The 142,524-nt window shown below is 43.6% G+C and overlaps 6 protein-coding genes across 16 annotated transcripts in view; 3 read left to right on the top strand and 3 right to left on the bottom strand.

Moving 5' to 3' along the window:
* LOC119019670 (syntaxin-10) overlaps positions 1-13,232 on the top strand; it is a 13,321-nt gene extending 89 nt beyond the window's left edge. Inside the window, exons 2-11 of one of the 4 annotated variants that reach the window (XR_005075122.1) lie at positions 499-574; positions 2,535-2,628; positions 3,230-3,324; positions 4,650-4,712; positions 5,642-5,743; positions 6,392-6,498; positions 8,245-8,339; positions 9,933-10,398; positions 10,801-10,904; positions 11,256-13,232. Coding sequence is in view for 1 of the 4 variants with exons in the window: in XM_037098467.1 (XP_036954362.1) it covers positions 499-574; positions 2,535-2,628; positions 3,230-3,324; positions 4,650-4,712; positions 5,642-5,743; positions 6,392-6,498; positions 8,245-8,339; positions 9,933-10,009 (709 nt within the window). In the remaining 3 variants the exon portion in view is untranslated. Of the gene's footprint in view, positions 1-498; positions 575-2,534; positions 2,629-3,229; positions 3,325-4,649; positions 4,713-5,641; positions 5,744-6,391; positions 6,499-8,244; positions 8,340-9,932 lie in introns of all 4 variants that reach the window. The other 3 variants (XR_005075121.1, XR_005075120.1, XM_037098467.1) reach the window with 3 other exon arrangements.
* A 3,380-nt stretch (positions 13,233-16,612) lies between these two features.
* nacc1b (nucleus accumbens associated 1, BEN and BTB (POZ) domain containing b) lies at positions 16,613-43,831 on the bottom strand. 3 transcript variants are annotated; one of them, XR_005076460.1, is made up of 9 exons: positions 43,438-43,831; positions 35,988-36,138; positions 34,357-34,599; positions 32,344-32,565; positions 30,218-30,689; positions 29,447-29,744; positions 29,225-29,322; positions 27,162-29,002; positions 16,613-23,234 (listed from the first exon to the last, which is right to left on the bottom strand). XR_005076460.1 is itself a non-coding variant. In XM_037107169.1 (9 exons), exons 2-8 carry the CDS (start codon positions 36,111-36,113, stop codon positions 28,671-28,673), a joined length of 1,791 nt encoding a protein of 596 aa, XP_036963064.1. In that variant the 5' UTR covers positions 36,114-36,138; positions 42,655-43,399; the 3' UTR covers positions 16,620-21,577. The 3 variants fall into 3 exon arrangements, 1 of the variants encoding a protein (XP_036963064.1); XR_005076458.1 differs by lacking the exon at positions 43,438-43,831 and adding an exon at positions 42,655-43,399; XM_037107169.1 differs by lacking the exon at positions 43,438-43,831 and adding an exon at positions 42,655-43,399 and having other exon boundaries at positions 16,620-21,577; positions 28,671-29,002.
* A 4,143-nt stretch (positions 43,832-47,974) lies between these two features.
* trmt1 (tRNA methyltransferase 1) lies at positions 47,975-58,291 on the top strand. The gene is made up of 16 exons (XM_037107151.1): positions 47,975-48,175; positions 49,054-49,420; positions 50,623-50,812; positions 51,304-51,491; positions 51,972-52,087; positions 53,079-53,191; positions 53,646-53,794; positions 54,125-54,208; positions 54,757-54,826; positions 54,928-55,062; positions 55,220-55,305; positions 55,900-56,008; positions 56,195-56,271; positions 56,423-56,542; positions 57,033-57,147; positions 57,818-58,291. Exons 2-16 carry the CDS (start codon positions 49,068-49,070, stop codon positions 57,890-57,892), a joined length of 1,980 nt encoding a protein of 659 aa, XP_036963046.1. The 5' UTR covers positions 47,975-48,175; positions 49,054-49,067; the 3' UTR covers positions 57,893-58,291.
* Positions 58,292-58,816: 525 nt separating this feature from the next.
* man2b1 (mannosidase, alpha, class 2B, member 1) lies at positions 58,817-68,839 on the bottom strand. Its single transcript, XM_037107079.1, has 23 exons — positions 68,723-68,839; positions 68,348-68,450; positions 66,311-66,484; positions 66,042-66,235; positions 65,826-65,958; positions 65,389-65,534; positions 65,046-65,245; positions 64,824-64,944; positions 64,538-64,616; positions 64,246-64,355; positions 64,049-64,156; positions 63,701-63,817; positions 63,404-63,586; positions 63,196-63,293; positions 62,971-63,091; positions 62,575-62,693; positions 62,259-62,360; positions 61,994-62,081; positions 61,742-61,822; positions 61,417-61,641; positions 60,882-61,031; positions 60,648-60,750; positions 58,817-59,324 (listed from the first exon to the last, which is right to left on the bottom strand). Exons 1-23 carry the CDS (start codon positions 68,831-68,833, stop codon positions 59,221-59,223), a joined length of 2,970 nt encoding a protein of 989 aa, XP_036962974.1. The 5' UTR covers positions 68,834-68,839; the 3' UTR covers positions 58,817-59,220.
* Positions 68,840-69,895: 1,056 nt separating this feature from the next.
* Positions 69,896-80,763, bottom strand: LOC119024358 (E3 ubiquitin/ISG15 ligase TRIM25-like). Of its 6 annotated transcripts, none has more exons than XM_037107119.1 (9): positions 79,238-80,763; positions 78,527-78,622; positions 76,096-76,176; positions 75,844-75,996; positions 75,270-75,429; positions 75,073-75,111; positions 74,394-74,438; positions 73,532-73,606; positions 69,896-72,725 (listed from the first exon to the last, which is right to left on the bottom strand). In XM_037107119.1, exons 1-9 carry the CDS (start codon positions 80,003-80,005, stop codon positions 72,172-72,174), a joined length of 1,971 nt encoding a protein of 656 aa, XP_036963014.1. In that variant the 5' UTR covers positions 80,006-80,763; the 3' UTR covers positions 69,896-72,171. The 6 variants fall into 6 exon arrangements, with proteins under 6 accessions (XP_036963014.1, XP_036963005.1, XP_036962996.1 ...); XM_037107110.1 differs by having other exon boundaries at positions 73,532-73,609; XM_037107101.1 differs by having other exon boundaries at positions 74,394-74,447; positions 79,238-80,761.
* Positions 80,764-84,930: 4,167 nt separating this feature from the next.
* On the top strand, positions 84,931-105,259 carry mfng (MFNG O-fucosylpeptide 3-beta-N-acetylglucosaminyltransferase). Its single transcript, XM_037110471.1, has 8 exons — positions 84,931-85,662; positions 91,532-91,577; positions 92,668-92,770; positions 95,066-95,219; positions 99,477-99,562; positions 100,142-100,307; positions 100,399-100,484; positions 104,416-105,259. Exons 1-8 carry the CDS (start codon positions 85,288-85,290, stop codon positions 104,465-104,467), a joined length of 1,068 nt encoding a protein of 355 aa, XP_036966366.1. The 5' UTR covers positions 84,931-85,287; the 3' UTR covers positions 104,468-105,259.
* The last annotated feature ends 37,265 nt before the right edge of the window (positions 105,260-142,524 follow it).

Consider the following 142,524-nt stretch of genomic DNA (forward strand, 5'->3'; position numbering starts at 1 on the left):
GTAAGAAATGAACAAATTAAGACCTAAAACTCGGCGTTACATCAAGCTAAGTCAAGAAACTACACGTAGAATAGCAGAACTGGACAACGAGTTGGTGTTTTTGCCCCTCAGGACAAAGTTACCAAAGCGAAGTTAGCCAAACGGCTGTTAGCTGTGGCTAACTAGCATCAGCGCTGCTAGCTTACGTGGTGGTCAGTGTGTTGACGTTTGTTTTCAAGGCTAACAAGACTAAATAAATCCGTGTTGTTTGTGTTTGTTTCATCTGGCCTTCACTGCACACAGCTGGGGAGCTTCGGGACTCTGTTGTCAGGCAGTTTACGAGCCGCTGTGAAGTTAATAGAGGGATGCGAAATGTAGCTCCTGTGTTTGTTTTGGTTAAAACGAGGCGTAGCTGCGGGTGTTTGGGCTTGAAAAACAGCCAGGTGTCTCAAGGGTGAAGCCAGTTAGCTAACACTTTCTGTGCTGGTAATGTTGTCTTCGCCGTGCTTGTGTATTCAGGGAGGTGCAGAAGGCCCTTTCTCGTGCCCGGAGCCTGTTTGATAGATGGGAGGAGCTGCTGCAGGATGGGACACAGGTGAGCTGCCCTACACCTCCACAACAAGATCACTGCACAGATCACTGTTCTGACACTTCATGGACCCAAGAGAGTTACATTTGGATGGATATTGTACCCAAGTATGTCTTTACACGTTACACACACAAGAAAACCAAAGGGTAGGATCTAAAGCTCAGGTCTACAGTGGCCTAGAAAGCTCAACTCTCATTCAGTAAACTTGGAAATTATAGAAAAGTGAAACTCGAAAGAATAACAAGACGACCTTTGACAGCACACATGTGTCACTAAAATCAATATTTATACACCCTACATTCACAATCACATTGCCTCAGTGGGCTTTACAGTCCGTACAGTGACATCCTCTGGTCTCAGACCCAAATTGAGAAAAATACACCTTTTTAAAAACGGTAAAAAAGATGGCACAAACATCAGGAAGAGCTACAGAGGAGGGATCTGTCTCCCAGGACAGACAAACATGCAGAAGATGTTTCAAAATTGCATTGACAGAATAATACAGGAACACATGATGCAAATGCAGAATCATGAGAAATTGTTCACAACACAAAACAAAGTTTCTGTGAGACACTATAAACTCTTGAACACAACTTGTCAGACGTGCAGGCAATTGTGTGAATAGTCTTTACTGTAGATTTGAAAAGTCTTGATTACTTATTTCCTGCATTCTTGTAGATATCCATTATATAGAAAGTATATTTACCTTCTGCTAATTCATGTGTGCGTCAGTTTTAATATCCTTCAGAAACATTTATTTTTGTCGTAACTTGTTTCTGTTTTGTTCTGTGCCGCCTGCTGCATTTTCTGTTTTTGCTTATTTTTGATGAATTTGCAGTGCGTTTCTTTGTAAGACTGTCAAACGTTTTATTTATTGTGTATTTAATTTGCACTTCTTATGTCTACTTTCATGTACACCAATTTCTCAAAATGCAAAGCTTTGAGGCCTGTAGCAACCAAGTAGGTCAGCCTCGGCGTAAACAATCAGCACACGGTCTGATCACAAGTGGGGAAACTTCTAAATTTAGTTGTTAATTCATTTAAAATGCACTTTGGACTCACTGGGATTATGATTTTTAAACTACGCTCAGAGGTATTCAGGGATTAAAATGCAAATGCTTCTGTTAATGGAGGGAAAGACTGTCGAGGCAACTGTGTATAATGTACATTACAATAAATCTCTGAAACTCAAACAGCCTTTTAAACAAATATATATCAGCAACCTGCTCAGTGAAAGCTTTCTCTATTCCACACGTGTTTCTGGTAAATGAAGCAGGTGTTTATCAGCCAGTGATCACTTTGTGATGAACTGGTATGTGGAGAAAGGAGTGGACACTCTTATCTGCATTTGTTAAGATTCAAATCTGTTTTTGAATTTCAATCCCAACTAAAAACCTACAGGAATGAATGTTTATTGTATTGTGGCATAGACAGGAAAATGATGTAAAAGAGTAAAAGTTTCAGATTTGTAGTGCTGTCGGACTCCTACAATTATCGTCACCACTATTTAAAACAGATGGAATAGTTTAATGAGGTACTGAATAATTTCCTACAACGTCTGTTTTTAATTTAGTTATCCGTCCTCGTGGAACTAACCAATTTTTTGAGGCTGCTGCTTGTGTTCATTATTGGATGAGAATCCAGTATTCCTGGAATACAACAGTGTGCTTTGTCAACAAATCAGCCTCGTTAAATCAATGTTTTATAAACCGTTTAGTTGTTGTCCATTTATTCCTCACTACAGACTCTGTGTCTGACATCGCCTGACATCATCTGGACGTCAGGACTTTGTTTGCTGTGCTCATCGTCTGGTTTCAGACCTTTACCTCCCACGTGCCAAATTTTCAGTGAGCGCGAAGTTGTAGAGTTTTGTAGTGGGAGTGAAAAGCTGCTCGCACAGAGTCTGAGTACAATGTTTATATCGTATCTGTGGTGAGTGAGTGTCTGTTGATCGCTGTGTTCCCAGGTGAGTCGTGACGAGCTGGACTGGAGTACCAATGAACTGAGGAACTGTCTGAGGGCCATAGACTGGGACCTGGAGGACCTCAGTGAGACCATCAGTATCCTTTTAACAGAAGCAAAATCTCTTTCTCCTCATCCTCACGGCTCGCGTCTTCACATGACCGTCAGTATTTTTATTACAAACAGATCCTTTGTTTCCTGCTCACATACTCTCGTCGTTGTCTTTCCACTCACTCAGGAGGAGATTTGTTAACCTTCTGAAGACCAGAGACAAAGAAATTGTTTTTTAGAGAGCAGAGTCTTCAGGCAGGAAGAGGGAACACGACCTGCGTCCATTCAATGATTGAACCTCTTATTGTGACTCATGTCTGTGGTTATTATATTTTTCACTAACAAATGAAACTGGCTCACCAGGGTTTTAATAAAAGATTGAATTTAGTGGATCAAGGTGCCTTGAGTAGTGAAAATTTAAAATGTTCCTCACGACTTCAAATGACGGGAAGTTATTTTACACGACAGTGTCCTGATAAACTTTCTCTTCCTTTTTATTAGTATTTTATTTCTAAAACCTCCTGAAATCCTGTAAGTATTTCTCTATGGATCCATTAAAGATGGTGTGAAAGTGCCCCAGAGTTTCTAACAGTAAGCACAGATCAGTCGGACGGGTTTTTGTGTCCGTTGGGTCTTTAACCGGCTCAGATATCGTGGAGTCGAACCCGGGGAAGTTCAAACTGGGCGACAATGAGCTTCAGGAGAGGAGAGACTTTGTGGAGCGAACCAGGAAATCTGTCCAGGTAAACTCAACCACGACTATATTATTTCTTTAAAGACGTGTTCTGTTTTCGTTCTCATAGATCTGGATGTCAAATCCTTCAGTGTTTACTTGTGTAGATGAAATTATTTGCCACATTCTGTTTAAAACCACAAAAACAACTCAACTGAAACAGCCTCTTAACTATTTTTGAAACTGGGACATTGACAGTAAACATGTCAAATTTTAAGTATAGTCACTTACGTAGGTTACGTGTTTGTCACCTGTGTGGAAAGTCCCCAGACTTCCGTAACTAGATTGTTGTATTCTGTTAGTTATAACAGACATCTTATTAGTTACAAACGCCGTCGTTGACAAATTCCTGATTATTTTAGCACTTGTTGTAAATTCGACAAACGTTATACACAGAATGATTTCCATCTTTGTGTAATAAACATCATGTCTGTTTGTTCGACTGTACACCGGTGATCGTGGAGTTATGGTCACATGTCCAGATGCATGTTATGGCCAGGTGTCTTTTAGTAAATTTTTACATAATATCCAACCTTTTTGGGGAATCAGGGTTGTGAATTGATAGATAATCAAGTGCAGAAATGCCGAGGAGACTGTATGTTTGTGCCAGTTTAGAAACAGTGTTTAATATTTTGATCCTAATTGTTTAATTAAAAGATGGTCTGTTTTCTTCAGATACCACCTGATGTATCGTCAACACAGATCATGTGTGTTTTGTTTGGAGAGGTGTTAGCGGTGGTTACCAGCGGTCATGCTGGAGCACAGACAGTTACACAAACATTGCCTGCGAGGCCTCTGTTCTGTTTTGGCAACTGAAGTGTTTCTAATAAAGCTCACAGACTGAGCAGGTCGGACGGAGTCAAACATCCGTCATTCAGCAGCTCCCACAACTAAAGCACAGGGAAGCTTGTGTGTGTTTTCACCGAGTTTTATCGTAAAAGAGATGCGATATCGATTATCCGTCAGAGCCTGTCTGCCTGTTCACCTGCACCGCAGCTGCTCAGCTCCGGACTGAATTGAATCGAGGACCACGCTTGTTGGCACAGTGGAAAATGTGAGTCAGGTAGCAGCAGACGAGTCTTGCAGGCAAAGGTACCGTCTTTAAATAGACCTGAAGAGAACTGAGTCATCTGAGCCAAAGAAAGGAGCTGTACTGAGGGGGAACACAAGTGCTTCTGACATTTTGATTCGCCCGGCTGCCGAGCAGAACATCTCGTTAATGATGCTGTCCGCGCCGAGCCGGGCTTTTAGAGTCATCTCTGCTACAGTTGTGAAACATTGTGGGAGAGTGTTGTCAAGTGTTGTTGTGTTTTGTGTGTGTCTGTGTGTGTGCAGGAGATGAAGGATCAGTTGTCCAGCCCGTCTGCTGTGGCCCAGGCAGAGAAGAAGAACAGACAGGTGGGTGTGGACGCTAAAACACACGATGAGCACGTGAACATTATGAACACGTTACTGGATGAAGTGTAATGAACCACAGATGCTGAATGGACTGAATGATGTGTGAGGTCGTCAGCAGTGAGGGGTGATGAAGGTTTGAAGGTTCACAGCTTCAAACTCAGCGAACACAGTGACATCTGGTGGCTTTTAAAATTCACAGCAGCCCTCCGAGACTCGGGCCGATGTTTCCCTCTTCACACCAGACAGAAGACCCGCTAACAGCTGCTAACATCTGGCTTTTTACCTCAGTGGGAAAGGGTACAGTCAGCTTTTATTCATAGGTCAGATGACTGCTGTAGTTGTATTCATTCAGCTTCACGGGTGTGACGCTATGACGCACGTTAAAGTCGATGATGCTGTTGTGTAGTTTTCCATTTGTCTCATTTCAAACTGTGGTTGCACATCGTTTAGTCAGCGCTGCGTTTGAAAGAGAAACAAGATATTTAAAAACGATCTTGAACACACAAGAAACAAACACAACAAAGGTGAAACTGTCTCCTGCAATTGGAACACAGTCAACGTCCATATTAACAGTTAATCCTCAATAGAAAATGTTCACGTACGCACTGATTTTGGTGTAAAAATTCATTTTGAGTCGCGTATGTTTGCAACAAAAGCCCAAGAAACCTGCGTGTTAAATCTGATGGATGATTTTACTCAAATGTTGTGCATTAAATTTAGATGTTATTGTGCAATATGTTAAGTTTATACTAAGTTAATTCTGAATCAGTTTAACCAGAGCGCCGCTTTGGGTTTTTAAACTTCATGGTTGGTTTTTATGTGACGCCAGAATCATTATTCAGTTCTTGGTATCATGATGAAGTGTTTTATAAATGTTGCTTATATTTATGTCCTTTCTTGTGTCTTGTGTGTGTGTTTCTCTCGTCCAGGCTCTGCTGACGTCTTCAGGCCAGGACAGGTCAACAGGACTCGAGGCTCACATGGTGTCTGCAAACTCCAGATACATCGAGGAGCAACAGGAACAGCAGCAGGTAGAAATATACAAGGAAGAGGAAAGGAAGGGAAGGGAAGGAAGAAGTCTTGGTCATCAGTCACTCAGTAGCCATTTTAACTTGAGTTCAGTGTGACTTTAAGAAGCTTAAAAAGATGTTGTGATGTTTGTTTTTTACGAGGTTACGTTAACAGACGAGGAGACGTTTTTAATCAAAGCGCCACGTTCCATGAATACAAGACGAGCGCAGGACTCCCGCTGCAGCGCTTTAATAAAGACAAGGAGATCCTTATCTGCTTTACGAAGCTTCACGCTGTGAATGAAAATGAAATCTTCGTGTAAAAAAAGGTTATTTTCAGAGTACGAGCTGTCGGGTTTTCTGCTTCCTGTGGTGTCGGATGATGAAACTGTTTCTTCACACATCCTGTGTCAGGTCATCGGCTTCTTTTAGTAGGAAGTGAATGGAAAAAAAAAACGTGCTCGTTCACACCTTTTGATTAGCGATGGAGGATGTTGCTCCTGTGGAGTTTCACCAGATCTTCCAACTGGATTTGAGTCTCTTTTGGGCAAATTATGACATGATTTGTGATCAATAAACAGGCAAAATCAAAGGAGTAACAATTTTATATTTTTAGGAAAATGATTGAGGATGAACATTAACTTTGTGTGTGTGTGTGTGTGTGTGTAGCTGATCATGCAGGAGCAGGACGAGCAGCTGGAGTTGGTGTCGGGCAGCATCAGAGTCCTCAAAGACATGTCGGGACGCATCGGGGACGAGCTGGACGAGCAGGCTGTGTGAGTGTGGACGACGATTTGTTTCAACTTCTTTCACTCCACAGATTGATAGTCGAGTGAAATAAGACGACACAAAGTTCAGATGTCGTCCGGGTGACTGCGGAGGATGTCGGGAACTTAAATACAGCCGTTATTTCTCAGGCCAAGACAGAGAGCACTTGACTAATTGATGAGTCAATAGACAAAAGAAAACTGATTTTATAATTAACTCCTTAAGTTGTTCCGCCTCTTAATTGTGAGAATCTGCGGCTTTTCTTTGTCTTACGTGACAGTAAAGTGAAAATCTTTGTTTGGACAAAACAATCTATTTCAAGACGTTGCTTTGGGCTTCAGGAAATCTTATTCATGAAAAAATGCGATTAATTTCTCAATGATGAATCAATTTTTCAAGAAAACAACTGGCAGGTAAACTGAGAATGAAAACAAACGTCGTCTCTGACCATCAAATACAACACGGCCGTCACCTCAGCACAGAAAAACTAAACAAGATAAAATGTCAATTCTGGTCTTACGGCTGATTTGAGAGGAGAGTCGGGGGTTTTGTGTTAAATCAGATGATATTCGGGTGTTTTTTTTCTTCCTAGTTACACTTCGTCACAGTCTCACACCTCAACAGTTTTGTGACACACTGCGACTTTCTCAAGATGAGCAGTTATTTTTGAATTCGTGGCAAAATTCAAACGGAATCGAAATATGATTTGTCTCATTTCTTCACTATCCTACATATGTTTTCAAAAACAAGATCCCAACAGAAGAGGAAGGACTTTGCGTCGCTGCTCTCCTTTTTTATCAGAGGGAATTCTGGGAAATGTTAGGGCATCATTAACAGAAACAAAGTAGTCAGAGGGTTTGAATCCCTTTACTGCTCAGTGATAAGAGAGTTTGAGTATGACACGTGTTCGCAGCCAAAGAGTACGTTTGTTTATTTATTTATTTCTTTATTTTTAACGGCGGCTTAATTAAATACTGAATGTTTCTCCAGCCGACAACACGTGAGGTAGAACTGAGCATCCCGCCGCCGCCGCTGCCCTCCCACACACTTCTTCAGCTGCTCTTTTATTTGATCCGAGTTGGATTCCTCTGAATGTTTCCCGTGATTGTCCAGGATCGAGCCGTGTTGAGTCAACAGAAGGGTGATTAAAAACAAGTGCGGCGCTCGTCTTCAGGAGGCAGAGCGAGAGGATTATTTTTCTCTCTGCTCTCGTGTCAACAACACCGACTTAAACGCCCCCGATGGAAACTCGCGGGGCTCGGCGGGAGAAACGCAGCCGTCGAGGAACGCCAACTTTTAACCGCTTTTAATCATCAGCACACTGACTCGCAGGACGATATCTGCCGGTCCTGTCATCTTCAGAGCACTTCTGATTTTTAATGGCTCCTTCAGCTCCCCTGTAGCTCCACCCGCAGGACAGACATCACATTTTTTAAGCCCCACGGCTGCTTTAAGAAAAGCTAAATCGTCCGTATATCTCTTTCAACACGTACTTTAACAGTTGGGGATGAAAAAAAACACTGTGTGTCTGAATGATGAAGAAAAACAAACCTCTGAATAAAAAAATGGCAGGAACTCTTCAAGGACACAGAGTAAATTTCTTCCTGTCACGATATCCTGCAGCAATTAAAATGTCTGCAGCAGACAAGGACACTCGGACCTGATTACAGCGGCTGGTTTCAGAGGCTGAACGAGTGTTTTCTCAGGAGCGTTCGCTGCTTCTGCTGATGTTTGTTTGTCCTCCTGTTGTTCAGCATGTTGGGGGACTTTGGAGACGAGATGGACCAGACGTCGTCCCGCATGGACTCGGTCTTAAAGAAGCTGGAGAAGGTGTCTCACATGACCAGCAGTAAGTTAACACACACACACACAGAAACACTTCTGTAATCACTAATTTGTAATAATGAGAATCTGACTACTACTCAATCAGCCAGATGAGTCGTCAAAGCAATAAGAAGCAGGATTGTGTACAAAGGAACATTAAGTCTCACAACTGAGTTTGTTCAGGGAAAAAATGGTAGCAAATCTAAAACCAGTAACTTTGATGTGTCATGTTTCCACTGGTGGAATTAAACTGTTATCTATCAATCAATCAATCAATCAATCAATCAATCAATCAATCAATCAATCAATCAATCAGTCAGTCTTTTTTTATAGAGATCCGTTCAGACAAATCAAACTGCATCTCAAAGTTTTTAACAAGTGATTGAAAAAATACGGGATAGTAAGAAAACCAACGTTCAGTGACTCATCAACAGTGGTTGAAATAATAAAAGATAAATACAAGCAGTGAAAATAATGATGAATACAAAACATATATGTAGAATTGTATTAAAATAAGCTAAAAATAAACAAATAAAAAGCATAAAGTAAACAAAAATTACAGTTCCTCGCAGTAATATTGAAGGAAAACACAAAAAAGTTAATGTTTCCAAATGTGTCACCTGTTGTAGATACATTTCAGTTATTCCTATAACCAGGCTGAGCCTATTAAAAACAATTTATTATTACTTTAAGAGCTTTTTAAGCCCTCAAACACTACAGTATAATTCAAGTGTCCTCAAGGATTTCCAGCACCTGTACAAATCCTTTTAGATAATCACACAGAAACAGTTCAACATGTCTAATATCTCTTAATGAAGGTAACGTATATCATGGCGTTGATTAATCGAGCACATTGATTCTGCTCTGAGGTGTGTTTACAGGTATAATATCACTCTAGAGGCTGCAGCTGGTTAAAGTGATGAAAGTGATGAAAGAGGCACTTTTAAGATTTTCTGTATTCTCGTTTTCAGGTCAAACTCATTTTCAATGGGAGTGCTACGGGCACTTTTACCATAGCATCAAAATCTCTGTTTTTAAAACAGTAAGAAGTCTGGACACAACATGAAACTTTGCTGGTAGCATCACCAGGGTCTCTACACATGAACACCAGCACTGACAACATTGTTTGTGGACACAGAGTTACTAAAAAGAAAGTTTTTGAACAGCTCATGTTAGCAGTAGCTTGTTCCACTCGCCGCCGTCCTGCCAGTGGAGAAGAGTCGATCTCAGAATGAGACGTAACCTGGAGACAACACAAACACAATGTTCTCAGTGCTGGTGTTCATGTGTAGAGTCCCTGGTGATGCTACCAGCAAAGCTTTCGTTGTAATTATGCTTTTAAACGAAGGTTAGACTCGTATACATTGACAAAAAAAGCCGAGGTGAGAGTTTCACTTTAAGTTATCTTTTAACTTAGTAATATTGGGAATATTTAGCTTGACTCTGTAAAACTTTCAGCAAGAAATCACAAGACAGCAGATAAACATCTGCCAATATGTTGAACTGTTCCCTTTAAAACAGTTGGCACACTGTTGCCTGGAAACAACAATCAATACTTTAATAATAGTCGCTGATGTCAGCCTGTGTGTGTGTGTGTGTGTGTGTGTGTGTGTCTCAGGTCGCAGACAGTGGTGTGCCATCGGCGTGCTGGTCGCCATCATGATCGTCGTCCTCATCCTCTTCTTCGCCCTCTGATCGCAGTGACCTCTGACCTCCCGACTGAGCTCAGCGACTCCTCCCTGTTAGGACGGACAGACGGACGGATGGATTGATAGATAGATAGATGTCTGGATGGATGGACGGACAGATGAGAGGAGGAGGGACGCGTCTCTCCTCCTTCCCCCTCCCCCTTTCTTCACACTGAGGAGAAACTGGTGACCTGCAGAGAGGAGTCAGGATATAATCCTCCTCCTCTTCTCTGCTTTTAATCATTCAAGTGAGAAAAAAAAAACAAAAGAAAAAAGCAGGAGCTCAACACGCAGAAACCTCGGAGGTGTTACGGATTTCAAACTGGTGCATTTCGGTTATTGTTGGAGAAAACGGTACTGAGCGTGAGAGTCGGGACGGGAAGCTGCTGCTGTCAGGTTAAAAAAAAAAAAAAAAAAAAAAAAAAAGCAAATCAACTCCAGATCATTTCACGTGTGTCAGCGTCACGGCCTGTAATCCACACCCAGCCACAGCCAGAGAAACGTTTTCATGTTGATAAATCTCTGAATATTAAGTAACCTTCACTTTAAAGCTACAAAACAGTCTAATTTTGTCATCAGTCATGACTTTTGAGTGATGCTACGCTCCATGATAGTCATTACGTCTGCACCAGGTTCTCGTTCTGTGTGCAGGGAAACACTCTGGATTGTTTTGTAAATGGTTAAAAACCAGTAACGACCCTGCACAGAAGTGTCAGGAGGCTTTTAAATGGCTAAATCTCAGAGGAAGATAGCGTTGACGACTGCTAGCTTGTTTGTTTTCGTGCCGTTTCCCACCAGGTTGGTGTGGCGTGTGATGTCCAGCGTGCAGGTCGTCGGCTCGGAGGTGGTAGCTGCCCGATGTGACTCCACGATCAACCACAAACGTGTTGATAAGCTGTTTTGTAAGTAAATGCTTTCTAGAGGGAGGGAGAGAGTGTTTTTGTACAGAAAATGTAACACCTGATTTCCTGGCAGTTAGCAGCCAAAGAGTTGTTTCCAAAAAATGGATTTATTAGCAGTAAAATCAAGAGAAAAAAAAAAATGCAGTTATTTGTGTTTTTAAGCTTTCAGGAGCAGCGTGGGAGGGAGGGAGGGTTTTCAGTGTTGCCTTAAATATATTTTTATATTGTGAGAAGTGCAGTATGTTTCTGTGCCTACATGTGAATCAGGGAGGGGAAATGAACAACCGAGTACTAGTCATCGGTTCAATCAGGAGAACGTGTGGTTGAAGTCTGCAGGTTTATTTTTTCCAGTCGGGCGCGACAGCTGCTGATTCCACCGACGAGCTCGTCCTCTGAAGTCAAAACAAACACGTCGACTCATCCATCTCCGCTTCCAGACGCCTGTTTGGATGTTTTCTGAGCGGTTGTCATTTCCCTGCGCCTGATCGTGATGCGTCTCGGCGAGGTGAAGTCAGGTCTGCAGCCTCAGACGGCCGCCCTTCACGCCGCTGCAGGCAGTTGAGCACACGATTGGCTGAGGCCTTTGTTGCTCTCGCTGGGTGACGATGAGAGAGAAGCTCGGCTCCGAGCGAATGGCTTCGCCCGTCTTTATTGAAAAAGCTTTCGCTGATGAGAGGATGAACAGTTGCTGGGCAGGATGTCTCCACGCGCAGCCCAGCGTCGGGCTCGCGGCGCCCTCTGCTGGAGGCTGCGGCTCATGTGTCTTTCTTTGTGTCATGCCAGGTAACACTGCCCACGCCAGGGTGTGTGCCACTGCTGTACTGATGATATACAGTACACTATAACGCTTTAAACGTGTGTGTGTGTGTGTGTGTAAATGGACTTTTATTCCTGTATAAATCCAGATTCAAGCTTATTTTTTAATCCTGTGTGATCCAGATTTCCGTTCACGTTTGTGTTTTGTCTCCCAGCTACAGAGAAAAATAATGAATTCAGCAGCCAGATGAGATTTTTTTTTTTTCCAGAGAGTCAGAGGTCAGACGTCCAGGATGCTTCACTGCCTCTTTCTAATCCTATTCGCTCAGTAGTTCATCACGGATGCTTTTAATGTGCTTCTGCGTATGCGAGCCCTCGTTCCTTAAACGCTTCGGTGGGGAGAATTAACCGAATTTGTGGAAAAACGGCTGCGAGCATAAATGAAGTCGTGAGTCACTGTAAGACCTCAGGACAGCGTGTGAAGGTAAAGGCTTCTCGGAAAACACGTGACGAGGAGTTTACTGTTGTTCAGGCTGTTCGCTGCTTTTCTGTTTGGATCTGAAAACTGTAACATCGAGTGTTAGAAGCCATGTTTCCACCCGCAGGACGGATCAGGATCTCAGGTAATGAGCCTGCAGAAAGTCCTGGATTGTTGGGTCGTACTCTCCAAAAGTACGTTAACTGTGTGAGACTACGGCCTCCGTTTTAAATCAATCTGCAGGTCTGAGTGTTGCCACGATACTGGAATTTCTTGCTTTGATTACAGCAACTTGAAAAATGTCAATACCTTAAAATATATGTGATTAAATGGGGAAACATTGACAACGTTGGTGGGGCGTAAAATATCAAAAGTTAAGTTGTAAAGCTGGAATATACAAGTTAATTTCAGTATTTCTGACAACACTAGCGACACCAGACCAGTTTGTTTTCTTGCTCACTGTGATTTGATTCATCAGCCAGGAGTCGTAATTTAAAAACAACAGACTGGAGGAACCTTCAGTTTCTAGAAAAACACTTCCTGGGACTAAACAGTTTTGGGGACCGTTGGGTGGAAACGTGGCTTTTCTAAGGTGCTCCTTCTGTTTTTAACTCGATCTGGGTCTGAAGGAAGAATCATATGAAGGTTTCTAGACTTTGTTTTGTTCAATAGAAACTGAAATTTCAAACCTTTTCAGGAGCACATTTCAGAACTGGTTCCAAACTGTTAATGAAACTAAACTTCCCCCCTTTTTATTAATCGAAGTGCCACTGATCAGAGAGCAGCTTCTGGCCGGAGAGAGTTTTGTCCTTTTCGAATGTATCCTCTCTTATTCCTGAAAGACTTGTGTTATTGTGACGTGATATTAAAAGAAAGGGTTGCTTTTCATTTCGCCGCTCCACTATACGAGATATTTTAAGTATTTACTTTCACACACTACATGTTGAATGAAGGTCACGACGCTTCTGTTTGCTGCTTTGACGAAAACAAAACGTGAAAATCTGCGTAAAATGATTGTTTTCTTACTGGTTTGCCGGAGATTTATGAAACGGTTCAGTGAGGTTTTGAGTTTCATTAAACTTGTTCAACATGAAGCGACTGTGGCGATTTCTTTATTTTTTTTCCTTATGTTCAGCGCTGCTCTGGTTCCCTCGCTGTATGTTTTTATCTGAAGTCAGTATTTCTGGCTCCAGTTCGCTCTGTGATTTGTACTTTAGGTAAAAAGCTTTTCATCAAATTGCCGACGCCACAGGAGCGAGGTTTAATCGAGAGGCACTCTTCTAAAATGGAAACATCATCGCGTCCTATTCTGAGAGCGGGACCATCATGTGAAATTACATTTACTTTAGCTGTAATGAGCAGAACCGGGTCCCCGGTGGGTTCGTGAACCGAGCGGAGCTGCGAGAAAACACACGAGTCCCTTCAGACGAGCTGCAGACGTCCTGTTGAAAGTCGCTCAGTCAGCCGTCAGTGATGGACTCAACATCAACTCTCACACTGTTAGACAGATTCTATGAGGCTGATATTTTTAGATATATATTATATCTTTATGTCATATCCTCGTTCACTCAGGATGTGGCAACAAGGGACAGTCTGAGTATAGATGCTCTGTAGAAAACAATATGGACGATCCCACAAAGTGTGAAACAGGACGTCTGCAGTGTCACACTGACATTTTTTGCTCATTACGGCCTTTTGGAGAAACTTTTTACTTTGCCAGGATGAACAAAGGTAAGTGAGAAGTGTCGTCCCGTGCAGGATTTATGTGGGAATGTGATTTTATAAGTAAAAAGTGAAAGTTTTTTTTTTTACTGTTTCTCCTGATTTTTTTTTTTCACATTTTCACACAAAAACGAGAGAAAGAGATCACCAGAAAGAAACTAGGAAAAAAAACGGAACCAAAAAAATACAAAATTCTCAAGAAAAAACAAAAATCCTGAAAGAGATTTTCTGAAAAGAAATAAAGAAAAACTCCAGAAAAGAAATCATTTTAACATATTCAGATGTTCCCCTGAGTCTCCTAACCAAACAAAAATCCATAAAAAAAGAAATCTGAAAATTATTCTCAGAAAAAAATCTTCTGAAAAGAGTTTAGAATTCTTGTTAGATTCTCTTAATAAAACAAAAACCTGGAGAAAAAAATAATTCTCCTGGAAAAAGAAAAAAATAATTCTCAAATTCTCCAGACAAAACATTCTGTGATTCAAGTGATTATGAAAAAAAAAATGAAAAAAAATAATGGGAAAAAAAATCTGAAAATGTTTTGAAAATGTCCATAAAGAATGATTCTTCTAACCAAACCAAAAGCCTGAAATAATATTCCATCAAAACAAAAATATTGAAAATTCCTCTGAGAATATCAAAAACATTCTCCTGACACAAAAATCCTGAAGAATGAAAAGATTCTTGTTAAATTCTTTTTTTTGTCATGGAGGAGAGAAAACTTTAAAAAATGTCCTGGAAAAGAAAAAAAAAAAAAAAAATCACTTGAAAATTTGATGACAAAAAATGTCCACCTGTTCTGAAGTTATGAGGACAGGAGATAACACTGTTTAGATCAGATTAGAAAATGGGTCACGAGAAAAAAATAAAATAAATAAATTCTCGACACAAAACAAAAATCAAGAAAAAAAAAATCTCCTGAAAAGAGAAATACTCTGGAAAAAAAAGAAAAAAAATCCTGAAAGAAATTATCCTGAACAAAGTTTCCTGAAAGATACAAAAATCACGAAAAAATAAATATCCTGAAATAAAAAATATTTGAAAAAAAAGAACAAATCCTGAAAACAATCCCCTGAAAATATTTGAGAATTCGCCTGAAAAAAAATGATCCTAACATCACAAAATCCCTGAAAAGAAATCTCCCGAAATGGAAAAAAATATGTTGAAATCAGGAGAATATTTTTCTTTGTTTTCATGTTTTTCACAAAAATTCTCCTGAAAGAAAAAGTCAACAAAAAAACAAAATCCTATAAAGAGAAGAATGTATCCTATTAAGATCAGACTTCGAAAAATGTAATTTATCCTGAAAAAATACCAAAAAAATTCCTAATACAATCAAAAATCATGAAAAAATCTCAAGAACAAAAGGAAAAGATGCTCCTGAAAAATCTTCTTCTTTTTTTTTTTAACTGTTTCACACATGAAAAAAATTCTCCTACAAAACAAAATACTGACAAAACAATTGTCCTGGAATTTTTTTTCCCCTTGAAATCAGGAGAAAAAAAAAATTCCCTCCACAGATGAAAAAGAAAATGATCCTCGCAAAAGTTTTTACCCACCGGTTCTTGAGTTCTAAAGACAGGAGAGAAAACAATTTAGATCAGACTTAGATAAAAAAAAAAATAAAATAAAAATAATAATAATAAAATTAAATAAATCTCCATTTTCTCAGAGGGGAAAAAAAAATATCTTCAGAAAATATTACAAAAAATTCTCCTGATAAAAAATGCAAAATCCAGAAATATACATATAAATACATTGTTCAGTTAATGTTGCATAGAATCAATTAAAAACATGTTAAATGATCCGAGAAGAGGTCAATGAAGACGCGACACAGCCGTAAGGTCAATCCTGTTTGTTAAAAACCTTTTTTATTAAGATATTCAGATTTTTCCTCATTTTTAATCAGTCTGGTTTCTTTTTCTCTTTACAGTAGTTAATGTGCAATTATCTTTATTACTGGGTCACAGTTAGGAATTCACAAAGTTATTGGCACTTGGAACACATGGGGGAAACACTGGCATGTACAAGGGGGGGGGGGGGCGGGGCAGTGGGGGGCGAGGGGCGATCGTCGGATGGGGGGCGGGGCAACACGGCAGGGCTGGGGTAAAGGTCTGGGAGTGTGTGTGTGTGTGTGTGTGTGTGTGTGTGTGGCGGGGGTGAGGTCGGGTATTTCCTTTGACATCAGTAGATGCTACTGCATTGTTTTTTTGTTGTTGTTGTTTGTTGATTTATTTTTTCCTTTTTTTGAATCCTTTTGTCGTTTTTACTTCCAAAAAACTCTTGTTTTCACTTTTATCATGTTTTTTTTTCTTCTGGGTTATGAAGGAATAATAAAGAATAATACCTCATGCTGCGAGTGCACATCTAACAATCAAACTTCGATAGTGCTTCTATGTCATAATGTACAGTTTATATATTTATATATTTATAGTGGAAACAAAAAAAAAAAACCGAGATAAAGAAATGGAAAAAAAAATATAAAGAGTTTCTGCAGAGTATTTTTTTTTTATTTTCACCCGACGACACCAGAGACAAGGAAGAGAAGGAATAAAAAATAGTCATTCACGGTTGCTATGATCATATAGACGCCCGGCCCGCCCCGCTGTTCTGTAGTATGATTCTGAGGTAAGACTGTGTTGACATGGACTCTCAACGTGTGTCCCGTTTTCCTGTAAAAACCCTGCGATGTGTATGCATTCAAATGGTTCCGAGAGGCGCTCTGCTGAGGCCCCTGGAGGTTTTTTTTTGTTTTTTTTTTTGTTCCTGAAAAAACAAAACCAAAAAAAAAAAAAAATGTACCTGCTTTTGTAACGGCAGCCACAGCAGTTCAGAAGCTGCTGGCAGCGCTGAGATATATCTGTGGAGATTAAGGTCTGCTATGGCTGAGAGCTCCCGAGGTAAACTGGTACGACTTTTTTTTTTAATTTTTTTTTTTTAAAACTGCATCAGTGACGCGAAGACACGCACACACACGTCCGGCGTCGCATCCTGAGAGTCCGCAGGTGTGTGTGTGTGTGTGTGTGTGTGCGAGCTTCTGCATCTCAGAGGTTTGCCCGTTTTTGTATTCATTTATACATATACAGTATTTATATATATATATATATTTGTGTGACTGTGTGTTTGTCTCTGGTGTGTGGGGATTTGGGAGAGCGGAGTAAATGGTTCTGGATAGAAGACTACGGAACCTGCAGACGGCAGGAAAAATAAAAAATAAAAAAGAGAGACTCGCGGAGCTTGAGGAGCGCGAGGTGTCGTGGGGGGAGGGGGAGGGGTTGGGCGAGGGGTCGATGAGGTCAGGCAGCAGCGCCGAGGAAGATGAGGAGGAAGGCTGCTGAGCTGGAGAGGAAGGGATGGAGGAGGGAGAGAGAGAGAGAAACGAGGAGGATTCAACCTCCCGATCTGGATTCAGAAACCGACTCACATCCACTTCCTCTCGCTCGTCTGTTCTCAAGTTTAAGCCAGTTTTTTTTTCTTTTTAAAAAAAAAAAAAAAAACACACTTAATGACACGACTCCTGACATTCATCCGGACTCTCAGCCGGGTCCCTACACAGGAAAGATCCACCCTCTGCTTACAAGAATTCATCTGGTGACGAGCGGTTTACCAGAAGTTTTTTGCTCGACGTGTCCTGTGGCTGGAGATCAAACTACAGATTCCTTTTTTTCCTGATTAATCGATCGGTCAACAACTCTGCAAAAAGCTCAAGTATTGCTTCAAATTTGTTCTTTCAAAACCAAAATCCAAAAGACTCTTCATTTACTGTCGTGAATGACAAAGAAGAGCAGCAAATCCAAACATTCAGGAAGCTGGAACCTGCAAAATGTTTGGAATTTCTGCCAAACAAAATGACAGCTGATGATCAAGTAGCTGGCATTTAATTTGCTTTTGATTGATTATTATTATTATTATTATTTGGCATCTTTCAGCTGATCGTTTTGTTTTTTTTTAAAGCCAGTAAATCAACTGTTTTGACTCGTCAACTGTCCAGCACCTAACGGCAGATTAGCAAAGTTAGCGACCAGCTGACGGAAACAGTTGAGCTTTTTTTTGCAGCGACTGGAGCTGGTGGAGACCAAAACAGAGCAAAAAGCAGAGTCAGTGTTGGACAAAAACAAAATAAAACATGAAGCCGAATGAATACGAACTCTCCTCCATGTCTGCTGGTGAATCCAGTAGCACGTGTGATTCTGAGGGTGGATTTTTCCTTTGACATGTTAAAAAAAGCATTTCCGTACAACACATATGACAGAACAAGTTAAAACCTCACAAGCATTTTGGTGGGAACTGATAACAGGAGGACGCTGAAGTCGTCCATCTTTGCTTCGCTGACTGATTTTGAAAATCAGACGTGAAAATCTGCTCGACATCAGCCTGAATCTGTATTTTTTTTTAAAAAGAGATTTTCAAGCTGTGATTTGTTTGACGAAACTTTGTGCTCGTTTGGATCCGATCATCAAATACTCGCTGAGTGAGCAGTTTTTCTTGCTGATTCTCAAAGACCTGGAAAATGATCAGAAATCACTTCGTCCCAGATTCCAGATCAGTGTAGGAACCCTGTCTGAACCAACTCCAACCTTCACCCTTTAAACCCCTCACCCACCTCAACTCCCCCAGTTTGCACAGTCTACGCTCCCACTTCCCACCTGGGGGGGAGACAGGTCGATGGGCACATGATCATCATCATCATCATCATCACCTTTACAGTAAACAACAAATGTCATCAAGAGAAGAGAAAACAAAAACAATAAAAAAAAAGGGAATAATAGTACAAAAAGATAAAAACAACAAAAATAAGGAACTTACAAAAAGAACCCTCACATTACATCTCGATCCCACCCCGACCCCCCGACGGTCAACACAAAGTCCCACTTCTGACGCCAGCATCCAAACCACAGACAGGAAGTGACATAGTGAGCGTGCTCAGAAAGGTGCAGAGGGCTTCGGCTCTCCGGGACAGTTGAGCGCTCGCCCAAAGGTGCTTTTTTAAAAAAATTTTGTTAAAGATTATTTCACTCTCTACTTTGTCACTTTTAATCCTCTCTGTGGGTCTGCAGCCGAGCCGGGATCCGGACAGGAAGCAGAAGAAACGGACGGACGGGTCGGAGCACAAAATAACAGCCGCTGGGCTCTTTTTTGTTTTTTGTTTTCTTTTGGAAAAGTCTCGTCAGCAACTTTTCAATCTACCGACAGCTTTATTTGGCATCTTGGTCCGCATGCGGCGGATATTTTGGCGGGTTTTTGCGTCTTGTGTCGGATTTGTAGAGAAAGATGAGCAGCAGAAGCCTCCGGCCGTCTGCTGTTAAGGTGCTCGGATGGATACAGTGATCGAGACTCATTACAATCGTAGCTTTGCGTTGGATCACTGCGTCTTGGGATCTCGCCCTCTGGTGGCGCCAGCAGCTCCTGCGGTTGTGAGAAACCCCCCCCCAGGTTCTCTGAGCCGCGGTAGCTGCGTTTGGCCACCAGGTGGTGTGAGTACAGAAAACAAACATTCAAGCAGCAGTAGCTTATTCTTTGTGGAAAAGCTGGTTCCAGAACCAGGTCAAGTAAACTTACTTTGGGTCGTTTTCTAATGGAAGTTCATGTCGGTTAGAAACGTATTTAAATCGCCACAAGACAATGGAGAGTAAAGGTTTTAATCCGTGAGGAGATTTTCTTTTAAACAGACATTCAGACTCGTAGCCTTTAAATGAAGTAAGCCCAGCAGTGTTCTGTTCGCTCCGACTGTCCGTCCGTCCATCAGTCGGTCCAATCCGCCCGTCCTGCCCGACGACGGCTGCAGTACAGTAAAAACCAAACATCTGTTCCAGCATTTTAAAGCCCAAACCCCTCAACCCGCCCGCCCGCAGCACCTCAGTCATACAACAATCGCAATGCAAAAATATGTGGTTCTCTTTCTCTAAAACTATTTTACAGCTAACCAAGTCTCCACTTTCTCTTTTTCTCTCTCTCTTTTTTTTTAAAACTTATTTTCTTTTTTTTTTTATTACACATCTTGGCAACTCTACGTACGTACATGGTGTTAATGTTGGATTATTAGTAGCATCTGTCTCAAAATACCTCTCAAGGACTACAGTACACTAGCTCAAATGTAGAAAACAAAACAAAAACACAATAGAAACAGAAAATTAAATGTGAAAGTTTAAAAGAAAATTAAAAAAAAAAAAAAAAAAGTGTACAAAGCTCTTCTATCAAACTCGTATCGCTTCGAGAAAGCAAACGTCTGCTCTGGCCCCGCTCAACCTTTAGTCGTAACACTGTGCTCAGACATAGCTGCCCTACAAAGAGGCAAAAAAAAGCTGCGACCTGTGTCCTAAATTTAAAAAAACAGAAGATACTCTGTGATATGCAGCCCTTGGTACTCGGCTGACGAAGATTTACTGTTCCACGTTTTGCTCTTTGCAGGGCAGAGGAGTGTTCAAAACTTCTGTAGGAAATCATCCTCTGTATTCTCTCGGCAGCACTCGGCTACCGGCTCGTAAAGTTTCCTCCCAATCAGAGAGGAAACGCGACAGACACAGACGGATATAACGGAAAATATCCCTTTTGCTGCGCTCGTTCGAAGTACGCCCAGTTCCTCCAAACCCCCTGGATGTGAGAACCCCTGTGCACCCCGAGGCCCCCAGGAGAACCGGGCCAAGCAACCGACAAGCCAGCGCAAAGTGTTGGATCTGCCTGAAACCCTCCACAGTCACAACTTCCACATTCTTTGCTTTTTTTAAGAACTTTTTTTTAAAAAAAATCTTCCACAGTGACAAATGTTACTTTTTCCAAAAAGTACAAAACCTTCAAATTCAATTTCGAATTCCCGCCTGCGTTAAAAAAATGAAAGCCCACATTTAGACCAACATCGCTGCTGCAGTGGTTCCCGACCTGACGACTGACGAATTTAAGGGGTCGTTAGATGATAAAAGTACATTTAGATTCAAACATTTACACAAATTATTGCCTTTTTGTCTTAAAAAGTTGTGTGTATGTTCAATTGGGCATTGAAATTTCATATCTTGTTTGACAAAAAACAAATGATATTAAAGTTATTATCAACAAATACAAAAGGCGAAGCTCAACTTTCCACATACGAGCGGCAGTATAACTGTTAAATCGTCTTATTCTCAGAAAACCTGTCAGGTAAACGACATTCATTAATATGTTTATCCAGCGGATGATATATATTCTGCTGATTTAGATTCCGCCTTATTTTGTGAGTTAAACAGTCTTTAGATTTGTATCTAACTTCAGGCAGAATAAGCAGATTAACACCTTAATTAACATCCGCTGTGGACAGATGTGTTATCAGTCACAGAGAAACGTGACTAAAGACGTTATTAAAGAAAATATCATTCAAATCTGGATCAACGCATTTCTAACACCTCTTATTTAGCTTAAAAACATTGTTTTTTTACTTGTCTGGCTTCCTGAGCGTGACAGTTAACAGCACTGATTTTCTTTATTTAAATGAAAAGTGAGACAGGAACTTTGTGGTTCATCTGAACGTGGGATGATTTTGTTGTGGAGTCACAAGCACAGAAAGGTCAGGAACCACTGCACTACTTAAAACTGTCTGCTGCTGATTCATAAATCAATTCGTTTCTCCTGACCTGTAAGTGTCGACTACAGAAGGTTTGCCGATGCACCAACGACTGACCGCCGATGAGGTGGAGATCACCTCCAACAGCTGCAGCCACAGACGTCTTCACATTATCATATCGCAGTGCTTTAAAAAAAAATCGGGTAAAAACATTCAGCCAAATGTGTTTCTGGACATTAAAGACATTTTCTCCACATAATTAGTGCAATTTCATCTTTGTGTGGGGGAACAAAAAGATCACAGCTCAATCTCAGCTAAAGTTGCAGAGGCGTTATTCTTTATCTGGATCCCCGCGTGGTCCGGTCAGCGGGCGCTCGTCTGGTCGGGGTCATTTTGAGGGTTTTTGTTTTAGAAAAGTCGATGGTTTAATTCGTTCAGCCCATGACCCCACCCCTCTGCACAACGCCACGCTACATAAATAAACAAGCACCCAGGTATTTATCTTTGTGGCACAGGGCCAGAGAGAGACGATCACCTCCTCCTCCTCCTCCTCCTCCTCCTCCTCCTCCTCTCTGTCATTAGCCTCCTCCTCTCTCCTCTCACTCTTGTCTCTTTGTCTGGATTGTGGCTTCGCTCATGTGACGGCAGACTGCCGCAATGCCTCATCTGTCCTGGGAGATTCTTAACAAACATCTCCTCCTCAGGAAGAACGGCACCACCTCCTCCTCCTCCTCCCTCGTCCCTCACTGCTCAAGTCTAGGATGATTGTAATTATTTTTTTAACCCCACTTGGTCACTTAATTCTGACAGTATGGTCGTTATTTACGTCATGATTGGCTGCCTGTCGCTCGTGTGGACGTTGTGATTCGTCGGCCGCAGCACACACACTGATGTGCCCGGTCAGATGTACCTCCACCCATTTATTTGCATATTTGCATTCAAATAGCTCACATGCACACACACACATGCAGCAGCATATTTGGCAGCCCCATCTGTTGTTGTAGACAGCAAACACTCTCTCTCTCTCACACACACACACACACACACACACACACACACACACACACACACACACACACACACGGTTATACAGATATACGGGTGAGAGTTTGGCAGGGATTTGCATTCTATGAGGAAAATGGAGTCGACACAGAATCAGCAACTGAAGCAGCGGCGGATGGAAAATGATGGTTTACATAATGAAGCAACGAGGGACCAACACCATTTAGCTCCTTCCTCTGTGTGTGTGTGTGTGTGTGTGTGTGTAGAGAGAGAGAGACATATAGGGACAACAAGGGAGTGAGATGGAAATGTATACCTAAAGAGGAGGTGAGGTGGAAAGAGATGTAAACAAAGAAAATAGAAAACAGAGGGAGGCAGGCGAGGGCAAAGAGGGAGGGAGGGAGGAAATGAAGAGATGGAAGGGGGGAAGTGAGTGTGTGTGTGTGTGTGTGTGTGTGTGTGTGTGTGTGTGTGTGTCGCTGTCCCATGCAGGAGTACAGGACGTTTAACCAGGCGGAGACGGGATGTTGAGGGAGAGAATCTAGAGGACGAAGGAGAATAAAAGAGGGCGACAGAAGTGCTGCTGATCGGCTCTGTCTGAGTCTACTTTACTTTCCAGTGATGTAACGAGCAACATGGCCGCAACACATCTGCATGCGATGTGGCACAGATGTATAGACTGTGTGCTGAGGATATAGATGTGTGACTCTGCAGATGTGTGTGTGTGTGTGTGTAAGGCAGAGGAGGCAGACAAAAACAAACAGCCACTCATCTCAACCTCTGCGCACATACCACCCACATACACACACACACACACACACACACACACACACACACAGACCTTGCAGAGCTGAGCACCCAAACCACCCACACACGGTGACAGACATGCGCAGTCACCACGTGAAGCCAGACACACACGTATGCAGCACATAGATCGAGACGCAGACCCAGCCTGGCATAGGCATGCGCATTACACACACACACACACACACACACACACACACACACACACACACACACACACACACACACACACACACACTGTACCACTGTCAAAGGCTCTTTCGAGTGAGGAGGGAGACATTAACATGCCATAAATGGAGATGGAGGGAAGCGAGCGGGGAGGAGAAAAACTGCATACATACATTAATATGCACACACACACGCACACACAAAGCATTAAAAACACACCCACGCATTATGTTTGCCCACAGATGCGCGCTCACACACACACGCACACACACACAAAGCCTTTACAAACAGCTTCCAAACCCACCCTCTACACACACACACACACACACACACACACACACACACACACACTTACGTACACACCAGTATGCATGCATGCGTTCACACCGAATCATCCGACCGTCCCAGCCACCCCCCCCCCCCACTCCCTCCACCCTCTCCCCCCTCCTCCACCTCCACTCTCGGGAGGCTCGTCTGTCCTCTCCTTCCCTCTCCATCTCTCTCTGAATTATTTCTCCTCATTTAAGGCGGCGGTTTTAAACAAAAGCATCGGAATAAAAAGATTTTTTGTTTTGTTTTTTTTAAGAAAGGAAAATGTGCAAACTGTCTCTTCTCCCCCCCCCCCCCCATCCTCCTCCTCCTCGTCCTCTTCCTCCCTCCCCAATCGCTTTCACTTGTTTCTTTCTCTTTTGTTACTTCTGGCGACTCGGTCCTCAGTTACTGAACTTGGACAAGTCTCTACGGATCGTACCATGTGCTCCAGAATAGAGGGTGGGGCAGGGTGACCTTTCACCCCCTGACTGTAGGACCTTTAGGTGCTCGTCTCAGGACCAAGGGTTCTTTGACTGATAGCCTTTTTTTTGTTGTTTTTTAAAGAAACAATAAAAAACTTGATATACATGCAAATATATATATATATATAAAAAAAACGTAAACATCTTTCCTCATAGCCAGGCTGTAAAAAGCAGACATTTTCTATAACACTGGTCAGTTCAAGACGATTAGAAGACGCCTCACAGGCTCTTTTTGGTTCTTCTCCGGGGTGTTTCACCGTGCAGCGCCGATTCTGTGTTTCACTTAAGAGATGGTTTAACGACAGACCCTTTAACTTGTGTGTGTCTGTGTGTGTGCGGCAGTCCAAACATCAATTTAAAGCTGTGACAGTGACACTGAACGGTTCACCACAGCGGCCTCTGCCCATTTCTGATGCCACGCTGGCAATAAGGTGCTCATTCTGCTTTCGAAGGATAAAAAACACCATAATAGACCGAACACACATATAAAACTAACAAAAAAAATTGATGTCAGTCGGGTCCTAAAGTGTGTTCGCAATAAGGCAGATCTTTTGAAATGTCAAATCCTTCCTTGATTAAGTTTTAAAGTGTTAAGTCGTCAAGATTATCACGCTCGCACAGGTAATTTCATAGCAACAAGAGTCAAATTTGGTTCATTGGTCGAGGCAGGTGTTCAAATTTAAAACACACGGGAGATATTTTATATAATAAATGTTCAACGGCTGGATTATCTTTCGAATCAAACACTCGACGCGTTCCATTTTCTGACCAAGATGGCACCTTTGACACTGAAGGCAGACCGCTGCCCCCTACAGTCCATACATCACACTCACGTCCACTCATAAAAGGAGAATCACACACACAAACTTCTGAACGCAAACCAAACCAGATCGACTTTGTGTGCGTTCGCTCGTGTTTACTGGCCTTCATAACAAAGCTGTGATCTGAAGGTTGGTCTGGACAATATCACGACACAGAATATCTCTGCTGCTTTTTAGAAAATTCCAAAACTTTGAAGGAAAACAAACTTTGTTTTCCAGTCGGATTATTTTGCCAGAATGCCGTCACAGAGAAAACTCAGGGCTCCACTGTGAAACTTTCCAGGTTATCTAGTGCCACACAACACTCCTGCATGTGACCATTCAAATTTAGATGATTCAATTTGATTTTTGACTAAAACGTTTGTCTTATTTCGGCGTCAACAGCTATGACACGGTTTGACTATCGCATCCGATTATGTAAAGATCAACAGATTATTGACTTCAGCAAAAAAATAAATTACCGACAATCAAAAGTAGAAATTCAGACCTCTGACTAAACAAGGATTGTACTGGCTCAATGCCATTAAGACCATCAGTAATTTGTACCATTAAGAAACATCCCAGTAAAAAAGAAATAATAATAATAATAATAATGAAAAAAAAAAAACATGCTTTACAAATTAGTGAGATTAAATCTTCAATTTCTCCCCCGCAGCAGGGACCAATAACCGGCTGACATGTGATTTAGAGACTTCACAACAGTCTCTAAATTGGACTGTTGTGAAGTCTGACTCACTATCTCACTTCAGTGTGAAGGCAATAAACCTCCGCCTGTAGCCTGGATGTAATTAACATGAATCAGTCTACTTCAGCTCCGACATTACCCTAAAAAAAAAAAAAAGAAAAAGAAAAGGGGGTTTGGAATTTGTTTGAGTCTGCTGCCGTTGATGTCGGATACACGAAGAAACTTCTCTGAGTTTTACCTGCTGTTGGCTCCTACAGATACAAACTAATGGGCAGCACACAGCGATGATCACAACCTGTTTAACATATAAAAGAGAGCGTATACATTTTACGGTCGGCTAGCTCTGCCTGCGTGTTGCTCATGCTTTCATCAGGGACCGACCATCCCTCCCCCCAGAGTCAAACACACAGATGTGTCAGGTAGAAGCTTCCTGAAAACCTCATTTACATCGTCATCTGCAGGATGAAAAGGGAAAAGAAGTACAGGACTTTTCACCTGATATGTGACAGGTCTCAAATTCAAATTGATAGCTGTGATTTTGAAGTTTTTTTTATTTAACAACCAAAGCCGGCCATGCGTTGTTTGATAAACTGATAGAGAATGATTGTGATTGGCCAATGTTGCCCTTGAATCACACCAAGACTTCTGAGAACTGTGGGAGTTTTTTTTTTTTTCTTTTGTACCAGGCAGCAAACAAGTCGCAGCACGATGTGTTCGAGCTCATCTGCATTACTGCGCAGGAGCACACTGCGATGTCGACGCTGAAAAAGACTAACTTTCTATTGATTGTCTCAGATTGATTGTGTGATAAGAGGTCACACTGAAACTGGAATATCAGTGGCACTAAATCAGAAAAAAGTTCAGCTGGAGCCCAATTTATTCAACCTCAAACTGAACAAGAGAGCAAGAGAAAGCCCTCTCCGGGGTTTAGCTGTTGAGTGCATTCAGCCATATTGTGGAGGTCAATTTTTCTAAAGAGGAACCATCTCTGTCTGTATACTTTCTGAAAGCTACCAGTCAGCCACACAAGAATCAAAGACTGCAGGATGACATTCAGGGTTGTTTCTATGCCAACATTCCTCTGTGATTTCCATTATTTAGCAGCTTTCTTTTTATAATTCTCAACAACTCGCATAAAGCCACAAACCTAACCAACAAACACACAACTTTCAGCCAGTGAGGCAAAGTTTACCTTCTTCATCACAACAGCCGGAGCCTCACTGAACAGGAAGGTGAACGCTTTTCATGTGCCTCTCCTGTCTGCTTTGGTGTAATTCTCCTTTAACTCCCACGTTGCTCTGATGCAGCTGATGGCGCCCAAATGCGTATCACGGCGTGCACGTGTGTGTGTTTGTGTGTGTGTGTGTTCACTGCAGTGACGATGGGTGAATGAATCGACAAAGCGTGTGTGAAAACACGCCGTCTGGCCTCCCGCACTCTTCTCTGCTGCAGCACACACACATAAACCGTGTGGCCATACGAACACACACACATACACACACACACACACACACAGAGCTGTATCCCTCGTAAATGTACCAATGAGTGAATTAGCACCTTTGTCCGTGCCAGGCGAGCACGCATCCAGGCAGCAGAGCCGGAGGAAACTTGTGCTGCTAACCGGCACGGCTGCGTATATTCTTTAAGCATGAGCTGAAAACAAAAGAACATCGCTGCCGTGTACTCACACTCTCACACTCACACACAAACACACACATCGTTCCTAAGCTCACAGGCAGAAACTCATTTTCTTGACTTTCCTTCAGATTAAAAAAAAAAAAAAAAAAAAAGGGTGATAAACGGATATATAAATTGGATTTCAGCTCGTATTTTTCTCCTTTTTTTTGCTTTTTTTAAAATAAAAACCACCCTCTTCTCTTTCTGATACGTACAAAAACGTAGTAGTTTCGATTGTACTCATACCGCAGGAAATAACACAGTGCATTTATCACGCGCAAACTCTTTGACAATCATCGGCGACACGTTTTCCTCTCCTTCGGGAGGCTTGGCAAAACAAATCACACACAAAAAGAAACAAATTTAAACAAAAAAAACAAAAAAACCCAAAAGTTAAACTGAAATGTTTTTGTTTTAGGGTCAATAAGAAGTCGGGGAGGCTGGGCGGCCAAGCAAACCTTTTTCCCGTGTGCCACCACACCGTCCGTCAGAACTCACCAGCATTTCTCTAAGAGTCTGGGAGCTCAGTTTCCCAGCATGCCCAGCAGGGGTTAAAGAGCAGGGTCGCTGGGGTCGGGTGGGATCATAAACCATGCCGATATACATATTAATATTCATTTCCACCCCTGACCTCATCAACCCCACGTTCTCAGAGAAAGCTCACATCAGGCCGTCCAAGACGAAATAAAGCAAAAGATAAAAAACAAATAAAAACAGACTCACTCGACCTCCACTGACGTACAACGCTGCGGTCCGGATGCTTCTCCACGCATACATTCAATATCAAAACAACAGTGTTACCGGAGTTTGGGGAAGGAAATACATCGCTTTCTTTCTCCACACAGGATCACCCCACCCTCCCCTCCACCCTCCCCAGGGAATGTGTGTGATTGATTATGGTAAGAAAAGGGCCTCAGTGACAGTACACACTTTTAAAAACATAAAAAAATAAAGGCTGAAACACTCTTGAAAGGTTGCAGAGGAATGACGAGGTGTTTTGGGGGGGGTGACTATTCGTCAGCCTCGTCCCTCTGCTACCTTTCTCTCCATCTTTCAGACTCTCTCTACCAGAAAAGACAGGAGGAACAGCCCGAAGAGAGGCATTGTGGGCCGTTAGATAGAGAGAGAGATGGAAACTGGACAGGGAAGGAAAGCAGAACAGAAAGAGGTGGAAAAGAAGAAACAGATCCCCAAACACGTGGCGGCCAGGGGACGAGTGATAACCACCATCACGACCACCTCTCTCCACTCATCGCCCCAGAAAAACACCACCCCTCCCTCCATCAATCTGTCCATCTGTCCATTCATCTATCTGTCCGTTCACTCACTCAAAACAAAGTGCTGCCATCTCCTCCTGCCCCCTGGAGGGTGTCTGCTTGCGTGGCTCCGCCTCCCACGTCGTTATTGTTGGCAGCGGCGGCTGCTGCCGCCACCGCCTCCAGGGAGGCAGGATCAAAGCCCTGCTCTGCCCCCAGAGCATCAGCCTCCATCTTCACGCTGTCGGCGAGGAAGGCGGAGTAGGCGTCGCTGTCAGCCATCAGCAGTTTGAGCTTGGGGATCCAGCTCTTGCGGACGACGCGACGGGCGTTGGTGCACATGTCGGCCGCGATGGCGTTCATCTCGCTCTCCTTGAAGCTCGGCGCAAAGTTCTGGCAGTAAACTGGAGGAAGGAAAAGAGGGGAGGATGAAAAAAAGAAGCCACAGCCCAAACACCAGAAGTAAAAAAAAAACTCTAGCAGAAATGGAGAACACCAGGTTTGTACAGCCATGATAATAAAACTTTTAATTTTTTATTTTTCAATCAAGCTTCTTTCAAGGCATATATTTAGGTGTGTGTGTGTGTGTGTGTGTGTGTGTGTGTGTGTGTGTGCGTATGACTCACACTTGACAGCGTGCAGCACTCTGTTGTCCAGGGGTTTACGACTGGGGTCGTTGGTTGAAGAGCGGATGCCAGTTCCACAGCTGTTAGCCAGAGTGCTCCTGAGCAAGGACAAAAAAAAAAAGGACATTCTCAGAAAATAATGTCAACAGAAGCTTTAAGAGAATTAAAAGACGACATTTAACACACCAAGTCTCTGGCAGGGGACACGTGTTGAACACTGACCTGTCAAAGAATGCAGCCAGCAGGCGTCTGAGCAGGACTTTGTGGCGGGTGCCGGCGCTGACGTGGCAGTTCATGAGCTGAGCGCGGGAGATGAACACGGAGGTGCCGCTCACCAGCTCCAGCTTCTCGGCCGGGTCGCCCTCCTCGTACAGCTTCGGGTGGCAGCGGTTCCCGATTTGGCTGATGAGCTCGGCTGGCAGCGACGCCAGGTCCTGTCGAGAACGCGCCCCTCTGCCGCCCCGCCCGCCGCCTGAGTCTGGGGCCAAGTCTGGAAGGGCCTCCACCCGCTCGCCGACCACTGAGGAGGGGAAACGAGCAATTTTTCAATTTTACATTATATATACAATGATTATTCTATTATACAACAGAATGTATTAAAAGTGAAAAGACTTTTAGCCCCCTGCTGATGATGCTGTTTAACTAATTCTATCCACACTTCTTATGTATTATGAATAAACCGCAGTTTGTATGATTATCAGTGTCCTGAATATTTATTTCAAATTCAAAAACAACCAGCTGATCGTCCTTTTGATTACATAAACTATTTAAAAAAACATTCAGAAGTTTAGCCAGGATCCAAAAGTTTGAGTGGTTTCAGTGTTTTTGGAACATTTCATTCTCCGTCAACATCCTCTGCTCCTGAGGAGTCTGGGTAAACAAACTTTACAGGAACGGAACTTAAAAAAGAAAAACACTACAGCGCGAGTCACAGATGGGGATGTAAGAACTAGATATTCCCATGAAAACACAGTGACTGTGAGATGAACTCACCTGCCGCTCCAGCGTTCAGCATGCTGTACATGGTGTACATGTTGCAGATCTGTCTGTACTGCTCTTCGGCGCTGTCGTCCGCTATGTCGTCCTCTTCCTCGTCGTCGTGGTAGCTGATTGGTGAGTCGCTGGTGTACATGCTCAGCGTGCCCGGGCTGGTGCCTTCAGGGGTCCCGCCGTTGTTGTTGTTATTGTTATGGTTACTGTTGAGTCCGGCTGCTCCCATTGAAGCGGCGCCGACGTTGCCGCCGCCACCCAGCACGGCGGCATTGGCTGCAGGTCCACGCCCAGAGGCATCCTGGGTAGTGTTGTTGGAGGATGAGGAGGAAGAGGAGGAGGAGGAGTAGCGTGCTGCCTTCCTCATGCCGCCTCCCCCGCCCCCTCCAGACCCCCCTCCGCCATCACGGTTGCCACCCTCCCACAGCCGCTTGGCCACGGGGGTGCAGACCACCGAGTAGGGAGAGCCCTCCTGCTGAGCGAGAGAAAACACAGAAACACTCGTCATTCATCTCTTAACAAACATCAAAACTAACAAACATAAACCACCAATTGAACTTCAAACAGCAACAATAAAGAGATTCGTATTTACTCAGCAGTAAAGTGGCCCAATGACAAAACACTCTGTGGTTTCCAAGCTTCAACTGCAAATTCCATATTTTTTTTCATCTCAAACGGGGTCAGAAAGTAACTCTCGAGATTCAGCTGGAGGTTTTGAACTTCAGTGCCGATATGACAGCAGAGATTGTGTACCGAAAAATCTACCAATGATGAACATATCTTTCCCTTTACACCTGCATTGTCCAATTTAACCAAATATCTAAACTTCTAGAATGTTAAATGTTGTCTGAACACGTGTAGCTGTTGTTACCACAGATACATTTGAGTGAGCAGAAAAAAAGGACTGACATTCAATCCTCACACAGATTCACAAGGGCGGCAACAAGTGACTTTTCGTGTTTTCATGCTAAATCGATTACTTGCTGTGAACTGTGAACAAAATCCAAAACTAATCAAAAACAGAATCTTGGTTTGTCTCTACTGCCGACTGTTGAAAGGCTGCTGAGTAAATGTACACAAATCAGCGTCAGATCAATCAGTGCTGACTTTAGCACAAGTTTCAACAAGACTTCTTACTTCATCCCATAAAAACAAAAGACAATATTCAGCATTAAGAGAAAATATTGTGCTAAAATAGTACTTTGGCAGAAGAGAATGTCACCAATAAGAATAGTGCTTGAGTAAAAGTCAAGTAACCAAATAAATGTGGTAGGAAAAACAATGTTTACCCCAAAATGTTGTGGAATGGAAGTATAAAGTAGCAGGAAATGGAAATAGTTTCTTAACCACAGTATTTGAGTACATGTACTTTGTTATGTTCCATCACTGGGCTGCTAAATCAGTTCACAGCAGGTGAGCAGAAATCAAAATATCTATAATTACGTACCACCTCCATTTCAACAGAAAATTAAATGAGGGGAAATGAAAAGAAATCAGTGGAATGCCATTCTGGTGTTTGTATTGAGCCAACATTACGTGACAGTAAATGAAGTGAGACAACCGTTACTACACTTTGTGCTCCTTTAACACCCACAACTAATTAATATGGATGGCAACACGATAAAAACCATACTCATCTCTCAGTATTAAGGCGCTCTGACACCTCTGGTTAGAGCACTTATATCAAGGCTGGCTGCGCACAAATTCAATGACAGCCTCTGATTTCTACAGTAACTGATGTCTTTTCCTGAAAAAAAAAATGTTTTTTAACGATTTACATCATATATAAGAAATAACCTTCAGGTAATGAATCATCAGAAAATATGTATACGTGGTGTTTATTAATAAATCTTTTCAGCTGCTGTTCAACAAAAATGTTTTTTTTTTCGTAGCCGGAGCTGCTGCAAGCCAGCTTTTCCTTGAAAGTCTGTCAAAGCCTTTTTAAATCTCATACTCAAAGAGACACCTACACACGATGCCCCGTTTCAAATGACATTACTACTGAATGATGTTTTATTATCTCTTCAGACTACTTTACATAATTCAGAGATAGAGGAGGCCTAGATGCTGTTAATTGCCTCATCAGTGCAACACTTTGCTCTGTTTTGAGGTTATCAGAGGCAGCCTACCTGCTGTGGCTGCGGGGTGGGCTGAGGCGTGGAGGCAGTTTGTTCTGTCTTCACCTTGGACACCAGGGGGAGGGGCGTCAGGCAGGAGGTGGGTCTTCCTGCCGCCGTGGCAACAACGCCGACTCCGCCGCCTCCCGCGGTCTGAGTGACGGGGCTCTGAGGCTCGGATGTTGGAGTCTCCTCGGTGTGGAGGCCCTGGGAGTCACAGCTTGGAGATGAGACCTGGAGGTGATGTCACATAGATTAGTTTCATTTCACTGATATCATTACCAATATAAACATACTATATATCAAGTGATGACACACAATACATCATCTCCTGTGTCCAACTCACAGAGGCTCTCCATGGTTCATGCTATCTATTCTTTGTATACATTTTCTCAGCCTGACAAATCGCTTTTCTTTCGCTGGACTGGGTTTAAATTTGTCCTGAACATCCATGAATCTCTCAGGATACTTGGCATCATGTATTCATTTAAAAAACAGTTGATGCAGAATGTTTACAGGAATCAATTTAGTCACAATGAATCACTGTACACCCATTTTCCATAAATTCATTTCTCCACTAGTTTTCACTTTCATGCAACCAAATTCTGGTTATGAGCAGTGACAAGGATTTTTTTTTCTTTTAGGGAGAAAATCTGCGGTATGTAATTACCAATAAAAAGATTCCCCATCTAAACCAAGGACGGGTATCAAACACAGAAAACTAAAACCTGTAATCAAGCATCTGGCATATCAGTAATCTTGTGTAATTACTCTGGGGTCAGATAGTTCCTGATTCTCAACATTTTGCCAATTTGGGACTTTTATATTTAGGTGATGTAACTGCTATGACTGCCTGTAACATCTGAGACTTCTTATGTCACAAAGATACTGACAACGGTTTGAACTCAACCATAGATGTTTTCAGATCGGAGGAAATTTTTCATGGTTCTAACAAACAGTTGGAGGCGTTTTAATGTGCATGAAGTGCAAGAATTTGTATGTTCATTGTTCTTAGTTACTTAAGAGTAAATCCTCTCCAAAAATAAGAGGAAAGGAAGTGTTTGGTGGTAATAAAAAGCAACCTTTAGAATCAGTATCTGAATCAGGACACAGACGCATCCCATGCACACATATGCAATTGAACAGACATGTTACATAACAAGGAGCCCATATCCATTAACAGCACATCCGTAACACAAGAACATCAGCATTTGTATTGGGCAGAAAAAGAAATGCTATTAGCACATCTTTACTTGGAAGTAGAGTGTGTAGTTTGTGGGGAAGCTCCCCTGTGGGCAGTTCCTCTCAGGGAATCCCCACAAGCTTTTTTCTATGAAAACGCCTTATGAGGCAACATTGCCAAAAATTCTCTGGTTCCACTTTCTCACACATCTGGTTCTGCTACTTTTCTCTGCTTTATATGACTGAATGAAACTAAATATATTGTGATTTGAGAGTGCTGGCCCAACAACACCTTGCCCTGGGCTCTGGGAAAGTAGTGTTGTAATCTGTCACATCTCTAAATTTCCCACATTACTTTAATATAATGTCACAAAACACAAATATGTCCAACAAACAGCATTTTAAAACCAGGAAGCAACATAACATCCTGCAAGACAAACACTTTACATACTTAACGCAGCACATAGCTTGGTGCCATGCAGACTCTGTGTCTGGGAGTTGTTGAGGGGTACTTTCAAGGAAATCAGTTTTTTTACATTAATATGCAGATTTATGCAGCGAGGCACTCCAAATCTAATCAGATCATCTGCTACTATAGAGGGAACCTGTAGTGTCAGGACGACATTTCAATTATTCCGGAGTCACACGAACGTGTCTACAAACACAGACACCCCCATGACAACATAATGCCATGCATAATGTCACACACACACACACACACACACACACACATATATATAAAACAGGTGCTGTGATGGCAGCACATAAACAAGGCTGCATACACACATTCGACTTTAAGTAACAATTAAATCATCGCTTGTGAATGCCTCATTAGTGGGTTACCTTGAGGAAAAACTCTGTTCCTTTCTCCATGATCTGCTGGATCTGGAGGAAGCCGGCGGTGTACATGAGCAGAAACTGGTCTCCAACGTTCATGCTGAGGCGTCCTGTGTAGCAGAAGGCCAGGATCTGCTGGAAGCTCTGCGGCTGCACGGCCGGGGGCAGCTCCACCACCGAGCTCTTTCCCCCGGCGTTAAACAGATCCCGGAAGTAGGAGCTGCTGGCTGCCAGCACCGCACGGTGGGCCTGAGGGGTAAACAGCAGGCAAAGGTAAGCCATGCAGGTGTAAACATGTATTGTTTGTGAAGGAAATCCATGCAGTAACAATATTATGATCCTAATCATAGAATGTAGCTGATCTTGTTCCACAGTTTGCACTTTTCATGTGTGGTGTAATCTTGTTTAAATTCCAATAGAGAAAAAAACCCAACATACTTTCTAGAAGTATCGAATTGTAAAGGAATCATTTCTCATCATGTTGCAGTACATTGTGAAAAAAAAGCAAACGTCTGATTGTAGCCTTACAAAGATTTATTCCTCTGGTGAGAGAGAAGTGGCCAGAGGGAGCTCAGGAAATCTATTAGAAATTATTTAAAAGCATGACTCTGGCAGTTTTTGACCAGGACCATATTTTCCCTTCTTACCTATTGATTTGACCAAAACCTTATCAATACTTTCACTAAGGGAAATTATTACTATGTTACTGCAGCCCTAACAAACAGTCTTACTGGCCATGAAGAATACCAAAGAAAATTGCACTTTAGCAAGAAAAACATCAGGAAAAACAACTTTAATTATTTTATCTCCCCTTCAATCAAAAACATGCTTTTCTTCTTGTTCCTGAAGTTGAATGTTTGATCTTCACGAAGATTTGACCCGAGAAGTCTGTTTTCACATTCATTGCTCAAAGTGCACATCTTTCTCGGTGCTCTGATTTCAAGAGGCTGGGAGTACGAGCATGATTTGTGACATCACAAATAGTATCCAGCGCTCAAACCCTGAGAAGGGAATTCACAGTAAAATAGGAGAAGTATCCAGCAGTTACAGTGTGAAATGACACATTATTTTCATTATCACACATTCAGGATTTTTTTTTATTGAGGAAGAAGGAGTAGATGACCAAAACAAATATTTTTACAGCCTGTCCAGCATGACAAAGTCTCTGAAGCCCTTAGAAACTCCAGAAATGGTTGGTGGAGTATGAAATTTTCCATCGGCATGAGGGAGAGTAGATAATGACGGAATTTTCAATTTTGGGATGAACTTCTCCTTTAAAGTTTTAAGTTTTACTCCAGTTCTGAGTCGGTCACTCTTGTCTCTTGTGTACTTAAAAAATAGGCAATATAAATCTTTTAGAATGAACCCTGTTTCTGCTGGTCAGGCTACAGGTGTATATATTAAAATAATCATGCATTGACCCGTCTGTGAGCTCATGACTCAGAAGGTAAAATGACCGACAGGTAAGTAAATCCCTTCACCAGCTTGACCCGGTGCAGCTGTTTAGTTACCAACAACAAAAGGCTTCGGTCACACTGTGCAGCTCCCAGGTGAACTCTAGACAACCTCTCACTATAGGCTGGTCATTCCTTGAATATGTGACATCTTAAAATAAATAAATAAATAAGGTTTTGGACCTTGAAGGCATGTCCCTTGACGACCACGGAGACATCACAGTAGAGGCCCTGCAGCCGCTGCTCGTTCAGACACTCCAGGATGTTGTTGCCAAAGTTAGGGATCGCCATCTGCAGCGTCTGAGCCATAACGCTCTGCCCAGCACCACAGGGTCTGCAGGTGAAACACAAAAGGTACAGGTTAGGCTGGGCATAACAGGATATCCATCATAGAAAAGGTTATTAAAAAGAAGAGGACGCAAGACCGGGAGAAGAGAGAGATATCTGGGATGAAGGTAATGACATAGAGATGATTGAAGGGAAGGTCAGAAAGAGCGTGAGGGCAAACAGAGAGGAGTGACGAGGAAGCAAACAGTAAATAAAGGAGGGATGAGTCAAGAAGAACTAGAAGACGTGATGCAAACGAGAAATAAATGAGGAGAGAGGCATGAGACTCAAAATAAAGAAACAGGGTGGGTAAAACGTATGATGATTAATGAATTAAGTATTTGGTAAACAACTTAAATTCAAAAGCTCCCAATTCCAAATGAAAGAGAATTTGGGGCCACCAGCGCCGGTTATATAAGCAATCGTTCCCTTTTTTTTTTTTTTATATAAACCACATTTCATTACATCTAATTCACTGTTAATAAACCGTTTGGTGGTTTTTGGCCTACTTTGTTATTTTTTTCTCGACGTTCCCTCGCAGTCAAAACACAGTCACTTACATAACTCATCTACTTCACTCGTCTTGATCGCCGTCCAACAAATAAAGCGCGTGATCAAAAGTGGAGGAAACTGTCAAACTTGACAGAAAATAAACAAGGAATTCATCTCAAATTCATGTTTTTGCTCACGGCTGATGCCCTCACTTCAGAGCGGACCCTTTGTTTTGGCTTTTAAATGCACAGTATATATATAGAGCTACTCTAACACCAAGTTGGGTGAAGCGGAAAACAGATGAGAACACAAAAAAAGTGAGTCACTGGTCTGCTCAATAAGATGCTGACCGCCAAATGACTCGCAAAGTGGATACACACAAGTATTTGGACAGAAGCTGATTCTGAGGAGATGCTGTTGAGCTCCTGGCCTGGCTGCAACCCAAAACAAACCACTAACAGGAAACAATATGATAGTGATCAGCCTTGTTCCTCTAAAGGGAGGAAAAACTCACAGACGAGACCTACTGACCCAAACGTCAGGCCGCTGCATCACCTCCGGCTCTACTCCTGACCGCCGGGCAGAGCAAACACTGATGCAGCAGACAAAAGGCTAAAAGGTCGCCGGGAGGCCAGGTCAACAGTACAACTTCTGTTTTCAAGCTACTGCCGTCTGCTAGACTGAATGGAAACGATGCAAACTCCACCATAATAAGAAAACGTTCTTGGGGTCACAACTGAGCAGCGCCTCAATTGTGTCCCTAAAGCGTGATTTGCAAAAATGTATGTATAAAAACACACACCTACTTCTCAGTTTAACAGCTTCTTGTAGAATTCATGTTACTTCAAGAATCACTATTCGTCCTTCAAGCTTTGGATGGGGCTGCAACTCACATTTTCATCATCAATAAACTGCCAATTATTTTCCTGGGGCTCAAGTATTGCTTCTCCGGTCCAACCAACAGTCAAACCCCCACAAAATCCTTACATTTAAGAAGCTGGAACCACCAAATCTCTGATACTTTCGCATGATAAATGACGATGCAACGATTAATCCAAACTCAAAATACTTGGGAACTAATTTTCTTTCAATCTACTAACCAATCAATAACATTTCATCATTGCAGCTCCAGTTCTTTAGTCTAACAAATGTCTGGAAATGGTGTAAAACATCAATCGATGCTTCCCAAAGCTCAAGATGACATCCTAAAATGTCTTGTCCACACCCTAAGGATTTTCTGTTTACTGTGAGGATTAAAAAAAAACAAAGAACAGTTTAGATTCTCATTAAGGACGCTGGAATCAGAGAATTTAGATTTTTTTTTCTTAAATAATGATTCAAATCAATTAACTGCTACATTAAACAGTCGCAGCTTCGCTCTAGTCCACAGAAAAAGACAATCATCAGCTATAGTACACGGTGTACTGTACTGTTCTCTCATCACTGCACCACTGACTGACTTAGAGCATCAATTAATATTTCCATTATCTAACGACTGATGCTTACTTAAAAAACGCCAAATGCAAGTTCCAAGAGCTCAAGGTGTCGACTACTTTGCCTGAACAACTGTTAAAAACCCAAAGGGGTTCGATTTGTAATGATATGAGGTAGAAAAAAAAAGAAGAAGCTGCTGAGGCCTGCAAACTGTTCTAATAAATGACTTAAAACAACTGATTGTCATGTCTTTTGTTAATTATCCCTCGTTCATTCCAACATCGTCATTATGCCTGGAGAACCACCTTCTTGTCATTCCAAGACAGAGGCGATGAATAATTGATTAATCGACTTATCATTTTAGCACAATGCACCACAGTATGAGGGTTAATTTACATAAAATACAGCATCACACTATGCAATCTTTACAGCAAATAAAATCTGTTCGCATGTTGAGTAATACACATGTTCCCTTCATTTTAAGTTTGGGTCACTGGAGCATTTAGAAATAGGTCACCTACAAAAAGGGTACAAAATCATCCATCCCTCACACTGGACTTAATGTATTTTCAAATCATGATGGCAGACAGCTGACCTGCTGATCAATATCAGCGTCTTCTCTTCATTTGTTGAGGACTAATGAGCATGTATGTGATGAGGGGATGTGGGAAGACCTCCCACAAGTGGATGTCTTATGTTTTAATTAAAACCAATGCAACTTCACATCAGCTTGGGCCAACATCATTGCCATCATACCTCCGCCAAATAAAACAGTTTTACCATTCAATCTAATCCAGTATCAAACTCTCACATCAAACTGTACTCTCTCACAGATACATAGCACCTAAACACACCTGATTCTTTAAAAACAAAGACCACTGGATCGTTCCCTCAGAAATTAACAAAACTGTGAGAGAACATCTCTAGATCCAGCTGGATCCGGGTGGCTGTGACTCAGGGGAAGAGCCAGTATATAGTTATCGGGTGGTTGCAGGTTCGATTCCCCTGTTCTGCATGTTGAAGTGTCCTTGGGCAAGACACCGAACCCTAAACTGCTTCTGATGTGCTGGTCGGCACCTTGCCTGGCAGCCACCGCCATCAGTGTATGAATGTATGTATGAATTACTGTAAATCGCTTTGGGTGAAAGCGTCTGATAAATGCCCTAAAATGTAAAAGGATCCATCCATTTATCCAGATCCACACCAACAGTTAATGGGGTCTAATCTTGGCATTTATCCAAGTTTCGCAGAAATCTGTTCAGAAGTTTTTGTGTAGTTCTTGATGAAAAACAAACCAACCAAGCAAATGCACACAGGTGGAAACATATCCCCCACTCAATAAGCTTAATGATAAAATTTAACCACTCAACATTCATTTTACATTCATCTGCGTAGGTGATTTACAAAACAGCTTGGGTTCTGCCCCTAAACCTTATGATGGCAGGAAAAACCCTGGATATGTAAAGTTTGTGGTTCACAAAAATGTGTATTACAGGTCTGAAATTAAAAAAAGGGGCATGACAAATGCTGAGTAAGACTTATTGCTGTACTGTCCAGCACTATATTTGGGTGTTCAGCCTCAAGGGAAAGCAGAAAAGGAAGACTGATCAGGCCTAACAGGCTTATTATGAGTGGAACGAAACCAGTTGGGACTTTTGCCGACATGCTGTGCATCGTAGGGTGTTAATTTTGTTAAACCTCAATGATTAGCTTTTGTAAATGTCGCTCTGAGGAATTGGACAAGTTTCTCACTCCAGGCCAAGAGGCAGCCGTCTTCCAGCCCACTCTTAACACAAGAAGGACTTAATGACAGTCAGCACCAACAACCGGGTCTGACTTGAATTAAAATTTGAGTCCAATTGGTTATCTCCACAGCTGGAGAAATGTAAACACGATCTACTCAGCACAACCATCCTTACATATAATATGAGAAAAGAAAAATCTACTTAAACTAACCCTGGGGAGTACAGTTGTTCTGATACTGGTACCAGTACTGGAAATTCTGCTTAAAATGCTGGAATCTACACTGCTCAGTTACCACTTAATTTAATATATCCCAAACAAGATGCTACACTTTCCAGCAGAGGCATATACACCTTTGCATCAAACATATCTCATTTGGGAAGGAAAAAGTGGTATTGGCACATTATCAGAAATTGCTATCGGACATAAAAATCTCTCGACCATCAAGTCTTGGAGAAACACTAAGACGGCACTAGTTCAAATCCCTGGAGCTATCATCACTAAAAAAGAAAAACTCCAGAGAGGATGGTTATCAGCTCCTTCAACAGCTATCACCCAAATGTCCCTGAGCAAGGCTCTTCAAGGAGGAATTTACTCCTAAAAAAGTATTTAATCATACAAGCTGCTCCTTCACCAGAGCTGCTCCATAGCCAACAATAAGAGATAGTGGTTGTAAAGGGAAACTTCCAGGTGCGAATGTGAGACAGGATGCATGTAAGCGTGCCTGCTCAGCAAACCTTCCCTTAGTTGAAAAATAAAAAAAGGTTGAAAAAGTGCAGTGAAGCAGTCCCGAGCTGCTGCCTCACGCCTACATAAGGGCAGCGTCGAGAACAAAGGGGCCATCAGCAATCCATCATAATTAATTTTTATGTTTATGGCAACCAATTAATTTTGATAGATATAGACATAGTATGTAGGGCAGTGGGGTAAGAGAAAGAGTAAAGCGTGAGTATTTACAATCCCAGTGCGACACGTTTTTTTTCCATTTTTATTTTCTAATGATCTAAATTGAAAAAAATTACATTACTGCGCGCAGAGTTATAGTTAAAATAACAACCTTATCAGCATCTGTCTTTGTTTTCTTTCCCCAACAGCCGACGAGCAAATATTATATTAGTGTGTGTATTAATTGTGTAAAAACTGCCATTACAATATTATTATGCTTAATTAATTGAGCCGCCATATTCCGGACAAAAAACAATTAAGACTGCAGACGGCTGCTTATTGGATTTGCGAGCACTTTGTACAATTTGATCTGAATAACTTTCCCCATAATATCAAAACACCATTACTGCCTGAGTGTATAAATTACAGTTTTCTACTGTTTATTTAGTCAAAATCAATAATGCTTTGACATAACTAAGTCAGCGTTGGCTAGCCATTGTACCTTGACACATTATTATGCCTTGACAGCTGCTGTCGATGTAAAGAAATCAATATGCATTACATTAACGTGATTATTATTCAGCTGAAGTGGCTCAGGGTGATATTTCCTCCTTACGTTTTGGGTCCTATCCAGGATTTGTTTACGTCCATTGCTCCTGCGTTAATTAGCATCTCGTGATCTTATCAAAACAGGTTACGGTACCTAAAGGTGTGCTGATAGAGCCACAGGATTAAGAATTATAAGCCCCTGGTTTTGACCTCTGGGGCTGGCTGGGAAAAGCTTGGAGCACTAAAAATGCATAATCTACACCCTCTGCCGCCTAACATCTGCACTTCCCGTGGCCTTGAGCGGGCAATTGAACTGACAACAGTCCCCACGGAGCTTCTCAGCAACCAATGGTAGATGCCTGTGGTTGTTTCCAGGTGTAAATATGTGCAGTCACATGAATAATGAGCATGCAGTTGCAAAGACAAGACGTGTGTGAAATCAAAATGCAGGAACAACATTACAAAAACACATAAAAACACTATAGCTGTGCTTATATTCACACTAAAAGCAGCATTTGTGATAAAACGTTTGTAAAAAAGCAAGCTTTTCCCCGCCGTCACAGGAGTTCACCGCTTGCCTCATGTGACCGCAACACGCTGTGGAGCATTGAGATGTCAACCAAGGACATCCTGCCAGCCACCTTTCCCTCCTCACAGGTCAGCGAGGTCACAACAACTTCCAGGAAACATAAAGGGGAGTTAATTCACACTACTTGACCCTTGCCCCACAGTCCCCATGTGCCCCATTATATGCCCTGACTTAATGCTAAACTGTGTGTGTGTGTGTGCGTCTGAGTCTGTCTGTGTGTGTCTAAGTCTATGTGTGTGTGTGTGTCCTCTACAACTTTTTTTTTTTAAAAACCCCTCTACAGTGTCACAACACCAACTCTGATTTACTTCATGCAGACTAAACCACATGCTCCAGCTAGCACCCAAATACCAGAGAAAGTAACTTGATCACTTGCAGTCCTGCCATGCTGGCATTTAACAAAAAGAAAGAAAACAAACCCCACAGCAGCCAGTCTGAATCAATACCGAGTCGAAGCCTGTGGTATATCAACATCAATCACAACCTGATCACATTCAGTTTCCTGGTTTTAGGGAGGTTAAAGGTGGCCCTGTTAGCAAGTAGCAGGCTAAGGCTAAGGCTAACACTGGCATTGGTAAAAACACTTCACCTTCACGTTTAAATCGCAAACATGCCTTTAAATCACACGCACTGATCCCCAACCCCGAGTGACCTTTAGTTTACAGACATTTAAGGCTGAACAGGCTGAATTTAGCGACACTCGTGAGCACACAGGCACCAGAATGTGGCTATACTGTAGCCTCCCCTGAGCACGACAAGAGCTGAAACTTAAAAAAAAAAAAAAACCCAAATGTTATTTATACACATCAATTATACATCAATTAATCTCACATGGAAGTCTAGCCGAGCCCCGATGTCTCGCCTGGTAGACGCCCCGACAGAGAGAGAGAGAGAGAGGGAGAGAGAGAGGAGGGAAGAGAAGCCCGCCACCAGCGAGGGGCAGCAGGGCAGCCAGACTGGGCAGGGAGCTCTCGGTGCCCCGCCGTGTGCCAGCCTCGATGCCCCGGCAGGATTTGGGAGAGTCCTCGGCTGGCCCGGGCCGGTGTGTGCGTGCGTGCGTTCGTTCAACGCGGGGAAAGGGAGGGCACAAAAAAGAAAAAAGCGACAAGCGAGCTCTTCTTATTTATTTTGTATGCCAGCCCCGGCTTCAACTCTCCCTCCGCTTCTTCTTCTTCTTCTTCCCAAAAGCACACACGCGTTTATCGTCCGAGGAAACCGGGGAAGGCGGGGGGGGGGACACACGAAATCTGCCACAAAAATAGTCGCGGGGATGAAATATTCAGCAGTTCGGTCGCTCTCTCTCCTTCTCTCCCCCCAACTCGTCTCCCCGCTTTGCCGTTACCAGCCGCGGTGTGATGTCCGTTGGTAGACCCGAGTTCCCAACCGCCGCCTCCTCCGGCCCGAATGGCAGTTGGCGATACGGGACAGGCACGCGCTTCCAAAATGTCGCTTATGCTATATCACAGCGAATAAATTATTTCATTAAAAAAAATTAAAAAAATAAAATAAAATAAAACGCGGAACTCAGTAAGCTACGTTCACTTATCGGTCTGTGTAAGCGTTATTTTGTTATGATAATTATTTTTTTAAATTATTATTATTATTATTTTTTACCAGGGGTTTAAAGCGGAGGGCGACACTGGCACTCCATCTTTAGCCGACATCAACAGGTCATCCCGGGACACAAATGCGCTGCAACTGTGGGCGAGACAGACGGATGGATCCGGCATGGCGAGAGAGAGAGAGAGAGAGGAGGGGGAGAAGGAAAAGTGGGGGGCTGGCTGTGAAATCTTAACCCGTTTACCGACAGGACACCATGATATGGAGCGAATCCACCTTAGTGCCTCCTTTTTTTTTTAATTAGAAGAGGAACATACACAAAACAAAAATGCCCCCCCCCCCCAAAAAAAAACACCAAGTACTTTTTGAGAAAGTTCAGGAATGCGGGAGAAAGAAGAAGCGGAGGACTCATCAAGTCAGTGAGAGAGAGAGAGGAGAAGGAGGAGGAGGAGGAGGGGGAGAAGAGGAGGACAGAGGAGGGAGGAAGGAGGGGGTACAGCCCGCGGCGACGTGAGTGAGTGAAGCCGGTGAAGTGGTTAAAGTTTGGGTCTCGTCCCCCCCCCCCCCCCCCCCCCTCCTCCTCCATGGAGCCCATCCCCCCATAGCGAGCTAGCTACAACTTTACCACCTCATCCTCTGTAACAACAAACAAACAAAAAAAACAACAACAGCTTTAACCTCCACCACCAACACCGCAGACACACACGGCAGCTCCTCCATCCGAATCACCCATCCGAACACACACATATACAGTTGGTGGTGGAGAGGAGAAGAGAGGAGAGGAGGGGGGAGAGGGGGGGGAAGGCGGCTCGGGACAACTGCCCAACGTCCTCCTCGCCTAGACCGGCTGTCCTCGGTGACCCGCCTCGCGCTCAAACTCACCCCCTCGGCTGGTAATTCCGCTGGAAAGTGTTTCAATGGAGGAGCAGCAGCAGAAGAAGCGGTGTAGTGTCTCCCTCCGCCTCGCTACAGGCAGCCATTCATTGTGACTGTACTGCCTCTGTGTGTGTGTGTGTGTGTGGAGAGAGACCAGCACGCACACAACTCACGCATACGCGCACATACTTGAGGAACGTGCGCGCGGAGGTGCACGCATTCACACATGCAGGCGAGGAGATGAGCGCAGAGCGATCGAGGGGGGAGGAGGAGGAGCAGCGGGGGGGGGGGGATTTTTTTTTTTTTAAGAACTCTCCCAGGGGTGCAGACAGATCGCAGAGCTACCGATCGACCAGACAGACAGGTAGACAGACAGGTAGATGAGGAGACGATACTTTTCCCTGCGCTATAATCCCACCTAACAATGGTGAGTGTGTTTAAATTAGCCTTCACACACACATAATTAAATAAAAAATGCAATTATTTATTAGTGTATTAATATAAACCAAAGTGTTGAGGTTTAATCTGGTTGGTTGTCACAACAGACACTCATTAAATCTTCACCTTTATCACCATAAAAAAAAATAATAAAGTATATTGTAGCCTCGCCTCCACGTTTAATTTGTTTTCCCTCAGCATCACTAAAAATAACTTGGCAAGGGCTCAGTCATTTGGATGAGTAATGGCAGAGAAGTTGACTTTAGAGCGCACGTGGGGAAAAAAAAATACTGTTATTTTTTTTCATCCAGTCAAAACAAAACAAAAAAGACGATATTAATTTATAATTCTTCTCAACATTACGCATTTTAATTACATTGATTTATATATTTATTCCTTTATTGATATATTTTTGGCGGGGTATGTCTAATGTGACGAGAAAACGCCACAAAACAGGTGTTTAAGAAATACGAGTAATCGGATTACATTCGAGGGAGTATCACAGGGGATGAAGCCCACGCGCCGCTGCAAGGCAGGTAGACAGGCAGCGTCCCCAGCCGACCCGACCGTCTGAGCCCCACCCACCCAGTCCACCCACTCAACCCCACACACACACACACACACACACACTGCTCACCGGAGTGCCTTCTCCCTTGGGTGGTGGATCCGACTCTCTCCTGACCGACACCGTGCGCAGAGGGGTTCGATGCCGCCGTCTCAGCGCGTGTGATAGTGCGTCTAGACTCCGGGCAGGTGAGCCCTCCGGGGCCTCGAGGCGCAGCGCACAGTGAATACTAAACAGGATGAGACTGCATTCAGGCACGGCACTGCGCTCCCCGCTCCCTCTCCCTGTCATGCCAAATACTATTAACTCTATAATTCTCCTGTGTCAGATGTATAGCGCCACGCTCTCTGGGCATTTATTGTCACAGCGCCCCCATCCAGATGTTCAGGCTCGTGTGCAGTACAGTACAGGCAGCAGATCTGCTTCCTCTCATCCACGTCCCATTTTTTATTTTATTTTATTTATTTATTTTTATGGGAACACCGTGCAAGCCACAAAATAAAAAATAAAAAAACAGTTCTGCTGGAGGATGTGACGGTGAGGGGGGAAATGCTTCTCAGTGCAGATCCTGGTTTTCATCACATTTATGAGGCAGTGGTGGGAGAAGTGTGGTGATGATGTAGAAGTAATAATACCACATTGTGAAAAATACTCCATTACAAGCAGCGGCTGCAGCCAGGATTTGATATATACAGACACCACCACCTTCAAATAACTTTTCACACTAAAAAGTTTATTTTTCCACATTTCTTGTGCCGACAGATTATAAACAGCGAGTGTGTACATCAATAAAACAGTACACTATGAGATAAAAGTACATTAAGTTGCTATATAGCAACACTTTTAACAGTGACAGCCTATATAGGAGATTAGAGTTGTTAATCAGAGACTATACAGATATAAATATTGTTTTCATTAACAAAAAAATACATCCAATACAAAACAAGTTGTCATCTCTTTGTGTGAGAGATGTGTCACATTTGACCCAGAAAGCATCACATCTGTTCTTTAAAAGGCTGCAAATTAATTATTTTGATTTTTAGATATTGTACTGTTTATTTATTGTAGAGATGATGAATGTGGGAATATTGTTTCAGGAATAAACGTCTGTGAGATCAGATTTTAAGCGTCACTTTACGAGCTGATTTCTACATTTTTAATTGTAGTTAGTTCTTAATGTTTCCAGAGGTACGAAGGTAGTTATTTTCGTCACAATGCTGAAAACCAAAAGTAAAAGTCGGCCTCATTATTCAGAGATTGAGCTGATTTGAACTTTTTTCGAATTATTTCAGATATTTTGGGGCAATTTAATCAGTAACAACAGGCTACACAGTGTTGGAAAAGTAAAGATATCATGTTGAAATATTGCTTTATGCACGTATACTCGAGCCTGACCGATATATTGATTGGCTGATATATTGGTATCGGCATCTGTTCCGAAAGCTTCTGAAAAAGATGTAAATGACCAACATGTGATTATTAAATTCCCTGTCAGGTTTATTGTTTCAGTGCTCTGATGTTGCAACTGTATAACATCCTGCTTCCATCACACATGTATCGTGTTTGATATATAATTTGAGGGATCATTGCACAAACTGTGTATGTTCTATGTAAATAAGAGTATTTGCTGTTAATTATCTGATCTATCAAATATTCAGCATTTTTCTGATGATCAGTGTCTTAAATTTTACTGATCACTGATGCTACTTTGGATCTGATGCACCATCAAATCTGCAAAGTAACTAATAAATAAAGTTATCAAAGAACAGTTCAGTACTTCAGTAAATATACTTAGTTACACTCGATCCCTGATGATGCATCCCAGTTTTAAAAGATGATCTTTTGAATGTAATGAATGGATGTGGAAGTTTATTACCACGGTCTTGGGAAATACATGCATAGTAGTTGAGTATAAAGTCTAATATTTGCCCTCAGTGTGGTAATTTGATTTAATCTATTAAGAATATGCAACATTTTGGCAAAAAACTGAAATACTGAAGATCCTAACACTGCGATTTTAACTCACTAACTCAATTTGAGAGATGTAAACATCAGGTAATAAAGCAGATCAGCTGATTTTGTCCTTAAAGTGAATATCCCCAAATTATTGTAATATGACGAACCAGTGAACACACAGTGAAGCTGCATCCTACATTGTTCAGAGGAGCAGAATCCATGTGAGCTGGATGTAGTTTCTCCTCCTCCTTTAGGCCTTCGCTCGGTCTACATGTGACACTCAGTCCTGGATTAAAACTGCACACTGTAAACAACACCATCTATTTAATTTATCTCACTGAGCAGCACCACTCTCCTCACGCCATAAACGACCTGAATTCACTTCACTGTTCATATAAGCAGCTCAGCGCTGACCTGCACTGACCCTGCTGTGTGTCTCTCAGGCAGTTTTCATCTCCTCACACATCATAGGTCTGGGATATTTCTGGTTAATCCATAGGCTATGTTTAGTCCCCCTATTTTTTTCCTCATCACAATGCATCACCAACTTCAGGCAGGGTGAGATTAAATTAGATTATTCATGAAAGCACACTGACGTGTTTTCCAGTCCTCCTCACATGTTCACTGCGGGGGAAACTAGGCCAGTGTGTGCAGCGGCTGGCTGATCGACCCTCTCTCCCTCTTGTCCTTACATTACACCGCCTCCCTGACAGTACTCGGCTCTGCCGCAGGGGCGAGCGGCGCTTCTCTCTCGCGCTCTCGCTCTTTATGGGCCGTGCGGGTTGCCGTAGAGACGCTCCAAACATGGCTGGTCCCATGTGCTAACGTGAGACTGAGGCTTAATCCGAGCTGCAGCAGCGAGCAAGCTTGTCACCACTGGACCAACTCGTACAGCCTTGTACAATAACCCCACCTGGTTATTATAAAAGCAGTGTCCGGATAGAGGAGGTGTCACAGGTAAATATACGGTTTACGAGGGTTAGCTTAGCTAGCTAACCGGCTAATAACTTTACTGCTGCGAAGCAACATCATGCATCATGTTTCTGTGTTGTTAAACAGCTATTATAGGCTTTATTTTAATAATTTTGGCCAGAGTAACATTATATCTTCGCTGCACTGTAGTGACATGTCAGCTAGCTGCTGTTGTATTGAAAGACATGAAGCTAAAGTCACTGAAGCTACAGGTCAGATGTCAAGTTAATCCCTGGGATGACTCGACTGCAAAGAAAGGTTATTTATATATTTATCTGTGTTTCAAAGATATTCTTCATCAGTACGTGAATTTAGGCTTTTTCGAGCTAAATGCTAAATATGTTGTTAAGCAGCATCTCTCAAATGAGAGGGTTTGCTTTTTTTTTTTTTTTTTACTATTACCTCAATGACAAGTGGATATTTGTGGGGTTTTGTATTTATTGGCTTGATCATAATATTTCTGAGTGGCGTTAACGCTCTTGCAGCCTTAAATGTATATTCACCGTTGTTGTACTAAAAGACACAAAGGTGCTGGAAGGAGAGATTAAGTTCAGAAGCCTTGTCAATCGACTGTCAGTTTGATAAAGAACCATTTAATAGCCAATAAACAGCCGATAAGCTGAATAATCTTCACGTGATTGACAAAGAAAAACTGTGAAAGTTTACAGTTAAGAAGCTGGAGCTGGCAAATGCTTGAGATTTTGGCCTTCTTTTTATTGATTAATCAACTTATCACTGCAGCTCTAATTGACCTTGTTAATGGCCCTAAAACTCCTGCGTTGGACAGATTGTATATGTAATCTGCACACCATCGGATACATTTTAAGTTTTGTAATTCAAACATGTCATTTGTCTTATTACAGAGGGTGTTACCTTCATGTTGGTGCGGCTCTTCCCCCTCCTCATCTCCCATCATTTGCATCCTTCCTGCACACATTCTGCCAGACGGACGTTTGGGTGGAGTTTAGGCCGAAGTGCCGCAGACAGTCTGGGACTCAGATCCATGGAGCCCCTCCAGACTCCCGCCACCAAACCTCCTCGCACACCTGCTGAATCGTCAGCAGAGGGTACGAGCCCAGCCACAGCCAACACAGCAGGTGACCAGGAGAAGATGCTGACAGGACTGTTACCTGGGGAGATGGTGGTCAAGGAGGGCAAGGCGGCCATCTGTTTTCCCAGCGCCAACGAGGTGTTTTACAACCCGGTCCAGGAGTTTAACAGAGATTTGACGTAAGCACAAACACTGGCTTTGGCCTTTAACCTGAAGACACATTATTACTTAACACCATCAACAGTCTCCTTAGATCGATTCAGTACAGTGAAGATGTCTAAATGTTTCTCTTTTTACTCAAGATAAATTAGATATTGGGTGTGTTTTTAAAGGAATTAATGATAACATTCAGTCACTAAATGTAGTATTATTTAGACCCATTGCTTTTGCATTCATTATATTCATTACAATCTGCCCTTTCATTTGTTGGTTACGCTAGCTAAGGTCAGTGTTGCTAACATTAGCTAACAATAATGTCACTAATCCAAGCTAGACAATACAATATGTTAGGTGCATAATGTAGAGCTCTGTGTTTTTTCCATAAATTGGTAACTACCAAGACTCTTGATGCTGATGAGACACAGAGACCATGTGACACCAATAGTGTTATACTATTGGCTCATAAAACTTGTTAGACGCTGGAACCAAGTGTCCGATTTCTTAGCGATATAAATGAAAACCATAATTTTACAGTCATAATTGTATGTTTAAAAAAAAAAAAAAAATGTCTTCTCATCCCTGGCTGTAAATCGCCTCCATACTGTATCCCCTTGTTTTCAAACTGGAATTCATCAGACTCGGAGGCTATGTTTAGTCCTAGTCTGGTGTCCAGCCGTGTTCACTGGCAGGTAGACTACATTCAGCTTGTAAAGCCAATTAGCTCCACAGCTAAATGAGCCATTAAGATAAGTTGCTAATGGCCGCTAGTAGTGAACATTGAAGCAGTCAGCAGTGATGCTGCCCCTTTTATTTTAAGATCTACCTCCTGACATTTCTTTCTTTTTAGAAATTAGACCTTTTAATGACAGAAAAACTTTAATGAAGCCCCATCCATCGGAGAAATGCCATCAAATTTAACAGGAAATCTCTTAAGGAATACATTTTTCTTGTATGCCCTCAGTGATCTTTGTCCCCTGCGTAACTTTCTGTCTGCTTTTGTCAAAACGTGTTTGGTAGTTTTTGAGATGTCGCACATGAAACGTACAGAAGTGAACATCCAACCTCAGTGGAAGAAAAAAAAAACTCACTGTCAGCAAGATATTTTCACTCCATCTCACACGTCTTATTTTTGATTCTGCATACCATAGTCACACTCACTTCATCACTCGGTCACAACGTGCACACGTGTTTATATTTAAGCTGTACAATTTTTGCTTCCCAGATGTGCTGTGATCACAGAGTTTGCCAGGGATCTGCTGGCTCAGCGTGGGGTGAAGGTGGTGGTGCCGGGAGAGAAAGAGAGGGTGGTGGTCTCTCTGTCAGACGAGACGAACGAGGCCGACGCACAGAAAGAGGAGAAAAACGGGGCAGAGGAGCCGACTGTGACGGCAACAGTGGGGGAGAAATGTGAGGTACGTAGGACAGATTGTACAGTGTTGTTACTGTTATCTTCCCACAAGAATTAAAGCAGGAAATGTTATGTTTTGACAAATGTTCTGAGGCTGACTGTGGTTCTGCAGCTCAGAGCGGAGTACTAACACTGCCGGGGTTAGTGGTCGGAGTCCCAGTGGGTTTCCCCGGTGCTTAAATTATACACAGCGATGCCAGTGTCGAGCAGTTTGGATAAGGTCGTCCACGACATGACTTATGTTAATGTTGCACGAGGTAATTTCACACTCTGCTGGCCCCAAGTGGTAGACAGAGGTAATTAGATCACTTTTGGAAACTTTTTTTAAAGGGTTTCATTATGTTTTAAAATAATGACATCAGATGTCAGTCAAGACCTGAGACGTTGTGTCACTTTCTTAGTTTGTGAAGTTTGCGTCGACAGCTTGCTTCTGCTGGCCAAAAAAACCAAAAAAAAAATCAGTTCATGCAGCTTCATGGTTTGTTTTCTTTTCAGAGGGGTCTTCGTGTGCTCGAGGGTCTGGCGGCGTCCGGTCTGCGCTCGGTGCGTTTCGCTCTAGAAGTCCCGGGCCTGCAGAGCGTCACCGCCAACGACTTTTCCACCAAGGCTGCGGCGCTGATCGCCAGGAATGCCCAGTACAATGGAGTCAGCCACCTGCTCCAGGCCAGCTGCAGGGACGCCAGGTATGATTACACAGCAAACGGAGGGAGATGCTGTTCGCTGCCGGACTGCCTCGGCCCCTGTTATTTAACTGCTGCGCTGATTTGCTGTGCTTTTTTTGTTTGCTCTCATCTTCATTCCTCTCCGGGCTTCACCTTTGACCTCTTGTTCTATTCATTCCTCTGCTCCTCTTCTCCTCTCCTCCTGTACTGTCTCTTTGCTTTTTCTTCTTTTATGAACTCCTCTGGCCTTTCTCTTTCAGTCGCGTCGCTCTGCTCTTTTCTCCGCGGTTTGCTCGTCTTCACGCCTCTCCTCTTCGATCCTCCTCAGTCGTTTCTCGTCTTTCTCCTCCGAACTAATCCGCCCTTCTTTTTTAACTAACTGGATTTGGCTCGTCATGTTTCTGCTCCTCTCTCTTCCCGGTCCCTCTCTGTTTTTTTGGCATCTATGTCAATTCTTTCATCGGTCATGGGTGTAGATTTGTCTTTTTGTTTTTTCCTCAGTATGCTGATGTATGAGATGCGAGGGAAGAAGGAGCGTTATGATGTAATCGATCTGGATCCCTACGGTAGTCCAGCTTCCTTTTTGGATGCGGCTGTGCAGGCCGTCAGTGAGGGAGGTGAGAAGTTCCATCCGTCAACTACTGAACCGACCCGTCTGCTTGTCATGTCTCTGTCTCTGGATCTGTTTTCGGTTCTTGTTTAGTTTTTCTGCGATTCCACTGCAGGACGCGGCTTGACTCAACTCAACTCCACTGTTTTTTGGCTTCTCCATGTAAACTTTTAATAACTTTTTGTTAAAGTAAATGTAATTTTACTTCACATGGTTGTATTTAAATGTGACACACAGAACAGGATGTTAAATGTTTCCAGTGTGATGTTCCTGGTGAAAGGCAGATTAGAGCATCTCATCCACTCTTTTTTTAAAGTCCTTTAGACTCTCGATTTGCTCAAATAAAGGCAATCTGTAATGTAATGCGACCACCAGCTGCTTCCTAAACGTCAGAGAGCGCTGGGTCCAAAGAAAACGCGACTTGTTATGAGTAGAATTTTGGTTCTTGTGGTAAAAATAACCCTGAGAAGCTGGGTTGATGAAGTTTATGGACGAAGAGGAAGAAAATGCTTTTCCTTTTTAAGATGAAACCATGAAATGTAGCCACGATCATGTCTCATTTTTCTCAGTCATAGTCCTTCCCCGAGGGCTTTTTTTCAACTCCCAGATCAGTTTATTTGCTCAATCACATCTTTAGTCTTCATGACGTTTCAAAAAAGGGGGCATAAAATCAGCTCGACAGTTGGGCCAGAAGCGGGTCGGACATTGTTTGTGAAATTTGTTTGGTTTCATCCCGTCTGAATCGCACAATGAGTCTGATTCATAGGACACAGCAGTGAATTAAGATGAGCCTCGACAGCCAGTAGGAAACTATCTGAACTGTCTCCACCCACGTGGCGCCACCAGGAGGTTAAAACAAACGCCAAGAGTTCCTTCACTTAAGAAAAATGTGACCCCTGTTTTTAAAGACGGCCTTTATATCTCCTGCTCCTTTTTTTCTTTTGTCGTCTCTGCTGACTCACTCTCACTGCGTCGCTGTCTTCCTGTCTGTCTCTCAGGTCTGTTGTGTGTAACGTGTACAGACATGGCGGTGATGGCAGGAAACAGTGGAGAGACCTGCTACAGCAAATACGGTTCCATCTCCATCAAATCCAAATACTGTCATGAGATGGTGAGGCACACACACACACACACACATAGATTACATGCACTGGCATGTCGTTATGTTTGCACTCAATGTCTTTATCCTTTGTGAATGAGCGTCTTACAGTGTGTGTGTGTACGAGTGTATCATACAAAGAGTCAAGAGTTGTAGAAAGAGGAGAAATCTTCCCTCACTACATCTTTGACTTGCAATATGTTAGAGAAATGATTTTAAACATTGTAAATCATACAGAACTACAACTTCATCGTGACTGAACTTATACAAGATTTAAAAATTCTGCTTTTTAGAAAAGAAACTCAGCATTGGTTGATTAACTTTACGCGAGTCAAGCTCCAGTTTCTTCTTGAACGAGACCAGTACCAGTAGGATGTTCCCCCTCCTCCCCCCTCACCTGTCACGGACCCAACTTCCTCAGACATCCTTCACATCGATGCTCGTCTCTTCTTCTGCCCCCCTGCAGGCTCTCCGTATCATCCTCCACAGTCTGGACCAGAGGGCCGGGGTGTACCAGCGCTACATCCAGCCCCTGCTGTCCGTCAGCGTCGACTTCTACATCAGGGTCTTTGTGCGCGTCTTCACAGGACAAGTCAAAGTGAAAAACTCAGCCAGGTATGCACACACACACACACACACACGTAAGGTACTGTCTTCTGACGAAAGCTGATATATGATGAAAGTTGAATGAAGTGAAACTGGGTCACTGCAGCAACAAAAAGAAAATGGCAGCAGCAGAACTCGGTGAGATAAAGAAGAATAATACGAATGTGTTTAAAAAGTGAATGTAGATTGTTTAGGAGAGTTCTAAGTACAGTAAAATAACAGCTTCCAAACAGGATTTACTGTTAACATGCTAACAGACGTGACAATGGTTGATTTCTGACATTAAGTTAATAAACAGATAGCAGAATTTAATCCTCCGTTCTCTCTCTGCTGTGGCAGTAAACAGGCTCTGGTCTACAACTGTGTCGGCTGCGGGTCGTTTCACCTACAGAGGATGGGCAGGAGAACGATCAACGGGAAACAGTAAGAATCTGCTTTAAATAAAACCTCTGAGACCCCTGGTCTTTTAATATTTGGAGGTACCGGGTCTTAACTTCTGTTTAATGCCCTGATCAAAATGGTGGGTGAATCACAAGATGAGATGGAGTTAAATATAAAGCTCCATCCATCTGTTGAGCCGCGTTCGATCACAGTACTATCAGACCCGTCAGTCACTGAAACTCTGGGGTTTACCTTCTCTATGAAGTCTGTTCTTTCGTTCTCTGGAGGCATTTCTTCATCAGAAGTCACACGATGTAGATATGTTGGGTTTTAATGTGTTTCTCCCTGAATCTCCCATAGACTTCAATACAGCTGACGCCACAGTCTGGCACCAAAGAGAGATTAAGTGACGCAACGACCCGTCCGTCTTCTATAAGTTCTATTGGCTATATTTCTGTGACCATGACGTCAAAGTTTAAAGATGCTCCAGTCTTGTTAATGAAGCGGTGACGGCTGACTTCTGTCTTTTGGTTGCAGAGTGTGTGTGTGTGTGTGTGTGTGTGATAAAGATGAATCTTCTGTGTTTGCAGCACAAAATATTCTGCTGCCACCGGACCCCCAGTTGGACCGGAGTGTGAGCACTGTGGACAGAGACATCAGGTTAGGCACTTTCCACACACACACACACACACACACACACACACACACACACACACACACACACACACAGCAGCTGAATCCTGTGTGTGTCCTGTCTGTAGCTGGGTGGTCCCATGTGGGCGGAGCCGATCCACGACTTGGCGTTTGTCCAGAAGGTTCTGTCTGCCGTGTCGGGGAACCCGTCTCGATTCGGGACGTCCAAACGCATCGAGGGCATGCTCAGCATGGTGACGGAGGTACTCATTGTCTTTTTTTATATGCTCGTCCTCTTAACAGGGCTTTTCATCGTCTGCTGCTATTGTCATGTGGGTGTGGTTAGGAGCATCAGGTAACGACAGCTTCTTCCTGCTCCGCTAACACCTGTGATCACCTGTGATGTTCTGTTTGTTTCAGGAGCTGGAAGATGTTCCTCTTTATTACACGGTGGACAGTCTGAGCAGCACGGTACACTGCAACACTCCATCCTTGCTCCAGTTTAGGTAACACACACACACACACACACACACACAGACGTTTGCACAACCTCACAGAATAATCGTGTGCTTTAGTTCAGATAAGAACCTGGAAGCCAAGATTTCACAGCCTAGATGATCGATGGTTGATCAGCTTTTACACATCAGGGACCCTTAAACTGACAGGAATGAGACTACAGACCTATTTTGAACTTGAAGAACCACTGCCCTCACTAAAATCAACGTAAAGCTGCACTGATCCATATTTTTACGTTAACAGTGGATGAAATCAGTATTTGTAATGTGAACGGTGACAAACTGCTGTGTGACAAAGCACAACTGTGCTGTTCGTCTCAGTTCTGAGACAACCATTTAAATTACTGGAATAATCAGTTTTAGCCGCCATAAAATGGCCAAAAGTTTCAAACTTTCGCCAGTTACACTAATAATTTAACCCTACTTCCTCTGACTGGATCGTCTTCAGGCTTTCAGTTTAATATTTTCCGCCCTCTAAATAACAGCTTCTCTTGTCTTTGAGAGTTATTTCTTAATTAATGCGGGTCGTGCCGACACCTCAGCATGCACAGCGAATCATCTGACTCCACTTCTCTCCCTCTGCAGGTCGGCTCTCCTTCACGCCGGTCACAGGGTTTCCCTCTCTCACGCCTGTAAAAACGCTGTGAAGACCGACGCTCCTCCCGCAGCCCTCTGGGACATCATGCGCTGCTGGGTAAACACTATTTACGGCCAAAAAAAAAAATGACTAAAGCTATTTTTGATAAGCCCGAAACTCCTGGTGTACGTGCTGAGTCAGAAGGTCGATATTTCCCCTGAATTAGTTTAAAAAACTGCTCCTCTGAATCACATCATGCGTCATTTTTACTTACTCACACTTGTGATTGGTCGTCTGTCGCAGGAGAAGGCCAATCCTGTGAAGAGGGAGAAGCTGTCGGAGACGAGCCCCGCCTTCAAGATCCTCTCCACGGAGCCCAGGTGAGACCAGGTCCAAACGGTTTCTCAGAGACCCTTCAGGAGGACCACAGGGTTAAGGTTCAACATGTGTGTAACCTCGGTGTGTTTCCTCAACGTCTCTGTGCTGGATCGTGTGTGTGTGTGTGTGTGTGTGTGTGTGTGTGTTCTGCAGCCTGGAGGCCTGTTTCACCGTGAGGGAGGACGCCAACCCTCAGTCCCGTAAACGCCACCTGACGCGGTTCCAGGAGAATCCTCAGGCCTTCTGGGGACCCAAAGCTCGAGCCAGATCTGGGTAACTAACACAACCTCCATGCTCCCTGGACACACACACAAACACACAACAAGCAGCCACAGTTGTGAGGATGGTCCAGAGATAAGACACCATCTTTAATCTGTAATTCTGTAAATGTTCAGACATTTTTAAAGCTACAATGAATTAATGAATAAGCAGCATGAAATCATCAACTAAATGAGTTTGAAAATGAATAATTAGAGGGTGAACGTGCATGAAAGTACCAAAACATCACATTGAACAGGTCCAGCTGTATTTCAGAGTTATTTTATGAACCTGAGAAGAGATCACATCAGGTTTGAAGATGTATTTATGGCTTTTATGAGGATTCGGATTAACCCCCCCCCCCACTTGTCTTTCCATTTTTCTTTGTTCCTTGTATTTCTCTCGTCCTTCCCATCATCTTATTTGTCTTTCCTTTTCACCTCCCCCCCTCCTTCACCTGTCACGTCCCACCGTCTCTCACCTTTCCTTCCCTTCTCTCCTTCAGCGGTGGTATTTATTCCGACCTGCAGGACAAAAGGAAGAAGTGCCAGAACAAGAGAAAGAACCAGATCACAGACTCGTCTCAGCTGAAAGACTTCCCCTGCAAGAAGTTCAGACAGGTGAGTTCACCCACACACCGGAAGTCACACAAAAGGGACCCTGTGAGCTGCGAACACACCAGGAGAAAATAGACTAGCCTCTTTTTAAAAATAGGAGCCGGAATCCACATTGTTGTCACACATCTTGAAGTTAATTTAAAGCAAACTGCACATTCCTGCACCTGTCAGTCAAACCTGTGTCTTTTATACTTTCTTTCCTGATAAAGTTTCTGCGGGTAAAACTCTTTGTTGATTCACAGCAGCTCCTATTAAACATGAAACACATTTCTTTCTGTTTTTCTTGGAAATAGCGACCGAGTACCTTTCTTTCTTCTGAGAAAAGACCGACCTGACTCACTTGTTTTCCCAGAACAGCTGAAATAATTTGAAATGAAAAGAGGAAACGGTCCTGACAGACATCTTAACACAATCGCTAATGGAAACAAAGTTCATTAATTATTTATGAATTATTCAGAAGCTCTCTCTGCCCGCCTGGTACCGTGTTGAGAGCCTCTTCCAGGAATCAGCTGTTGGTTGTGTTATTGTTGTTTTTTTGTTTTTTTTTAATCCATCAGCGAAGAAAAGTGTTGTGAAAAATCGCAGCCAAAACTTTCCTTTGGCCGTCGTGGAGACTGTAATGTATCACCTTCCTCTCTGGAGGTTTGTCATTTATGTTTCTGTCTGTTCTCAGGGAACCTGCACCTACGGAGACAAATGCTGCTACTCCCACGACCCGGAGCGAACAAAGGAAGAGAAAATGGAATGATTCGATCAGTTGTTTTATTTTAAAATTATTTTTATTTTTGGACTTTGAATGACCGAGTGCAGCCTGGATGAAGTGAGAATGACACTGCAATCAGATTGTAATTCAACGGGAACAAAAACCCTGACGGCTGTTAATCTACACAACATTATTCAGTTTTATCCCAGAGCTGCTTTATTTTATTGTTATTTTTTTTTATGCTGGTGTTTCAGTCCAATAAAGTCGTCACGCTGACGTTACTCACGCTGTTTTGGTCGACATTAAACGTGTAAAGTCGTCAGTTTTGGGATGTTCACTATAAGCTTTTTAAACACTCAGGATGAATTACTCAGAACTGCATTTAAATGTACAACAGCAAACATTTAAGCTGAAATGGCAGCAGTAAAGTTTTGACTCAAAACATTTCTGGAAGCTTTTCGTCATTGATTTAAATGTTTTCCTGCTCTGATCTGACTTTCAGTGCATTTAGCTGGTCTGTAATTTAACAGTGGCACAGCATGTTTTAGCCAAGTAGATTGCTACATTGCATCCCTGGACCGACGTATCATCAGTCAACCAATCACAGCCCTCTGACATCACTGCGTGCTGCTCCTGGACTTCTTTTTAAATACGTGTGTGCTTCTTCAGACGTTTGCTAAGTTTTCCAAATTGAAGAAAGAACGTACAACTGCACAAATACTTCTCAGTAAACCCACACAAAATACTTGATTGCACATCTTTTACGTCATTAATATCTCATCATCGTGCTTTAAAACGTATGCAGATGTGTAGCTACATGAGCTACTGCAGGGCTAGCTTGCTAGCAAGTAAGCTAAACTATAGTTTACTGACATTTAAGCGCGACGATAATGTAACGGCCTGGATTTTGCTGTTATAGGACCTTTAATGACCATCACGACTTAAAAAAAGAGAACTTAGGCCTCAACGTGAAATAAAAATCATAGACTTTATTATCAGCTGCTTGACAATCAGTATAAAATCAACTCTATATACACATTGGCAGACATACAAAGATTGCACTTGTTGTGCACGTTGGCAGCAGAAAATGTCAGAAAACTTTGTGCGTGTGTGTGAGAAGAAGAAAAAAAAAAATTTGAAAGTTGGTTTTAAGGCTGAAAAATGGATCCTGGCACAAAAAGGCAGCTAGGCAGTAAATACTGTACGTCTCAGAGGAGGAACATGTTGTTGGTTGACCACAGGATTGATTTGATTTCGTGTGGAGGGCAGTGGTGTAATTGTTCCATATATTTTTGCAGCAGCTCAGAGACGAACGCCACGTGAACTTGCATTGCTAATTAATCTGCAACATCTCGTTAAAGGCGTGCGATTGGCTATCTGAGGCTGACTTTCAGCAGGAAGGTTCGGATCTCCATTGGCTTCAAGAGCACCTCCCATGTGGAGGGGTCTTCAAACGTCTTCGGCAGGGGCCTCTCTTCTGGAAAATCAATTAAAATGGACAATTTTTACACAAATGTCTCGCTGTCATCGTGGAAATATTCAATAGTGAGTTAGATCAAAACTAACAGTAAAGTTAAAGAGCCCCAGTGAGCCTCTCAAACATCCTGCAGTTTACTATTAAAGCTATAAAGCATAACAAAGTATTTATGAGTCATTATATCACTGCGGCTGATTGATTAGTCCCTGCAGGGAGATAGATTTTACAGTTAAGTTGACTGTAATGGGAGCAGTGATTACCGCCCTCGTAGAATTAAAAAGGCATCAGTGGATTTCTGTGTTTTCGCGCTCGTCTCTGTCTGTCTGCTGTTCAAACTGAAACTGGAACCTGAACCAGCAGCCAAGCGGTCCATCGGTTGACTGGCAGCTAACCAGCGGCGGCTTCCTGCCAGTACAGCTGACAGATGAGACAAATTATCCAACATCTGGCTGTCTGGTGATCAGTTTTTAAGTGATTTTAAACTGAGTGCAGGTTCCTCTTCTGGTGTCTTTCCCCTCATCTAACAGGAGGTTAAACACCAGAGGAGGAATCCTTCTATTTCTAGTGCAACCAAAAGGATTGAAGTTCTTTTATACATCTGTAAGTGCTGTATCAAGGGCAACTGGACATGTTTCAGTTTCTTGAAGACGTTTCCTCTCATCATCCAAGAGGCTTCTTCAGTTGTGACTAACTGGAGGGGAGTTGCAGGCTTTTAAACCCTGTGTGGGAGTTTTAGAGGCCACCTCCTCTGTTCAAAGACGGTCGTTCCAGTTTGACATAGATGGATTGTTTTACTCCTCTTTCAAACCATCTGTCTTCTCTGGCCAAGATGTTTACATTGTTGTCCTCAAAGGAATGATTGTTCTCTTTCAGATGTAAGTGGACAGCAGAGTCTTGACCTGAGGAGTCGGCCCTGCTGTGTTGTTTTGTCTCCCCAGTGTACAATGTTTTTTTTTTTTTTTGTTCCAATTCAGGAAATATCCAAATCTGATGGATGAATTTCCCAGAAATCTACTGAGCACATTCATGCTCCTTTACTGTTCGGGACACTCTGTGCACTTCCCTCTAACAAATCGTAATCTGATTGGACATCTGCCAATCTATTTCATTCACTATTTCCCTAGAGGAGGAACCTTTTTTTGTTCTGTGCTACACTTTTGTGTCTCGTCATATTAGAAACATTTAAGCTGCTGGCTGAACGTCAGATTTTTAACTCTTCTTGTTAATACCCTGAATGTTCCATTTTCCTCCCATCCAAAACCGGCTGCCACCATGTCCTGATGTGCTGCAGTGGAGGTACTGACAGGTGTAGGTGTGCTGTACCTGACTCTGGTGTCCAACTGAAACGTTTCATCTCGTCTTTCCACTGATTGGCTGACAGGTTTAGCTCAGACATGCCCAGAATGTCCAAAGTGGTAAAGAGCTTCTGCACAAACAGGAAGCAAGACAGCAGTTAAGAGTACTTTTTTCATTACATACCAGTACTTTCAGGATTAATCTTCATGTAACCTGTAAACTGACCACATCACAGGTGTAAGACGTGTGTGAATGTCTGACCTGCAGGTTGACGGTGACGGGCCGCGAGTTCACTTTGCTCTCCCAGCTCTGGAACTGATGCTCCAGTCTCAGCAGCACTGTGGTTTTGTCCCACTGACTCAGTGTGAGCAGGTGGACAGCAGGGGGCAGCGCAGCCTGCAGCCCAGAGAACTACAGACAGACAGACAGACGGATTTCTCATGTGCACCGATTTACAAAAACATCCCTCTAAAATCATGTCATCTTATAGCTCAAACAGAGCTTAAGACAACAAGCCTCAGCCTGCTCTCCTGAGAGCTGCTGAAATGAGAACAAGGTCTGAAAATGCAAACACGTACGAAACAGAAAGGACAGATGTGGAGCAAACACAGGAGACAACCTACAAGACAAAGACGGAAAACAGGCAGCAGACTGACCTCCAGCACAGATCTCCTCTCGTGTTTACAGCACTGCTCAACGTGATAATGAACACACACTGAACCAAACTGTTCTGGTTGTTGCACATGTCGACATTTGCAAGAAGTAAAAATATTTCGCCGAGCTCCTTCTCGCTCACCTCCAGCCGAGTGTTTGGGTGCAGATCTCCGTCAGTGAATGTGAGCAGCGGCTGCAGCACCACCTCCTGGGCCAGGGGGCGGTGTGTGTCGGCCGCGCTCGCTGGACGGTCGAGGGAGAGCAGGAGGCGTCCTCGGACCACCAGCCCCTCGGGGAAGATCGCAGAGGTCTCGTTCAGAGGTTCAGCGACACCACGGACGTCATCGTACAGCAGCCGGCGGTGGAGCTGAGGGGGGAGGAGGGTGGAGTTAACAGGGAGAGAGTGTTGAGTCTGATCCAGTTTAACTACCCGACATGGAAACATTCTGTATGTGCTCGTGTCTCACCATGATCTCCAGGGAGCCGTTGTTGATGCTGCCTCCTCCTTGAGAGCGATCTGTCACCACGGTCAGCTGGTCCGAATCATCCTGAACACACACACACACACACAGTTACAGTGATGAAGTTAAAAAATGTCACGGATCTTTAAAAAAAAATAATCTATACACTTGTTAAAAGCTTTCATTTGGACTGGTGGACTTTCTAGGTCGTCTAAAAAGTGGACTGTCTCAGAAAAAACATTTCTCTGTCTGGCACACCTTGATGAAAGCGCGGGAGTTGATGGGATAGTAATTTCCAGCGATGGGCTCCGACTGCTTCAGATTCCATGTAGGCCGGAAATCTGTCCTGGAAGCGAAAAACAACAACAACAACAACACACACACACACACACACACACAAATATCCGAGCTTCGTTATGCGACACAGTGATGTCAGGAAGATACAAGCTTTTATTTTCATTCTGGCAAAACAGAAAAAAAAGTTATTTGCAACATCTTTTACAAAAAAAATCCATTCTCTTACTTCCTCTGCAGCACCTCTCTGCCGTTTGAATCTGTGTAGAAATACTGAGAGGTTTGGATGCTGGTGTCTAGACGAGTGATCACCTCCTTCCCCAGGTCATCACTGATGGATAGCGACAGTGAGTGAGAGATGAAGTGACGCACTTTGGACACGATTAAGCACGTGAATGATTAAAACTACAAACAAAACTAAAAACGGAGAAAGGAAAAACTTTATGAAAATCTCGCAGCCTATAAAACAATTATATACTGTGACTTGTGCCAACAGACGGACTATAAATACCACTTGACTGTATATGTGATCAAAACAAACCCACTGAATGGGCAGCGGGCCGACCGTCCACTCCAGCTCGAGAGCTCTGCTGTCAGCGTAGAGACGAACGACCTGAGACACCCAGGGAGAAAACCACTGCCTCACCTCCTGCACAGCAGGGGTCTGGAGGGAGGGGAGGGATGGTGACAATATAAATAAATTAATAATCATTTTTAAACATCTTCCTGACTCACAGTGGTGAGTTGCAGAATTCAGACGTCTCGAATGTCACAACAGATTTAATCCAGCAGCCGGTTATTCATAAATTAACAGATGTTTAAATAAAGCTATGTAATTAACTCAATGGACTCTAGTCTTTAAATTAAATGCTTGTGGATTTAAAAAGGATATAAAAGGATTCATTTTAGTGTGATAACGTGAACGCGTTGCCGCTCTCAACCTGAATGCTCTCCGTCTTGGCCGTCTTGCTGATGACGAACGGCGTGGACGAGTTGGGTCTGAAGATGTAGGCGCCTGAAGGCTGGATGCTCATCAAATTCTTACCGTCACTGGCGTTGTACCTGGAACATGCAACACACACACACACACACACACACACACACACACACCATGAGACCAGTCATCTACAGGTGTGTTTTTGTGTGTTTCTATCAGAGACACTAACCAGTAAAAGTTCTGCGTCAGTTTGATGGTCTGTTTGGTCTCCAGGTTGCTGAGGCTGCTCAAGAGGCCGGTGTCGGGGTCAAAGGTCACTTGTAGGAACTTGAGACAAATAAACAGTCAGTTTTCAGGCTGATTTCTTAGTTTGCTGTCTGTAAATCTTTATGTACTTATTCCACATGTTCATATGTGGTAACGCTGTGGTTAAGGACCTTGTTCTTGATGGTTGTGGGCGTGCGGTGCTGGGTGGGCGCGGGTGGAGGCCCGTCCTGAAGCAGGGACACGGAGTAGGTGGTGTAGCCCAGAGGAGGCACCTGCACCTGGAACACCAGCTCGTTGACAGCGAAACCTCGGCCCCTCCTCACCTCCCGGGTGGCTGTGGACACTGGAACCACCTGGAACAAAGACACAGAGAAGCTGTTTGCATCTTGTGTTTTTTTATTTCCTATTTCGACTTTTTTACGAAAAAATGCTTTAAAGTCTTAAAACACACACACACAAACACTGACCTGGCTGTCCACAGATTTGCCTTTAGCATCCGATACGACATATGCTGTGCCGTTTACCGGCAGTCTGACGGGCCAGGTGACGGGGCGAGCAAGAGGGTTGTAAACATTGACTGAGAACTGTGAGACAGAGGCACTTTTCAGTCACAATACTGACAGATTAAAAAACAAAAGGTTCATACAGAGTTTATATTTACACTAGATATAATTCTTTTAACATTTAAGGTGGACATTTACTTACAAACCTGCCTTGGTACATTCAGGAAAGGAATGTCTAACATCTGTCTGCACATGCATGAGTATAAATATATATATGTGCACAATTAGTTAAATCTTTTATGGGTGTGTCACCTTTTTGCTTGACTCAGTGAGAGGACACACACTGATGTTGAGGTTGTCACAGTAGATTCTCTCAGCGCTCGAGCCGCTCAGAACAGCAAGACTGTTACTGACCAGAACCTGACAAAGAGATGAAAGGTGCGTTAAGTCCTGCATATAATATTCAGGATTACTTTGAGCAAGACAAGGTCGTGTGAAGCTCGACACACCTGACAGTGCTGCCAGCCGTTAGCTAACCTCCTGGCGTAGTCGTTCGCTACGTGCTGCTTCTCGGTGCCCGACACAGCGTCATGGTGCTGAGCCACCGCCATGGCTTCCACTGACAATAACAGCACAGGAAAATTAATATTAGTGAGTCCTTTCTCTGGTCTCCACTCAGATTCATCAGAAAGGTCTTACCTTTACTCGCCCTCTGTCTGATGTAAAGTATATGAACTGCCCGACTAGCCAAATGCCATCAGTGATGTTTTACAATAAGAATAAATAAAAACCAAATCTCACTCATAGTCTTGCTGTCACCCACACCAAAGGGACCCCTCCTGGAGGCTGGACCACCCAGTACCTCCAGCTGGTTGCACGTCTGTAATTAAAAAAAACATACATAGTATACCTGTCCAGTATTTTAACACACTGTCAGATGGAGTAACGTTTAGTACAGGCGACTAGAAGATCAATCCTTTTGATTTTGATCTGTAACTAATGCCTCCATTAAAATGACACAGCATTTCATACGATATGTGAGCATGTTCTTGTACGTGCTGTAGTTTAGCTAGCTCCCAAAAACTACCTGCAGGTTGCTGTTGCTGATCCTCTCGTAACGTTTCAGCGCCGGTCGGCTGGTGAAGTATCCGGTCCAGAAATCATGAGCGTCGTCTGCATAGGGGAAAAAATCGTCGTTCTTCAAAGCCCTGAGATAAGAAACAGGATGAAGTGGCGGCATAAATACACATTTTGTGGCTATAAAATCTGACATTGCTGCTGCAATAAGCTTATTTGAAATTCATAATACCAGGTGAGGTTTGCTCTGTGCAGCTCCTGGAGGTAACAGGAGGGGGTGGAATAGAGCACGTTGACTTTGACGCCGTTGGCCTGCTGCGCGTTGACGTAGTGGATCAGCTTGTCCAGGTTCTTGTACCACAGGTTGGCATTTTCATACTGGAAGTCCGAGCCCATGGTCATGATGATGTGATTGGTCTTATACACCGTAGACTGAAGAGGAGGAAGATGAGGAAGTTATAATTGGCTAACAAAAAAACATGTTGTTACGTATATTTATTGTCCTACATTTATTGCCTGTAGGTTGTTAATTAATGTAGTTTGTAATTAAAGAATCAAACACATGTGTTTCTAACCTGACCCTCAGCGATGGCGAGGAAGCGCTTCACCACATCATCAACATTATAATCCTCCAGGTCAGGGTCGTCTCTGATTGGTGCATCATCACAGGACTGGTCCCAGCAGAAGCCTTCAGGAGGGTTGTACCCGTTGGGAAGGATCCCTGTTAGGTGGGGGGACAGTTTTGATGTTGTGTCAAAGATGTAGTTGAATTTTGTTGCAGATATACAGCATCTACTTAAGTTGACATGGCCTGTCCTGTCTCGTAATACCAGTCTAAGCTACTTGTCTGGATCGCTAGTTGCATGGCTAGCTATGCTAATCAGCGAACAGCAGCCAGAGTTATCAGCAGGTAAAGGTTACTCTGGCGATCTGCTGTCCCCTATATGTTTGGATTGATCCTCAATGATCCAGTTCCTAAATATTGCACCTTTTAAAGGATTATTTCAGTTACCGGTGAAGAGGTCAGCCATGGGGGGTGTGAGACTGTCAGACGCCCTCCATAGAAGCTCCTGCTCCTTGTACATCATCCTGCGAGCCCGATCCTGGTAGTCCAGACGACCAAAGAAGAAACCATCATACCCCATCTGGAAGAAAACACAAATAAAGTTAGTTGTAATCCTAAGAAATGCCCCATAAAATGCCAACGTACTCCTTTAGGATGAACTACCTGTGCAAACATGGAGGCATGTTCGCGGGCGTGGCCAAAGGGGTCAATGTGCCAGGCGACACGGGGGCGACCGCAAGGCCCAAACGTCTCATTGAGGAACCTCAGGCCCATGGTCATCTGGTCGATGACGGCGCTGTAGTGGGTGGTGGCCTCATCACTCATACACCAGCCGCCGTTCACAAACTCAAGACGGCCTGGATAAAAGAGTTCAGTCAGTTTACACGATTAAAAACCCTTCTAGTGTGAATGTAAAGCGTTGCTTCATGTACCTTCATTCACCAGCTGCTTGACTGTCTGCTGCATGCTGGAGCTCTGCTGTCGCCACCAGCGGTAGAAGAACGCCGTCTCCACGTAGATGAACCTCCTGTCTGGATTCTTGAGCAGCTGATCCACCACCGAGTCCAGGATGTACTGCACCCCGGCATGCTGGATGTCGTTACGATCTACACACAGTCACACAAGCACGCACAGAAACATGCACAGATTGAGAAAGTCACAACTTAGAGAAGATGTAAGGATTCAGCTGCTGCAGTGAACAACATATTCATAAAACTGTGGCTGAAGATCTCTGCTTACATAACCACACACAGGTCAAAGACAAATGATGGTCACCTGCAGAACAGGTGACTGTTTTTACTATAAAAAAAGTCATGTGAGGCTGAAACAACAAAGTTACAGAAGTTATAAACCAAAACTATAAACTGTTAACAGTGTTTGTAAGCGAAGACCAGGGACAAGAGGCGTATGACTGGACATAAAATCTCCAGGAAGGGAACTCAAGAGGTCATTTCTAACCCTAACCCATGAACGCTGTTATAAACACCAGTAAAAAAAAAAAAAAGAAAGTGCTGTAAAAATCAGCTGAAAATGTCTATATGGACATTTTGGCACAAAGGTGCATGTGTGGTTTGTAATAATGATTTTGCTGACTGGAATTACTATTTCAAATGTATCAACTCAAGTTTACAGATTATGTCACTACAGTAGTAGTGTATATTATTTTATCATTTACTATTTTACACTGGTAAAATAGATTTTCCTTCTCAAAGTAATATTCCTGTATGTAAATTGCTTCCTCTTTTAAAAAAGAGGGAAGCAATAATGTGTGTGTGCACCAGTGTGTGTGTGTGTCAAAAGTCCTGTACTCAAAACCTTACTTAAGCAAAGACATGGAAGAGTGCAATAAAATCAAAATATACTTGTAATATGCAATGGAAGAAGACTACATTTTCAGTGAAAAAGATACTCCCTGTCTGTGTTTTCCTTATTATTTATGCTGTTTTTGGATGAATGTTACTGCTGTTCACCTTTTTAACTACCTTATATGCTGTTGCTCAATCTACAGCACTGCATGTTTGTACCACCGCTGGTCCTGTTAAAGTCTTTTCATGATTCAGAAAAACAGCCCTGTTTTCAGCCTCGTCCAACTAGCCCAAGACGGTTTGTTATGGAATCTCTGTATTATCTTGAAAATATATCTGATGAGGTTAACAAGTCCAAACTCCTGAGCTAACAGTGTCAACACTTGCTGTGCCTCAATTCTGGTTCTGCATCCTTCGAAGGACCCGGCCTTTGTGGCCTTCGAGGGTGAGTCCTTCGGAGAGTCCTTGTTAACCACATCAGCCGTTGTTAAATGGGATGGTCTAGCCTTTGGAGCATTTCCTGGTTGCGTAGCCAGATGTTTTACCCTTATGTCATGATTTCTGCCGCCCAGGCCCATGAAAGTGACGATCTACGCCACGCCATGTCACCATTTTTTCTCCTTCTTTCTTCTTTTTCAGGCACGTAAGAAAACTTGGGATATGTGAGGCCATGAAGGATAGTGCCGGTGCATCCTCCATTTGTGCATTTGTGGGCTGCATTTGGAGGAGCCTTCGAATTGGGACAGCCTTCACGCGGACCCTGAACTGAGACTCAGCAACAGACCAGCTGCACCGCTAACTGAGCTAAAGCTATATAGTTAGCAGCAGTTAGCGAGTTACTCTGATGACATCTCACTTTTGTTCGCAGTTTTGCATAGAGTACAGATGACTCTTACTTCAGTAAAAGTAAAGATGTGTTATTGAATATCAGTTTGGTGTAAGCGACAGTTAATCTGCGTCAATCTGTGTGCCCTCTTGGCAAATTCATGAAATTAAAAGAACACATTTGAGGCGATATCAAGGTAAAATACTTTAAAATAAGAGAGAAAAAAAAAGGACAGTGGGGAGATGTAGTGCAGTTGGTAATATTGACGTGTATACGTGTGTGTGTGTGTGTGTGTGTGTGTGTGTGTGTGTGTGTGTGTGTGTGTGTGTGTGTCTGACCTCCATAGAAGTACTGGTCTACAGTCTTTAGCCAGCCGACGTCATCATGTGTGTGAGGGACCAGGTGGACGTTCAGCATGTCGGGCTTGGTGGGATGACATGACTACAAACACACACACACACACACGAATACACACTATAGGACACATGTACAGCACTGGACTACACTACTCTACTGTAAAGAGAGAGAATTACATTATAATTCAGACACATTTCAGTTTATATCCTCGGTTTAGTCTTGTGTCTTGTAACAAAACAGGAAAGTAAAAGACGAGATGAGTGAAACTGAAAGTGTAAACAAGCAAAAAAAATCGTCTTTTTTTAGCTAACAAGTGAAAACACTCATGTAAAGTTATAAATGTGAACATGACTGACCTCGTATCCGCAGGTGGAGGTGTGTTCGGCTTCCTGGCCGAGAGGAAAAGTTAAAACCCCGCCGAGGAGGAAGAGACAGACGACCGTTAGCTGCAGCGACATGGCCGCCATGTTGGAAACTACAGCGCGAGTCATATGACGTGAGTGTTTATGTCCGGGGAGGTCACGTGACGAGACTTCCGCCCAAACATGGCGGAGGGAGTTTCGTCCCTCTGCAGAGACTGTCAGGCAGCTCAGAGGAGGAGGAGGAGGAGGAGGAGGAGGAGGAGGCACAACATGGGATATAAAACATGACAATAATTATATAATGTGTTGAGTTTTACAATATTATTATTGATTTACATTCACACAGTGACAACAATTTAATTGGACAATATAATGACATCACGTTTCAAGGAAAATAAATGTTGGACTTTATTTGATAAATAGATTAAAACAGACACTCAAGAGGAAAATTCAGACTAGTCAGCAACACGGTAATTTAAAAAATCTCTGTGCACCTTGGTGCAGTACAGACTGCGGATCTTCAGCAACTTGTGGCTCTTTTGCTGTGACTGACAGCAAATGACATGAAACTGATTGATGATTAGTTATTTTTACACACTCTGCTGTAGGTCTGGAGTGATTCTTACATTCATAGAATGTGAAAATGTGTCACCTATACACAAAATATCTATTCTGCCTGGCAAAAGGTAAAAAAAAACAAAAAAAAACACAGACTTTAGTCAAAATTAAATAGAAAACGTTACTGTTTTATAGCTAAGCTGCCGCAGCATGTTTAATTCATCATTAAAGTCAGCTATTGTTCATTCTATTCATTTTCACAGGGAGGATTCAAGTCACCTGTACTGTTCTGTACTGATACTCTTTGTGTTTTGTTGGTTGTAATGTCCCCCAATAAAAAGTAACATAAATTTAAACTGCTGCATATAGTGAGTTGGAAAAGTCAAGTATAGTTACTTTTGCACCGCCAAATCCCCTTAGCCTGGCTGTTCAATTGCTTTTGTTTTTTCCTGAATTGTAAATCTTCTCTATTTTGCTGTAATGTATGATTAAACTGCCAACAACTTTCAAACCCAGAGGAATCCGTAGTCGAATTCAAGGTAACGTTGCGTTTCATTTGGTACTAATGTTTCCAGTCCACAAAACAAAACACCCTCACACTTTAAATTCAGACCTCAGTGGATCAGTTTATTGTGAGTAAAGGTGGAATGAACTCATCTCGGAAAAAGCAACGCAACAACAACAACAACAACATACATACATTCAACAAGTTTTACAGTCACGTTAACGGTAATTGAAGTACAGCGAGTAAACAGGTGGACAAAATGCTACAAGATAAGAATATACAGTTTGTGGAATAATGCACTTCATGGCAAAATTAAAAAAAAAAGAAAAAGTGTTTCTTACTTTGGATTGATAATATAAGGTTGGCAAATTCAGAAATATAACTTTCCAAGAAATGCTCCTGTGGAACTGTTACAACTTTTTATTAAAATTCTTACTGTACTTTTTTAACAAGCCTTCAAAAAATGTTTTACAAATAAAAGATTTCGATGCGCTTGTGTGATCTTTGGAATTAAAATACTCGATTCCTTGCTAACGGTTTGGTTTTAAAGGCCTCACACAGTGCTCGGTCAGGTGATCGACAGTCCTCTGGAATAGTAGCACCGTTCAAAAAACAAAAAACTCCAATGAGGCGTAGAAAAAATAATCCATGAAAAAAAACCTGTGGCTACAGTATGGCATCCGTTCAGGTGGAGGAGGAGGTCGCTCAGTTAGCGGTGCAGGTGGATTACTTATCCCATGTAATGCTACCATCAAACTTTTCAACCTTGACTGAATGGATATGAGGTAATAATAAGACTGGACTTGATTATATATGATCGGATATGAGATTAAGAAGCATGCACAGCACATTTCTCTGAAAAACACAATTAAACCAGTGTTGCAACAACAGTAATATATTCTTAAATCATTGATCATGTTACTGGATGGTTGTGGAGTCTCGCGTGGTTTTTCCTGACAGCGTTAGAATGTCACTTTTCACCTTACTGTTACTGAAAATGATTCATAAAGTCACATAAAATGGATATGATATGGATAAAAAGTCCACTGACAGGAACTTGAAATCAAAAAATGAAGAGCTGCGGTAGTTCAACACCTGAATTAAGCGTTGCTCTCTTGCCAAGAATCTACTTGAGAAGACCACAGAAAGCATAAAGTCGATGTCTGGAGCGGAGGTCAGTTTTGCAGGTGACATGAGGTCTCTGATGTCACGTGGCAGTGAGATGGATACAAACAAATCTCTCGCAGTGGGTATTCAAGTAGTTGTAGGTACTAAATGTTCAGCCTGTTGTTGTAGGAAGTTCAATAAGGTATAATAAACATCCACCCTCTGACACTGAACAATGTATAAAATAAAAAAATGTATCATTAATGTACCTACAAATAATTCTAGTACGAAGAAAACAACATGAAACACAAATCAGAGTGAATACTTTGTGAGGCTGACTGAGGCTGAGAGATATTGTCCCACTCACTGATTATTAGAGAACAGATGATTCAGGCTCTTTTTTCACAGGAGACATTTTTACATGTCACAAAAGGAAAAAGCTGAATTAAAAATAATGTTTCTACGAAAAATTACAGCACTGCGATAGCATGCCCATGTTAAAGGAGAAATATTATGCTCATTCTCAAGTTCGTCATTTTATTTTTAGCTACTTGTAGAAAAGTTTTACAGGCTTTAAACACATCAGTTTTCTCAGACTCCTCCCATTTACGTACTCCGCTCTGATTGGTCAGCTCATGCACGCCTGAGCAGATGTGCTCAATCATTTCTTATTAGCTGCTAGGCATAAGCTATGCAAATGTGTGACTGCGCGATGTAGCGTGATGTCACAAAGTCACAGAATTAAAGGTGTGACTACTGACGAGGCGTATAAGGAGCACTGTTTTCTGTGGGAGAGAGGAGCTTCTATTCAATTCTCAAGATCTTTTACATGCACGAGAAAATATGAAACACTGAAAGAAGGAAAACAAATAAAAAATCATAATACGTCTCCTTTAAATACTTTTAAATGTACTTTTATTTCTCTGTGATTTTTCCTATCATGACATGTCATCATGGATGCTGTGAAAAATATATTTATTTATGCTTTATAGCTCAGTGTGACCGAGATCCAAAAGGGTATTTATGATCAGAAGAGAATGTTACAAAAATGAAAAAAAGAGAATCAGGTTTTCTCAGCAGAGACACACACACACACACACAAAGAGAGACTATGGAAAAAGTGATGTATGGAAAAAGAAAAGTGATCCTGACTGTAATGATTCTTCCTGACGTTGTTGTTTCTGCACCAGCAGCCTCTTCATGTGTCAGACTGGGCAGCGCTTTCCTGCAGTGTTTAAACGAGGGTTCTTTGGATGAGGAGCGGGGAGAAGTGTTAGGTCGGGTTTCCGTTGCCTCCGTCATGGGGGCAGATGAGCAGGGTGGAGTCCAGGTCCAGACGGAAGGCCGGGTACAGCGGCTGAGAGAACGGGCACCGAAAGGTGTGCAGGAGCACCACTGTGTCCGACACGCTGTAGAAGGACAGCGCTCCTTTCTGGCGCTCCAGGAACACGCCGATTCTGGGGCAGGGCGGTGCCGCCACCGTGGTCTTACGGTTGTCATGCCAGGCAGCGTATCCGGCCTGCGTGCACCTCAGACGCCAGGAGTTCTCGTTGCGCCCCAGCAGGCAGGGCTTTCCACCACCTTTACGTCCGATACCTCGGTAGGTGACGCCGATGTCGACCCATCCCCCGCCCCTCCACTCCACCTCCCAGTAGCTGGCACCGCCAAACTGGCCCTCCCTGCACAGGACCTGGGCTACAGAATCAAAGCGCTGCGGGTGAGGTGGGTAGGACTGGGGCTCCTCGCCGCAGTGGGCACCCTGGGGCCCCTCGAGGAGGACCAGGGTAGGGTGGGCAGTATCAGGGTCCAACGACAGACGACTCGAAACTGGGGAGAGAAAATAAGACAAAGAAGAGTTTATGGGGAAGGAACTGAGATTTTCACAGTCGCAAACAGAGTAAAAGAAATCTGAAGGTACAGCCTTGATATGTGGAAACTTGTAAAGAAGCTCTAGAAACAGCAATGCTGGTCCATCAGCAAATCAATAAGCATAATATCTCAACAACTATCAAATGGATTGCCACAATTTTCATGTTTCCCAGACGATGAATCCGAGGTGATCCTACACTTACGATCACATAACTGCAAATAAAGACAGAGGAGAAATCAGTCTACGTGACCAGGTCTTCGCTGGAATCAATCAAGTTGAAGATATTTCTTTGCCGTTTTAATTTTCCAGTTGAAACAGCAAAATCCCAGAGTTACGTGGGACGCAGACTGACCAACAGACGTTGAGCCGTCGGGTGTTTCGGTTGACATTTTGGCACGGTTGGGACAGAGGACACATTCGGCCTTAATCCTCGTCTGACCAGATGAATAATTAAAGCCTGACAAGGTGATTGAATGCCATCATCCTGTCAGCTGCCCTGTTTCTGTCGGGACAAAACACTGGTCCTAATGACGGACCTGGATGTCATAAATACAATATGATCGCCATCCATCATTGATGAGGAGCCCGACCGGGCTCTCAGATTTCTTTTATTATCTGTTGAACTGGAAGCGTGGAGAGAATATGGAAAAAGGAGGTGGAGAGAGGGTGAAATGATGCAGAGCGGAAAGAAAGAAACATTTGCAAAGAGGTGGTCCATGTGAGAAGAAGAGGGCGACGATAGAGGATAGAGATGGTTACTTACACCTGAGGAAGACCGCCCTCATCCTCTGATCAGCCGGCTGCAGGGACAAAGAGGAGAGAGGGAACGACACCGGCACTGCTGAGAAAGAAGACAGAGACAAAGAGAGACTGGTATTTACTAGTTTTGGGAAGGAAACATAAGACAGGGAGTGAAGAAGAAAAAGAAAATAGCATGATTAAGGAAGAAAAGCAGAAAAAAAATGTGTACAAAACATGTTTGATTAGTAAAAACAGAAAGCCATGAATCCAATAAAGCTCATTAATAATAGTATTAATCAGAAAACTCCAACAACCCTGTGAGCATGCAGCATGAGCACAGAATACTAAAGTCACCACGCGTAGAGTTTTTCATCTAAGTAGCATCTTTTCATTTTTATTTGATGCTTTTAGTCCATTTATTTCACCACCAGATGGCTCCAAAGTATGGACTGCTTTTAAAATCCTACTCATGGTGGCTTTATCAGCAGTGGTGGGGCATTCTGGGAAATAGACCTGTGTGCTTTTTAGATGAGAATTAGATGACAGAGTCGACCTGTAGAGTTTGACCTGTGAGTCACTTAACATTGTCTATTGACCGACATTACTCCTCTGTCCGTTCAATACAAAGGTCGGGCTAGTGAACAGTTAGCTTAGCTTAGCATGAAACTCCATCTTTACAGGAAACTCCACGGACGTGAGACTGATGTAAATCTCCTGATTTGACAATGAATAAATGTGTTATCCAAAATTAAAGTATTCCTTTAAAGTTAATACATTAGCCTGCTGGTTAGTTAGTTAGTTAGTTAGTTAGCATGCTGAGGTCGGCTGCTGGTGTGAGTTAAAGGGTCAGTTCACCAAAGAAATGCCCACATGTCTCCACTTACCCCCGTGTTGCCCTGCAGATTGTGTTTGCTGCGGTTTGGAGTTCTCTGCACCACCTCCCCCCATAAAGAGGATATGAATGGTTTTTGATATGTTTTTTTTTTTTTTTTTAAAAACAGAAAACAATAGTAACAAGAACATTAAAAAAACACTGAAAACTGTCTGCAGCTCACCATTGTGACACTATTTATTGTAAGTAGCCAACATGGTGCCCCCCAGCTTATTCATTTTGTGTCTGGATGGGCAAATCTAATGCTGTCTAATTAAATTAAACATTTCAAAAATGTGTATTCTGGACATTTTCTTCCTATCGACTCGTCTGAAAGAAGATGTTACAGGAGCAAAACAGCCCAAACTCTCAAAACTGACCAGTGCATGAACAATGTTGTGTTCCCTGGAATCTAATCACTCAATGATACCAAACTGAACGGATCAGAACGGATCTGGACGGGAGCCAGAGTGCGTTGTTATCAGACATCGTCCTGTCCTCTTCAACATGAATAATTAACCCGTCCAACTGTCCCTCGCAGTGTTAAGTGTCATGTCAAAACCTGCAGCCTGGTAAAAATGGGTCACCTCAGACTTGACACTGTCACACAGGGTGTGTGTGTGTGTGTGTGTGTGTGTGTGTGTGTGTGTGTGTGTGTGTGTGTGTTTGTGTATCACGTTTCTCACGCTTACCTTTTACACACTCTGCACCTGACACGTAGTTCTCATTGACTGAAAGAAAAAAACGATCATGGTATGAAACTGAGACTTCTTACATCTAATTCCTCAACGCAGAACATTTGCAATATTCAAGAGTTTTGGTATCTTTATCAGCATATCACATCATCTTTATTGACCCGTCTTCCTGCTCCGGAGGTCACCTGTCGTACCTGCCCTGCTGATCTTGTCCACCTCCTCCCTGCAGACCTCCTCCACGCGGCTGCGGAGGTGGCACAGCGCTCTCCTTGCGCCGCTGAAGGCCTCCGTGGGCAGGCTGAGGGCTCTGGAGTGCCGACCGGTGGTGAGAGCGACGCATAGCAGAGGAGCCGCCTGGGTTGGATAGAGAGATGGAGAGTGGAAAATACAGGCTGGCATCACATCCACAGCCAGCACTCCCTGTTTCCCTCCCATCCTTTAATTCCTTGTACAATTGAGCTCTAAAATAGCACTTAAGCAGCAGCGTGCGGTCTTTTTCCACCGGTCACTGCTGACTCATTCTCCCCTCTCCCTCCGTCTGCAGTCTAATCTCTCCGGGGCATTTCTGGTGACTTCTTATGGTCGGACAGGATGCATTAGATGTAATGGGTCTGTAATGTATGAGCTGCTAATGTGGAGGAGTGGAGGAAGATATAATATGTCAGATTTCCAAATTAAGAGGATTAAAAACCGGCGATATATTTTGTCTTGTCTGTTTTCTGTTATTCTCAGGATTTTTACCCTGGGGTTGTTCCGTTTCCTCCTCACCTGTAAGAAGTGTGCGTTGTCCTCGGTTTGCAGAAGCTGACTGATCTCCTCGTCTCTCCTCCTCAGCTCCTCCAGGTCCTTCTCCAGCATCTCCACGTCCCGCTCGGCCCTCCCGACCACCGCTCGCTCCTTCGCCTCCAGCCTCGCTCGAACCTACGACAGACGAGAGAGAGAATCACTGCTATCAGTACCATCTCTCTACAGCTACTGGCAGCATTACAGCTACTGCTACCTGTGGCGGCTGCTCCTCACCTCCGCCTTGGTTTTCTCCAGGCGCAGTGCCATGTCTGCAAACAGAGCTTCACCGTCCTCCAACACGGCCGACGCTGACACCTGAAACACAAACACAAACAAACACACGAGTAGTTCAAGGGCATAAAGAGCAGAACAAAATACTGAAAGACGCAGCGGAGCGGAGAGTTCAAACTGTCAGGAAACTTTCACTAACCCCTGTTACATGGAAAAGGTGGCACATCTGCAGCAAATAAGAGCTTTAGATTGCACCCCATTGAAGTTTAGAACTGTGTTCTTAGCGGGGGGGCTTTTAATTTGAAAGTAGCGACCGTTAGTAGCTTGCTGCTACAACAACAAATGGACAACGAGAGACCGAGGAGACGCTGCATCTCCTGGATCTCAGCGGCTGTCCAGTTGCGATGGACTGACTGCTGTGATCAGCTGTTTCCTGGTTTTAAAACTCCCCAGCTGTGGGTCACACAACAGTGAACGTCATCGACACCTCCGCACATCTCACGCAGTTGCCGGCACATTGACAGCTCAGATTTGGATAGCAATGGAGGCCAAAATAAGTTTACCCTCTGAGGTGGCAAACTGGCGGACCAAAACAGACCCCGAATATACCGCCTTCTGTCTAAATAACTGCAAAAAGGACGGCCAGATTAGCGGATTGCTGCCCAATATAAAAAACGGCTACTGTCTCCAGCGTCCTCCAACAGGAATCGTGTCAGATTATGTGAGCAAAGCTGCCATTTTATTGTGACTCAAACATACTGCATTTTAGAAAAAGAGCCAAGGGCCAAGATCAGAGCCCTGAGGTACTTCATACATCACATCTGTAAACAGCGACTGCAATCTGGATCCAGTTTTGCCCGGTGGCCTCTCTGGGTACTGCAGCCCACAAAAAGCATTTCCACCAAAGTACTACATCCACGTGTAGGCGACAGCAGCCAGGAGTATGGCGCACGTAGACAGTTTGTGTAAAACGCTGCACTGCAGGTTTAAGGTTTTCTGAAGGTTTTTGTTGATCTTTGATGCTGATGCTCCTGGATCAATATATCTCTCTACAGGAACAAATCAGGAGTGAACCTACGACAGCTGAGCAGCAGAGATCAGAAAACTAACATCCAACATCTGATAAAAGGCGGAGTTCAGTTTCATAATTTAGAGCGGTGATACTCTCCTCCACTCCGCTGGACGGGTGGAGAGGTGGATGCTCATGGGAGGCTTTCCTGGAAGACTGAAGGAGCGGCACAGAAACTGGAACTTAAATTAGCCGTGCAGTGGAAACTGATACAACAGCTCCTGTGAGGCGAGTGTGTGTGTGTGTGTGTGTGTGTGTTGAGCTTCCAGTCAAGTTTATTTATGGACCTTATCTCATGTGCTGTACAGAGCACATACCATAATACTCTCCTGTCTGCTGTATGTGACAGACTGATGAGTGATTCTGCTCAGCGTGGAGCTCTCAGGTGATTCACACCGACACTAGAAGAGATTCTTTCACCTGAGAAATATCTCAAAGAAGTCAAAACAACTCATTCACTGCGTCCTCGTCCTCGCCGTCCATCCGTCCGTCCGTCTGTCTCGGTGCTCCTCCAACATCAGCTTCCCGTCTCCGTCAGAATTGATTTTTGAAACTTTACGACTAGTTTATGAGGCTCTGAGCGGTTTTAGCACCTCCACATGTGGCCATCTGTCTCCTCCTCCATCTCTCTACACCACCTCCACCTCTCTACACCACCTCCACCTCTCTACACCGCCTCTCTACACCACCTCCACCTCTCTACACCGCCTCTCTACACCACCTCCACCTCTCTACACCGCCTCCACCTCTCTACACCACCTCCACCTCTCTACACCACCTCCGCCTCTCTACACCACCTCCACCTCTCTACACCACCTCCACCTCTCTACACCACCTCCACCTCTCTACACTGCCTCTCTAGACCACCTCCACCTCTCTACACTGCCTCTCTACACCACCTCCACCTCTCTACACTGCCTCTCTAGACCACCTCCACCTCTCTACACTGCCTCTCTAGACCACCTCCACCTCTCTACACCACTTCCACTTCTCTACATCACCTCCACCTCTCTACACTGCCTCTCTACACCACCTCCACCTCTCTACACCACCTCCACCTCTCTACACCACTTCCACTTCTCTACATCACCTCCACCTCTCTACACCGCACACTGCTGCATCAGCTCGAATACCACAGAGTTCAAATGTATCAGTGAAAACATTAAGTATGAAGAGGCTACCTCCACCCTTCTTTCTATCAACCACCTACCTCCACCCCTCTTTCCTTCATCCGTCTGCCTCCCCTCTTTCCTTCATCCACCTACTTGACCTCTTTTTCCGTCATCCACCTCCCTCCACCCCTCTTTCCTTCATCCACCTACCAAAGACGAGTCGTCCCCTCGTGTGTGTGCCGGTCGTTCTCACCTTCAGGGACTCCAGGCTCTGCTGAAACTCCTCCAGCTCTCTCTCTCCACCTCGCGTCCTCTCCTGAATGATCCTCTGAGTCTCCTGGAGCTGAAGCTGAAACACACACAGACGTAATTATCAAACAACGAGACTTTCAAAAACCTTCTTCATCACAGTGAGATCAGTAGTCAACAGGTGCGGATTTATGCAGATTTGATGCAGATCCAAATAAAAATCTAGATCTGGTGGATTTAACTGTTTTGTGAGGTAACAGAACAGGATTTATTGAACTACACAGGACTGTTGGAGGCCTTGGTGGATGTATGAGGACGGATAACCATCTCTGGTTTATTTCTGACTGTGCTGACGACAGTAACGAGGTTTGATATGATGCAGCAAACACTTGTTTATGCAGTTATCCCATTGGAACAGATTAGACTCAGTTCAGTCTGCCTGTTTCTGAGAAGAACTGACGTCCGTGTTGACTCATGGGTAAACAGTCAGCAGGTGATGGGTGGGGTTTGTTGTGACACCTGTGTGGAGGTCCAGAGGGAATCCAGATGACAACAGCTGGAGTGTTTTCATGCTGCTGTCTGAGGATCCTCTCACATAATGAGTGAAATAATCAGAGATGGTGTTTTATTTTAAATCCAAAGAGTTTAAGAGTCAGAGTTTTTAGACTTTCAGACTTTAAATACTTGATGTAGACCCTCAGGTGTGAGTCTGTACCTGTCTCCTGGCTCTCTGCGCGTCCACACCGTGCACCTCCTCCTGGTCCGCCTCGCACAGCAGGCAGTCCCCGCTCCACTCCACCGCGGCCTCCGCCTCGGAGCCTCCGCCCGCGGGCTCCAGTCCGAGGCGGTGCTGCGCGCACAGCCGCTCCGCCAGGCTCTCCACCGCGGCCACCAGCTTGTGCCGCCGCAGCGTGCCCACCTCCCGGTGCGGCAGGACGTGGAGCTCGCAGAAGGACGCCAGGCACACCAGGCACGACTTGACCGCCCTCAGCTTGCTCTCCGGCGGGCAGAAGTCGCACGGCACGTCCCCGACGCCCCCGAGGTACAGCTCCGGAGCCGTGACCATCTCGCTCAGCTTGAGTTTGCCGACGACCTCGGCGAGCACCGTGTTCCTGCGCAGCACCGGCCGCGGGCTGAACGTCTCCCGGCACTGCGGGCAGCTGAACTGGCCCGACTCAGCCTGGTCCCAGTAGTTGTTGATGCACGACATGCAGTAGGTGTGTCCGCAGGGGGTGGACACCGGGTCCTTCAGGATGTCCAGGCACACGGGACACCTGAACTGGCTCTCCGTCACCGAGATGTTCGCCTGGGCCATCGCTCCGGCGGAGGAGGGGGACGTCTCCGGGGCTCGGATGGGTTCTGATCCGCCTGTTGACTCCGGGTTCCTGCTGGTGAAGAAGCTGGTCCTGACTCCCGGTGTGTTGTTGTGAAGAGGAGGGGTGAGGATCCAGGAAAAACCCTTCCGCAATGTCATCCAGCCCATCACAGCCAGGCGGGGCTCTGCGCCCTCAGCATCGACTTACAGGCATCGATCACTCTTAAAGGTTCAGTTCACCCAAATATTCACTAAACTTCATTTTCAAAGACAAGACACATGATGCAGTTATAGGATTAAGTTTTATCTGGGAATGAAACGGTCTCAACGTACATGACACCGTCAAAAATCAAAAATTAAATCCATTGCGGAGGAGGATGCCAGGATGGACAGACATGCAGTAGATGTTGCAGAACAGAACAACAAAATCCCAGTTTACAAGTTGCATTGACAGAATATCTGACACAACTTGTGTGATATATATAAAGTGTGTGGATGCAGGAGGACGACTGTGCAGGACGAGGCATCGCCAAGCGGTGCCCGGGCCTCATGACCTCCTCTCCACCGTGGTGACCTGGAGGAAGACGTGCCACACAAGATAATGAGCAGTAAAAGAGAAAAAAGAGCTGAGTGAAGCGGTGTCAGATTCTACAGAAATAAAGATATTAAACAGAGGAGAGCAATGATCCAGGGTGTGACGATCCAAAGAGGCAGCAGGAGGATATAAAAGTGGTTGTTTACCTTCAAAGTGACTTCCTGGAAAAATTAACCCTCCCTGATTTCAGAAAGTGATGAGAAGATCAACTGAAATGTGAAAGAAATGTCACCTTTAACACTGAGGCCTGTTCAGAGCCTCAGATCTGAGTGCTGCGTGTTGAACGGTCCTCTGGTGGCAACGAGCTGAAACTACACGAAGCATTCAAGGAATTACAGTGAAACAAGTCCACACTGACCAGAGCTGAGCTGACGTCACACTTCACATGCACGGAAGGCTGTTCATGAAAATCAGTGACATGGTTGATCATTAAAATACTTTAATGTAATTTATTTGTTGGTGTTTTGCTGTTTTTGCAGCAGGGACGAGGGACAACACAGCTGCATTATGTTTAGTAATTATCACAATACATACACAGTATTGTGTCTGCATGTGTTTACTTGTGTCAAACCTGAGCTGACAGTTGTTGGATGATTTTGTGTGAATGCACAGAGCACAGCTGAGTGTGTAGCGCCCTCTGCTGACCGTTTCCTACAACAACAACACTCTTCCCACTACAGTAACACCTCCACAGTCTCCAGACACACACCTGACTTCACTTGATGCATCTGCACCTGCACGAAAGGATCCCAGAGGTTTTTTTTTTTGTTTGTTTTTTTCAGTGTGACAGAAATCTAAAGAGAGAGTGGTATGAATGACATGTTGCATTATAGGAAGCTGTACAGTCAGACTTATGGAGACAAGGGTAAAATAAGATAAGGTGGTTTTACATTTTTTAAATTTACAGTAGCACAAGAATATTTAAAAAAAACAAAAGCACAAGAGACTAATTAGTGTCTCAGCACCAAATAGGAAAACATTAGCATATGCAAACTATTTTTATGTTTTCTGTCAGTCTCGACAAGCTGTCCCATCAAATAACGTCTAAATGCTTTAGAAATAATACATAAATAAATAAAAGTCTGGATATTTTGGCCTCTGAGGATCATATTTCACTGTTATATCAGCAGCAGATCATCTGTTTCCATCTCAGCTGCAAACACAGCAGCATGGAGATCTGAAATCCACGATCAGCGTCCTCTCCGGTTTATTGAGGCTTGGAACCACCAACAGGACGGCTGTGGCTCGGGGGAAGAGCCAGCGTCTTGTTGTCGGAAGGTCACTGGTTCGATTCCCCTGGTCTGCATGTTGAAGTGTCCTTGGGCAAGATACTGAACCACAAAACTCCTCCTGATGTGCTGGTCGGCACCTTGCATGGCAGCCACCACCTTCAAGTGTATGAATGTATAAATTACTGTAAATTGTTTTGGACAATGCAATAGAAATTAATCGGCTTGTGCCCAATTTGACATGTGGACAGGAGGAGTTTGGGATTAAACCACCAACTCCCTGATCAGCAGATGAGCATCTATTAGTGGTAAGAAAACTGCTGCTGCTTGTCTCGTGAAGCTGAGATTTTACATCAGCTGTGTGTGCGAGTTAAATGATGTCTGCTGTCGACTCTGACGTTCTCTTGTCATTCTGCGCCGGCTCTGAATTGAATTTCAGCAGCAGTTCAGCGGGAGATTGAAGGTTAAGAGGGGGGATTTTCAGGTACTTAAGCTTTAGCCATATCACACACACACACACACACACACACACACACACACACACACACACACACACACACACACACCAGGTCACTTTACCTGCCGGTGGAGTTAAATGGTTTCCTCTGTGAGGTTCAGTTTGTCAGTGGGACTCAGGATTAGTGCTCCACGTCTCCTTAAATGCATCGATGCTTTTTACAAAATGATTTCCAGCAGGTGAAACGAGGACTTATTTACAAGCAGGATCCCCAGTAAACTTCTACATGCTTAAACATCACCGTAAAAGATGTTTAAATAATAGTTATATCAAAGCGAGACGTCTTAAATAATGTATTTATTGTTTTTGGTCAGTTTTTACTTTCCTGGACCGTGAAGACTTATTTTCCAATGTGGTTACGAGCTGTTTTTAAGAGTTAATTCCTCGTTTGGCTTATTAAACTGTGTTAAAATGCGGTGAGATCTCCTGCAGCCCTTGATCTTCTGACTTCTTCACTTTCTCGAATCCCAGTTCTTGAGTGCGGTCCAAGTCTCTGTCTGACTCCGAGCTCCGAGCAGGGCGGGCAGACAAAAGCCCTGAAAGGGGGTCCGGTCCCTCGACTCCCCTGGCTCCCTTTGTTCAAAGTGGGGCTGTGATGTACTCTGTGTTTTTTAGAAAGAGCCCTTTTCAGCTAGGCCGTAAGGCGATCCTGGGCCTTTCCTACCCAGGGTGTGCCCCGGGCGTCTCTGGTTTACCTGCGGGACCTGGAAGGGGGCGGGGTGGGGTGGGCTGGTCCTCCCCGGGCCAGGTTGGAGGAGAGGAAAAGCAGCTGGTCAGTGGGAGATGTAGAGAGAGAGAGACGTAGAGAAAGGAGGGGAGGGATGGAGGGATGGATGTAAGGCGAGAACGCTGAGAAAGGACAAATAAACAAAGGTGGCGATGAGGGTCTGAGGTGAATTAATTGTATCAAGCTCTTTCTCTCTGTGGTGACGGTCTCCAGAGACGGCAGCACAGGGAACAGTAGACAGTGGATACAGTACTGCAGGCCTATAGAACAACTTACAGAGACCTTACAGAGGTCCAGCTGCGTGACACGAGCATCTCACGGCTCCTATAACGTTTCTCTGCAGATCTAATATGAATAAACACAGACTTAAGCTGAGTTGTGCATTTTAAATAACCCCACATGTGACTGAGAGTTGAGGTCACGTATGCGGATCTCTGCTGGAGTCAGGTTGATAAACAGGAGTGAAGATAACCTAAAAAAAGTTAAAATCTCTGAGCTCTGTGATCGGTTCAGGATCACAGCAGAATCCAATGTAGCTTCAGGTGTTTGTTCTTCCAGAACATCTGGTTCTGCAGCTGCTCTCTCCTCCAGAGCTGGTCGGCTCAGTTATGCATCAAACTCGCTGAGCTTTTCCTCGGCATCACCCTGAAGATAAAAATGCTAAATTTGCAGGTAAGATATCTCTATCTATCTGACTGGAAGATCTTGGAGTGTGACAGATGTGAGGTTTCAGCTTTACACTGATGTTTTAACTGGACTCTCTCTTTCTTCTGTCCAACTTCTTCCTCTCACAGATTATGTTGTGACACCCAACCGATTCAGTTTCTGGTGAGCGAGACAAACTCATGACTCTCGCATCAGTTGACACTGTTCTGAAACTTTCTCTGAGTGTCTTTAGTGCACCATACATCAGAACCTGACAGGCAGAATGAGAGGGCGACTTCAGAAACTGTTTGCTGACGTGAAGCTTTTTTGCCACTTTTTCAGCCTTTGAGAAAACTGAGAGTAACTGTGAATGCTGAAGAGGAAGGAAGAAGAAGGTGGAGTGTTTTTGCTGCCGTTTGCTGTTTCTGGCTGAGTGAACAGACGACACCAGGCTCAGCGGGCGGCGATAAGAGATGTCTGCTGTGTCGGCTGTGATCGAGTCTTATTTTTGTACATTTTTGTCGTCCCTTCGTATTGTGACATCTTGTTAGGAGCCCCCACAACAAGAGGTCGCAAAGGGACGTGTTTGCTCGAACGTGATGTTTAAAGTTCCCAGTGTTTTGTGTATTTTAGGACTTCTAATCCGTGTTTGTGGAAAGCGATGATTGCAGTCTGTCTTAATTATTATTTATTAATCAAACAAACTCATCTGCTGAAGAGGACCATGTCATATGGTACAAAAACATCAGCATCAGATAGCGAAATCATAACAGGTAAATAGAACTGATAGAACAAAGTCAGGTTGCTTTAGTTGACTTAACAAGTGCAGTGTTTACACACCGTATGTGGCGGTACGCACCTTTAAAAGTTGGTATTGCCAGCTGGCAATAAACACCTGCTGCTGCTGCTGCACCTGTGTAGAGCTGCGCGATGTTGACAAGAGCCGCACACAGGCAGGTGCTTATTGAAGATCTGAGAGGAGGCGGGGCCTATGAGCATGATTTGTGACATCACAAATAGTCTGGACGCCAGTCTTGGTCCAGTATTCAGTCACACAAGGGTAACTGGTGGAAACTTGAAGCCTCCAGTGCACAAAACTGGACTTTACAAAGAAACAGGAGCCAGTTAAGAGTTAAACTTCTGAAATAATCTTGAGGCTCTTTATTTATATTACATTTAAAATCTGTTTTAGTATGTATGAAAACATAATGTATGACATCCTGTTAAATATTTTTGTCTCATATTATTTGCTGCATGTTTATTCTTATTCTCACAAATAAAAGCTGATTATAACCGGAAGTAAACGATATTTCTCGCGTTTGACGTTTTATTTTGAAATCCATAGCAGGAAGTCTCGTCATGTTATCCCGCTGAGCTTGACGGTGGTGACAGTTGAGTGGGCAGAGCTGTGACAAAGTCAAATATACTCCGCTGGTGGCGGCTTTTACGCAGAAAATGGGAGGAAATCAGTCTGGTCGTGAAGCTTTAGTCTGTTTTTAAAGAGGAGGAATTCTAAAATAAGTGTTGAAGATCATGGATCGGATTATTAATTGATTCTGATTATCTGGCAATCGTTCAAATTATGAGTTGATAAATGAGGAAGACGGAGAGGTGATGATGGAGGAACCGCCGCGAAGTGACACCAACACAGACGAGCATGAGGGTTTTAACTTGAGAGGACCAGGAACTTGGTTTTAACGCTTTATGGAGTCACATTGACTTTTTTTTTCTTCTACCATGCATAAGAGATGGATACGTCGGAGGCTGCCTGTCTTGATTTTCACCTTCTTCATTATTCTCTACGTGGATTTTCAATTACGCACCAGCAGCCTCCCCAAACTCAGCGTGGCTCAGCAGCACCAGCCGGCACCCGGCGCGCCTCACCGCTCCATCCAGGAGTCTCCATCCCCGGTGAAGGACGCGCAGAGCCCGGCGAGGAACAGCACCAGCAGCGGGAAAGACGGTCAGCCTGCTTCTGAACGAGCGCACGACACCACCCAGCCGAAACTGAAGCTGGAGGACATCTTCATCGCCGTGAAGACCACCGGGAGGTTCCACAAGACGCGCCTGGCGCTCCTTCTGGAGACGTGGATCTCCAGAACCAAGGCGCATGTGAGTGCCTCTGTTTGTTGTGGTTCAAAGACACCTGCGCCTGTAAGACAGTAGAGTTTCCCAAACTCAGAGGCTTTATAGTCTGTTTTCTGTGAACCAAAAAGTTATTTCTGGTTATAGAAAAGTCCTGAGAGAGAAGCAAATAAGGAACTTTAATACAGTCTCAGTCTTATTTAAAGAGGGTTTCCGGTTACATATCATGTAACAGATCATGTCATCATCAAACTACCTCAGGGATTAAAGATTGGAACTCCTGAACCCACTTAAAGTCATTTTATTAGGCAGAAAATTCAAATATGTGACTCATCATCAGGCCTGCATGTGCTGTAGATCTAATGAGGATATGAAAACATGCACTTCCTTCCTGCCTCGAGGCTCCAGGTCTGATGATTGAGGTTGATTAAGGTTCAGTTTTGTTTTTCTGTCGAGGGTCCGTGATGTGATGAACACACACTCAGAGAAACATTAAAACAGGCTCTGGGAGCGTTCTTGAGTGACACAGATGGATATTCGAAACCGAAATCTGTTTCAATCATCACAGTTTAAGTGTTTTATTGGATTAAAGACTCCAGTAAAGGTGAGATCAGGTATCATAGTCGGTTTTCAGTGTGAAAAATTAGACATGACAGAACTTCTGAGGCTCAGTCGGAGACTAACAAATCTGATATTCTGCCACAAGTCCAATTTTAAAGGTTTTTATCACAGATCAGCCCCGGTTTGGATCACGCCACAGTTCTGGTATTGAGTGTTGGATTTCAGGCAGCAGGGACCCATTTTTTCATTCTCTTTCAGTTTATTGTTCCAATCAAAGGTGCTTTATTGGCATGAAATACAAAATCAGTCACTGGCAAAGAAGCAAAATAGACAAATAACAGTCTAATCAGATTGAAAATAGTGTTTTTCTGTCTCCCGGGTCGCTGTGTCTCTGTCTGTCTTCCCTGCCAGGCTTTTCCAACTCCGGAGTGAAGTGTCCTGTCAAAACAAGACGCAACACCTTTACCAGGAACATTATCTGAGGGTTCACAGTTTCAGCGACTCTGCAGAGGCTGGATTTGTCCAGCCAGGCTGGTCCAATCAAAGACGAGCTAATGATGACACGTAGAGGGTTCTGGGTCGGTTTCGCTGGCCCAGAAATGATGACTTGCAGGGTTAACAGTAGGCTTATTCAGTGACACCTCACAGAATTCGAAGGCAGCTCCAAAGTTGTTGGGGGATAGCTAAACCGCTAACTGCTGCTCACTATACTCTTTCCTCTTTTCGGCTGTTGCGGCTAGCTGCTTTGAAGCAAGTAGCTCAGTTGTCCTTGGCGCAAAGAACGACAGTGTCTGAGACCAGCAGCTGCCATTTTGACGACAGGGGATAAAGTACAGAGGCGATTTACAGCAGCTCCGACCAGGATTATGACTCCGGAGACGAGACGGACACGGCAGGCGATGGAACAGGAGAGGCATGAAGTGGGAGAGCAGAGAGTCGAGCATCAGCAGCTAGATGAAGGCCAACACTGTTGCTTGTTCAAAACCTGTTGCTAAACTAATTTGTTTTAGTGTTTTAAAGTAAAATTCTGGCCTTATCTTACAAATAGTTCCATTAAATGTAAGAGTTTTCTTGTTTCTTTCTGTTTGACATTTTTCCCCATTTTCTGACATTTTAAAGACCAAACAACTGATCAGTTAGTCGAGAACGTAGCAGACAAATGACCCCACATTGAAAACCGTTGTTCGCTGCAGCCCCAGACTACACTTTATTTTAATTTGATTCCATGTTGTTGCTCATGAAAAAGAGTTAATTCCCCTTTTTTAAAAACAAGTGAAACAGATGAGCAGCGATCTCGACAGGAAGTGTTCATCTTTCAGCTTCTCCTTTTCTGTCTCACAGTGCTGAAAGTCCTTTAATGTGCTTGGAGTTATTATTATTTTCTTAAGTGTGAAAGAGGAACTGATACCATCTTCCTCTAAGCTTTACTTTGGCGAATCAGCTGCAGAGACGCATTTACACACAAAGATGCATGTATGGGCGCAGCGATATAAGACAGCGCACACACACACACACTCGAACAGGAAGCTGTGCAGGCAGGTTGTCTGGGCCGAGGGGAAGCAGCCGCCGTGTAGCGACTCTGTTAACAATACTGAAACGGAAGCCGGTCATAGAACAGGAAGTGGAGAGGCAGATTGCAGAAACGGTGCGAACCTCATCTTAGCCCCACCCACATACACACACATATATATTCACACACACACACACACACACACACACACTCAGAAACCACACACACACACACACATATCACAAGACTTTGTCGCTGTAACCGGGTGAAACGTCTTTTCTCAGCAGCGAAGCAGCCACTGTCACTAAACAGAGCCGGAAACAGGAGGGTTGCATCAGAAACCGCATCCTAACAGCGACTTATTAACATCTCTTGAACAGTTAATATACGCTGATGATACCGCTTGAGCTCTGGGCGTCCACAGATTAACATTATGTGTCCGTACTGGTGATACCTGTGGACAGTTACTCTAATCACAGTTCCCTTGGCCCCCCTTTAAAATCCTCTAGTACAGCCAAAAGGTCCAAATGTCAGGTCTCAATGTCAGAACCCTTTTCCAGATGTACTTGTTCTCAGTCATCCGTAGAAGATTTTATACTTGGCAGCAAGACGCCAATTTCACTGTCCTTTTTGCAGCTCGATCCGTGGATTTAGACAGAAGGCGGAAAATTGGGGGTCTGTTTTGTTCCGCCAATGTGCCGTCTCGGAGGGTAAACTTATTAAATCCGGGACGTCAATGTGCCGGCAGTTGCGTGAGGTGGGCGGAGGTGTCGATGACCTAGACTGTTGTGCGACCCACAGCACAGGAAACAGCTGATCACAGCAGTCAGTGCATCACTTCATCCACTGACGTCAAAATGAACAACTTGAAAGCCGCTGAGATTCAGGAGATGCAGCGTCTCCTCGGTCTCTGTAGCCGTTTGGTTGTCTGCTTGTTGTTGTACGGCAAGCAACAGTCGTTACTTTCAAATTAAAAGCCCCCCGCTTCTAAAGCAGGCTGTGTGAATTCACTCCTGGGCCCCTCACAAAGAACGAGGAACAAACACATCTGGATGAAACAGGAACTCTGTCGCCCTCCACTGGATGTCTGCAGAACAACATCCCTCTTCTCCGTCCTCAGGCCTCTTTCTGATCTCCCTGACCATCAAAAACTTTATGAAATCAGAACTACTGAAATCTTCTGTATGAAATAAAGAGGCCATCCCTCTTTTCTTTAAAGAACCCTGGATGATATTTCTCTAATCTGATCATGTAATCCAGGGATTACAGTCATTAGCCGGAGCTGCCTGTCAGGCAAGTCTGGAAAGCTTCTCTCTCACGGCGTGTCTTCTTATTCATGCTGTGTCTGCACACTAACACACACACACACACACACACACACACACACACACACACACACACATCATACATTCAGTGTCGCTCTACGGTGGGAAATTCAGTTTCACACCCCGATGGCTTCACACTCTAACCTGACTATCTCCTCTTTTACTATCTGTATCTCTTTAAAACACACACACACACACACACACACACACACACACACACACACACACACACACACACACACCTCTGCCTGGTTTAAATCCACATCTCTTGCCTCTGCTGTCATTCGTATGGATGCCAACAAAAGCTGTGCTCGCCATTATCTTTTTTTTAATGCCATTAACTCGAGGTCACCAGTTAATTATTTTATTAGGGTTGATTTCTCAAGATAACGAGAATCACTAATCCACCTAATGTTCTCCTTTTATTACTTATAATGTTTATCATTTATCATCAGTTTAACAACACCAGAGGTGCTGGTCTTTCTGTCAGCGCTGACCTCTGATGTTGCTTCTCCACTTCAAACTGTCTTTTGGAAAACGCGATTCTTCTAGATTCTGGTTTCTGAATATGAAATTGTTTTCTAACAAATGTCTAAATGCACAATATGTGACTGTGCTGTTGGGGATCTCTTAATCAAAATGATGACGACAAGGGACGCAGTTTGATGATGTCGTGGAGCGATGTGGGATCATGGGAGTTGTTGTCTTCATAGTTAAACTCAGAGCTCACGCGTGTCCTTAACACAGTTTAAAACCCTGCGACTCCCCTCCAGTTAGTTAGAAACTGAAACAAGTCCAGTTTCCGACGATACAGCACGTGGAACCGCTTCATATTGGTTCTGAAATGTGGTCAGCAGTTGTGACAACACACTTGTATTCACGTTCGGATCTTTACATCTGTTGGTGGTGGAGGTCAGACGTAAGATCTCTTTCTTTGTATTCGTCTTCGCTCTATTATTCTCCTTCCCGTTACTCTTCTCAGCGTATCCATCCAATGACATGGACCCATATGTTGTACTCAAAGCTCATCTGACTCGCCTTAAAACCTTTTGGTATTCTTGTATTCGCGCCAGCAGGCAGCGAGACACATTAACACATTTTCAGGGGGTTGAATAAAACATGAGTTATGGTTTGTGTTTATCTCATCTAACGGGTGATTTGTCCCACTCCGAGGTTATTTAGTGGCTGCCGGGCAAAGAAAGTCGAACACGCCGCACGGTTAAGCCTGAGGGGGCTGTGGAGATGGAGTGTGACGCGAGGGTTGCCTGTTCAATCCCCCCCTCCGGTACAAATCTCCCTCCAGTCCCGGTGACTCACAGACCAGACAGACTTCGAGTGAAGTGTCTGGTCCAGGATGCCAACTGGTAGAGTTTCTGAGATGTTGGTGGATTTGAAAGGAAACAGGATGACATGCGTTTGCATATGAAGACACAAAAAGCTCAATAATATGATATATTTTTTTTGTGGTTGTTTCATTCTCAGTTGAGGAGTTAATGAAGACTTTTGAAAAGTAAAACGTTTATTGCACAACGTAATGGCTATAGAATAAAGTTCATGGATTGGTTTTCCTGTTGACTTCACTCTCCACTGGATATGAAATCTCCCGGGGGAAAGTGAAGCCGGCAGCCCGGCTTCATTCTGCCTGCTTTCTTTTTCCTCTCATGTCGTGCAAACAACGACATGAGTCACTTCCGGGCTGGATGACTGGCAGATGATTTGCATAATGAGATATGTGAAATGTGTTTTCTTCTTCTGTTGCTGTTTATCTGTAGCTGTAAAGAAGCTGCTGTCTGGTGGTACGACAGCAGATACTTCTGTATCTTTTGCCAGACAGCAGCAGGGTGAACTGACTGTGGCTGCTGACTTTTAGTGTGCTTACTGTCCTCTGTGCAGACGTCTCACCTCACCGATAATCACTGATGCATTGTGGGAGAGTACCAGTGATGTTCTGGGCGGGTTTAATCACCGGAGCCTTTAAAACATAACAGAGTTTGGATTATATCAACGTTTTTAGAACTGCTGTTCAACGGCTGTTTTACCAATATTACACCACTAGAGGTCAGTGTCCCATCTATCTATCAATCAATCAATCAATCAATCAATCTATCTATCTATCTATCTATCTATCTATCTATCTATCTATCTATCTATCTATCTATCTATCTATCTATCTATCTTCAGTGACAGTAACAACAGGCAGTAACACTGAGATGTTTGTGGTCGTGTGGTTCCAACTTATTCAACTCGTATATCTGCCAAACGAAACTGTGACTCATTTCTTTAGCCTCTCAGTGGGGAACCTTGTTTTTTTTCTTCTTTTTTCGCCACATCGATATTTGCTCCGTTCGGAAACGATATCGACTGGTGTTTGTGTTCTCGCTCCTTAATGAAGGTGATCAGGACGTTCTGCTGCAGGCACGCAGGGGAGAGCATAAATAATCAAAGCCGGAGTGTTTGAATCTACTTCCCTCAATTTGTCTTTTCTCTCTTTCTTGTCTAGACGTTCGTTTTCACAGACGCGGAGGACGAGGAGCTTCGTTCGGAAGGTAAACAAGCATCCAAATTAGTTTTTCTCAGGTCAGTGCGAGTCCCCTGACGTCAGAGTCCATTAGTTGTCAACTTTGATTAATTTAATAATGTATTAAAAGTCAAAATTCTCTGATTTCAGCCTCTTAAATGTGAATATTTGGACATAACTGAATATCTTTGGGCTGTGGACAAAACAAGACATTTAATGGAGTAATTCTGCGCTTTGGGAAACCCTGACTGACGTTTCTCATTATTTTTCTGACATTTTATGGACCAAACAGCTAATTTATTAATTGAGAAAATGATCAACAGGCTAATTGCCCGACACAACAACCAACAATATATTAAACTATGAAACTTTATGGCGATAAAAAAAGACATTTGATTGACGGCATCCATCAAGTTTTGCGATACAGTGAGCGGTAACAGATTTAGTGTAAAATGTGAAGAAATGTGTTGGAACAGCCGCTAAATGTTGACAGGTAAGACCCAGTTTAGACAGGCTGCTACAGAGATATCTTGACACTTATTACAAGGAAAGACACATCTTAACGTTTTGCGTTTAATGACGAATTGCAAATAATTTGCTGTAACTGTCTTGCAAAGTATTTAAAGCCTCTCCTCGTGCAGCAACTCCAGAAAAATCCTGCGTTTTGTTCGGGGATTCTGGAGATATCGTGGTTACCAGTTTAATGTTCGGATCGGTTGAAACACTGAACATCTGCTGCGAACATCGGAAGGTTAAGAGAGCCCAAAATCAGACAGCGTGTAATCCACTCAGCCTGTTGCTGCTTCTTTTTGTTGATTTATGTGATGGACGTCGGCTTGTGTGACGGCCCAGACCGCCGATGAATGCGGTCGTAGCGATCGGGTCTTAAATGCGTCCTCACCTGAACGCAGCGCTGTCCGCTTGTGATCGGATCTCTCAGGACGGTTGTTAATTCCCGTCTCTCCCCAACATCCTGTCCAGATTCTGTCTCCGCCATCACTTGCAAATAAACCCAACACAGCCTGGTATATACAGTATATAATCATGTGGATACGCCTTTAAAGCAGAAAAAAAACATCAAGTTATCTCTCTCTGTCTCTGTCTTTCTCCATCTCCAGGTCATAACATGGTGGTGACTGGCTGCCAGTCAGATCACAGCCAGCAGGCTCTGTCCTGCAAGATGTCTGCCGAGTACGACGGCTTCATGGCCTCAGACAAGAGGTGAGACAGATTAACGTCCGTCTATCGGCCTGCCTGCTGCGGATTTACAGATCGGATTAAGATTGCAAACTTTAATGATCGCCGTGGGGGAAATCCAGCTGCCGTGGGTGAGAAATCAAAGACGTAAATAATCTTCCAGGGTCGCACAACATGAGAATATACACGAGGTGAATATTACCACAGTCAGGGTGACCTTTAACGTCTTTAAACCTGACCAGAGCTCACCTGCCAATCAAACATCTGGCTAATACCTCCCCAAACAAGGAGGAACAGTTGAGGGCTGTGAGGGAATCGTTAAACCGCTGCTTATCTGCCATTAAACAACCACAGAAGAAGAAAAATGACGGTTCTCTACGTTCTGTTGGGTCCCAGCTGCCCGCCTCGTATCTCATGACGACGCTGGTTTTCTCTGCTGTCCTCGAGCGGCCGAAAAAAGCCGACAAAAACCAAATAGATAATAAATAATAAACCTCCTAAAACACGACAGTAGACGGATTATTTTTGAGGAGGACCACGTCATGTATTAAACAACATCGCTGCGCTTCGGATTTGTTTGACTCGGTTTCAAGTCACGACCTCGCCCCGAGGCGTCCACACGGCGTCCTGGACCCTCTGTTGTTGCCATTCGTTGATATTTTTTGAAATTGTGGAAGACACGATGAGGCTCAACAGCTTGTGTTTAGTGTGATTCAGCTGCTGTCACGTCACTGCGATGGCGGAGAGGAGGGATTCTGTTGTCCTCCAGGGCTCTTATGTGTGTTTTCAGATTGAAGAGGGAAGTGAGGCTGTTTGGTTTGGAAGGAAGCCTCTTGTTGTTTGTCGGGCAGCAGAGGAAAACGAGCCAGCACTTTGGTTTTGGTACCAGCAGCTTTGCTGTTTGGACTCTAATGTTGCAGTAAGAGTCTGCTTGCGTTTGGAACGAGTGCTTCGACATCGTGTCCAGTCGTAAAAGGTGACAGGAGGATCCTAAAACTCGGCTTTTATTTTTTATCTCAGCTGTAACTTTTCAAGAGGCTGCATCTTGCACGATTGTGACCACGAGTGTCACGATTCTCCAGAAACTCACTGTCAGCCCACAACAAGTGCCACTGCTTCTACCTGCTTAACCTGAATTAATCCACAGATGCTGGTAAATATTTGTTTTTCTGCTGGTTGGGCAGAAAAACAAATATACATTATTCTTATTAATATTCTCATATATTTGCCTCAATTGGAAATCAAAGCAAAGCTCAGATGACAGTGAATATTCTCAAAATGCTGGTACACTTGTCAGGTATTTCATGACTTGTCTCTTGTTGAGACTCGACTTTGACTTGTGACATGTAACTTGACCTGAGACTTGAAGAAATTAAGAAATACATGAGCTTTTAACAAGCTATAAATAAATGATAAAATTTAGATTTTTGGTTAAACAAGATCTCTACAATAAAGAACCTAAAAAAACCCAAAAGATCCAGTTTGTTCGGTCCTGAGTGAACCATCTTCCCAAACGAATGAATAAAGGATCTCTGAGATAGAAAAATAAACCCCCAAATCTCTGACACGGTCGGAGTTTCCTCCGGTGCTGGTTGATTGATCGCAGACGGGATCAGAGTCCGGCGGTGCAGCTGCCGGCCGACTGTCAGACCGCCAGACATGAACAAGTCGGCGCAGGTGAAGAGAAGATAGAAACATCGGGAGAATCACTGATCAGACGTTCTTTGATTAAAACTCCAAAGCTCATTTCACTTGATTTTTTTTTCAATCAAGAGTTGAAATCGTGAGAAAATCTGCTCTCAGGCGACCACGGCAGACGTCTGCAGGACCACTTTTAGACGTGATGCTACACACAGAGGAAAACATTACCATTCACACTCTCATGGCTGGTAATCAATTAAAATCGTGACTCTGCTCCGAGCTTCAGCACATTTGATCACAGATTATTTCCTGTGGGAGGCTTCAGTTCCCCCCCTGTGAGCAGAAGGTAATTCAGTGAAACAAAATGGCTGCACGGAGAGAGAAACGCTCCCCTCAGGCGCTACGTGAACCACAAACTTTTCTCTTTTACAAACAGAAAATTTGCTAATGTTGATGTGACGCATCATCCGGTGCAGCTCAGGCAATTTTCAGGTCTTCGGGAGTTTTCACTCTGGACTCATTCTGTGCAAGAATGAAAGCAATAAAGGGGAAAATTAGTGTTGAGGTCTGTGATGTGCCCGGCAGCAGACTAAGACAGAGGGAGTGGAGAGGAACCCAGACCGTTAAATAAAACACCAGGCTTGTGTTTTGACTGCAGATGTTCTCTGTTCTCATCAGGTGGTTTTGTCACGTGGACGACGACAACTACGTGAACCCGGACGCCCTCCTCTCGCTGCTCTCGGCTTTTCCCCAGGAAGGCGACATCTACGTGGGCAAACCGAGTCTGGACAGGCCCATCACTGCTCACGAGCTTCTGGAGGGCAATGCAACGGTACCGTAACACAGCGTACACTGAATTTAACTCACAAAAGAGCTTCTGGATTTTGGTTCTTTGGTCTTGCCTTTATCGCGGTCAAGGTACCAATAACAAACAGGCGACATCTGGTTATATTTTCAAAATAAAAGGCACTGAATCTGCTTGGTTAAGTTTAGGAAAACATCACATCACTCTGACGTGGACTCTCTGGCTTTTTGGGTCGCGTTCATCTGTTGTTCTGATCATTATCGCCCTCTGCTGGTACTAAACCCAAACCATCACCCTCACACACTGACCTCTAGTGGATCAGACGGTCTACGACACTCTTTGGTGTGAATGATCACATCCCGGTTCACATCATGACATCAAGCGTTGTACCATATAGAGACTTTTACCAACGGCCAAATGATGGCAGAGAGACAGAACACGACTCCAGATTTGACAAATTATCGCCACATGTTTGATGTATGGTTCAGTAATTTGGTCAGAAAAACGATGTGGACTTAAAACTAAAAAAAAAAAAAGGCTTTGGCAGCTCGGCTGCGTCCAGTTTAATCTTCAATAATTAAAGAAGCAGTTTTTTTTTTTCTTGCCTGGATTTGAAAAACAGGATTTGCACCACAACACGCGGACGATTCCCCGACACCCAGACAGAATCTGATTTATGTGGGCCGGTAACTCCTTGAGGCAGAGTGACCCCCCTCTGTGATCCTCTACTGTCTTTATTGTAACTCCACAGACTTATTTATTTATTTATGGACCCGCGATGTTATTCGCTCACTGATCCTCACGAATCCTGTCTCCACTTCCCCCTGTCCTCTGATTACTTGTTCCTTTGTATCTGCCTGCACTTGTTTCCTTTCTTCTTTTCTCTCTTTGTCTTTACTTTCCTGATGCTGCTGCTGCTGCTGCTGCTCTGTGGAAATGAAACCGAACCGTCGTCCTCCCCTGTGGACGGGTTTACTCGTCTCCACGTTCTCTCTGAAAGACGAAAACCTACATGAGATACCTCTCGGATGTGACGATTTAAAGCACTAACACTGTTTTTTTTTTTTTTTTTTTTTTAATATCCTGCATAAATAACAGCCACTAATGGTAGCTATTAAAACATTTTAGCATTTTTCAAAGAAATAATCTCATCCTTCATCTCTAAAGAGTCAGACTCAGCTGTTTCTCATCAAAATGTGCTTCAAACATCTCGTTTCACGTCAGCCGTCAGCCCTTTTCTTCAAAATCAAAAGCCAGAAAATCCATTCAAACTGTGTTAAATCATTAAGTGATTCCTTGGTGAAGTTAACAGTGATAAACACAGCATGAAACACCTGTTTACCCTTTCAAAATAAAGGCACCAAAGCGCCTTGGTCAGGTTTTGAAAAAAGGTCGGCCTTAGAATAACTGCTTCTTTAAAACAATCACCGTTTGATTGAGCAGCTGTTTAGGTTCACGGTGGCCACGTCATCACTTCAACTTCTGTAATGAATTAAAATCTCTACAGCGTCTGATGATTCCGGTCATCTCTCGTGTTTCCTTCCCTCTGATGCTCCTCCGAGGACACTAATGAGCCGTAAAACAAAGAAGCTCGAGGTTTCCTTGTAACTGGGTTTGAGCCAAATACGCAGCCGGGCCAGGTGAGCCGCTGCCGATCAGAATCTGATCCAAATGTTACTCTCACACTTTACCTTTTTTTGGCTCCGGTCCTGGCTGAAGGAGGCGTGAGGGGAGGAGGAGAGGCAGTCAGATGGAAGTAACAGGAGACACGTCGCTCTTTTGTTCACACCGGGAGCATTTTTTGAACCCGTGTGGATCAATGAGTGATTAGTATCTTGTTGGGATATATTGATTGGTGGTAAAACACACACACACACACACACGCACACAATGAGGAAGACTCTCCAGGGGGAAGGAGGGTGTCAAACTGCAGGAGGTCGATAGTCTGTTTTCAGAATACAGATGCAGATATTCACAGGTGTGTGTGTGTGTGTGTGTGTAGTGTGTGTGTGTGTGTGTAGTGTGTGTGTAGCATGTGTCACATGCTTTACAGTAGAATTTATGCTCCTATTGAGTTAAAGTACCTCCTGATTCCAGCGAGCCTCCATGAATGGCTCGTCACCCTCCACCTCCCCTCCTCGCTCGCTCTCCTCTCTCCCTGTTCATTTTTCAACCTCTCTCGCTCATTTCACTCGAAATTACTCTCTCCGTCTCCACCCTCGTGTCACATTCTCCGCTCTGATTGCACCCATTTACGCTGAAAATAGATCTTTATTTATCTTTTTTCTTTTTTTTTTTTTTTTGCTTCCTAGCTCTCCTTCCTCCGTTCCTCCTCTTCCCATCGCTCTCTCTTTCACTTTTCACCTCTCTCGCTCATCTCTCATCATCTTCATCCTCCGCTGAAGATTGGATGGGTGATGGAGAAAACAAACAGGAATGTCAGGCTCCTCTCTGTCTCCTCCTTTCTTTTCTTACATTTTTTTTTCGATTTCCTGCCACTATTGTGCGGCTGAGACGAGGAGGAAAGGGGGGGGAGACAGGAAAAGTAATGGAAAGGAAAGGAAAAAATACTTGAAGAAAGATGGATTTACGAAAAGAAAGAGGTGTAGGAAATAAATGTTCGAGATGGGAGGAATGAAATTAAAGAAAGGGATTTGCTTTTGACACAAAAAGGAAGGAAATGGAAGGAACGAACAGGATGGAAAACACAAAATCAAAAGGAGGAAGATGAAGGGAGAGGAAGACAGAAGCGAAACATCTGGTGGGAAATAAAGAAAAGAAAGAACATAAGGAAGCGAATGAATGGGAAGGAAAGAAACAATTAAATCATCAGAATAAATGTTGACATTTATAAAAATGTTTGTACTTTCTTATTTCATGTTTTTTTTTTTCATGCATTTTTATTTTCGGGCTTTTATAAACAGACATTTATGGATATATCACATTTGTTTTTGTCATCATGATAAACTTTCAGAAATGTTGAAACCTCTCGCTGGGTTGGGAAAATATCATTTTTATTGACGTAAAATATCTGGTTCTGTTGTAACAGTGAAAGCTGCAAAAACTCCTTTAAAAGAACATCGAGTAAAAAGTCTCAACGTCTTATTAAAAATATCTGATTCTGTGTCCAACTTATCGTTGAAAATAACTGGATTTGTTGCCCTGAAGATGGCAGCAAAAAAGCCCCAATGTATCGATAACAGCTGCAAAATATCCTGACATCTTCTTGAAAATTTCAAGTTTTGTTGCTCCAAAGACGGCTGCAAAAACTTCCAAATTCAGCTTGATGGTACCTGGTTTTGTTGCCCTAGAAGAGCTGCGACATGTCCAACATCTTGTTAAAAATACCATGTTTTGTGGACTCTGAGCAGCCTGCATGTTTTCTTAATAATATCTGATTTTTTGTCCAGACTTACAGATAAAAATATCTGGTTTTGTTGTCCCAAAGACGGCTGCAAAAACTTCCAAATTCAGCTTGAACGTACCTGGTTTCTTCGCCCTAGAAGGGCTGCGACATGTCCAACGTCTCATCAGAAAAATATCTGATTTACATCAAAGACAGACACAAAAAGTTCAGATGCCTGCTAGAAAAATATATGATTTTGATGACTCAGAGGCTCTGCAAGAAGTTCTGCCTAATTAAAAATGTCTGGTTTTATTGCTTTAAAGATGGCTGCAGAGGAAATAGAGGTGGATGAAAAGACAGCAAAAATGAGAGGAAGGGAAAAGAAATCTGTTTGAGAAGAAGCAAACAAAATAAATAAGAGATACTGACAGGAAACAGAAAACACATGGTGCACTCCACTTCTGTAATTACAGCCTCCTAATCTCACTTCTGTGACTCAGACGCAAACAAATCACCAGCGAGATGAATTTCCTCCAGTAAAATATCACCTGCACACTTTATACGGCGGGAAATAAAAAAAGAAAAAAAAACAAAAAACAAAAGCTGCTGCCTGAGAAACGGCCCGAGAGTTTTGCAGATAAAACGACACACAATTCATATCAGGCGGCTTTTTGTTAAAGATGGACGACCGATACGAGTCTGAGGGGGGAAACCAGAGGGGGAAAGAAAAGTAGTGCACTTTATTATTTAAGGTCACTGATGGAGGCGCTCGCTCTGCGCTGTGTCTCTTATCTGTTACAGTTATTGTGTCGGGAGGGAAACACACGGCAGTTTATCAGATCTTCTAAATATTTCTTTGTGTTTTTTTTTGAAGGTGGCGACACAATGGTTCTGTTTTTCACGTTCAGTGTGTGTTAATATCTGTGTGTGTGTCTCAGAGGGAAGTGCGGTTCTGGTTCGCTACAGGAGGAGCTGGATTCTGTCTGAGTCGGCGGCTGGCGGAGAAGATGGCGCCCTGGGCCAGGTATCTGTACACCGACACTCCCTGCACATGTATGTACGTCGTCTTTCCAAAACGCACGGGAACTTGAAGGCGTCCAAAACTTGAATGCAGTCTGCTTTTGGGGTAATAGTTGCTAGTTAACGCCGCGAAGACTGTAACTGTTTCGAAAATATCTTGTTGAGTGTTCAGGTGCTTGGAAAGAGATTTAACAGCCTGAAAACAAATGTAAAGAACAAAAAAAAACCAAGTATAGATGTCACACAATAACAGCCGTTTGCCGTTTTCCTGCAAACACCTGAACGCACCGACATTTTAAAACAGTCTGTTTGCAGCATAACTTTGACTAAAGACAACAAAGAGAAAAATAAAGCTGACTAAATGTTCACAGTGATGAATCATCAATCTAAAATAGGTTTCAGGTCTCTGCAAGTTTCTTTGGAAAAGGTCGGCAGTCTGTGCAAAATCACAGATATCGTCAGTTTGGGATGAACGTCGGGAAGTTCTCCCCTCACGATCGCAATCTGTGATCACTGAAAACATCCCGTGTTCATGCATTTGGATTTTGTTGAATGTGTTTTGTGTGTGCGTCGGGTTTTTCAGCGGCTCTCGGTTCGAGCAGACGTCGGCGAGGATCCGTCTGCCCGACGACTGCACGGTGGGCTTCATCGTGGAGAAGAGGCTGGGCGTCTCCATGGTCCACTGCCCGCTGTTCCACTCACACCTAGAGAACCTGCTGCTCGTCAGCCAGAGAAGCATTCCCAGCCAGGTAGTGACGCACAGAACACACACACACACACACCGAAGTCCACGCAGATACACTTCTTCTTACATTTGTGTGTGTGTGTCCTCCACTGCAGGTGACTCTGAGTTATGGGATGTTTGAGAACAAGATGAACAGCATCGAGGTGAAAGGAAGCTTCTTGAAGGAGGACGACCCCTCCAGGTTTGTCCAGCGTCTCATGAATCTGGAGATATAAGCCACATTATTCTGCGGAGTGTCTTTGATAGCTGCTCTGTTGGTTGTTTGCGCAGATATGTGGCTTCAATAACATGTTTACCTCCTTGTGGATTGTTAAACTGCCCGCAGCTCATGTAGAATTCATGCATTTTCCTGTTGTTGTTAGAAAAAAGGACTTGAACTCTTCTGTCGGAAAGCTTTAAAAGTAAAAAAGAAACAAAGGATCCTCAGGAATCGACCTCCCGACAATATCTGACTCACAAGACAAACTTTAGTTGGATCTTACTCGGTAAAACTTAGTGAAGTCCTTCTTTGGTTTGTGGGTTTTGAAGCCTTGAGTTTGGCATCATGGCACCATCTTGTTATTTTTTTATCTAGAAAAGACGATTTTTGGACGATCAAGTGTCACTTGGACCGACGCACACCGCTTTATTGTCTGTTTTACTCTAAATGGAACCATAAATTGCTTCCATGCCGTCCTGACGAAGACTTGAAACCCTCTTCCTCATCAGGAAACGGAGGTGTAATAAATGATTTAAGAAGCTTACATATAATCTTAAACCAGTGTTGTTGCTGAAGTTTTCCATTGCGCCCATATTTAAAAGTTTCGTGCCAACGCTTTAAATCGTCTTTTGTCTTTTTGTGAGACAATGAAATATGATCAAGGAAGTCTCAGATCGATGTGATTTAAGGCTCGTCAGACACCAAACCACTGCAAAAACCACTTGTCCGACACTCAGTTATCATGGCGGCGAGTCTTTTTGATCTTTCGTTGTGACGATCCTGTGGTAAACACTTGAAATATGGTGGATGGCGTCAGATTGCGTTGGGGCACGAAGGCGACACAGCTGACAAGCGAGAGACTTCAACTGGTTAATTTTAGCGACTGATCAGCTCCAGATTCACCAAAAACAAAATGATCCTGGTCAAAGATTACACTCCAACTCTGGATCAACGTGATTTGACGGACCGACTGTAACTTGTGGAGCAGACGGTCCATTCAGACGGACTAACATTTGATGCTACTTATCTCCAAATTTTTGATGTAAAAAAGTGCGGAAAAAACACTTAAAACCTGTCATCAGACATTGTTTTTTCAAAGCAAAATTGCGTGTTATTACTAAATATTTAATACTGATTCACTGTGGCATGGCATGAATAGTTCATCTTGCTTGTTTACCGCGAGCTGCTTTGCTTTTAGAAATCCCCAGCGCTCACTTCTGCAGCTCTGCTGATCCGAGCTGAAGACGTGACACCCCTGCGGCTCCGGTTCATCTTGTTCTCGGTTCAGTCAGAGATAAAAGCAATTTGATGTAACACCAGGGAACAACAGATGTGTTTGTCTCTCCCAGTCCTCGCCATCTCCAGCTGTAGGAACATATCACCACAAGTGCTCCTCAGTGAGCTCTTTCCATTTGTTGCCGTCCAGCGGTGTCGCGCGGAGTTACGTTCAACACGGCTGCAGCGTTGGAGGAGCGGGTCAAATGTTCACCCGTCAGGTTTCTTAACAGAAACTTTTTTTTGCATCTCATTTGTTTTTGTTTTTTTTGGGAAGTTTTTCCCAAAGAAATCAGGTTGAGAATGAAGCGGCATGAGATATGCAGAGAGCGTCGCAGGGAAAGAATACAAATCCTGTCACATGAGAGCAAAATCAATAATAAATGATAAGATAAAATCTGAGATGTGTGGACAGTCCGGGACGCAGTCGGAGCTTTGAGTCAGCGCAGTGAGGCCGAGGCGCTGACACGGTTTCACAGGGCTGCATTCCTCAGGGACAACATGTTGGATAAGTGGCGTTTCATGGCACAAAACATTGGGGTTCATGAGAGTTTCTGCTGAAACGCTGAACAAAGGTTTCCCTCCCATTAGTCGGTGTTACTGGTGGCTGCCGTCCCCACCATCGTCATTTTTATTGGCAATATTTTAGTTTTGCAGTCCATTAAACATTTATGAAGCTTCACAGCAACCCGTCCTGTGTAACCCGGTTTTTTCCCCCAATTTTTTGATGACTTTTTGAGGTTGTCCCAGCTCAGTCGCCAACTACTTCTGTTGTTTTGGAAGAGTGTAAAACTCAAGAAATATTTCGTGGACTGCTTCACCTGACTTTCAGTCAGCATGGGGGAGAATATAGAACGACTGAGATTACATTTTTGGGTGAACTCCTCTTTTAGTAAAAGGTAAAAGAGTTGGTTACCTCACTGAGAAGTTGGAGGGATGCAGCCTAAACACTCACTGAGGCTTTTTCTTCTTAATAAGTTGCGTTAGCTGCTAATGCAGCAGTCTGTAGATATTTAGCATCATTGCAGGAATCAGTAACACCTCACCACCTTCTATTTGCACCTGTGGACCCAGCATCACAAGAAGGACAGTCAGTGTCAAGGTAAAACTAAGAATAATAGAAATGTTACAAGAGAATGGAAGCAGAGTAAGGGGAGCTGTGCCAGATGATTTTCACAAAATAAAAAAGAGCCTCTCACCATGTTAATAAATCCAAAACTTAGCAGCAATATTGGCATGAAGAAGACAAACGGCACAAACGGTTGATGTGTTAAAAACAGATGTAACGCTCAAGGCCAAAAGAGACGAATATTATTCAAATCTGTCCGAAACTTTTAGCATCCATGCAAAAATACTATTCACTCATTCGCTCTCGGGCCTGTGACCTTTTTTTTCCCCCATCGATTCTGATTTTAAAAACTTTGAGCATGTTGTTTCTAGACAAACGAAACGGAGCATAAACTTCATCTCCTTGCCGCTGGTAAAAAGTCATTTAGAAGCATGAACACCAGACCTGTGCATCGCTGTTTGTCATCTTCATTAGATGCCCACCGCCTGACTATTTTTAGCTGCGTAAGCGTTCCCTGTTTCTTCTATTTCATCTGTATCAGCCCTGTGATCGTCTCTACTGGCTGCTGGCGGAGGACAAAACAAAGTCACAGATAACTTGATGTCCCCTGTAACACAGACCCCCCGCTGTGCATGCTACATAATATATGGACTTCACTGATTCTTCACTGATGCTTTCATAAAATTTAGCTGGTATTTGTGTTGTCAAGGCTGCTGAGGATCTGATTCACATGGTTTCAGCTCATCAGTGAAGGTCGCTGCAGACTCTGAGCTGCACTAATCTAAACTCTTTATTGCACAAGACTCAAGATGTATGGAGATGTGAATCCTGCTTTGTTTATGGCCAACAGATTCTCATATCTGACTGAATAGGTTGGTTGCGAATGACAACGACAAGATTCAACGTGACTGTTGCAGCTTCATACAGTTGCATTTTGATTAGGTGTTTAATAAATGTCCTTGTGCACTTAAAAGTTAAAATGGTCAAAGTCCACACCGCCAGAAGCTCCTTTCTCCCACAGGAAACACTGCTCCTGGAACGCCTCGTCAGTTGTCCCGCCCTTAATTCCGTGACTTTATGACATCACACTATATCACAGAGTCACACATTTGCATAATTATAGCCTGGCGGCTGGTTTGACTGAATAATTGATTTAGCATAGCTGCTGTGTCGCTGTTAGCAGAGCTGGCTCAGGCGTGTGTAAACTGACCAATCACAGCAGGCTGAATATTTGGGAGGAGGGGCCTTAAAGCGACAGTAGTCGTCAGCGTGAAAATCTTGTTTGTTTGTTTAACCGATCCATCCACTCCAAACTCCTCCTTACGTAAACTTTGTCGCTCTTTACACACTATGTGGTTGTTTTCTGATGAGTTATGATTCTTTGTTGGATATTATGAGATATTATTGTGTTGTTATCGACGATACATGTGTGAAAAGTCAAAGGTAAAAGGCCAAATATTTCTGTTGGAGGGCAGAATTGGTGCCACTGGCCTCTACACCGTACGAAGCACGGAGAATACAGTTTCCCAAACATGTTTATTTATTATTCATCACTTCTGTCTTTTGCAGATTCAAGACCGTCCACTGCATTCTGTACCCTTTCACCAGCTGGTGTCCTTGAGCTCTTCATGGAAGACGACGACTTCCAAACACGCCCTGGACGACGCTGGTTATCCTCCTGGATGAAGTGCTTTTTCCTCGAGCATCACATGAGTGCAGAGAAAACTGATGGATTTCATTTGATGGAACAAACTCCAGAACTGGAGAATCAGTGAGTGACTGAACAGTTCACCTCCTGAGCCTGAAATCAAGTGATCAGATGGACACTTTGACGATGAACTGTGAACAAACAGACTTTTATGAATCTTTTACGGCTGAATGTTTTTGTGAAGCACTTGAGACGACGCAGCACTTAAAACGCTTTTCAGATGTTTTGTTGACAAAATAAACCTGAAATGCAAATATTTCTAAAAAAAAAAAAAAAAAAAAAATGTACACACACGTCTGTTTACATTGATGTCATAAAATTTAGATTTATATTTTGTCAGACTCCACAGAGAGGAACACAACACGACCTGAGTTACATTCAGGTGTCGCGGTGGCTGAAGCTGCTGAATTTATTGTAGTTTTCTTTGATTTCATACGTGGCCTCCTGTGGTTTATTTGTGTGTGTGTGTGTGTGTGTGTGTGTGTTGTTCTGAAGGTGATGGCGTCCTTGTGTGCCAGTGAAGTCTGCACACAGTGAACCATTCTGACCCTCCCCACTCTCCCTCCTTATCCAAACCTCCTGTTCCCCCTCCCTCCTTTTCTCACTTGCTCCCTTCGTTCCTCCACCCCTCCATCTGTCTCTGTGTTTACTCAGTTTTGTCCACAAACCAAGGCCACGGCTGAAAGTAAAATGAACTCCCACTCATCCTGCTTGCCTTAGTTGTATTTATTTATATATATATATATATATTTTTTTTTTTTTCCAGAAGATCACAAATGACAACCTGCTCACCGACACGGCACTGGAAAAAAAAAAAAAAAGCTCACATTTGCAGGCAGATCTCATCGTGCTGCAAAGATCAAGTTCAGAACCAGAATACGAATCTCACAATGACAGACGAACAATCAAATGTGAGTGTAGGAATCGGAGGCAGAGGCCATGTGCAGAGAGATGACACCGTGCTGCCGGCGGCCCACAGGTTGCTTGTTTGCTGAGAATAGCGATGCGATGAATAAAGATATGCTGCTGAATACTTCTGGGGGGCGACCTTGTGAGAAGTAGACGGAGAGCGGTTGAGGATGTGCAGGAGTGGCTGCACGGCCTCGACACATCGCCACGAGAAATATCAAGACCCCATCATGTGAAGTAAATAACACAAATGTTATTTACTCGCCCCGAGTTCACTGTGAATGCAAAATCGATTTTGCTGCAGTGGTTACAGAACGGACTGTTACTACAAACATGTGCTCTTTTCAAAGTGTGCCCGCGCTAATACATGGAAAATAAAATGATGAACAGTTTTTAGAGGTTTGTCAAATGAAGTTGCTTCTATAAAAATCTGAACAGGTTCGTGTCTGAAGGTGACCTGCATCGAGGATGTTCATGCTGTTTCTTTACGACCTTTGAAAAATCTCGTGGAAGTGTTTCTCGTCTTGCAACTTTACGTGAGGTCCTGTTTTCTAATTGATCTGATTACAATCACTTCAGTTGATACACCGGTGTGGCAATTAAATTTGTGTATGTGTCGGAATGTGATTAGCCCCGTCTTAACACAATTACGACTCCCAGTAATGAGCACGGCACCCATATGTGCACCAGTGAGTTTCAGTTCTTTAATACACTCTCACAGACGAGGAGCTCTTCGCCACTGACTTGTTGCTGAACCTTCTTTTTTTCCAGTGTTTCTTCTTTTAACATCCTCTGACACAAATTAAAAAAAACACATAAAAGTCCAAATGAGTCTTTACCTTAATTACATTTTTATTACTCTTCGATTTGGAATAGAAATATTCAAACTATCAAAGTTTGATGAAAGCATGTAGGCCCTGGAAACCAAGAGTTAGCATGATGGCTAATCATTTTTAAGGTCTTTTATCTACAGATTGCTTGTCGACTTTGGTATGTTAGTTGCCGAAAGCATGCCCAGAATAACTGTTAGCAAAATTGTTAGAAACTTTTCATCTCTTAAGGTTGAATTTTCTACTTCTCTGCTGCTCTGGTTAGGTTTAGGGACAGAAACCAACTTGGCTCAGGCTCAGGGAAAGATTATGTTTTGGCATAAATTACCTGATTTGGTCGCCACAAACACGTCTCGAAGCGTCTCGACTTCCTGTCAAAAATACCCTCTTTCTGTCACCACGAACAAAGATATTGTCCTTGGCAGAAATATCCAGTATGATAGTCAGGTAATGATCATTTGATGTGAATGTGATATGACACATTTCCTACTAATAACAGTAGGAAAGTGTTTGATCGTCTAATAATAAGCAGGACGTCAGTGGAACCTGGAGGGACGCTGCAGATTTCCTGGAAAAACAAGCATGACGACCGAAAGGCTGATTGATGTTCACAGTGTTCTCTGCAGCACTTTTGTATGTTTACATGGATGTTAATCAAGCTAAAGCAGGTACAGCCTGCCACACGAAGAACTGGTGATATACATGAACATCTTGCATAGTCATAGTCAGGGCTTGTCGTGACAATTACACCGCAGCATCCGTCTCCCCTGTGTTTGTCTGTGTCCCTTGTACAGTAGATTTATGACCTCTGCTGTCCATAAACAGGAATAACTGTGCTAGCAGAGGACCGGGTCAATTGGGAGGCAGTGTTACCGCCGTCAGAGGGACGCTCGCTCTCATCTCCCCTGTCCATCACATTTAATCGACGGGGGCCTTGTAAAGGACAGCCGGGGCAGGAAGGATAGCTAGGGAGGAGAGAAAAGACGGAGGAGGCGGGCAGGCAGGTAGGTTTCAGTCCAGAATGAGGACAGAAAGGTTAAGACGGCAGACATTTCCAATTATTCAAGCAATAAGACCGGGCTAGTTGTTGTGGAAGTTGATGTATGAATCCAATTCTTCTTGTTAAATACCGACGCTTCAGGATTGATGGTCAGGTCGTCGCCATCACAAAGCATCAGTATTCGACGCAAACTCACCCTCTGTGTTGGACTCACTGTCTGATTCAGTGCAGCAGTAAAAGTATCTGCATTTGTTGTATTTTTTTTTTTTTTCCACGAGGCTGAAAATAAAATAGTCTGTCAGTTCTACTATCCTTTTCACAGAAGCTTTATCGACGAGGATGTCAAATAACAGCAATATCGGAGGTAAATGATCTGTTTGCGTTCCGCCGCCTGCATGTTTGTCTCCTTCTATCTCATTTCTTCTCTTGTCTCCATCTTCTATCCTCAGCCTCCTGCTATTAGAGTCTCTGGTGGCGTCTCAGTGTCAGTCTTGTTTCTCCGTTTTTTCCCCCCCTTTCGCTTTCTTCTGCCGTCAAGCTTTTTTTTTGTTTCATGTTTCCATCTCTCAGCCTCGGTTGTTTCGTTGCTTGCCATCTTGCAGCCTCGCTCTCCCTCTCCTGCATGTGCCCAACCTAATGAAAAGATGTCGGGCAGAACAGGTGTGACTGGAGCTGCCTGCCATGATTTCCTCTGTGTGTGTGTGTGTGTGTGTGTGTGTGTGTGTGTGTGTGTGTGTGTGTGTGTGTGTGTGTGTGTGTGTGTGTGAGACAGAGGGCAGATGTGCAGATGTGGGAGGAGAAGTGAAAAACTTGTTTACTGCTTCTCACATGTCTGCCAACTGTGAACAGCTTTGCTAATTATGGATTCAAGTGAAGAAAATAATGACTAAAGTTACCGCGTGCAGCAAAGTTGACGGAGTTTGGGGACGTTAGATCCTCAACAAAAGTTTCAAGGAATACAAGCCAATCTGGGAATGCCATTTATTTGCCTTGCTGAGAGTTGGATCAGAAGATTGCTACCATCTTATGTTTGTGCAGGGAATTTGAATTTCTGCTTATAGACTGGATCCCTATAAGCCTTTGCTGTCATGGTGAACGAACATCAAATTATGGCTGCCTTCAAACCGCCAAAACAGGAAGAGTCCTTGGAAGTTGGTGTATGTCAGTAAACATAACGTGAATAATTTGAGTGTCCCAGAACCTTTAACAGTGTCTCCAAGTTGCTTCTTTTGTCCAACAAACAGTCTAAAAGCCAAATACTTTCTATGACATTTACTGTCATAAATTACAAATAGCAAATACTCACATTTAAGAAGCTGGAACCAGCAAAGTTTTTTTATATTTTTGCATGAAAACTGACTGAAACTAAAGTGAAAGTTATTGATTCTAAAAAACAGTAACACTGCTGATTATGGCAAAGTGGATCTCAGAGATCAGCGACAGACTTTTCGCTCCATTCTTACATTTGGAAACTGACGGCAGTTACTGTGTTCGTTTCTATTATTATTATAGATGCGTTTCTCCAAAATCATCAACAATTCAGATGTTGTAAAATCTTATGGCTTACCATGACAGTAAACCAGGCCTAGTAGAATACTTACACAAACATTTTGAATTATATATAAGTCTAACAAAAAAAGAAAAAAGAAAGAAAATCCCTCAGTGCAGCAGAACTGAAAAAAGCCACAGCAGCACTTACAGTCGACCCTTTGGAGAAGCATTTAAGACCCCATTTTTTTTTCTCTTGGCCTGATCAACACATGAAGACGCAGCTTTGACATGAAGAAAAAAGAGAATATGGAATGATGTAGGAGGAGAGAGAGAGAGAGAGAGATCAGATCAAAAGACACATAGTTGCTGTGTCCCAATTCAGGGCCTCCGTCCTTTGAAGTCCATATTTCCAGATCAAAATATGTCATAATGGGTCAATGAAGCCCGTCCTATTTGAACGGATCCAAAAAAAATGCAGCCCCCCTTTTTTTTCCCCACCTGATATTGAATCATACAAGCAGCGTATTTTTTTTTTTTGCAGCCCTTTGTTGTAACGTAACCCGCTGAGCTCTTGTAAATGATTTAATGTGTTATTAAGGCCTTTCCTGCTGTGGAAGACGGAAAAGTTTATATTGGCAATGTTGTATTTGCAGTTTACAGGGTTTTTCAGTTTTTTTTTCCCTCTCAGGTGGGCACACAGTCACCCAACTGAAATATCAGTGAGTTATCTGAGTGCTGGAGTGCTTCTTCAGTTCTAACTAACTGGAGGGGAGTCGCAGGGTTTTAAACTCTGTGTGGGAGTTTCCTTACAGAGTCGTTAAGGAGTGTGAGCTCTGAGTTTCAGAGTCGTTAGGGCCACTTGTGGGTCGTTGGTCGGTTTAGCCTTGGGAGCATTTTCTGGTTGCATCACCAGATGTTTTACCCTTATGTCACAATTACTCCCACCCTGGCCTGCAAAAGTGATGATCTACGCCATGTGATGTTGCAGTCTTCTTCTTTTATATCTTGGGATATGTGAGACCACATAGGACAGCAGCAGTGCATCCTCCAAAAACAGGGAAAAGAAGGAGCATTTGTGGGCTGCATCTGGAGGACCCCTTCATGTGGCGTTGTAATGTAATAGGCCTTCAAATGCTCCTCCGAAGGATCCAGACCCTGAATTGAGACACAGCAATGGGCTCACCGAGCCCTAGCAGCCCACATGAAGGCTGGTTTGGGCACTCCCACACAGAGTTTAAAATCCTGCAACTCCCCTCCAGTTGGTTAGAACTGAAGAAACGTCTTCAACAAACTGAAACAAGTCCAGTTGTGTATGATATAGCACTTAAAAATGGGCCTGAGCTATTAAAAACATATGAGGCATGGATTCAAAAAGCTTCTGGTTGGCAGTTCAGGTTGTGAGAAGTGGTTTAGTGTTGGATACGTGAGTAGGCTGAAGACCATTGTGGATGAGCTGTAGAGATACATCGTTAGTTTCAGTTGGCAACGTTTAGTGTGCTTCAGCTTCAGAAACACGTCTGAGGGCCTCTCTGTTCTTCTACGCTCGAAAGGCGGAGGGAAATGTCAGCTGTCTCACAGATGATCGATGGATTGTACAAACTGGTAGAGCGATGCACACTTTCAGATTGTTGGAGTTGCACTTTTTTTTAGTTTGATGACTGAAAAAAGCTCAAGAAAGAAGTTCAAACCCAGCCAGTTGTTTAATCTCTAAATAAGGTGGCCGAGCTGAATTTCGGTGTTGGAATATAACCAAAGTAATTGGATGCAGCCGCCCAAATTGTGGGTCTCAGACACTGTTCAAGGATCCTTCTTCTGAAGTATATACACGCCTTTAGTTTTGGTTTGTTTGAGGGCACTTCAGAAAAGGCATATCGCTCACGTTACCCACCTCTGTGTTTGATTAAAAACCAAAACTCTTATCTAATTAACAGGGTTGTGAAGTGCTTAACCTTGGTGCTTTGCCTTGACTTTGCAAATGAAAGAGAGGAGAGCTTTTTGAGGCCTTTTTTTTTTTTTTCACAAGGCAATAATTATTGATAAGAAGCAAAGCAACACCTGTGAGACGGTTGAAAGAGTGAAAAAGATTGGGAGTGAAGGTGGAAGCAGGGAAGGTAGGTTCAGCTGGGAAAAGCGAAGTCCCTGAGACAGATGGCGAGGGGCGCTGGGAGAATCCTCCCCCCATTATGAAAACACCACAGAGCACAAAACTCCAGCTGTGAACGGCACCAAGCGTACCGACGGCAGCCACCGAGAGGCAGCAGCCTGCCAACAAACACCCACTAATGAATGGGGGGAAAAAAAAAAAGGCTTGATTCAGAGGCAGGAGCAGCATGGCCTTGTTTCTGGTGCATGAAAGAGGCTCAAACATGCTCGTCTGCATCAACAAACGGTCACGGTGAGTTCCCCTTGTGATCCGTGGATTGGATAGATTCAGAGGCTGATCACCAGTGACGGGCCGGGAAATGGAGGGAGTGGATTTCTCGAGGTTTCTCTGGTCGGCTCTTGTGGAATTGAGGTGAAGAGATAGAGGCAAGAAATGGAAAACAGCAAAGAGGGAAGAAATCTGAGGGCGGAGGAGGTAAACAGGGAGGCAGGAAAGAAGCAAAGGGTGAGTAAAGAGAACAAAGAGAAGCATATACGACAAAAAAATTATAAAACAAAAACGACGACAACAACAAAATCTACCAACGCAGTCGTCACTGATGCGGCCATGTTGTTTGTTCCAGTTCGATCCAAGTGCGTTCAATATCACAGCAGGTCTCCGCTTCTTTACCCACAATTACTGTTTACATGTCATGTCAATCTGGCCTCCTCCTTTCCATAAAGAGCAACTGGAGAAGACAGGTCAAGCTGTGTTTTCACATGTGTGTGTGTGTGTGTGTGTGTGTGTGGTCATACAGCACAGCACGCGTCCTCCTCCGTGCTCCATTTAGCGTCGAGAGGCAGGCGGAGTATTCACAACGAGGAGCCAATTTCAGATTCCAATTTCCGGTTTTCAAATTAATCCAGGAGCAGGAGAGAGTCTGACGCGATCGTGCTGGATTTCTCAGGATCAGCCTCTCCACGCGTGATTTGCTCGGGCAGTTTCTACCCGAGTGGTGCTCGACCAGGCGAGCTGCAGGTACCGATGTAACGGCGGCGATAGATCTCAGTCAAGATGAGATGAGAAACATGACTTCATCTTCATGTCGTTTGGAGAGCTGGTGGGAATAGACATACACGGATATTACCCTTGTTTATTACGGCCCACGGTCGTATAAACATTTCTTGAAGAACCCTCTTTTACCTGAGTGAGTGACAGTATGTGTGTGTGTGATTGGTTGCAGGTGTGTCTAAGTGATTGTAGTTCCAGGTGTCTGCTGTTCCAGACCACCACCAGCTGACCTCTCTCAGCTCTCAAGTCTGAACAGTGAATCCTGACAAGACTGTATAGTTTTTTGGTTTGTGTTAACTTTGTTTGTTCCTCCCTGCAGGATGCACCGTCCAGTAACTGAGGGTGGGATGCGTATAACCTGAGTCTATTAACTTCTCGTGTGTGCTTTCTCCCAGGCGGCCCTGATGTGGTGATTGAGGGGAGGACCTACAAACAGAGAGGATTGTGGCTTGTACCTCTCTCTTGCTTCTCCTTTGTCCAGCCCGAGCAGCAGCAGTTTAATTCTTGTGTTTGTTCTGTTGTGTTTCAGCTTTTGCCTTTTGTTATTTAATGGTTTGGTTGGTGAGTCTGGTAGTCCTCTTTTCATGGCTTTATTTCTGAGGTTTAGATTTCTGTGGATTTAGGTTAGAGAGGAAAGCCCAGATCCTACAGCCCACTTCTTTTTTGTTTCTTGACATCTTCCTATGTGTTTTTGTTGCATTTTTAAAGCTCCTTTGGTGCACTTTGACTTGCCTGGTGTGTGAAGCAGGCCTTGCCACAGGTGCGCCCGCCCAACGCGTTTCTAAACACAGTTCGTTAATTTTGTTTTCGTACATTTCGTGGGCGGGATGGCCTCGTGCAGCGGTCTGAAACCTGCGGCTCTTTCACCCCTCTGCAGTGGCTCCCTGTGGCTTTGACATTTCACACGGAGATGAGTAATATTTTTCATGTCGTCATCATCCCTGTTTGAAGCCGACAGTGATCCTTACGTTCTCCGACAGTAAAAATGCTCAGCCTACACACAGAACTGTATCTGTTCTATCACGCTGTGATTAATTGAACGATCCTGCGTGAGTGAGGCAGCTTTTTATTTTGTACATTCTCACAAACACAGGGAGGACTTCAGCAGGTCTGAATATATCGTTCTGTATTGCTGCTCTATTTCTATTTACCGTGCACTACTGCTTTTATATGATACATGCACCAGAACATGGCAACATTTAAGTGTAAATGCAAAGTTCAAGGATCTTATACTGTTAGCATAAGTAGCCACATGTGTTGAATATACATGAATGCTCATTCAGACTTAGAGATTCTAATTCAGACTCTCTAGGCTGCGTTACCTTCATTATACGACACAAACATGTTTTGCAGCTCCAGACTTTTTCTTTGATGGTAAAAGTTGCTGACCGATGGCCTCGTGTGTCTGTTTAAGATCAGAAAGTATACTTGATACATGATTTTAACACAGAGCTCTCCCTGTTGAGAATTTTTGAATCATATCTTCAGTGTGGTTACAAACATTAATGGGTGAACGTGTAGATTCTCACACCTCCTGAGTTTCAAGGTGTAAGCTGACGTCTATGTCACCAAAAACTGAGGGAAGACTTCAGCACAGCAATGAAAACGGCACTTGAAATGCAGGGAAACGTAAAACGATATACTAAACTGATTAATCTGCACTTGAACAAAGGATTGAAAATAAAAGATATTCGTCTTTGTGTCTTTCTCACATTACACCTCTGCAGTGCAAATGACTGAAGATGTATTAAGTCACATCACAACCCTGACATCACATCCTTTCTTGGGGGGCATGAAAGACCTAATTTTGACTGTTGTTCTTTTGACTCATGGTACTTGGCAGCAGAAAAAAAAACCACGACGTTCAGAGGATTTGGAAACAACTGCAGGAAGGGAAGGAGCCAACAGTGTGCAGATGAAGGTGGCTGCTGAACACGACCTCGCTAATTATTATTCTGAGTGCACTGGGTTAAATCTCTGAAGTGAAGTAGACAGCAAAGGTCCTCCAGTATTTTTTTTTTTTTTTATAGTATTCTTTCTATTATACACAGAGATTTAGTGGAGAATGAAAAATATTCAGCTTTTTCGTTGCGAGTAATTGCAGAGTTGTTGAGAGAGTTTTCATCAGTTCTGAAGTCGGACTGGCTCAGAGACAAACACATTTGGAGTCGTTCTCGTCGGGCTGTCAGTTCAAATGCTGCTAATTTGGCCGAATCCACATGGCGACAGTAAATGTTTCTGCAACGGAGCCAATCAAAACATGAAAAAAAGACTTCTGACAAAATTATTTTAATGAATATTTTAAGTAAATAGGATGCAAACAGAGGAAACTCTCTGTAACATGTGGTCAACTTAATGTTAATGTTCCACCAGCCGACTGGCAGAGAAACACTAATGATCCTTCAGTCAAACTTGCTTCTCTTAGTCGTGAATTCACCATCAAACAACCTCCACTGCTGATTAAAATCTACTGTATCTGATGTTTTGTTCCTGTTAACTCCTCGACTGACCGATTGCTGTGCGTACTTTTATGGATTTCTCTGGATTCACAAACTACAGAAAGTTGTGCAACAAGAAAACGGACTGAATCAAAGAGAAATGAGTTATTTGGTGAGTTTTTGGTGGATTTTATTACATCTGGATGGAGAAAGGCTTCTGTTTCCCCCCTGTTACTGGTCTTTATGCTAAGTTAAGCTAACCGGCTGCTTGCTGTAGCTTCATATTTACTGGACAGACATGAGATCGATATCGATCTCCTCATCTACCTCTCGGCAACAAAGTGAATTAGTGTATTTCCCAAAATGTCTTCCAAAGACACCTGAAGGAAACACTTAATCAAGAATGAAGGTTAATGTGAGAAATGTTCATTTATCTAGTGGATCAGAAACGGTCAAACAGAAAAACACGTTTACCGAATGATTAGCTGGTAAATCTCAATAGTTTACGCGCTGATGTATATCGACAAATCTGCCTCTACCATGGAGAACAAGGCGGTGGAGGCGGTGGAGGCGGTGGAGGTGATGGGGGCGGTGGAGGCGGTGGAGGTGGTGGAGGTGATGGAGGTGATGGGGGCGGCGTGCTTCCTTCTAAACGGTGCTACCCTGTGAAAGAAAGCGAACCACAGAGACATGACTTCATACAGTTCCACCAGCAGTGATATGAACACGCATGAGCACACACACGCTTGCAAACAAGCTGGCAGGTGGCGGAGCAGCGAGGCAGCGAGGCATGAAGACACACACACACACACACACACACACATACACACACAATCACACAACGACAAATCCCTCTCCTCTCACACGCAATCACACAATCACACACACCATCCTCACACCCACCGAACACCCTAATCGCTCTTGACGTTTCCTCATTGTCCCCGCGGGCACATACCCTCGCTGCAATCCAGCCCCGAGGATGACGGCGGCATCCTCGGACATCCCGCTTCTGCAGTTCGCTCACGTTCCTGTTGCTGGGGGCGACGATACATCAAGGCCGGGCCGGGCCGGGCCGGGCTGTGCCGGGCGCCTGTGGGAAAACGGTTCTGAGGATCAGACTAATGGAGTTTAGGGTCAGGCAGGTCTGAAGCCACCCCGCCTGCTGTCCACCCTGCTGGGGGGACTCTTTATTAAGCAGTTGCCCCGTTTTTCCACAGAAGGAGAAATTTTATTTTCAGCGGTCAACTGGCCCCCCCCCAAAAAAAATACTGTCAGAGAAACAATATGCTGCTGTGTGAGGCTCAATAAGCTTTATTGCCCCATAGCTCACAGTAATATACTTCATCTGAGAGGTTTATGTGGTTGTTCATCAATAACAACACAACGTGACGAGGATTACTGTGCAGCCTCAACTTTCTGTCGGACCAAAAAGAAACACCAGACTTTTCAGACACTGTTAAAGGACTCTTCCACTGGTTTTACATGTTTTCACCAGTTTATTGTGAAGCCCCAGAACCACAAAGAAGTCTGTTTTGTGATGCCTAAAAACTAAAGAAGTGTAAGATCACAAAGAGGTCTTAATTTTTCTCATCCTCATTTGCTTAACGAACCAGAAATGCACAAAGAAATATGACAGGAAAATACAGCAATAAATAAAATACTGGGGAAAAAACATTCAGACAAATAAATCAATTTGTAAATAATTTGAAAAATGAATTGATTAATAAAGATGCAACATTCAGTAGCTGTGCAAAAACACATTCTTAATACAGAAAATCAAAAAAAGGGGCTGTAAGAAGGAACTGTTTGTTGATGCATCTGTAAAAATAACACACCTAAATCCCAAGAAGACAAGAATGAAAAAAAAAAAAGAAGCTGTGAATGAAGTGCAAATGATCAATTAGGCAAAAAGATATGAGACGTTTTCTAAAGTCAAATTCTATCGACTCTATTCAAATGATTTATAGCACATCTATAGTGCGTTCAGGATGTGTCAAACTCCCATTTTGCAGGTTAAGTGGAACATACATCTGGGCTCCAGCAAGGTGCAAAGTGGTTGTGTGTAATCTATGAATTACTCATATAATTACTCGAGAATTAAACCAAACCAGTGCGATCTCCCTCATCCATTTAAAAGCCAGGTGTGCCTGCACTTCACAAGTTGGTGAGGCAAACAGTTCTGCCGTGTGTGTTATGGTGCACGTGTGCGAACAGACCGCCGACAGCAGGAATTCACCAAAGCTCAGAAGCTGCAGGTGAAGCAGATGAGGAAGAAGGTCGTGGAGACGGGGAGATAAAAGCTCACTGCTCACCAGAAAAACATCAGGTGGACTTGGGAGGAGGAGGAGGAGGAGGAGGAGGAGGAGGAGGAGGAGGAGGAGGAGGAGCACCTACTTGGTGAAGATCTGACCACATCTCATTTTAAGACCAACACTCCCTTCAGCACACCGATAAAAACAATGCGGCTGCAGGAAAAAACCAACGGCTGGCACGCTGTTGTTGGCTGCTTTGCGTCAGGTGTAACATCCTTATGTTTCTACAATTTAAGCTGCTATTCATCTCCATTTCTTGCTGAACATCAATTAGTGGACTCCTTATAAAGAGCATAACCAACCACTGATCTCAAATCAGATGAAAACCGATGTGGTCGGGCTTCTTAATAAGACTTTTACGTTGATATTAATGGAAAAACCTTTAGCACCCTCTAATTATTCAGCGGTAATAAGAAGCACTCAGCGTCTCATCTACAAGATTCATTATCTGATCAACCATCTGAGCTCAGATTCTTTATTTTCACATCCTGTTTTTTTTTTTTTTTTTTCTAAAGCGGGTTTTCATTTTGATGTTTGCTCTATTTGAAGAGGAACAGATAGTTTCCACAGAGGGTTTATTTGGTTGGTCTTTGAGTTACGCTTCAGATACGGACGCCAGTTTTTTTTTAGCTGTAAATTCCCCCCGTTAGCTCCACTTGTGGCTGCTTGAAAGATTTTAAATCCGTAGAGCGTTTTTCTTTTAAATTGAAATGTAAATGTGTAGTTAAGGAGCCAAACGCTTGATCCTCTGAGTCTTCCACCTGTTTGAATTTTTGAGCGACTGATCATCTGTGGAAGAAGTTGCATCACAAGACATTTCAATGAACAAAAGACATGAAAAAACAAATTGTACCATATTTCTTTATTCAGCTAGGCGGAAAAGCTTTCCCGCTGGGCATTTGCATTTTCATTTCAACATGATTTAACCAGCATTTTCAAAATAACTACCTTGTACAGCGAGCCAATTACAGTCCAAACTGAACAGGTGTAACTTTAAAACAAATATCAGATGTTTCAGCTCTTTCTCTCGGAGGGCATCTTATGTTATGATGGGAGGACAAGCAGAGAAGTAAAAAAACAAGATTTTTCTCCCAACATGAGAGTAACACGAGGGCCGGAGATGAAAGACCTCCCACGTCTAGATGCCCCAGTGCCGCTGGCCATGTGAAGACTGGCGAGAGGAGGAGAATCTCAAAAGATGCCGAACATCATTTGTAAACTGAGTGCGCTGCTGCTCCTGAATAAGGAATTGATATTGTCGTGCTTCTTATTTAAAGTAATTGCTGGTGATGAATTGTCAACAGCTTTTGTTTTTGCAGCGGTCATCGGAAAAAAAAAAAAGGAGGTGAAGTGACGAAGGACTCAGCAGCGCAAATGAAGGATTATTAAGCTCAATTACTAAACTGTGTTGAGGCCGAGACTGACAGTGAAGATCGTCCCACTCGTCCCAACAGCTTGACTATGAATGAGAGAAAGAAAGGTGGCGCTACTTTGTGTGATGTATGAAAAGAAAGATGAAATAAAACAGGAAAACATGGAGCCATCGACAGCCGGAGGATGCAGACACTGGCTGTGTCTCAGTTCAGGGTCTGCATCCTTCGAAGGATGCGACCTTTGCGGTCTTCGAAGGCGAGTCCTTCAGAGAGACCTTGTTAACCATGTCAGCTGTTGTTAAATGGGACGGTCTCGACTTTGGAGCATTTCCTGGTTGCATCACCAGATGTTTTACCCTTGTGTCACGATTTCTGCTGCCCAGGCCCGCAAAAGTGACGATCTACGCCACGCGATGTCGCCATTTTCTCTCTGTCTTTCTTCTTTTTCGGGCGCGCAAAGACTCTTGGGATATGTGAGGCCACGAAAAATAGTAGCTGTGCATCCTCCAAAAACAGGGAATTGAGACACAGCAAGTGTGGTGTCTGTTCAGTTTTATCTCACAGCAGCCTCACAACATCTAAAACACCTCTCCGAGGTTATTAAAACACACTCACGTCACTTTGTAGCAGATCTTTTGACGGCAGTCATGTGGAAAACCTGACCCTTGAACTCAAGCGAGCGAGACAGCCGACCAAAACGCCAGAAATCCATCTGGTGCCAAACTGTTGACTGTCTGGGCGTCAAGAAACTGCAAGTCAAAGAGAAAAGAGAGTGTCTGCTTTTTGTTTTAAGACTCATACCTGTTCTCCACTCCAGGGTCTAACCAGCAGAGTAAGAAACCGACAGCACGCGGCACCGTAACAGTTGGAATGATCCCATTTATGTTTTTCTTTGGTCTTTTAAGGGCAAAATCTGTGCAGCTCAACGCTGCCTAATTACATTTAAATGAGGAGCTTGCAAACAGAAATCAGGCTGTAATGACTGTGGACAAAAAGCACAAAGTCTTCAGGCAGGTCAGCTGACGTTGAAATTACAAATAGACAGTTTAGTCGGACCTTCGGGCAGGTTTACAGAGAATAAGCAAACAAACAAAGCCGAGAAAGAAACAGCAACAGGAGATCAGTTAGCAGCAGCTACAGGCACCAGATGAGTAACAGCGGGTCAGAAAGTTTCCACCATCTGATGAAAACAGACATTTAGACCATTAAAAAGGTCTAAATGTCTAATGAGTTAATGGAGAGCAGCTGTGCAGGCGGGGGGTTTATGATTCCCGTCAGCTTCTATCAACATGTTTTCCCTCTGCATTCTTTAATGTCTGCATTTCAAAAACTAAAACAGAGCGTTTTAAGACACCGTCAGTCCTCCTCGAGTCTGCATTCAGTGACATAACAAGCAGCTGAAGGGGTCAAAGGTCGGAGCCGGTGTGAGGTGGAGTCGCTCCAGTTACTGACGGATGATGAATATCTGTTTATATTCCCGCTGGGAGTAAAATACAAACAGAGGCTGAAGCGCGAGTGAGCGCGGCGACGGCGTTCTTCATCAAACCCGGCTCGTTCGCATCGATTAGGCTCGGGCTGCTAATCGTCACACTACACCACTTTGCCGTGGAGCTCTGCTGCTGTAGCACATTTTAAGTTTTGCTGTGTAATTTGTTACCGTGTTGGGGACGTTTTTATGACGCTCACATTCATTTCCTGCTGAGCTGCTTTCCGCTAAGTTCCCCCTGCCGGAGTGCATTTGAGGCAGCATGTGATGCATTTCTGTTGGCACCAGTATGGTGAAAGGTTTTTTTTTTTTTTCCCCTTCTTTCATTTTATAAGCCACTCAGCCATTCTGACTCACGGACCATAATGCACTGGGCCCTGCTTTTTCACTGTGCTGAAGCTGGGGAGGATGGAGCAGATCACATGTACCCGCTAGCATGAATAATATCTGCGCGCAAATGAAAAGATGAAAACCAGACATGTGATTAGAGAGCAGGTAATGTCATGGTCAGGGACAGGAAAGTTACTTATTTAGAGTTTAGTCCATGTATGAGGTTAGAAAAATGTGAAATATATTATATAGACGTAAAAATCCAGTACGTGTCTCATCATTTTCTTTGATTTTTTTGTGCAGGCATGTGAGAAAAAGGACTGAAAAGACCAGACGCTGATCTTAAATTGACTTTATATCCATTCCACAGTTCACTCAATTCTTTAAAATCTCTCAATATAGAAGATAAACAACAAAATATATCATCTGTACCGGCTTTCTCAACATGATGTGTTGGCAGGACAACATAATATCTCTTTGTCTTTCACAGCTGTTAAAAAAAAATCAATGTAGAAAAATGTTGCGACAATGGTTAAATGTTGGTTAGGTTTAGAGATAGATGATTATTTGGGTCAGACAGAGATAAAACTGATTTTTTTAAAATTGGTTTCCTCAATTGAAAAACACAATATATGTAATGTTTTACCTCATCGGCTTTATTATATATGACTATTGTGAATTTGGTGCCAGCAACACATTTAAAAACCAGTTGGGATAGGGGCAACAAAAGTCTGGGAATGTTGTGAAGTTGTGAATGTTTAAGGGGTTCAGGTCATGCTTTATTAAAGTTAATGGCTACAACGATAAGCACACGATTATCGTTAGTGAATAGTTGCTGCCACAGTTAAAAGAATCAAAAAGGAAACCTCCAGTTTCCAAATGTTAAAAGGATATACGGTAGTGAGGGGAGCACTTCCTAAAACATGTTGATATTCTCAGTTTGGCTGCAAATGTTTGGAATCTGTTTCTGTGTATGTTTAGTTAGTGAACAATTTCCAAATGTTAATAGTTTAGTTTTTGTGAGCATACGGTAGCGACAAGACGCGCCTACCACATGACACATGGGACAAAGTTTTAGGCTTCGTCACCTGGTAAGTGTAAAGGAGAGTGTCGTGTAGTGGAGTATCCCCACTTTATAGTAAAGGGAGCCAATTGATAACTTTGGGAATATGTATCCCCAATCAGATACCCTTTCCAACAGAAAGTGGGTCGTGGCTAGCAGGTCAAAAACATTTTCCCACAATTTTTTCCCCCCCGACATTTCTGGTGGTAGCTTTGGGTGGGATAGTCTGCCGCATTTCTTGTAGTTTCCACTTCCAGCGTAAATCTGAATAAAGGTATTTTCCCACAGTGAGGAGGGACGTTGATGGTGTTAAACTGAGCAAGGCAGTGCTTTTTTTTTTTTTTTTCCCCTCCCTCTGGCTGTAGTAGTGGAGCTGTGAGGAAGCGAGGACTGGATTTCCAACACGCAGCTCCCCAGTGTAAATACTACTTTGTAGCTTTCGAAAAGAAAAGGTTATGTGTGCTAATCCCTTGATGTTTGTGAACCTAAAGAGCAAGTTCAAAACTCTCTGTGTCTGTCACACACACACACACACACACACACACACACACACACACACTGCAGTGCGTGTGTGTGTGTGTGTGTGTGTGTGTGTGTGTGTGTGTGTGTGTGTGCAGTGGCCACTGGTCTCCTTGCTGTCAGTCCATTTTTCATCAGGAAAGGGGAAGAAGAAGACAGACGCAACCAGGGACTGAGATCAGCTGTCCACTAATCTCTGGGCCGAGAGAGACGCACGGAGACACTGAGAGAGAGAGAGAGCGAGCGAGTCTGTCTGTCTGCCGCTCGTCTCGCCTCGCTGCTGTTACCATGACAACGGGCCGAACCCGAGGAGCGGGGCGCTTGAGATTCTCCTCGTATTCTCTCCTCTTCCACTCTCTTCTTCAATCCGTCTCTCCCCCCCCCCCTCTCTCCGTCTCTCACCCCCTGCGAGGCCCTCCCCACGTTTGACCACTTCTTCCTGTCAACCCAGTCCACATTGACTCCCCACTCCTTCACTTCATCCCTCTTCCTCGCCACATGATACCACCCTCGTAGTCTTGTTTTCCTTCCTTCGTCTTTCATTTCCTTTCTCTCTCCTATACTCAGTTTAACCACCCACCCCTGACCCCCTTCCTTTAGATTTCCAATTAAACAGGTTAATGGTGCGACCGCAATCAACCGCAATACTGGCAAACATTTGTTCATTTTGGGAGACGTAATGTCACAAGTATGAACCCAAAATCACAATTAAAAAAAAAAAAACACAGAGGGGAGGAAAGAGTCATAAGGCAGCAGGGAAACATTATACCAGATGGGCAGTCAAAGAAATGCAAACTTAACCAGGCAGGGCAGGCAAGAAAAAAAAGGAAAAGAAGTCTGAGGTTCAGGCAAAAGATCACGTAGACGTGTGATGGGATGGCAGCTGAAGTGGCCGGACTGCTTATTGGGGAACACATGGGATGATCCGAGAGAACCAGTTGAAATGGGCAGGATGAAGGAAAACCACACTGATCATCTTGTTACAACACAATGTTCTGCTGGGATGCCATTTGATCTGCACCACAAACATAGTTCAAGACCAATCATACCCCAGATCCTGAGGATGTGCGCGAGATGTGCCTGAACAAGTCCGATCTATGGACTGGACTCGGCTCTGACCCATTGAGGCTCGGACAAAGGATCTCTGCGGGTGTCCTGTGATGCCTGGTGTCAGGATGTTGGCGGCGGATCGATTGAGTCCTGTGGCTCCTTGGATCAGGCACGTTTTGCCAAAATCCCATGAATGCTCGATCGGATCGGGATCTTGGGAATTTGGTGTAAGCCGCATTGTATATTCTAGGGATGATAAAGGAAGACGGAACGGGTGAGCTGGTGGGAACAGGGATAATTGCAGGTCATGAGGGATTGGCCAGGTTCTGAAATGACGGCCTTCCTTTAGCTGTCCGCTAGATGTCCTTAGACTTTCCTTCCTGACTGCCAGAACCATTAACGCACCTTAAAACTCACCATCAGAGCTTCCCGAGCTTCCAGACTCATCACCATTTTTCCAAGGTTCTGCATTTTCTATGCTCACCCACAAACACACGCTGCAATTTTGGTCAGTATCTTTCTGAAGGACACCTAAGGTGAACCCATTTCTGCCTGCTTGATCTGCCTGTTTACCCTTTTTTTTTCTCCTGATAATTGGATTTTGGATTCTTGCCTGCTCCTTTTGGATATTGTCTGGCTGTGTTGGACTGCTGCCCTCTGCATTTCACCCTTGACCACCTCACTATCCCGTAAGCTTCTCGAGATGCTTGAGCTCTGCCTCCAGTGACTGATGATATGGGAGCAGGACTGTGTTGGAATAGAACCAATGGCGGCTTGGTCAGGATCACTTGGACTGTTACTAATGTTGTGAGACGGTTGTGTTTGGGTTTGGGGAAAGGTCAAGCTTTGGATTTAAATAACTACGTCCAGTGATGTCACTTGCATAACCAACTTATTTGATGCGTTGCTGATAAGAATGAGCTGCCCATCCACTCAACACATTTTTGAATATCCAGATGGAGAGGATCCGAGCTGGGAAGGACATATTGAGTCCCAACAATCTGTCTGAGAACCCGAGGACATGGCGTGGTGGCTTGATCGTCAACTTCACGCTGAATTGCAACATAACTTACAAAATGAACATTGTGCTGTATTGAAGCAGACTTGAAAGTAGTGACTGAGACCATGAACTCATTAGTAAACTGTAGCAGAGTCACTTTTTAATTTGCTTCCACACAATCAGATGTCTCTTTCCAACCAGTTGCCCCCTGCTGGCCATTTGAAAGAATGCAGGTTCAAGGCGCTTCTGCGTTAGCTTCAGATTGTATCCCGTCGATAGTCTTATCCCACATGTGCTCATGTTAACATCACCAGCTGTTACATTGATTCCGGTCTGCCTCTTTTTTTTTTTTTTTTTACCCTTCCTTCTTTCTGCCTCCTTTCATCTCTTCTCCCTCTCACCCTCCCTCCTTCACCCCTCTCTCCATCTCACACAGAGATTTTCTATCGACTGTCCCTCCAGCACTCCGCAAATTAAAGCATATTTCATCCGAGGAGGAATCTACAATGACCCAATAAACTGCAGGGCTTCCCCGGTTTCTTCTACTGCTCACACAGAGTGTGTTTAAATGCGAGTGTGTGTGTGTGTGTGTGTGTGTGTGTGTGTGTGTGTGTGTGAATGTGTGGGTGGGTTGCGTGTAAGATTATATTAAAACAGCAAGCCTCTAGGTTATACAAGTTCTCATTCCGACACAAAATAAGGCAATTTGAAAACAAGAAGCTGATTTTTTTTTCTCATCCTATGCGCCTCTCTCTCTCTCTCTCTCTCTCTCTCTCTCTCTCTCTTTTCCTGCTCTTGAATTTCACTTTCGTTCTTTTTTCTTTCCTACAAACCCTCTCGTCTTCTCCACCAGCTCTGTTATTTGCCTGAAGAGGTAGATGCAGCAGCTCCCCACAGGACTTCATCTTGACACATTCACCTCCTCTTCACTCTTCCCATTGTTGCCGTGTCTTTCTTCCTCTTTCTCCCACATTTCAGCGTAATGACACATTTGACTTCTTCTCCCTTGCTTTTCATACTCCCTCTATCCTTCCACCTTCCCTCCTCCAAGACTGTAGAGTACCTTTTTTTTTTCTTCTTTGAAGTTTCTAGTACAAGTAAGTCAAAAGAAACTGGACTTGCTGTGTGGTTTTGAAATGTTTCGTCACTCGTATATCAGAGGGTTTGATTTCTCAGCGAGTCGGTGGGAAGTTTCCTGGTGTTAAACCTCCGAGGGGTTACTCACTCCTTGATATCAGCAAGTTCTCTTTGTGATTTTATGAAGTTATCAAAAAGGAGCGCTGGCACATCATCTTAAAGCAATAAAACAAAGTAACTTTCTCAGAGGACCATGTGTTCAGATGTGTAGGTGTCCCTGTATGGCCTTGAATGAATACGTATATCTCACTCACACCAGGTTCTGATTCTGACTCCCAAAAAGTTGTGACACTGTCTAAAACACAAAAAAGTCCAAAGACAATATTCAGTAAGCAATTTTTTTACGTTGTCAACTGAAACATGTTTCAAAAGTTTAAACAAGAGACAAGAAAACTGGGAAAGTTGTCAAAAGCACCTGTTTGCAAACACTGCACAGGTAAACAGGTTCACTGGCATCATATAAACACAGTTTGTGTGCAAATGATGGATTTCCATTTTTATTTATTTACATTTTACTGAGCGACAACGCATTTTTTTTTTTGCTTAAGCTTACTGAAGTTGACCAGGTTTGGGTTTTAGGTTTGATTTCAGATGGTTTCCAGGCCGACTGTAGCTCCGCGGCTAGAGCAGGACGGCTAGTGATCGGATGGTCGCTGGTTCAAATAGGGGAAATGCATCATAAATTACTTTATTATTAATGCTGTAACCTAAAATCACACATAGCTTCATTAATCGAGACTTCATTCCATATGATAGATATACGTTGCCACTGTAAAATAAAGTAACCACACCAAAACAAACAGCCTGTCCTCCTCAGAAAAATGACAATATAGGGTGACTGTGAACGCAGCTTATTACAAACCATGTTGACGTTTTTTGTAAAGTGGCATCCTCTAGTGGCCAAAGTCATTATTACAGCAGCAAAGGAGGAAATCAGGTGAAGTAGTGTAAAAAGCTATAAAGTCCATGTATGGCAGGATGGTTTCAACAGGACAGATCTGTATCTACGTTAAACCAAATGTCAACACTGTCGCTTACATTACATGTGTACTTATTGTAACCTAAACCGTGATGTTTTTGGAAACCTGACCAAGCTGTTTTTCGCCTAAACATAACCAACATGCAACCACACCATGAAGGTCCAGTATACCTGCTATAATAAACATTTCAAACACAAGTTATCAGACCCATCTTCCATAAAAAAAAAAACTAACAGGGCAGCCTGTACAGGATCTGCACTGAGAGGCAAAACCCAGGACAAAAAAGATCAGACAGGGATGTAATAATAATATTTAAAAACAGACTCAGATGACGTTTCAACAATCGGATACTGGAGAGAGATATGTCCTCTCCTCCTCGTCCCCAGTGGACTCACTTATTGCCACCATGAGCACGTATTACAATAAAATAATGCAGATTACCCTGAAATCACCTGTCTTTTAAATTAACTACGCAGCCGGAACTTTTACAGACATCGTGGCCTTTTTCCTCCATATACTTGTCTTTTTACTTTATCTTCTCATTAGCAGCCCGTCAGCACCTTCCGGCTGTCAGCATGACTGGTTATTGGAGCTTATGTCACCACCGGCTTTCTTAGCAGAAGAAAGTGTGAAACGAAGGAAAGAAAATGGGTGGTATCACTCAGTCAACCTTTTCCTTTATTAGCAGTCAGTGAGGCAGTTTCACTCCCTTTAGACGGTGAAAAATATCTTAGATAAACTTGTATTTTTTGACATTGAGTGGATCGACACACATCTACCGCAGTTTGACAAGGGTCAGGCTCTCACCGCCGACGCAACAGATCCCTTCTCCTGTCTTAGGCCACGCAGTCTGGTCGACATAGTTTATTCAGACCGAGTCTGGTGCCGCTTTCCTCGTTCTGAGAGGGCAAGATGGCTCGATTCAAGCTCGGCCTCTTCATAAGAGTCCTCAGATTGCTCTCCCTGCTGCTCACCTTGCCTCGGGATGTTCCAGGATGAGCTGCATGATGTCAAACGGAGAAGGATGTCTGGCCTATTTTGCTTAGTTTACTGCCGCCACAATCACGACCGAGATAGGTGTGAAAAAGATGGATGGATGACTACAAGATCACTTAAATCAAATAGTGCTCGGAATTGGCAATGTCCATCTCTCTCTGCCCTGAAGATGAACGTTGAACGTTTCCTCTAAATTTGCATTGAAAGTGGCATTTGAATGAGGTGTGCAGTTACTTCTCTCTAGCTTGGGTCTGCTCCAGTGTCCACAGTCCAGAGCGACAGCTTATAGCTCAACCAGTCATCGTGTCCTCTCAATAGCAAACATGAAACGTGGTTTACTGTAATTGCAAAATGAGATGTTACATTAAAACTCTGTCTAACTCCATCTTCCAAGTGGTCTCACTGGGGGAAACTGTCCTCAGCAGAAAAAAACAACATCATCTGTTCCTCGTTTAATACTTAGAATGACCTCCTGTAAGTTTACTTTTTCAAAATGACCCTTTCTTGGGTGTAAAAATAATGACTGTCCTCTGTTAGAAGCTACAGTGGAATCAGTGTTGTTAGTCTCTGACTCTAACATCAAAGACTGCAGTCTGCATCGCGTCTTTAGCTGATGTAGAGTAACGAGATATTTTCTACTTAACGAAGTGAACACATTTTTAAAACAGTTGTCTAGGGGACCGATCAGACCCCAACCCCATGAATTATAACAGTTATAATGTTGTGTTTTGGGCACAGAAACAACCTATTTTGGTATTCAGGTATTAGAATAATTGCTTCTAACAATGGATTACAACATTAAAACACTGACAAACCTTTCCTATCCTTCCTAAATCTTCTACCAGTTTAAGTGAACTACCTTAGCGTTAATCTGTTGTGGTCTCATTAGTGAATCAAGACATTGTAAAGAAAATAGACAAGCATAAAGAATAAAGAGAATAAACGAGCATGCTAACCAGCGTAGCCCCAGCAGCTACACTAGTAATTTTTGTATAATTTGTATAAATTCAACAGGGGACAAAAACTGAAGTTGTAATTTTCCCGCCCAATCACATGCTGGAAACTAACGTCACATATAATAACGGAGAGAAATGTATCACCATAATTGTCTTGTACCTGAAGGACATGTAATTATGGATTTGATTTCTTTTCCCTCTCCCTGTATTTCTGTCTCACACACACAAACACTCACACACAAGGTCAGAGCATGTGGTAAGTTATTTGCCGTCAACTTAACAGCACTTGAAATATGTCAAACCAAACGACTGCCGCCGGATGTTAAATGCATATCAATAAACGGTCCCTAAGTGCCAGAGTGCATGTGTGAAGTGCAGGGAAGGCCCCCGTACCAGACATCAAGCGCCATGTTAAAGAAGGTTAAATAAGGAAACCTTCAGTGCAGACTATAGCAGCTCAGAGTCACTCACTGTTGGGCTGAGAGTCTAGAAAGACTCTTGACTTTAAAAAAAGCATCTGTGAAGGCCGCTGCTGCGATGCCACGTCAACATTAATGGGCCCTGAGAGTGCTTGATGCTACAGCTCGCCTGAAAGCATATGAAGCATTTCACTACACTGGAGTTGGCAGCGGAATCGGAAGGTGTCCAAGTTCAAAGAGCCGTGTAAAAATAGGAGAAGTCATACGAACAGATGGATGGGTGATGAAATCATAGGAACTGTTTGAAATTATTTTTATCTGGCTGAGAATAAAAGCTGGCATATGTGACTTTCTGACATCGATACAACTTCAATATGTTGATTAGACTTTTTCTCAGAGCTGTGTTAAATACTCCATTGTTTTGTTGCATAATAATAGGAGTTTGTGGGTTGTAGTGAAGAGGCAGGAGTAGAGGACAAAGAATTAAAAGATACACAAATCAATAGGTCACATCTCTTGGGTGTTTCAGGACCTTTCAGCTCATTGTTTAAATCATCACTGCTTTTGGTTTGGCCTCGTTGTTCTCATCGGTGTTGTTGTTGTTGTTCATGTTCTCAGCAGAGAAGCTCTCTGTCCAGCACCACTAAAGCTAACGATTAGCTGGTGAATGCTGCCCCCAGTGGTCAAAACATATTTAATGTTAGATAACTTATTCTACCTTACTCTCTCTCGGAGCCAGTTTGTCCTTTTTATAGCTACTGTAGAAACATGGTGGTGCAATGTGGAAGACGACCATATAAAACTGTTGTTCTTAAGTCACGAAAACACAGTGATTCTTAGTTTCAGGTGACTTAACACCAATGAAAAGATGATGATCATAAATATGCCAAGAACTGACAAACACAACACTGTATCTAGAGGAGGTGGGACGAGGGGTGTTCAGTTGGTTGCAGTCTGCTGTTAGAAACTGGGTCACATCAGTGCAGTTTTCAGATCTTCACACCAAAGCAGTGACTTTAAAAAATATGGCTGCTGGTTTGGGAAGCACTAGATGGTTGAGGGCTAAAACATGTTTCTTATCTGTTGCTCTGGCCTCGGAGACGGTCCGACACGGGTCCACTTACTGGTCCTCAGAGAGTCAGAACTAAACTCGAGGAAGCAGCCTTCAGTTTTATCAGCATCGTTTTGGGAGACACATATCTGGAACAAACCAAACTTCGGATCTTCTCCAAGACTTTTTAAACAAAGCAAGACTTTAAATAGTTCCACAGCCTTTTAATTCAGTAATATGGGGACTATTCATTTGTATCTAACAGTGGCCAATGAATATCACTGAGCTGGTAACAAATCTATCTCTACTGAATGCTAATGGTCATGGGCACAACTTACACTGATCCTGATACGTTACGATGAACTTTGACAACACCTGTAATGTCTCTTTAGCATCTCTCCATCAACTTCTCTTGAGAATCATCATCTTTGCGAATGTTCCTGGTTTGCAAAAAGTTTATTGGTATCCCTTTGACTCATTTTTTGTTTTTCCTTGCAGCTTATTTTTCTGTCAGCAAGAGCAGAGCAATATTTGGACAGCCCCCGGCCTGTGCTGATTGGTTGATTCATGGCTTCGGGAGCTGGTAATTGGATGATGACAGTGGGAGGGGGGAACACGAGTAAGCCATGATTGATGGCCGGTGCTGCCTCAACTGGCTGTAGCTAAGATGTATGTTCGCGATATTGTTCTTTGTGTGTGTGTGTGTGTGTGTGTGTGTCTCAGGCCCAACCAGAAGGTTTTTCTGAGAAAATGCTTTGGGGGATTGAGGGATGCATGTGGGTCTTTTTCACGGCTGACTACACCTGTGTCTACATGCTTCTGTGCACCCACATATATGAATATCTACACCCGGGTGAGAGAGTGTGTGTGTGTGTGTGTGTGTGTGTTTCTTCTCTGCAGGAGGCCGACATGAAAAGCATCTCTGCCTCTGTTATGCAGATCCAGCTTTGATTGGCGGGCGCATGTCATCCGTGTGCAAAGACTCATGCCTTCCCCAAACAGATCCTCTGCTCCCAGCGGAGCGGAGGTAAGCGACTGGCAAGCGAGCAGAAGAAAAGCTCTCAAGTCAGCGTCAAATGAACTAAAGAAATTCTACGTTACGGCTCAAAAGTGGGAGGAAGGATGCATTCTGCAGACAGCTGGAAGGACGTGTCTGTGAGACGAGAGAGAGCGTTTTTAGATGACAAGGACCTCCACGGAGCCACAGAAGAAAAATGGAAGCCATGAAAGCAGGGCGGTCGTGTCATCACTTTAAAAATGGTCCTAAATCTGCCTCTACAGACGCCTGACCACAGAGCGGTACGCAGTGTCTGAAGGTGCTGTGTGTGGGGTGTGAGAGACTGTGTGTAGCAGCAGAGAGCAGAGTGATAAGCAAAGCCCGAGGTCATCCATCACACACGATGTCTATTACAGACAAGAAGCCTGAGCAACAACAGAAAGTCACAATGGCCGCCTGCAGCCCAGACAGATGTGCACAGTGGGGGACGTGAAACATCTGCCCCCTCAGCCGAGAGAAGAAAATGGAGGATTTGTTTCTCCTCTAAAAGCTCCATCAACTCAACTGAAGTCATGTGTTTCATATGCGTCATATTGACATGAGCTTAAATACGAGGAGGAGGGGATGGTAGTGATGTGGCACCTAGGAAAGATGGTTCGAGAGCCACTTTAGATGTTTCAATTCAGCGACCTGTTGGGACACAGCACAGCCATCTTTGGAGGAACAAAGTTGGATAGTTTTGACAAAACTTAAGGACTTTTGTCACCTTTTTTGGGTCATTTCACTTTAACAGGAGTTGTCACAAAAAAAAACATACATCTGGGGTTTGTAGAAATCAACAGTGTCAACATTTACTCCATTGGTACATCAGGGTGAACGTGCCTCCAGTGACACTCCATCTTGACAGGTGAAAACACTGACAAATGTTTGTCTTTTCCCTCCTCAGTTCAAAATGGCATCATGTGAAAATAGCCCCAGTCCATAAAGACTTAGACGTTGCAAACTGGTGAGAGTACAATAGTAAAAATGTCATATTGTTGGTTAAAGATGTGTTTCTCACATAAATACTTGGTATAAAATGTTCTCAGCTGTCAACGGGCAGAAAAACAGACTATTACTTTTGTAAAGAACGGCAGTTTGATTTGATCGTGTGGACAGAAAGTCAGGATGGATGAAACGTTTGTGAGGACTTAAATGGTTTGACTTTATCGTTTCGCCCACGGGGGCAACTCGAGGTCACGGCTGCAGATGCCACTTTTTCATTCTAAGTCTTCACCCTGATCTCTCTTAACCACAGGATTTCAATGACGAGGGGTCCTGATGAACGATGACGCAGGCGGGAGGACCGGAGAGAATCAAACCCGTCTGTTTGCTTCATTATCTTCCTTTTGTTGTTTGTGTTGCTGAGGATGTAGCCTGCCCGCCATGATGCAATGTAAGTTTAGTCAGAAGGGCAGATATGAGGCCTTTATGCAGTAATTACTGAGTTATTGATAATGATCATTACCCACATGTGGCCCACAAATACATAATGGTCGGCTTGTGAAAGCGATCACTGTGCACTCACAGTGGATGCACTAATTCTTACTTATCTTCTGAAACACTAACAGCTTAACACATATTCTGGAATTACAAATCGATGGACAGGTAATTATATCCTCCCGGCTGTTTTGGAAACTCACACTTCCCGTGTCTGAACACCTGCTCAGTTTCACCTTGGTCAGTGTTTCTCTAATGGGCTCGGAAGACAAATTGAGTCCCCTCGTCGGCTGTATCGAGCCGCAATGGCGGCACACCTGTGTGGTTTCAATTTCCCCCGGTCTCCCTGCTCCAATAGCTCAGCGCAGGGCCGGCAGAAACAAATAACATTGGGAAGCTGCCACAGACGTGACACCAGTGAAATGATGGTGGGGCTGACCAGAGCACGATAATTGGGTGCTGCTATCTGTGACTGGGTGGCTATCGACCACATTAGCAGATGGATTAGCGATAGGACTGCCGGAATAATGATACTTCTTCCTGATTTAGACCGAGGATCACGTTACTAAAGGAAAGTAAGAGGTCTGTTGTCCTATTCGCGTATTCAAACAAACAGGCATTTGTTGTCCACATTTACATATGTTTTCACTGCATGTATGAAAAATGTCTCAGCAAAAGTCTGACAATGTTCTGTTCGTTATCAAATCAAGAGGAGGACGGAAAGCCCAGGACAGACCCAAAGGAATGGAATGAATGAAGGTTTAAATCTCTGCAGACAGTCCGGGAATCTTCACTCGCCTTCTCTGCTGCAGAGACCCTGATCCACACTTTCATCATGACCAGAACTGACTATTGCAACAGCATCCAACACAGCACATCGTCCAAACTCTTCAATAAACTCCAATACGTCCAGAACTCCCATCACCTGCTCACCCACACCTGAACTTGTGTCCTCCGCCGGCTCCCTAACCCACAACTGATCCCATTGACAATCCTCCTCCTCACTCACAAAGCCCTCCACAACCAGTGTCAACCATTATTGGATGGGTTGCAATAACATTTTGTTGGGATATTCGTGGTCCTCACATGGAGAAGCCTGTTGACCTTTAAGCATAGAAGCACGTGACCCATTTGAACCAGCATGATGGTGGTCTGGCCACCTACGTGAGCCAGGTATGTGACATGCTTTGTTTTTCTGCTCACTTAAACTGTAGGAGGTGTTTCAGTACGCCGTATGCCAAATAAAAGCATCACAGCAGCCTACAGTGATGATTAGCAGACAGTTATGGTCAAAGAGGCCAAATTACAGTACTTGACATTAACACCTACTCGTGAGGCAGCAAATTCAAAGACGAGGTTGCAGTAGAAACACTTTAATTGTATATTTGCTGTCTTTTAAATCATCGGGAGGCTTAACTGCTCTTGACCAATTCACTTATTTAGATCTGGAGTTGGTCCCCAGGCATCGTACCGTGTGTTAAACACGAGTTCCCACAGCAAATAGGTTTTTGTCTCTGAACTTTACAAGTATCTATTGAGGACCCTACAACGGCTGATTTAAGAGAGAAACACACTTAAAAAAAGATGCACAGCGCAACTCTTTGGATTGGAATTGGACATTTATTGCAGCATGGTTCACAACATAAACAACAAGGAAATCCTGATGAAGAGGTAATTCTGCTAATTGGTAACTGTAAGTGAGAAGGGGAAATGCGAATGCAAGAGACCGTGAACAGGCAGATCGATGGCAGAACTGTATTCAGAGACGAGGCTGGACTTCAATACAAACTAAACTAACGAGGAGATGAGGCGAAGGTGGAGACAGACGCAGAAGCTCAGGTGAGAGGAGGGAACAAAAGGAAGGCTGGATGATGTCAGACAGGTGTGGAGGGGGGAAGCAGTCCGGGGAGGAGCACAGGAGGTAAACGGAGCAAAAACCCTGTAAACACAAATAATAGTGATACAGTAAATAATGAGACGATCGTAACACCAGCAGCTGTAGCTGATGACACGCCGTCCTTCAGGTACATTTATGTGTTATCCCATCAGAAGGGTGCTTCGCCTGACAGTCAGAGGTGTGAATACAGATACAAGCACACATATATGCAGGAGAAAAAAGAATTTATTACCCATTGATTACTCGGATACACTATTTTAGATTATACACAGCTGACTGCTGAGTCGTATTCCTGGAGAGTGAGACTCAGCAGTCAACAGGGTGAAGCAGATAACGGCTGAATCTTTATTTTCGTTTGAGCTGCTACCTTAAAATTTTTAGTACGTGTGGTTGAAAGAGCTGCCAGATGAGAGATTTGTTCAGTAAAATAGAATAATTGATGTTTAATTTTCTCCACTAATCAATGCCTCTCTGGATTATCCACTTTGATGTACCTATTAAAAAAAAAAAATCCCATTTAGAAACTCTGGATAGGAATACGAGAACATGTGTATTCATTTAATTTCATCATTGCACAGCTTCCCCTCTGCCAACAACACTCAGAGTCTCCTCTGACCAGCAGCTGCCTGGTTTCTGGCACTGCCTCGCTGCTCTCTGTTCATTCGTACCCAGTATAATGTTCGCTGTCATTTTCGACTGGAAAATAAAACAAGACATTTCTTCCCGGGGATTTAGAAAAAAAAAAACAAAACAGGTTGGGCCTGATTAACACATCCCAACAGGGGGGGATGGAGGGTTCGTTTGCTCAAAAATTATCACGCTTTTCATAAAAAATGGGTGTCACATGGATTGATCAGGAGAGAGATGACAGCTCAGGGGAGACTGGCAGCCGTTAAGTAACCAGACGAGCTAATTATCATCAATCAACAGGGCTGTTTGCAGCCTTCAGCAGACACACAGGGCAGAGCAGGTTGATCCTCTGCACATCTCAACTAAATACCTGTTAAACATGTAATCTGCTCTGACACCGAGCAGAGGCCTCACACTGAGTAAATCAACAGAATTTAGTGTGAATTTTGACAGTTTATTGACAAACGTTTAATTGTTTAGCAAATTTCATACAGGATAACACAAAGTGCTTTACACAATGAGAACAATAAAGTCAATACCTTCCACCGCAAGCAGTATAAAACAGGAACTAAGGAAGTGAGAAAGCGTCACCTTGAGTAAAACATGTAGATTAAACATTTGCTGTGTCTCAGTTCAGGGTCTGCATCCTTCAGAGGAGCATTTGAAGACCAATTATGTCACAACGCCACGTGAAGGCTGTCCCGATCAGAAGGCTCCAAATGCAGCCCACGAATGTTCCTTCTGTTCCCTCTTCCTGGAGGATGCATCACTACGATCTTTCATGGCCTCAAATATCCCAAGAGTCTTTTCGCGCCCGAAAAAGAAGAAAGAAAGAGAGAAAATGGCGACATCACGTGGTGTAGATCGTCACATTCGCGGGCTTGTCCGGCAGAAATCATGATGTAAGTGTAAAACATCTGGTGAGGCAACCAGGAAATGCTCCAAAGGCGAGACCGTCCCATTTAACAACTGCTGACGCGTTTAACAACGTCTCTCTGAAGGACTCGCCTTCGAAGACCTCAAAGGCCGGGTTCTTCGAAGGATGCAGACCCTGAACTGAGACACAGCAACTGTCATTGTTCGGCCCGGCTCAGTCAGAAGCACTACAAAGAATGGAGGTGCACACAGTAACAGCTTTATAAACCAAATCATTTATTAAAGATGAAGAAAGACAGGTGATGGGTGCAATGAAACTGTGGGTGCCAACCTAAACAATTCAACATGAACCGAGGCTAACCAAACACAATCACAACCCAAACTAGAGTGCACAAAAAGGCACCAGCAGGGAGAGAGAGCGCCATGTTGGAATCACCTGGATTATAAAAGGCTCTTGACAGGTGTAATCAATCCCTCAACGAGGTGGGCGGGGCCAGACCATCAGGAAGAACCTGAAGAAGGGAGCACAGGAAGGAAAGAGACAACACAGATACCGGCCTGAAGCCTGGGACCGTCACACCGTTAACACTTCATAAGAATGTATAATAATAAGAAGAAGAAGAAGAATGCAGACTCTAACATCAGATAAAGATGTTTGAAACAGTCGCTTGGTTTCCAAGTGCATTGAATTGTAGCACTTTGTAGCAAGTTAAAAGGAAAACATGCATTAAGAGTCCATTACCAAGCGAGTAATGTATCATACTCGAGGACGTTGTCGGCTCTGAATAGATAAAAAGAGGCTCATAACAACAAAAGGAATAACAAATCTGTTTTCTGCTCCACAGTCATTTCCTGCAAACACCTTAAAATATTTACAGGAACGCAAAACAATGACAAAATAAAGATAGGACCTCAGCAGGACGCGCAGTTTGTCTGCGGTGTGGCTGCATGTCTGGATGTAGAAGCACAGTGTGCAAGTGTCTTATCTGGTATCGGTCAATAGATGGTGGACAGAGATGGACACCATGTCAGCTGCAGTTACAACAGCCGAGCAGACAGTGAAGAGAAGCAACAAATGAAATTATAAAACTCGAGATAACGACGCTGTTTGACTGACGGGTGGTCTCGGTGTCGTGCCGCGTTAAAAAAAAAGCACCGAGCAGCAAGACGACAAAACAAACATAAAAACGTGTTAAACTGCCGTTATTTCCATCTGTGAGGCGCTCAATCAGCAATGCTTTTCCTTCAAAAGCTCCCGAACTCATGAGCAGTCGGCTCGCTTTTTTTAAAATTTACATTTCTAATTACACCATCTCCATAATGAATCCAGTACGCAGAGTAATGAAGTTATGCAAATCAGAGTAGCTGATGGATCATTTGTCCGACGCTTACAGACTCTCGTGTGCTCAGATAGCAACAGCTGATTCCATCTCTCAGACAATCGTTTTTCGCTGAAATGTACGTTGAGCGGATTAAACAGAACATGATACGGGAGAATGTATGCAACTCGGACAAAATTATCTAAAGTGAGTATTTTTGCCCCGAGCTGGGTGTCAGTCACTGCGAAAGGCAAGACGAGCCAAATAAAGCCATCAGCCGTCGTCAGGCGTCCTTTGAAGTGGAGGAGGAAGAACACACATCGTCAGCTAATGATAACACACACACACACACACACACACACATTCACACACACACAGCCAATGTTCCTTGGGGATGCCGTGTTTATTTTCTACACCCTCGTCTCCAAGAGATTTGTGTATTGCTGATGCCAAATCAACAAGCTGAATACATATTTTACTTGCAAATCTTCTCGCACTCTGTTTTTTTTTGTTTTGTTTTTTTGCTGCTTTTCTCTCTTCTCCAACTCTCTTTAACATCCTATGTTACTTTGTGCAGTGCATTACTACACAACAGACAAACAAACATGATTCCATATTGTTCCATTATCGGGAAACATTACAGGATTTGTTGTAGGTTATAGTTCAGAACAAACGTCACCTATCATGTGCAAAAATCAATCGATCTTTGTTAAGACAACTGGAGAAACACTTCAGATCAACACAAACAAACTCGGTATCATTGTTCCTGTAATGTGCATCTCTATGACACTACTGGTCTGCAGCTTTAAGAGTATTATGGAAAGAGATTTGTATGTAATCATAGTAAGAAGTGACAGATGTGCAGCACCAGGTGCTTTGCAGTCTCCATATAAACCTTCTGCATATGAATACAAGGACAAGATTTTGGTATCAGGAGATTATCAGTTTCCATTTGCAGACAAAGTTACAGTGGTGTGATGATGACAGTATCACAGTGTACGGTGTTGTGCAGTAACAGATGTAATGACCCTTAGAGGAATGAAAACAGGAGCATTTTATGGGTTGAACAAGCATTTTTGGAAAAACTATACACTTGTTTTTGCACAAAATTGTGGCATCCACGCCTGCTTGAATGCATGCCATCATTACAGCAAATGGGAGACATAACAAACAATATATTTAGTCTAAGTCGAGGGTTAGAGTTGCATGTTGGGGTGCACTGGTTGAAATGCAACGTCAGAAGCCTGTCAGCCATCATCGTTAGCTTTTTATTTGTGCTTTTAACATCTTTCCTGCAGATATTAGCTGACAAGCAGCGATCAACTACAACTCCATTCTCAGGTCTGAAGCTGGGAATCGGACTGGAAACAACGACCAGCGAATGAAAAAGGAAGTATTGGCTGAAATATCTGTTATCTGGATTATCTGGTGGCTGCACTGGATATCCTGAAACATCGTCAGTTGCCCCCAGAAGTTAAATCGTCATCAGACAGTCGCCGACAGGCTCTGAGACGCGCCGCTGTGCTTTAGATGCCAGGTGATAACGGAGGAAGGAGTTGTATCACATTTATGATTGATTGCTGTCCACCATCTTGATGTTTGTCAACGTGGAGTCCAGAATGCATCTGGGTACGACTCTGAGTGGTACGATATTAACCTTGTTTTTAATGCCTTGGAAAAATAGCCTTCACTTCTACCCCCTCCTGCCTGACCCAGAGCAAAATAAAGCAGTCAAAGGAAATTAATAACTGTCATAGTACGTGTATATTTGCGTGTGCTGCCAGGACCAACTGCGTATGAACCCTCCTTCGCTTTATCTGGGACTTGCAGCAAAGCCCCAGTTCCTGCAGAAGCTGCCAAATTTGCTTCACCGTTAGCGAGAGAAATGCCACCGATAACATTAAATGAATGCACTCCACCAGCTGAGCACAAATTAAAAAACGCTGGTTGCGTGTTCATCCGTGCTGCAGTTCAGTTCGTGATAACTGTGTCGGAGATGGAGGAGAGGAAACGTAACATTTCATCGGCCACTCATACAGAAGTGTTATGATTTTTATAACTGAAAACTGCAGCAAATTGAAATGTTTAAACTGTTCATGCTGTCGGGAGTGAAGCAACCAAAATCTTGCAATTAGTAAGATAGAGGAGATGTTTGGCTGCTTGTGAGTAAATCATGTCAGACTCCAATGGACTGACCAAGGATGACTTTGACACTAGATATGTCAGCGCTGTATACGTTAGCTTGCTTTATAGTTGTGCTTCTTGCTGGCAGCTAGACTCTTATGTTTTATGAAGTGTTGTTTGACCATGTCTCAAGGCGTAAAGTGTTTGGCAGGGCAAAGAGACCATTATCGTAAAGAAGGGTAAAATGTGAGGCGTTCATGACGTGGCACACAGCTCTGCACATGAAGAGTAAAACACTTAGAGATGGCTCAGAGAGTCCGATCAAAAATGTGCAGATAGCTGCGAAACAGACGGAAAAAAACAAGTCATCATCGCACTTAGAACCGGACGGAGACAAAAAGTTTTGCATTCAGAAACACTAAAGAGCAACAGAATGACTTTGCTCTCTGTGATAATAATCAGAGACGGACTATAATAAACATTAGCAGCGGAACCATTAGCCTTCTCTGTTTTTTTTTTGTTTTGTTTTTCAGGAAGTTATTGATCACGGCTATCAATGATGGATGACATTTTCTGCTGCATATTAATTGTGGTGAGATGCTTTTATTCGGGGCGAGGCTTTCCCAGCAGTGGTTCGGCGCAGCAGCCTCTTTTAAAACCCATTAGAGCTGCTCAGGGAACTCTTGAACGAGATGATCATTGTGTGTGTGTGTGTGTGTGTGTGTGTGTGTGTGTGTCGTCTTTAAAAAGGAAGTCATGTGGAAATCAAACAATACTGGGACAGAGGAAAGAGTTTCTACCCTTCTCTGTATGAATGCGCCTGAGTTCAGGGGCTGGGATATCTTCCTTATCGCTCCTTCCCAACTCCATTTCTCTGCACTTACTCAAGTGCCTCTTGGCTGAGCCGGCATCTTTGTCACCTCCACGGTAGCCGGGCCGGCTCCCGTCTCCTCACTCACATGCCTCCTCACCTCCCCGGCTGCATCTCTCGCCGGGCTTAAGAGTTTTTTTGAAAAAACAACAAAAAAAAAAACACTTCAGTGACTCTCACTCACTCTCCTCCCAGAGCAGGAGAGGAGATTGTCTGTAGATCTTTCAGGCGGACACAGATCGGGCAAACTGCAGCGAGGCAAAATAAGAGAATTATCTCTCTCTGGTGTTTGTGTGAGATGGATTTCGCGGGGGAGTGGGGAGATTGCAGCGTGTATGATCTGTGGTTGAGTGTGTCAGACGTTTGGGCTTGTGTTATTTTTCAACTTTCATTCAACCACGGAATGTCGACCCAAACCTCCTGCTCCGCTCCTTCGCAGGGAATCTTTTTTGCTTTTTTCTTGACATTCATACAGCTATATATAAAAGATGTGTCCGATTCATGAGTTCACCTCCCTCCCTTCTTTTGGAAAGGAAAATACAGCTCAACCTGCAGACAAGAAACGGCAGTCGAGAGGATTTTCCAAAAACAGAAGAATAGAAAAAATGACTCACTCAGTCACCACTGAAGACTTGTGTCCACGTCATCTGTCTGCCCACCATTGGCTGTAAGGACACAAAAGACATGAGTCAAGTTGGCTTGATGTCAAAAAATAGGCGTACCTTTTGATAAAGGTGGCATTGAGTAGACAGGTGACAATGTATGACACACTACAGGCTGACTCGAGACAGTTCAGGTTTCCAAAAACCACATTTCATACTGAGGATTTAGTTCAGTGCACAAGAGAGAGTGAAGCAAACATGCACAAAAAGGGATCAGACAGAGGCAAAAGTCAGGGTCAAACAACACGAGGAAGGCTAGCACCAGGAGAAATGCTGGAACGATTGAAACAAAGGGTGAAATAAAACGGGACGGGAAATAAAAGACAAAGACAGGAAGTAACAAGACATGACAGATGAAGAGAGTGACACTTTCAAAATAAAACAGGAAATGACAAAACGACAACTGTGACAAACATTTGTGTGTAACAAAATCAGTGTCAGTACATGACATTAAAAATAGGAAAGAAAACACTTCGATATTAACTTCAGCATTGGCCCTTACCATCAGCATTTTCATTAAATTCATCATCTCTCCATTCAAGTAAAATGACCCTACGTCTTCGCCCTTAGATGTTTGTATTCTGCCAGAAACAAACATCGACTCGCCTGCTAGCTGTGAATCCTGGTCTCTTCACCCATGGAAGGAATCCGACATTAGACAAACTTCTTATAAGAAAGGTTTGTTTAATGTCGAATCCAACTAATTTGGACGTTTGTGTTCATCTCCAAGACTGAAGTTAGGTCTCGAGTCAGTCGGGACAACTTCGAGTCACATCTCAAGTCCTTTTTTTTTTTAGCCTACCTGTGTGTGCACACTTGGCTGTGAGAGTGCGTGAGCGTTGTAATCCCCAGCGGTGTTGCAGACCGTTGCGCTCCATTCAATAGTGGCTGAGTCCAGTTCATTTCTCCAGCTGTCTATTTGCAGGGCAGTCAATGAGGTGCACTCCCCAACCGTCTCAGTGTCCCGAACACCTAACCCTGCCATCCATCTACCTGACACACACCCCTGTCTTTTTTTAAGCCTTTATTTATCCAGGGAGGTTTTGCTGAGTCTGCATCCTGCTTTTCAGTTACACCCTGTCACACACCTACACAGGTCAGGTATTCCCCATCGAGGAACAATCTCAAACCCCCGAGTTGGTTCGGTGTAGCGGTGTGTGGGTTGAGTCGAAGGGCACGTTACTGTCATATTACATCAGATAATTGTGTCCTGACTGCTCTATAAACTGTCCACCGAGCCTTCTGTCAGGATGAAATGCAGGGCTGATGCTAATGGTGCCTTTTTCTGTTTTAGGGGCCAGTTGGTAATCACAAGTTACATTCACAAATTTGCTGTAATGGTTATGTTTTGGTGGAAATGAGACGTTAGAAGATTTTGTGTTCTCCTTTCCAGCGACAGCCTAGTTAGATGAAAGGGAAGCTATAAATGTGAGTGTGAATGGACGTCCGTCTGTGGATGCTACAGCCTTGTGATAGACCAGAAACCTGTCCAGGGTTTGCACTGGCTCATGCCCAGTGCTGAGATAGGCTCCTGGCCCCAGGATCAATGGATTCGGTGGATTTGACATAATCACTCTGGAACTGATCAGGTCTTATCCTTCTATGACATTTAGCTGCCAAACCTTAGATCAGATCACAGACGGGTGGCAGCGAATATGTAAAACGCCAAACACGTCATTTCTGCCGCTCTGGTTCTCTAGATTCTATCCGACGTGTAATGCTTTAAAGTTTTATTTACTTTCACCAGCTTTCCTTCTGCACTCTGACTCTCTAGCAGAAGTTGGATCGATGAAATGAAATGCACTTTTAACATGAATATGAATTGTTGGGAACATTTGATGATGATGAAAGTGCAAATCTCAACAAACTAGTCCAGTCATATTTGGACTTTTTGGTGCAGAAGTGTTTCATATTGTATCTTTTAAAGCACCACAACATTTCCTCTCCAAACATGACTTCCACTGATTGCACGTAATTATAATTTGTGGTGATTTAATTGTTTTAGGAGGGACATTTGGCAGGTTTGGGCAGAACTGTAGATCAACAAACCCTGGAAATTAAACCCTGCACTGCAGTGAAGGAACCGATGAAAGGCAAAGTCTCTGTTACTGTCATCTGTGCCACAAGTTTGCGTGTCATTTTAGGAAGGTTTTTGTGACACTGATTTCAGGGAATGTGAGTGGATGATCAAAGAATGAAGTTTTATTCAGGATGAAACACAACATGAAGAAAAGTCAAGCACGACATCAGGATCACATCAGGATCAGGGGGGAACAGAACAGATGACTTGACAAAGTGTGGACTGAAATAACGAGGGGATGAGGTGCAGGTGGTGTGTGGCGGAGAAACTCAGCTGAGGAGAATAAGTGGAAAAACACTGGGAACAGAGCTGAGCTAATGAGGGAGATGCAGTGCAGGTGTGGAGGGAAACGCTGGAAACCAGGCAAAGAAGAGAGAGAGAATCAACAGTTTTGTTTTTATTAGTGTTTCCTCTGCTCATTCATGAGATGCCAATGTCCCGACTTTAGCAACTCCATCAGAATGAGATGACTATTAGCTTGAAGCTATATCCTGGTGCAGTGCAAACAGATGCTAATGTTTACGTTTAAGAATGCACTTGG

The sequence above is a fragment of the Acanthopagrus latus genome, chromosome 1 (genome assembly GCF_904848185.1).
Source record: "Acanthopagrus latus isolate v.2019 chromosome 1, fAcaLat1.1, whole genome shotgun sequence".
Taxonomy (NCBI): Eukaryota; Metazoa; Chordata; class Actinopteri; order Spariformes; family Sparidae; genus Acanthopagrus; species Acanthopagrus latus.

What these genes read in the sequence shown, in the direction of transcription:
- nacc1b (XM_037107169.1), bottom strand. Translation starts at nt 36,113, where the DNA reads ATGGCTCAGACGCTGCAGATGGCGATCCCTAACTTTGGCAACAACATC. An exon ending in CCACCCCGCAGCCACAGCAG is followed by an intron (nt 30,690 to 32,343) that starts GTAGGCTGCCTC and finishes TCTCTCGCTCAG; the next exon opens with CAGGAGGGCTCTCCCTACTC. An exon ending in AGTGCTGCACGCTGTCAAGT is followed by an intron (nt 29,003 to 29,224) that starts GTGAGTCATACG and finishes TCCTTCCTCCAG; the next exon opens with TTTACTGCCAGAACTTTGCG.
- trmt1 (XM_037107151.1), top strand. Translation starts at nt 49,068, where the DNA reads ATGTTGGTGCGGCTCTTCCCCCTCCTCATCTCCCATCATTTGCATCCT. An exon ending in AAAGTGAAAAACTCAGCCAG is followed by an intron (nt 53,795 to 54,124) that starts GTATGCACACAC and finishes CTGCTGTGGCAG; the next exon opens with TAAACAGGCTCTGGTCTACA. An exon ending in GGGACATCATGCGCTGCTGG is followed by an intron (nt 56,009 to 56,194) that starts GTAAACACTATT and finishes CGTCTGTCGCAG; the next exon opens with GAGAAGGCCAATCCTGTGAA.
- man2b1 (XM_037107079.1), bottom strand. Translation starts at nt 68,833, where the DNA reads ATGGCGGCCATGTCGCTGCAGCTAACGGTCGTCTGTCTCTTCCTCCTC. An exon ending in TCGCCATCGCTGAGGGTCAG is followed by an intron (nt 65,246 to 65,388) that starts GTTAGAAACACA and finishes CCTCCTCTTCAG; the next exon opens with TCTACGGTGTATAAGACCAA. An exon ending in AGAGAGGTGCTGCAGAGGAA is followed by an intron (nt 62,082 to 62,258) that starts GTAAGAGAATGG and finishes TTTCGCTTCCAG; the next exon opens with GACAGATTTCCGGCCTACAT.
- LOC119024358 (XM_037107093.1), bottom strand. Translation starts at nt 80,005, where the DNA reads ATGGGCTGGATGACATTGCGGAAGGGTTTTTCCTGGATCCTCACCCCT. An exon ending in AGGTGCAGAGTGTGTAAAAG is followed by an intron (nt 74,448 to 75,072) that starts GTAAGCGTGAGA and finishes TTATGGGGGGAG; the next exon opens with GTGGTGCAGAGAACTCCAAA. An exon ending in ATCTGCAGGGCAACACGGGG is followed by an intron (nt 73,610 to 74,393) that starts GTAAGTGGAGAC and finishes CTTCTTTCTCAG; the next exon opens with CAGTGCCGGTGTCGTTCCCT.
- mfng (XM_037110471.1), top strand. Translation starts at nt 85,288, where the DNA reads ATGCATAAGAGATGGATACGTCGGAGGCTGCCTGTCTTGATTTTCACC. An exon ending in TCTCCAGAACCAAGGCGCAT is followed by an intron (nt 85,663 to 91,531) that starts GTGAGTGCCTCT and finishes TTTCTTGTCTAG; the next exon opens with ACGTTCGTTTTCACAGACGC. An exon ending in TTCTGGAGGGCAATGCAACG is followed by an intron (nt 95,220 to 99,476) that starts GTACCGTAACAC and finishes TGTGTGTCTCAG; the next exon opens with AGGGAAGTGCGGTTCTGGTT.